The sequence below is a fragment of the Dermacentor variabilis genome, chromosome 4 (assembly GCF_050947875.1).
Source record: "Dermacentor variabilis isolate Ectoservices chromosome 4, ASM5094787v1, whole genome shotgun sequence".
Classification (NCBI taxonomy): Eukaryota; Metazoa; Arthropoda; class Arachnida; order Ixodida; family Ixodidae; genus Dermacentor; species Dermacentor variabilis.
This window is the reverse complement of record NC_134571.1, coordinates 151706386-151850564: the sequence shown is the minus strand read 5'-3', so window position 1 is coordinate 151850564 and position 144179 is coordinate 151706386. Positions and strand designations below refer to the sequence as shown.

General features: G+C 45.2%; 1 protein-coding gene and 1 long non-coding RNA gene across 2 annotated transcripts; one reads left to right on the top strand and one right to left on the bottom strand.

Moving 5' to 3' along the window:
• Positions 1-37208: 37208 nt before the first annotated feature.
• LOC142578014 (uncharacterized) lies at positions 37209-117821 on the top strand. Its single transcript, XM_075687441.1, has 7 exons — positions 37209-37325; positions 39275-39330; positions 55462-55559; positions 70781-70858; positions 83862-83978; positions 97433-97534; positions 117672-117821. The coding sequence occupies exons 1-7, from the start codon at positions 37309-37311 to the stop codon at positions 117765-117767; spliced, it is 564 nt and encodes a 187-aa protein (XP_075543556.1). The 5' UTR covers positions 37209-37308; the 3' UTR covers positions 117768-117821.
• On the bottom strand, positions 115676-140593 carry LOC142578015 (uncharacterized). Its single transcript, XR_012827129.1, has 3 exons — positions 140569-140593; positions 118705-118802; positions 115676-115804 (listed from the first exon to the last, which is right to left on the bottom strand). It is a non-coding gene; the product is annotated as an uncharacterized LOC142578015 (long non-coding RNA).
• Between the last annotated feature and the right edge of the window lie 3586 nt (positions 140594-144179).

The following is a 144179-nucleotide window of genomic DNA, read 5'->3' as shown; positions in this document are numbered from 1 at the left end:
AGTGTTGAAACAATGAACGACAATCTTAGGGGCATCATTAAGGAGTGTGCAATAGAAGTCGGTGGTAAGTCCGTTAGACAGGACACCAGTAAGCTATCGCAGGACTCTAAAGATCTGATCAAGAAATGCCAATGTATGAAAGCCTCTAAGCCTACAGCTAGAATAGAACTGGCAGAACTCTCGAAGTTAATCAACAAGCGTAAGAAAGCTGACATAAGAAACTATAATATGGATAGAATTGAACCTGCTCTCAGGAACGGAGGAATCCTAAAAGCAGTGAAGAAGAAAATAGGAATAGGCAGGAATCAGATGTATGCGTTAAGAGACAAAGCCGGCAATATTGTTACAATGTGGATGAGATAGTTCAAGTGGCTGAGGAGTTCTATAGAGATTTATACAGTACCAGTGGCACCCACGATGATAATGGAAGAGAGAGTAGTCTAGAGTAATTCAAAGTCCAACAGGTAACGCCGGAAGAAGTAAAGAAAGCCTTGGAAGCTATGCAAAGGTGAAGGCAGCTGGCGAGGATCAGGTAACAGCAGATTTGTTGAAGGATGGTGGGCAGATTGTTCTAGCAAAACTGGCCACCCTGTATACCCAATGCCTCATGACTTCGAGCATGCCAGACTCTTGCAAGAACGTTAACATAACCCTAATCCCTAGGAAACGGGACTCCAAAGACTTGAAATATTATAGACCGATAAGCTTACTGTCCGCTGCCTACAAAGTATTTACTAAGGAAATTGCAAATATAATCAGGAACACCTTAGACTTCCGTCAACCAAAGGACCAGGCAGGATTCCGTAAAGGCTGCTGAACAATAGACCATATTCACACTCTCAATCAGGTGATAGAAAAATGTGCGGAATATAACCAACCTTTATATATAGCTTTCATTCATTACGAGAAAGCGTTTGATTCAGTCGAAACCTCAGCAGTCATGGAGGCATTGCGGAGTCAGGGTGTAGACGAGCCGTATGTAAAAATACTGAAAGTTATCTATAGCGGCTCTACAGCCGCCGTAGTCCTCCATAAAGAAAGTAACAAAATCCGAATAAAGAAAGGGGTCAAGCCTCGAGATACGATCTCTCCAATGCTATCCACAGCGTATTTACAGGAGGCACTCAGAGACCTGGATTGGGAAGACTTGGGGATACGAATTATTGGAGAATACCTTAGTAACTTGCGATTCGCTGGTGATATTTCATTCCTTAGTAACTCAGGGGACCAATTGCAATGCATGCTCACTGACCTGGAGAGGCAAAGTAGAAGGCTTGGTCTAAATATTTATCTGCCGAAAACTGAACTAATGTTTAACAGTCTCGGAAGAGAACAGCAGTTAACGATATGTAGCGAGGCAATGGAAATGGTAAGGAAATACATCGACTTAGGACAGGTAGTGACCGCGGATGTGGATCATGAGACTGAAATAATCAGAAGAATAAGAATGGGCTGGGGTGCGTTTGGCCGGCATTCTCAGATCATAAAAAGCAGATTGCGATTATCCCTCAAGAGGAAAGTTTATAACAGCTGTGTCTTACCAGTACTCACGTATGGGGCAGTAACCTGGAGGCTTACGAAAAGGGTTCTGCTTAAATTGAGGACGACGCAACAAGCTATGGAAAGAAGAATGATAGGTGTAACGTTAAGGGATAAGAAAAGAGCAGGTTTGGCGAGGGAACACACGCGAGTTAATGATATCTTAGTTGAAATCAAGAAACAGAAATGGGGGGGCATGGGGAGGACAGTAATTTGGAGGAAGATAACCGATGGTCATTAAGAGTTACAGAATGGATTCCAAGGGAACGGAAGCGTAGCAGAGGCCGGCAGAAAGTTTGGTGGGCGGACGAGACAAAGAAGTTTGCAGGCGCAACATGGCCACAATTAGTACATGACCGGGGTATGTGGACAAGTATGGGAGAGGCCTTTGCCTTGCAGTGGGCGTAAGCAGAATGATCATGATTGATGATGATGATGATGATGATGATGATGATGATGATGATGATGATGATGATGATGATGATGATGATGATGATGATGATGATGATGACGAAAAGGTGAGCTGCACGTCCAGAAATTACCCGCAAGAAAGGGCATTGGTCATTCGGTGCGATAATGTCATTTACTGCGGGTGCAGGGTATTGTCATTTAGTGCGCTGTCGTGCTGAATCGCAAAACCTGCACTGCTTCTGCATTCGAATGTCGCTTTGTTCAGTTTTATTACACAATCTGGCGGTGCCTCAATTGTCAGAATCTGCCGAAGCTACCAGCAGCGCGCCTACTATGTTGAGACTGCTCTGTCGCAAAAGTCAGGCTTCAAAAATTGCCACATTGTGAACGTGCATTGTGGCCTCGTTTTAAGCGCTTTCGCTCAACTGCGCAATTACAATAATTGTGCTGACTTGATTTGCGTGTTCCTCAGCTACCCTCCTATCTTCGAAAGTGTCCTTCCTCGCCATCGCTCTTACATACTTTTCCGGCTCATCTCTGCGCCAGGATGAGGACTGCTGTTTATGAGCACGTCCTCATGAGGGTATGCGCTCAAACAGTTGGCATTGTCTGGCCACTCATGCCTCTGGCTTTATAAACCTACTAGCTTGCCGTAAAACTGCAAAAGTACCCAATACTATATGTATTTCTCTGTTGTGGCTTCTAATTGTAGGTGTCTGCATCGTTTTGTTACAAGACGAAAAAGGGCGGCACGAACGTCCTTCTGTGGTTCTTCGAAGTAGTGCAACTTCCGGCTATGAAGAGCTTCCGCGAAGACGTCGCAGTCCGGGATGGGGGCCGTGAAATCTCGGCGGCCTTCTAACAAGGCGAGCCCAGCGGCGGCAGTCCAGTTTACGGGAAACCGCAACATCACGGTCTATACACTTCCCGATTGATCTGACAGCTCAACTACATCAGAGATGGACTCGCACAGTATTTACAGACGAGTCAAATTGCGCCACTTGAAGTGAAAGCTTCGCAAGACGTCAACAGGCATTGATTCCACTCTTAAAAGCAGATGTAGCGAAAGAGTCTTCTCCGTTGGCTACACAGCAACTACAGCAGTAGCGAATTTCTATTCGTTGAGCGGACAATCTCTGACCAAATATTTCGGTTAAGTAGCTTCAGAACATGTAAGAAGGATCCGTATTAACGCTCAGAAAAACATTCTGATGGTAGACGTGAGTTCTGAAGCTGTATTGGGGGCTTCGAAAGGTATTGAAGCGGTTAGCAATTTCCAAGTTTGCGCGTTCCTAGCGTACGGGAAGGATACCTGCAGTGGTTGTGCATCAGACGTGGACACTGACATCAAGGATGAAGACCTGCAATGCCTTCTGTCATCAACAGTGCGAATCCTCGACATCCACCGATTCGGGCGCTCCAGTTCATTAAGTTCGTCTTCGAGTTAGGTTCTTTGCCAGCATCGACCGTAGTAGGTTATGTGGGGCGCCCAGTGTGATCATATATGCCAGGACCATTAAGGTTTCACAAGTGTTTAAAACTGGGCCACTGGAGTGCCGCGTGTAAGAATACTGCGTCGTGCCAAAGATGTGCTGGCACTCATCAAACAGAATCCTGTTAGAATGGCACCATAAAAATGCAAATTGCGGCGGAGCGAATGGGGCGAGATGCAAAGGCTGCACGAAAATGGCAGAGGAGAGACAAATTCTGAGGAAAATGGTCAAAGAGAATTCCACGCACGACGACGCTGTCGATTCCTTCCTCAAGAAAAGGTGCCGGTTGCGGCAATGGCTTCGCGGCTCCCAGAGTAGGCCTTGGATGAAAGATGTACTTCCTTCGCGTTCTTGGCTGCGAAATTGCCACAGAGACAGCAAGGCTGGCACACACACATAATATGCCTCCCCAAGTGTATCCGCGCCTGTGAAGGAAAGAAGCGTCTTACAACGTACGTCCAATCACTTGAGTTGCGGATTGGCCTTCACTACCACAAAGGCCTTCTGGTGGAGATATTTCTTCGGCTTTCCCCAAGAGCCAGGATGATAATGGAAGGCATGGAAATTAAAGCGTGAGGTACATGCTGAAACAGCTAGTAAACACTATGTGTTTGTTGCTATCCGGAATGGCAACGCCAACAGCCGCATCAATCTTGAAAAAATTGATGCTAAGGAGTGTCTCGCAGTGGGTCTAAAATAAGGGTGACAATCATGGCTCTCGCAATAAGAGGCTGGACACTGGAACAGAAGGTGCACCAGTCCATTATAATGCAATGGAATGTGCCTGGTCTGAGCAGCCGTCTGACTTTAGGCAACGGGTTTTGCAGTAATCGTGATAAGCGAGTCAAATCTCCCGTCGCAATTTCGCCTAAGTTATGGTCACTTGAAGAATCACACAAGAGCAAAGTCGCAATATGTATACGCAACGAAATGAAGTTTCTTAGGCGTACGGTCAATCAACGTCACAGGAATGAGTGTGTGCGTCTGACACTTAAACTTAAGCTTCATGTGGTTTCTATCGTCGGCGCCTACATACCTCCTAGACAAAGATTTCATCTTTCCTACCTGTCGACTATGTTCTAAAATTCGTCATTCCCTCATGTTATTACTGGAGACTTCAATGCTCACCTTCCTTACTGGGGACGCGCCCCAATAAACTCTCATGTTAGGAACTCGTAACAATATATATCTAACTGTCATCAACAATGGACCTCCAACCTACACCTGCGTAACTTCCTACGGCTACTGATTAGACCTCACTACTATATATCAGAGCCCCCAGCCCTCTGTCACTTGATTCTCGGACGTAGAAACGCATAAGAGCAATCATATACCAACATATGTGCAGGTGAAGTGCGTTTTTACAATGAACTGCGTCTGCTGTGCGCTGCACTGATTGGTCCACAATTTCTATATGTGTGGAAGAGTGCTGTGGTTATATCATGCAGCATCTGATATAAAATACATTATTGTATTGTAAGTGCAGAAACTCACAAAGCGTATCAGCGGACCTACATCAAGAACAATTGATATTGACTATAAAGGGCTCTGCGCATTCCGTCGTTGAGCGTAAAGGAAATGTAGGCGAACTAAATATTCATTACACTTTGTCTTATGTCAATGACCTCCACGAAAAATACGGCGCCACTTTAAAAAAAACTGGGAAACGAACGGTTGAGGACGTTCTGTTCATCGCTGGATACTCGAAGGCCACGTTCTAGGACGTGCGAGATGCTACGGAGTCTTCGCGTCCCTCCCCAAGAAAAATATCCTTTCCGTGCTCTAGCACTTCAGCAATCTCTGGTGCTAGTGCAGGTCATCGAAGACTTTTGTAATAGTGTTTCCAGCAGAGATATTTCAATGTGTCTCATATTGGATGGACCCGCTCCACTTCCCGAAGATGCTCGTCTTGAACTTCTTTTCACAATGCCGTAATTGGACGCAGCCCCTGCTGCTTCCATACAGTCCTGTGAACCTGAGCCTCACGGTGTTTCACATACTGCTCTGTGCCACCTTGGCGTGGATGGTCTGCAACTCGTGCTGTCGTATTGTAATTGCATGTGGTTTTCCAGCACAGTTCCGGAGCAGTGGAAAACCAGCCGTTTGGTGTGCCTGCTAAAGCCTAGAAAAGGGCCTTACGAACTCCGATCGTACAAACCAATGGTTTTAGCAAGCTGTGTCGGTAAGGTGATGGAACGAATGGTGCTCTAGAGATTAGAGTGGTTCATGGAAAATTATAAGCTTTATCCTTAAAGGATTACCGCATTTAGATGTGGCCTTTCTCCTCTATATGGGGTCACTGATCTCATGTCCACGACCTAAAAGAAAAAAAAAGGAGACGCTTAATTTTAAAAGCAATTTTTCTAGACGTAAAAGGTGCCAATCACAATGTACTCCACAAAACCATCCTTGGTGCCTTCATGACTTTGGACATCGGCGGCCCTCTCTACATGTAGATTGTACATTACGTAGATGGTGGCACCGTCTTCATGTCCACGATTGATGGCGAAGTGAGTAGACAAGTTGTTATCCGACAGTGCCTCTAGGACGAGTGCACAGCCCTACTCTTTTCAGTGCTTTCGTTGTTCGCGTTGCGGAACTAATTTCAGAGACGCTACGCATCAGTACCTACGCCGACGACTTGTGCATAAAGATGAACGGAGGCACGCTGGCGAAAATTAATGGAAGATTACAACGATCTGTTGTTTTAGCGTCTCAATATCTGTAGTACCAAGGATTGCAACCGGTCACAAGCACATGGGCTGATAGCTTTTGCACGGAAGCTTATTTTTCGTTATCCAATTATTCTCAACGGCAATGTCATTGCATATGTGGGCTACCACAGTTACCTGGATGTTGTCATTGACCGCAGTGTTTCACGGTCGAAGCATTTGGCAATGTGAAAGAAAAATAACTGGACTCGCTAATGTTTTTTGTTTTCTAGCTGGTATGAAATGTCGATAATATCAACAGTCACTTACCACGCTCTCTAATCAGCTACATTCGCTTTAGCCGGCAAGTTTTATAAAGTATCAGCCCGTCATGTTTGCGTAAACTGGAAAGTGCCCAGACACAGATGCTAAGAACATGTGTAGGAGTTCCACGTTGTGCCTCAACTCATGGTACAATTGAGGAAACTTACTTCATTTCTATACCTGTCTTTCTACGGTGCGAACCTGTTCAAAGGTTCCTGCGGCTGCTGTATTGTCACTGACGACACCCTTTAGAGCCGTTCATCGCCAAGAATCCACCATGCCAATTTACTTTGCGCCTGCTGACATTCCACGTATGTCGTTATGAGTAATGTCCGAAACACGCGTACGTCTCTGAATTTCCAGAATTTCTAAAAAGGGCGATTAGGTATCGCAGGCCTCAGAGATATCAAACGTGAATATATGTAAGAAAGATATGGCTCATCGGTGAATGTATATACAGACGAATCAATCTCGTCATATGCGTAACATGCGGCTTTCACCTTGCCTGCGCGTCAAGTCATTCGACGGTTCCGTCCACCTTAGTAAGTGGCACCAACTTCGCAGTAACTAGCGACAATCGAAGAGGCAGTTATAAATGTTATAAAATGTAAAAGCACAGAGACCATCCCGATGATCGCCACAACCGACTCTAAATATTGGACCCAACTATGAAATTTAGGCTGCCACCCCAAATTCAACGCAGCTGTGCCAGTTTTCTGCAAAGACTTGGGCTCGGGGTGGCATTAACACATGGGTACGTGCACCTCATGCGACGCACCGGGTTGCCAGGCTGTGAGCTGCGTAATGTGAATATCACTATAGGCCATGTGCTGTGCGAAGTCCCTCAATACGTGGAAGAGCGTCAAAAGTCGAGCAATGGCCTTACGCGCCTCGACAGCCCGCCGCTGTTGGATGAGGTTATTTTAGCCATTGGTCAGGCGATAAATAAAGTTGTAAGGCCATCGAGGGCTTCCTTGACTTTTCAAAAGGAATGGGCCTGGATTTAGGCTTTGAGCAGTCCAAATCGCTTGCAATATGTTTTACAGCCTCATTCTCTCGTCATTGTCACCAAGGAGGCGCCTCTTTCTGCTCTTTTTCTTTACCTTTTTCCCCTACCCTAGCGCAGAGCAGATGGCTGGAGCAATGCATTCATGCCGACCTCTGTGCATTTCGTATCCTAAACCTTTCTCTGAATCATGTATTTTATCTGGATATTGATTTGGTTCTATTCCGACCGCCGTTCACTGTGGCTTGTTCTGGAAAGTGACATTACGCCATATTCCTGTTCATCTACTATCTCTTGTGGTGTTTCTTCTAAATTGCAGAAGCGCTATATTCAAAATTAGTTACCGTGAAATACAAAATAAATTATGCTAATTGGGTTCTGCTTCAAAACTTTACCATAAAATGTCGCGCTTTAATGTTTACAAGAAATGAGAGTAAGCAGCAAAGTGAAATGCAAATGGATAAATTTGGAACATCGCAATACGAAAGCGAATTAAGCCGAGATACTGTTAGCTGAGTTACGCTGCAGTGAGGAATAAGGAAATGTTCGTCCGAGCGTGGTAGACATAAGCGTCGAAGCCATCTTGACGCACTACAGGAAAAAAAATGAAATTCCCTGTTATAAAAGGGTGCCTCACCTTGAGTAAAAGTGAGCAGGAAAGGGCAGCTTTTCAAAATGCACCTGGGTGGGTGTTTCTGGTACGCGCTCTTCAAATAGTTACGCGTTGATTACTCAAACTCGAGGGCCCCTGCCCCTGACGAAATTTCGCCTGCAGAATGAGCCTACCGCTCCTTCGCCGTCACATGCAGCAAAGTGTAGAACGTTACGTAGCGATTTGTATTGCATTCATATATTTCATTTAGGTCACCTTCGCTGTAACACATATCCCACGACCTATGAAATGATTTGAAATTTGAGTTGAAATTGTCGGGAACAGAGGGGATGCAATGAAGTTCCAGAACTAGAGGACCAGCGTAGCAGGCTTTTAGAATGGACTCGCGTGTGCCGTGCTTGCGCCGCGAGCGCGCGTCGGCCAACTTTATTTACGTCATCTTTTGCAGTGGCGACCGATAGCGCCGAACTTCTACGCACGCACGTAGGGAGGTTGGTGTGCACTGCAGTGTATTTCAGCTGGGCTACTTGCTCTTTCAGAAAGGTCGTGCTTAAATACCACAGAAAAAATTGTGCAAATAAACCTTTGCCAAGGATTGTCGTCTGTAAGATTTGTTCGAATGAGAAAAAAAATGCAGATGCCAGGCAACGTGGGAGTCCGTGTAAGCGAAGCTGTTTGTGATGTTTGCGTTCATTGACAGTATTCGGCGGTGACAATGACGGCATGCGACTGTCGTGACGTGATGTCAAATGTTATCTTGCCTGCACCACTCGCGTTTATCCCCCGAATGCGCAGATTATGGAGAGACCTCTCATTCATTCACTCTGAACTTAATTTCACAGCGCAAATACCTAAGACGGACCACAAAAGGAAGATACGACACACTGTGTCTCGACACACAGTGTGTGTCATATCTTCCTTTTGTGGTCCGTCTTAGGTGTTTGCTCTGTGAGTTTAAGTTCAGGATTATGTACCAACTATAGCCCAAATGAAGGTATATAGAAGTTCATTCACTCGTTCCTTTAGATAAGAAAGACCAAATGAGCAATGCGTTCTGACGACGCACTTTCTTTTTTCCGTGTCATCTTAGTTGAAATGCAACGCGCGCAGAGAGGTCGCGGATAATTGCAGATGTCTAGAGGCTGATGTGGCGACACCCAGGAAGTTACAGACGGTATTGCGCCCATATCAAGCGATAGAAAGGTGCGAACGAGTTTCTTGCATCGGCATCCTTTTCTGCCAAGCTCCTGCCATATATACACACGCTCTGCACCATCCATCCATGTGGCCCCCAGTGAAAAAAGCAGCAGCACTAGCGCAAACGTTAAATGAAGAGGCAAATAAAGCATCGGTTTGAAATCTTTCTCCTTAAGATCTATGGTATACCATAGAAGCTTACATATGCAATACTGTAATTTTGAACCGAAGTTGTTTATCAACTGGAAGTGCTTTAGCACGTTTTATGTACTGGTGCTGGTGCTCTGGCACAAACATACGAATCACAAAACTGATATTTTAACAGAATCACAGAACCGTTCCAAGCCATGTGTCGACAAAAAGCGGTAATATAATATCGTTGCATACTCCGACCAAAAGCGTTAATATTGTTGCGCGCTCGTGTTGGGCCCGTTTAGACACGTTATGCAATAGCGGAATATATTTATAGCTAGGAAAGGCGTAACACAACTCACAAAAGATAGCATGTTAGAATTGAGTGATCCACATGAAAAGTTTTTATGTGGATTCCCACGTGGCACATCAGTTTAGGCCAACGTTCTAAACGTATTTCCACTTCCTGGCTCACTGGTGGCCTGCTATTCATAGCGTGGTGCCAATATGTGCACAGCCATTCTGATTCTCGTCATATTCTTGCATTTTGTCAAAATGGATTACTAATCTGGCTATGTTTGGACAACGACAACAATGACCGGCCATAAAGAAATGTTCTTTTGCTATTCAAATCTGATAGTTTCTGGGACCACTTGCTTAGTCTAAATAACGTGTAAAACACAATGCACTGAGCACAGTCGAGGACGCAGAGGCAGTTTGCTCAGTGATACGCTGCGACCGTTTAAACAGAGCTGGTAACAGTGCTCCTTGGGTTCTTAGCACAAGGCAGAAGCATCACTGCTTTCGTTGAGATATGTTAACTGATAAACCTACGCTTATTAATCACAGGTGATGGACTAACTTCATGCTGTTGCTGTGGATGGGTTCACAACAGGGTACAAGGTTTTCAGCAGAGAAATATTATCCGGATAGATACAAGCTCTTTACACTATATGGCATAATACGGCTTCCCAGGGAACTGCAGATAAATTTTATTTCTTAATTTTCTAGTGTTTCTTTCCAAATTATTTCAGTTACTTTATCTGAAAGATAAATCTTTACGTCCCTCAAATAATAACATGTGCTGCTGTTAGCTAAGTTTCACTTTTCCTAAAGATGAATGGCAATCGCCACTTCTCAGAAGAATCGCTACGCAATAATAAACTTTAGAATGCATGTTTGAGATTTGATTGCTGTAATGGCTGTTTAATTGTAAGGGACACGTACGTACAGGAACTGGGTGAGGGGTGGTCGCTCTAACATAAGAAGCTTGTAGAACAGTTGGTAGTGCATAGATGTGCTCACGTAAGTGGCGGTTTCATCTCCCTATTCTTCGTTTTTCAAATTCTACCCCCTTTCCTGAAACACCCCCTTAGGTCTGGTCAGTCATCTAATTGAAGTGTTCAGCAAGCTTCTTGATGCTATTAGATGCGGCTGCGTCACAGGCACAATTTAATGCATTGTGGTCACTATTCTCCCTCTTCGGTCACTATTCTGTGGTCACTATTCTCCCCCATCGCGAAAACTACGTGGTGCGGCTGGGTGCTTTTGGGAAGGATGTGGCGTTTGCACCGTCTTCTTCATTCACCCTATATTTATTAAAAAGAAAACGAGACATCCACCAAATCCTAGACATCTAAACAATCCCAGCTCCTCGAAAGAAAAACCTTGCAGTTGAAGAAGCATTTGTCCTAGTCCGGCATTCGAACCCACGACCACCACATTTCTGGGGCAGCCGCTCTACCATCTGAGCAACCCATGCAGCTTTATATTTTTCCTTTAATGGAAATGATTACAGTAGAATTCAACCAGACATTCGCCAATCGTGAATCGTTAGATAATGGAGGGCACAATGAAAGTCCCACACAGAGAAGGCAGCATTCCTACTGTGGGGGGAACGTTGGCTTCACTTTAGAAGGGTGGTAATGATAGGCACCTCACCAAAATGGAGTACCCGTCCAGTTGTATATCGAGTCCATCATAAACGTGTTTTAGTTGTAGGGTCATCTGCTCGTAATGTTCCCTTGTAGGTACAACTGTTTCGGCGTTTCGGCCCATCATTCACGTTTTCCACAGACTGCGCATTGCCATGAGAGAAAGAACATGTCGAAAGGTGCATAATTATCAGAGGTCAGCAGCAGGTATCGCACAGTATGAGCTTTAATCTCGAAGTCTTTTTTTCAAAGCACATTGCGGGACATCCCAAAATAGGATGGCGTCGGTGCAGCTAAGAAAACAATGTTCAATTCTCTATGGCACATCACATAGGTGATAGTTAACAGCAGAGACAAAGATAACCTTGTTCAGCAGCCATGCTTGCACCGGTATGATTTCACTACGAATTTATAAAAGAATCTTTTGCAGCAAGGGGCTATATATACATTTTACGAACTCACTTTAGTACATTGTGGCCTTGCCATTTAATGTATAGTGATCGGTAAAATGGAGGCGGAAGTAGCATGGACGGTAAATATTTGTGTAACGTTTTACGTGGCACAGAGTACAAGTATTCAGTGGAAGACCGAACTGTCAGGAAACGAACCGCCAAGTCAACTTCTTGCATGAACCCCTACAAGTATTAACGCGAAGTAAAATTGGAAGAAGCAACTAAATCAGGCAACACATTAATAAGTGCGACTTGCATGAATGGCCGAATTATTGGATGCGAGGTATAGCGAAAAAAGAAGAAACGAGACACTATTTGCAGCCCAAAAAGATGTACTAAGCCAACTCCACCTTTACTAACAGGCCTAAAGATATCCTCTCGCCTCATGGCCTAAGATTTTGAAGACCATGCGAAGGTTGCAAAGATTCGGTGGAAGCGGTGGATGTAGACCCTGGCACAATGAATAATTTTCAATACATAGTAAATTTTTCTTGCAAGAACTTATTGCAGGCTTCGGCTTTCCCAAGAATAGGAAGCTTGTGTGGAACGAATATCTGGGCGTAAAATTGCAGGGCCGAAACCCGTTCTTTCCAATAGTGTGCGCTTAATTTATATGCGTCTAAAGGCACGCCAAGATACTTTGGCGGGAGATCAGTTCACTTAACGCCTGCAACCTGTTATGCTCTTTAGCCATGAGCCACACTATAGGCCTAAACTTTTCGAGGAGTTCAATCGTGCTGCTGATACGCTGCCGAATTCCTCTGTTGTCGATACTACCTTTTCAACACGGGACTTATCCGTGCAGAAGAACGCCAGATCATCTGCATGAGCTAAGACCTATACGTCATTACCTAGTATATCTAAGCCATTGATGTAACTCGACGGAATTACGCTTCAGCAAAGCGGTTCTATGTAAAGGGTGAATAGTAGCGGGGAAATCGGGCATCCTTGTTTTGCTGAAGGGCAAAAAGAAATGGATTCGGGGAGACGGCCATTAGTAACTAAACGAGTATAACAACAGGTGTAGCAAAGCTTAATGCCTGTAAGCTCAACGGAGCCCTATTGACATGCTCCTGAAGAAAAAATAAATAGGAGTGACTGACACGATCAAAAACTTCAGCAAGGTCTAGCTGCAACATTGCAAGCTGCTCAGTGGAACCGTAACACTACAGAAGTGTACGGGCGATATATATGTTGATTTGAATGGGTCGGCCCCTAATTCCACTTGTCTGGTGGGAATCAATGAGAATTGACATCTCAAATGACTATTAGATAAAACTTGCAAAAATTTTATAACCCACGTTTGACAATGTGATTGGTCGGTAGCTTTCAACAGAACGCAGTTTCTCGTTATTTGAAACATTGTGGGTCTTGCAAAATGGTTGCGGAAAGGCGTCCACCACGAAACTTGTAATAAAAATGTCCAATAATATGGGACTGATAATTGATTTGAAAGTTTTGCAGAATCACCTAAAAGAAGATCAGGGCCGGTTGTTTTCGACGACGGCCACTTATCAACAGCTAGCTCAAGTCCATGGCTCGTCAGTGTACCACTGACGTAAAACCTGTGAAGGTTTTAAAGAGACGCAAACTCTCGAAGACTTTTGCACCGTGATCATCGGGAGGGGCACTGAACAACACACTGTAGTAAGTTTTGAACTTAGAAGTTATGTAATTCATATTTTTTCGAAGTCTACCTTTGCAGTATATTTCCGGAATTACTATCGGAATAGGGTGGCGTCGCTCATCAAGTAAAGCTTGACGTGTTGGCTGCTCAGACTGCAGAGCACGCCTATCTCGAGATCGAACTCGCGCACCTCTTTAACACAGTGCATCATGCTTTTGTAACTCTCATTTAAGATTTTCTAAGTCAACAATGTAAGTTCCTGGCATTTCGCATTCCATCTGATAAAGGCTTTAAAGGCTCTAGGAGCATTTTCAGTTTTTTTATAGAATACTTTAACCTACCCAATTTCTATAGCCACTGTACGAACCTCTAGTTGAAAGAGTTCCCGAGTAGCCAATTACAGCAAGTCAGTACAAAGAGAAGTTATCAGGGACATGCTCACGCAATTGACAAATTCCTGATCTTTTAGGAGCTCAGGGGCAAGCTGTTGTCGGAAATTAGTCAGATTACTCACCAATGTTGGCGGTAACCATACAATACCCAGAGAACGAAACTGGGATGGTAATAAAGGACAATCCCCGGAGGAGGAGTGATGACGAAAAATACATCCGATCAAGGCGGGCATAAGAGCGACCCTGAATTCTGGTATAAGAGCGAGATCGCTGTCCCGACCCTACTATATTATGGAGCCTTGATTTTCAATTACGTTATAGAAAACGTCACTACTCCTGCCCGGCTGAGTATTAATGCCGCTTCGATCACTCGGAACAAATACATAATTGAAATCTCCCATTAACCCAATGCAGCAATCACAGTCCATTACACTAGACACAGTATCAAATAAAGCAATTCATTTTGCAGCTTGATTAATTGTATAGATGTTGACTATTCTCAATGCCATACCATGCAACACAAAATCACAACATAGATATCGACCTTCAGGGTCAACATGGTAACTAAAGGCTGAACAAAGTTGGCTCTTTTTCAGAAACAGTAAACAGCCGACCGATAAACCAAGAGCGTGTGAAACGCAGACATTATATTTTGTCTCGTCATCACTCTCAATCTTCGTCTCCTGCACGGCGACGAAATCTAGGTGCTTCCCACACATAAGCCGACGAAGCTCCGCCTCTTCCGGCAAAGAGCTAAATTCTCGTACGTTCAAAGTTCCTAAGAGAAGTTGCTGCGGCAGGGCCATGGTAACTACCCGCTATTTGGAATTAATGATTTATGTGGTCGGTCCTAGAGGGCAACGGTGATGCTCCGACTGAACACCCACCAGGCCTCCTTGACTGTGAGCGTCGTCACTTTCCCGAGTGTTTCACTGTTTTGTTGTGGCGTGCTCTTCTTGTGGTACTGGTCGTCTCGCTGTTCGTGCTTGATTCCTGTCTGCTGGTCGTCCGGCGCTTCGCAATTGATGTATCCGTGCTACTTCGTCTTTCCGCTGCCAGATAGCGCACGTGTTTAAATGCTTGTGTGTAACAGCTGAGTCATCTGCGGCTGCCTCATTTTCTCGCTGGGCAGCGCCTGGCTGCGTGGTAACGGGTGCTTATTTGCGTTGTTGCTTGGATTGATCACATTTCTCTTCCCTACGTTCCCTTTCTATGGACAGTTCTGCGATGCCATTGTCTTTACCACGTAGAGTGGTCTCACTGGCACAGCTGGTCTTTGCTAAAGAGGGTTCACCTCCAGTCGCCTCGAGAACATTCGTAAGATCCATTATGTGATCATGCAAGTTTTTATCCGGAGGCCTTGTTTTGTGTCAAAACTTATGAGCGTATGTGAGGGCACACTCTTCAGCTGTGTGGCCAAAGCGCCGGCAGGCTTCACAATGTGGGGTTCTTCAGTGTCGACGAATGTGCCCAACCTTGTTACAGCGGAGACAAAGCGAAGGCCGGACTAGAAGAAATACAAGGCTCTGCACTCCACAAACTGATAGGAGATAAGGAACGTCCCCCACGATGACTCCTTCAGCCAGAGCGAACCCTAATCACAATTTAGGATACGCATTTTTTTCCATCTCCGATGCTCGCCGGCTTTCTGCTGATATAGACTTCAAGTTACCCTAAGCCTGGAGCGCATCTCGAATGTAGTGGTCTTCCAAATGCTCAGGAAGTCACAAAATCTTCATGTTAACGTCTGTATACTCAGCATCAATAACGACGCAGCTTCCACCTTTCACTGATAATTACCTGCTAGTGATTAGCTTTGATTTTGTCATCGCTCATTTGCACGTCACCATCCAGACATGGGACACCTTAAATTGACCGATGGAACTTATTTCCTTCATGTCTATCACGTTCCGAAGGGCGTCTATGAAATCTTGTGCTCTGTACTGTCGACCACATAAGTCAGCATGCAGAAAAACGGAGTCCACAAGCAGCTTGCCGGTAGGAAGACGAGGTAGCACAACATGGTAGTCATCGCTGCTGGCTGAAGCCTGAGCGGCACCTCAGCCAGGGGCCGATAAATTTTTTGAAGCGGAGAATATGAAAAAAGCGACTGTTCGGAACGACGTCTTCTTCTTTCTCTTTTCTTTCACCGGGCGGCTAGCTGATGGCAGGGTGAAGTCGAACTTATCAACTCGAAGCAAAGGCAAGAGTTTGACGTAATATTTCTGGGAAAACCCGCAAGGTGGAGACATGTAATTAATAAAGGAACATATTTTATTCTTCTACAAATAATTTGCATAACCACTGGGCATCGTGAGTGCTTGCAGTCTTGGCGGCGCACTGCATCCGTTAAACACGCTATGTTGTGGTACTCACTTCACCCGTGATTTATGCATGTTAAAATTGATTGATTGATAGATTTATCATTTTTTTTTCTTTTCTTGCACAAAGTTTGCACACACTTAGTCGTCCTATGGAGCAACGACAGCTTCGGTCCAAAAAAAGATTTTCTACAATGGGAATTGGGCAGGTTAAACGACATTGAAAAAACTACAATCTTCAAATCTAAGGTAAACAATTCGTCAACACTAAACTAAATCTGGAGGACATTCGAGCTTCGCCGTTAACAGGGGAACGTGACAGCACTCAAATATCCCTGACTGATTCTCACGCTTCCCAGCAGCTTCAGCTTATGTACACGGACTCTTTTCCTGGAAACGTTGGCTGCGAACGCTATGCACGAAAGCGAGCTTTCTGGTTCTTTCTTTTTGCCCCCTCCTCCCCCACAACCCTCTCACTCGCCGGCGGCTGCCGTCGCTGCTGCGGATGCGCGGAGGTGAGCACCATCTAGAAGGTGTTGCAAGGAACTAAGCGGGGTGCGTCACTCCTACTGACACACCTTAAACGGGCAGCTGGAAAAGAGGTACGTGTTGGTGTTTCAGCGTAAGAGAATTACTTTATCTCGTATATTCAAAATACATTCCGGCGCTGTCATGTCTGTACGTTGTTTGTAAGTCGTACTTTAGGAATTTACTGACGAATTCACCTTGAGAAATTAAATTATTTCAGTAACGCCATGCCCAACGCGGAGGGCCTGCGTGGATCACGATGCGAGATTCGGGATGATTTTTTTTTTCATACGAAAATCGCCCTTTACGCCGGCGATGTCCTAGTAAAAAATGCTTCTCTACTATAACCAGAAGGTGTACTAAACAATGACACCTAAACAGGATTATTGTAATTGGCAATGGTGTACACATATGTGGCCAACTTTATTTATTCCTAGGAGATCTGGGCTCTGCATCACAAAAGCTTGCTATGGTCATTATGCATATAATTACTGGGGATTTCCGCTGCACGTTATTGCACTCGACTTTCTGGTTCCAGATAAGCTCAGTATGTGACCTTGCAAGAATAAATACATTTGTACTGTGGTGATACCACGCTATTTCCGAGCTTGAATTAAATCATGACACCCAGAAACTAATTTGGAGCTAACACGCTGAATCTGCATTTGCCCGTGTAAGTCGTCATCTACATCAGCCCGATGTATTTATTTCAAGATACTTGTTCAGAGGTATTCGTAATCGTTGAATAATAACTTAATTTCTGTAATGTTTATAACATTCAATGAGGAGTGGAAGGTGACAAATTTAGACTTTTTGTGTTAATAGTTTGTTTAATTGTTGATAACTACAGAACATTGTATAGAACAATGCGCGGATCAGCAGCGTTCATCCGCATGTTAAAAGGCGCGAATAAGTGCAGCAAGTCATTCGCATATACCACAAAAAGTAATGGTCTGAACACCGACCCTTGCGGAATACCGATGCGCAGGTACCGTGCAGATTACGCAATGACATTCATTATGACTGCATGCGGAATATCGTAACGTTAACTTGAAAGTTCTAACTTACTGTCATTCATCGCTGTGCCTAATGTTTTCTTAATAGCCGTAACGACAGCTGAGGTAGAGGTAGAGAAATTTGATGTGAAACCATGTGACTAACGAGAGAGCACGTTATAGAAGAAGCACCCTGGTTATATTTTGCAATACATACAGGAAATTGGTTAACAAGTTTTATACATTCTTTAGGGTACTGAAAACGAAAATTGGTCTATGATTAGAAGCATGAAAGCGGTCCCACTTTTGTATACTGGAAATACCTATGCTGTTTTCGGAAAGTTGTATGCTTTGCTACTTTACGCCTGGTAAAGTCGAGCCCGATTAAACCATATCATTGTTAAGTTACTTGTTGAATTGCCGAAAGATGTTTGGTCTGTTGAAGTCAAAATTCTATTTAAACGCCTCACAGTTATACAATGTAATCAGCTTGGTTGGTTTTTTGACATACCTAGCAATATTGATCTGATTTTTCCAAGTAAATGTCGCATATAACACAATAACTCGCGTTACGAATTCGGAAGAAGGCATTATTACTAAGCTTTATAGATTTTCTACTCAAGTTCAGCCATACAACCAAATAGGTGTTAAATATTTCAACTGTGTAGTGAGTAACATGAGCTACTACCTTTGGTGGGCAGAAATGTGGAACGGCTTTTCACAGTTGTCTCTATTTTTCGAACTACTGCTTGCCTGTTCCATCGGGCATGAATATTAATCATTCTAACTCGCTGTCATGATTAGAATTCACTAATTTGATTCGATGCAAATAAAATTGGTAATGCTTATAACATTTCCACTTCGCATATCAGCAATTTTTCGTACTTATGACTTCCATAATTTGTTTAATCATCAACGGACATACGCAGAGGTTGATGACACAGAAGAAGTCAACATTGGTGGCTGGCGTCTTTGAGGTCTGACAAGTTAAAAAATACCCCAGCCTAACTCATTGATAAATGAGTGCATTTTCTTTTCAGATTTGCATCATCATCATCATCAGCCTGGTTACGCCCACTGCAGGGCAAAGGCCTCTCCCATACTTCTCCAACTACCCCGGTCATGTACAATTAATTGTGGCCATGTTGTCCCTGCAAACTTCTTAATCTCATCCGCCCACCTAACTTTCTGCCGCCCCCTGCTACCCTTCCCTTCCCTTGGAATCTTGTCCGTACCCCTTAATGACCATCGGTTATCTTCCCTCCTCAATACATGTCCTGCCCATGCCCATTTCTCTTTCTTGATTTCAACTACGGTGTCATTAACTCACGTTTGTTCCCTCACCCAATCTGCTCTTTTCTTATCCCTTAACGTTACACCTATCATTCTTCCATAGCTCGTTGCGTCGTCCTCAATTAAAGTAGAACCATTTTCGTAAGTCGCCAGGTTTCTGCCCCTTGCGTTAGTACTGGTAAGACACAGTTGTCATAGACTTTTCTCTTGAGGGATGATGGCAACCTGCTGTTCATGATCTGAGAATGCTTGCCAAACGCACTCCAGCTCATTCTTATTCTTTTGATTATTTCAGTCTCATGATCCGGATCCGCAGTCGCTACCTGTCCTAAGTAGATGTATTCCCTTACCATGTCCAGTGCCTCGCTACCTATCGTAAACTGCTTTTCTCTTTTGTTGTGGGCATCGAAGTTGAGTGTACTTGAAAAGGGCACATAAAGGGCGCGTACTTTACAAACACGTGTGTTTTAATTAGGTAAATTTTGGGATACCGCTTCCTTAAAATCTTGCTCTTCTAGGGCCCTGTCTCTAATGAATAGAATTCTATTATTTTTGTGTATATTCTTGTTACTAGTGCCGAGTTCTCACATTTCTTCCAGCTACATTCTTATCATTACAATTTCTTTAATTTCCCAAGGCCCTGCACTGCATCAGTCTGTCGACTTGAGAATGTCCCAAGATGGCATCCTTCTGGCGATTGCGATGTGTCGTATTGCTCTCCGCGATGATCGTGGTGTAGTAACGTACGAATTATTAATTTAGGGAGACTAGAAACATAAAACAGAAACACTTAATAATATATTTTAAAAAATTACTGTTACAAAATATATTTAAAATATTTGAATACATTTTCATTGCACCGCGTGCCTAAAAAAACCACCCTGTAAGCGCTGGATTGCTTGGTTCCCCGTAGTGTGGAAGTGAAATTATATGATTACAATACCGGCGATGAAAATTAAGATGATGGTTCTAATTGTTGGAAAACACTATTGTCGCAGTGAGTCCCCATTTGAAAGCATGTATTAACAATGGTGTCTTATTTTAAACATTGGTTAATACGCACATATAAATAATTTTTAGTGAGTAGAATTGCTGTGAGCTGGACGGAGCATTAAATTATACTATGCTTGAATGATTGCTATAAGTGCTTAACAACGCCACCGGTCAAATGGTATATACGCTTACATATTATATTGATGCAGCCCTGGCCAAACAGAAGGGATGGTAATTGTCTTTTATTTTATTAAGACTCTTTCAATAGCGCCTTTGCGTAGGATACGTGCGAATCTCATTTAGTCATGATGACACAAATTCCAGCACGTATGCTTTCATTGTGAACATGCCACCAGCGAACAGAAGCGGCCGCTTATTTTTTTTTAAGCATACGAGTAGAAAATACGTATTTTTTCTAGCTTCTCGTTATGTAACTACCACTTGTGAACATGGAAAATTGGCGTTGAGGCAGGTTAATATCTACACAATTATCAGTAGCATTTTTATGCTCTCCATATTTTCTCGCAGTTGACATTTTATTCTGAAGTACTACGTTGGCTGAATCTGGGATGTAAAACTTTGGCGTAAACATGAAAGACTGATCCTGTGGCTTTCGCCTTTTTGTTTCATATGTGCTCCGCAACATCTCGCAGAAATGTGCTATATATTTTTTATATAAAATGCACTTGCCTTGGCAATTTCTCGCAGCAAAATATTGTGAACCACACCTTCCCACTCTCGGCTCAAAGTTCCCTTCCTGCAATATAGCGTTTTTATTGCTATACACATTACATGGACGCTCCAGGCGCACTTCTGCCGTCGCCGTCGCCGTGAGGTTCCGTAAGAGCGAAAGTGTGTGAGGGTAGACCAGTGAACGCCGTTCAATCTCGCGTGCGCGAGCGAGGAACGCTGCTGGGGTGCGTGCCCTCTCCTGTGGCGCGCGCGACTAGGGGGATCAGGCGAGGGAGGAGGGGCATCCTCTCCGGCAGATACCAAGGTGTCTCGATGTCCTCATCACCAGCCACTCCGTATAGAGTGCAGACATTGCGGCATCAACTATGGCGTTGGCCAGGCGCCTTTGGCGGTCACTGTAGGGACGCGCTGCCGGCACTCGTGTGTCTCGAAAGCAATTTGCGACCTGTACAAAGTGCGCGCCCGCACGGGCCTCATGTGCAAGCGATAGGTGATGTTTGCAGAGTGCGCGTAGTGCCGGTAGCTTCGCATGCGCTGTTCTTTCGACATTCGTCCGCGTTGAAGCAACAGATGCACGGAGGTCAATTGGCTCGTGGCTGCTGCCGCGATTCCTAACTCCAACATTTTCACAGACAGCTTCCGCTATAATTGAGCGAAATGTGTTTATGTTTACCTGTGCGCAAATGGCACCGTGCTGGTTATTTAGTAAAAACACATTGACACGCTAGTAGGTTTGAGTTCATGATATAATGGGCAAGCGCGACTGAACAAGGATGTAGAAAGAAGCAGACACGGAAAGACAGCGCTTGGGGTTCTGTATGTCTGTTTATTTCTGTGTCCTCATTCAGTCACGCTTACACCGTCTACCATTTTTAATTTAATCAGCAAGCGAACGGTTACACGGTTACACGGCCGATAAAACAACTATCCTTACTTTGTACATATATCTACTAATTTGCTATCACAATCATCGCTTCCCCTCTCGGGTGGAACTGCGAATAATTTTTAAAGAACAAAAGCATCGCCACATACATTTTTCATTCCCGCATCTCCTATATATATATATATATATATATATATATATATATATATATATATATATATATATATATATATATATTGTGCAGAAAAATCCTGTCCTCAAAATAAGAGGAAAGCCCCTGTATAGGGAGCCAACAAACCCCAATGAGAACTGTGAGAAGGGCCCTGTCAAGCCCGCCTGTATGAGATCACTGACCAGCCTGCTGACATGAGCTCGCTGCCCTCAATGCCCTGTACAGCCCAATGCCTTTGACACCTTGCCAAATTACTATCCTCCGCGCCCTGCCTAACCAGGTACGTAGCTATCAGGTGCGTAGCTCCAAGGAAGAAACCTCTTCGAGAAGCATTCATTTTTAAATAAAGTGTTATAAAATAACGCAGCCTCACCCATGCCTGCTTAACACTAACTTATTTGCAAAAAGGTTGTTCGAATTATTTTTCTTAAAATTTTTATGCTATTTGCATTTCCCTAGGACGTTTGCTTCCTTGCGCATACATTTCGATCGTGTTTTCTTAGGTACTAATTGATGGAGACAGTACTATAGACAACTACCCTAAAAAAGCCACGGGCATATAGTTCACGGTATTAATGGAATAGTACTCTCGAGCCATCGTATATACAGTACCTGTCATACCGCGAGTATTGTCCTGAAGCTGGCAATAATAATCGTAACCATATGGCCCAGCTCCGGACCTATGCAAGCAACAATTGAGCTAATGTATTGGCCGAATATCTGCATATCTTGCCGCCTTCTCTCAACTAGCATTGTATCGGGCGGCTTTTGCCGAAATGCCAACTTAGCCGCAGTGTTTTTGTTATGTGCTGCCGGAATAGGGCCACGTGCGGTCCAACGCTGGTGAGCTGCGGGGATAACTAGGGCCTTTGAACTAAATACTTTTACACTGAACCATATAAATGTGTCAACAGCCATTCTACGCCATGTTTCTCAGCCTTTGGCTCCGACCATATGTTTGGTGATGCGGTATCATACCAGGTCTGATCACGGGTCAAATTCTAAGCTTTGGAGGTATTTGCTAAAATCTCGTTTACATCATAATGTCGGCTTTGTATGAAGCACAAAAAATTTTCCTTGGTGTGCATTCTAAGTGAATGTGATACACAGCCTACAAGTGGTGGACATTGCAGACAAGTTATATGTGTAGTGGCGGTTGCTTGGCCAATTCACGCATGCCGACAGTATAGGGAATTTCAGGAAGTACAGACGCGAGCACAAGAAACAAAACACGCGCCGGACAACACTATGTCAGCGTTGTCCTATGTGTTGCTGTTTCCTCTGCTCCCTTCTGTGCTTGCTGGAACCCGCTATACTATATAGGTTATGGTGACATACATAAAGATCTTTATATATTCGTGTTCATGAAGGAAGTTCAATTACTTAATAGCGTTGTTCATGTGTTGCACGCAATGCTTGTTCTTTTCTGTAGACAACCTAATCAGGCACGGCACTGAGGTTTCTGAGGTAATCTGGCAGGGCTATTATTCACGAGTTTCATATGTGAAAACATTGCTGCCTTGTAGTTCAAGAATTTTTCTGTGCAAACACTGCATGGTATGAGATGTGTGTTTGGCAAACCACGCCGAATTTCTTGCTGCTATCAAGTAAAAACGGAGTGCGGTATTAATTTTATGAATCGTAGAAATACTGCCCCCTTTATTTTTGATTAGTTCTAAGTACTCTTAAACCAAGCAATGGAAAATAGTGGTTACAGTGTTAAACATTCTCTAAGGAACGAATAATTAGCATTGATCAGCACAGATGGAAAGAACGGTTGCATGTAGTTATTATATTTTACAACTTTTCGGTATCTGCATATTGAGGTAGTCGCCCAATCACCATCAGGCGTAAATACGTGACAAAATTAGAACATGTTGCAGTTCAGGATTCTAGAAATAACGTTTCTGTAAGAGAAAAGAATGGGCAACATTACTTCTTGATGACCAGTTTTGTATATGAAGAAAAATATTGACTGATGATATCGCTCGCACTCCAGGGATGACGTACAGCGAAAGCAAAGGCCGGTTCAAGATAACTACGAGCATGTATGTAACAGTGTTGCAAATGTAATGCTAACTAATAAAGCGTACTCTAGTTTTGACCTCACAACTGTAATGAAGAAGAAGAGCACAAGAACATGGCCAGCCAGATCGTCTCTTCCCTGCCTGCTATGCAACCAGTGGGCCAGCCGGATCGCCAGCGCTTGGCACGAGTGTTAGCCGTTCGGGCAACCAGCTGTTCCCGCTCTGTGTCACCTGCCTCCTCGGTTACGAAGAGTCGTTACACTCGGAACTGTTCAGTCTCCCCATTACAATTGGTGGAAGGTGCGGGGTACTCAAGAACATCTCCACCCTGGAACTCCGGTCTCGGACTCTGCCTCCCGTCATGCCTTGCTCTCCCCAGCCGACGTCGCCTCCATCCCCCCCCCCCCGTTGCCTGCTCTGGCGCTGTCCCGTAACGCCATCCAGTGGTTTTCAGCGTTACGGATGAACAGAACGTCAATGAATGGTTGGCTACGTACGAACGGGTGAGCTTGCACAAACGATGGAATGATACCGCCAAGTTAAATGCCGTCATATTCTACGTAGCGGGAGTGGCTCACCTGTGATTTAAAAATCACGAAGCCGACTTTCAGTCCTGGTCCGCGTTCAAGACCAGTTTCGCTGCAGGTTTCGGTCGCCCTGCCGTCCGCAAGCAGCCGTTACGAGAGCGAGCGCAAAAACCAGGTGAAACATTCACCTGTTATATTGAAGAGGTTCTCTACCTATGCAAACTTGCGGATGCGTCTATGCCAGGAAATGACAAATTGAAGCACATCTTGAAGGGCATCGCCGATGACATTTTCCAAATGTTGATAGCCAAGAGCCCACGCAGCATAGCAGAGCTGATAAACTTGTGCCAAAGCTACGATGAGTTGAGGAGGCAGCGCGAGTTAACCAGGCGCCCCTCAGTGGCTGACGAGGCCCTGTCTTCCATGACAGCCTTCTCTGATCGTTCCTCCTTTCTCACACAAATCCAAGCTTTCCTACGGGAGGAAGTTCCACCTCAGCTTTCTCTGCTACCTTTCGCTGAGCTACAGCAGCCACTGCCGCAACAGCCTCCTACACAGCTCGCTCCTACGCTCCGGCGGGTCATTGAAGACCAAGTTGCTGAGGCTCTACCAGCGCAGCATCAGCAGTACCCTGCCGCCGCGCCACTTGCTTACGCATCCATCGCCGCGCAGCCCCCTCGTGAACCACTCGTTGCGCTACATCCTCGGCCGCCAGCACCCGTTCACAGTCCAGTTCATCGACCTGCTCCTGCCTTTACTTATCCTTGGCGCACGCAAGACAACAGGCCCATATGTTATGCCTGTGGTATTCCCGGCCATGTTGCACGACTCTGCCGCCACAGCATGCTGCTCTCTGATGAGTTTGTGCAGTCGCCTCCCTACGCCAACGTGCAGCCAGTTCCACAACACTTATTTTAGTCGACAGTCAAACAGGCCACCAGCCGAGCGCCGGGTCCTTAGACATCGTTCACCTTCCCCGGGTCACCGCTCGTTGTCCCCCTAACGCCGGCGCCCTTCACCCACGCAAACGGAAAACTAAGCGCCGCAGTTCAGGAGGCAAGAACTGCGTCGCCATCGATCTGTACAAGTACTCCATTGTCGCCTTCGAACGTTGTCGATCTTGCTCATGACGACGTCCCTACTGTTGCGCTAATTGATACTGGAGCAGCCGTGTATGTCCGAAACGAACATTTGTCTCGCGCTTTACGAAAAGTTACAACGCCACTTACTGGGGTTTTCCTTCGCACAGCAAGCGCCCAGCCAGTTCAGTCTTGAGCAGCATGCACATCTATAGTTGTTATTCAGGGCGTTCTCTATATTGTGGAGTTTGAGGTTCTGCAATCCTGTTCTCACGACGTGATACTTGTGTGGAACTTTCATTCGCGAAATAACGCCGTCATCAATTGTACACGTGCTGAAGTCGAATTATCGCCTTTGTATGATGTGCCCCTCGTCGGTGCGACTTCTCTTCTCGCTAAGCTAGTTCTTCGAGAAGACATCGCCATACCGCCGTACTCGTCTGCCGTTGTTCCCGTCTTCTGTGGCGCTGTCTCTGAAGGCGCTGTCCTCTTCACTCCTTCAGAACTCTTCATGACCCGCAAAGACGTTCCCCTCCCTTTCGCCGCTCTCGACATTTCAGCCGCTTTCAGCGCCATCGTTGTCTGAAATCCGCTTCCTACAGCCCTGATGGCTCTTCTCGGCGAAGCACTTGGCCATGTTCAGCCTCTTGATGACAGGCTTATAACCGACGTGCCGGATGCTTCGTATGCAGAGCTCACTGACTTCTGTGCACTTTCCACTTCTGCTCCGCCATCACCTGACTTATTCACACCTTTCATTGCCAATGACCTTACTTCCGAGCAGTGCTCCCAGCTTCTTCACCTGCTGGCCCAGTTCCGCTCTTCTTTTAATGTCGCTCAGCCTACTCTGGGTCACTCGTCAACCGCCAGCCACCACATCGACACTGGCTCCAACGCGCCATTGCGCCAGCGCCCGTACCGCGTATCCGCCAAGGAGCGTCAGGTGATCAGTGAGCACGTGGACGACATGCTTCAGCGCGGCGTCATTCGACCTTCCAGTAGCCCGGGGGCATCACCGGTGGTTCTCGTTACAAAAGAAGGATGGTTCCATTCGGTTCTGCGTCGATTATTGCCATCCTAATAAGATAACGCGCAAAGACATCTACCCTCTACCGCGCATTGACGACGCTCTGGGCAGCTTGCAAGGCGCTGAATTCTTCTCTTCGTTGGGTTTACGCTCGGGCTTCTGGCAGGTCCCGATGTCAGCAGTTGATCGCCCTAAAACTGCATTCATTACGCCATATGGTTTATACGAATTTAATGTGATGCCATTTGGCCTATGGAATGCGCCTGCTACCTTTGAACGAATAATGGACAATATCTTGCGCAGCCTAAAATAGAGCATGTGTTTGTGCTATCTCGACGACATCGTTGTGTTCGCCCCTGATTTCAGCACGCACCTTCTTCGCCTTAGGCAAGTGTTGACGTCCTTGACCAACGCAGGCCTGCAACTGAACCTGAAAAAGTGCCAGCTCACCGCGCGCAAGCTCATGATTCTAAGTCACGTCGTATCACAAGACGGCATTTGCCCCCACCCATCAAAACTTCGCGCCGTGGCAGAATTTCCGAAACCTAAGACACGCAAAGAACTCCGCGCCTTCATCGGCCTCTGTTCTTACTTCAGACGCTTTGTTCGCAATTTTGCCTCGATCATATCACCTCTGACACAACTCTTAAGTGGCGCCAACGACCTATCCTCCTGGTCTCCTGCATGCGACACCGCGTTCGTGACCTTACGCCGTCTCCTGATGTCTCCGCCTATACTGCGACACTACGACCCCACCGCCCCAGCTGAAGTGCATACCGATGCCAGTAGTATTGGCCTTGGCGGTGTCCTTGCGCAGCGCAAGTCTGGCTACTACGAGTACGTCGTTGCTTACGCCAGTTGTGCGCTGACCAAAGCAGAACGCAATTACAGCGTCACAGAAAAAGAATGCCTGGCCATCGTGTGGGCACTCGGGAAGTTTCGCCCCTATATATACGGCAGGCCTTTCAATGTGGTTACTGACCACCAGGCCCTTTCTTAGTTATCCTCTTCAAGACCCGTCTGGCCGCCTTGCCCGCTGGGCTCTGCGCATTCAAGAATACGACATGCACGTCATATACCGCTCAGATAGCAAGCACACTGACGCTGACGCCCTGTCCTGCTCTCCGCTGCCAGCCGACACGGCATCCCTCTCCACCATTAAGGCGGTATCCTCGGTCGACATCGACACCTTCGCATAAGAACAGCGCAAGGATCCTTGGGTGGCCCCTCTTTTGGATCTCCTTTTTGGCTCGCCTGCATCTCCCATCTTCCGCTCCCTGCGTCGCCAGGCTGTCTATTTTGCTGCCCGGGATAACCTCCTGTATCGACGCAACTACCACCCCGATGGTCGCAAGTGGCTCCGGGTTATCCCTAAGACTTTGCGTTCCGACATGTGCGCGTCTTTCCATACTGACCCACAATGTGCACACGCAGGCGTTTTGAAGACGTATGAGCGCCTGCGGCAACGTTACTACTGGCGAGGAATGTTTACTTTTGTCCAAAAGTTTGTCCGCTCGTGCGCGCAATGCCAACGCCGCAAATCTCCGCCTCATCCGGCCCACGGATTATTACAGCCGCTTCCGTGCCCTGCTCGTGCCTTCGACCGTGTGGGAATTGACCTGTACGAGCCGCTACCAAAAACACCGGCTGGAAAACGATGAGTTATTGTCGCAGTTGATCACCTTACGCGCTATGCCGAAACCGCTGCTCTACCTGCAGCGACCGCAAGTGACGTTGCATCCTTTCTGCTCCATCGTTTCATTCTTCGTCATGGCCCAGCTCGGGAGCTGCTGAGTGATAGAGGCCGTGTGTTTTTGTCGCTGGCGGTTGAAGTTCTACTTGCTCAATGCCGGATAGTTCACCGGACAACCACGGCGTACCATCCTCAAACTTACGGGCTTACAGAGCGCTTCAATCGCACCCTTGGGGATATGCTCGCCATGTACGTTTCAGCGGAGCATACAAACTGGGACATCACCCTCCCATTTGTCACGTACGCATATAATACGGCTACACAAGGTACCGCAGGATTTTCTCCATACTTTCTTCTCTACGGTCGCAATCCTTCCCATACCATCGATACCGTTTTGCCTTACACACCAGACGCGTCAGAATGTGCTCCCGTTTCAGCCGTTGCCCGACACACCGAAGAATGCCGTCAATTTGCCCGAAAGTTCAACTCCGCTGACCAACAACGACAAAAAGCCAATCGTGATGGCGGCGCTACGAATCCGAACTTCGCACCCGGCCCCCTTTTCTTGTTGTCCGTGCCTTCTACCACGCCCGTACTTTCGACACAACTTCTCTCGCAGCATGATGGACCATACCGCATCGTCGAGCGCACCTCTCCGGTCAACTATGTCAGAGCCGCTTACACCGACATCCGACAAGCGCCGCCGTGGACGGAATTTTGCTCACGTGCGCCGCCTGAAACAATTCTATGACTCGCTCGTCTTCACGTCGTAAGTCGCCAGGATGGCTCCGCTTTTGCACCGGGGGTAATTGTAATGAAGAAGAAGAGCACAAGAACAAGGCCAGCCAGATCGTCTCTTCCATGCCTTCTGTGCAACCAGTCGGCCAGCCGTATCGCTAGTGCTTGGCACGAGTGTGAGCCGTTCGGGCAACCAGCTGTTCCTGCTCTGCGTCACCTGCCTTCTCGGTTACGAAGAGACGTTACCCTCGGAACTGTTTAGTCCCCCATTACACAACCATTTTATACAACCTAAGTTTAAGGGCAGTAAGAAAGCTAGAAGAAATGATAAAGGGAAAACCAATTGTTCAGATAGCGGTATTAGTCACACATTGGGGTGCCTTTTCCATAATATAATGTTCTTAAATTGAACTCCTATGTCCTATTAATAAGTTGGCGTAGAAGTGGCATATCTGTTACTCTTCATGGTAAAACTGCTAACAGCACTATGAAGAGGAAAATATTATCGATGTACATTCCTTGACGTTTACGTTCATCAAGCAATGAATGCTCCATGGTGAGACGTCGCCAAGACATGAGCGACGTGAGCGGACCCTAAGAATTCTTTTATTTCACAATAAATACCAAGCTGAGAAGCAACATGCATCATGTAGATGTGTGGTTTTTCGCGTTGGCGTTAACATGAAGAGAAAATAACAAAAATCTAAACATTGAACCTTATAGTAGTGCAGAAGCTACAAGAAAGGTTGGTTAAATGCCGCTATTACATTATAGCGTGATTTTGAAGAAATTATTCAATACAGCTTGGCAGTAACCAGTAGCAAATATTGTTAAGTGGAAACATTGTAGGCAGGTAGCTATTTAGACGCTATATTTCGCAGGAGTGTTCAGAAGGAAGGGCAGGTGAAGTGAAATTGTGGTGATTTGTTTCTTACTACAAGCGGTGGTACTCCTTTATTACTTCTTCAATGGCCGTAACCTTCTCAAAATCGAACAAAGTCAATGCGTCCTCCGTTATGCCTTTAAGAGCATGCGAGGTCTCGAACACGTCAGAAACCCTGTGGCATATTTTTAATGAGATGAGGGCCAAAAGGTGCGTCCACATTGGCGAAAGCATCATCCAATGCCTCTCTCCTCGCTCAGGGAGAGAGGCACTAGGAGAAGCTTTCACAGCGACGGCGCTTTTCAAGAAGCTGCTTTCGCACCAATGGGAGTTGAACAGATAAAGTAAGCAATCAGCCACAAGCTGACTAGAAGGAAACGTTTAAAGCCAAAATTCTCAAAACTGCTCACTCATAAAATTTGGAAATTTGGTACCCCAATCGATTCACTGATCTATTCAGCAGTTAACATGACGTAAATAGAAATGATAAGACCACGTTGTGCAGTATCTAACCTTGATTTATGGAAGCAGTTACTTTGTTTACATCCATAGGAAAGGGAGATATATTTAGAACTGTTTGCGCAAAGATCCATATAAACGATCACAAGAACTTTTATTTGAATAAACGTAGCAGTAAGCCGTGAGGCAGAAATCAATCAAAGGAAACAAGAAAGGTGTATCTTTAAATCTGCCGTGGTTTGAACGCTTTCTATTATTGCTTACGTAGCCAGGGCATCGGCACCAGCTTAGCCCACAAAAACGGAATTCAAAGTGAAATTGCCTATGTCCAACAGATGGAACGAAGCGCGCAATTTTTCTGCTGTGGGGCAAGGGTACCTGTCCACTGATTTGTGTAAGACAAAATTTCATCATAACATGAACATTATCACGGTGGTCCATAATGAGTTGCAGATCAAGAGCGTGGATCCCTGCACTAGTTTGGTTCGCACGGCGCAGTCTTATGTCTGCTTTCGGTTAGCTTCTAACAAGGTCTTTGCCATTCTGCATAAACACATGTCATAGTGCTCGCAGACGTCGTTATCACTGCTTTTTAAAAAAAATCTCTTTCCACAAGAACTCAGTACCAGCAGAGTGGGCATTACAATAGCACTCATAAGCACCTCCTGCACGAAGTGCAGAAACGTATGTGGGCTGTACCTGGAAATTTGGAATGAGAGCCGAAGTGAAAGGCTAACTTTTTCATTTGCTGTTTCTCATCTCATGATCCATGCTTTCATTCGAGACAACGTGGAAACAGATCAGGAGCAGTATAAGGGCGGTTGATTTTCATTCTTGATTGATCAATGTAACCTGTATCTTCGGCTGCTCAGTAGGGAACTTTTCGGACGGGTTAACCTTGTGCAAGTCAACTTGACATCTGTAAATCTGTATCTGATGTTTGCAGATGATATCATTGATAGTATGTTTTTAGGGCTGGCGTCTTCAAAAAAGATATGCTTCAGGTATATTATGTGCATTTCGACCCGTAAATGTGTGACGATATATAAATGGAGAGAAATGAGACGGGAAAGACACAGACGCTTGTCGTTTCTTACTGTACACTCAAGGAAGGGTAAAGGGTGAGAACTAAAAAGAAATGAATTGCAGAAAGAGAAAAAAATTCGCGAGAAAGTATGCGGCCAGGAAAGAGAATGCATAGGTGAATCGAAGTCTCCTTAATACTGCTATCAACGGTAAAAGTTCACGCAGAAATGCTTCTGCGAGTTGTATAAGTATGCGTAAACATATTGCCACTTGCTTATTCGCGCAGCCCGGTGTCATTATCAATGTTATGAGACTTGTTATGAGCAGTATAAACCATTATAACCCTTTAACGGTTGTTATCAACCTTGTTGGACTAGTTCCGTCCAATATCAATTTCTATCAGTTGTTATCAACTTTACTAGACTAGATCCAAGCTTAATGAATCCTTATCTGTCGGTATCAACCTTATCGGATTTATTCTCACCCCTATCAACCCTTCACGGTACTTATTATGCTTATCAAAATTGTTCCGACCACTGAACACCTTTATCTCTCTTGCGCAGCTTATCCATCCGCTTCGAACCATTATCAACTCTGATGAGACATATATAACTGTTTCTCGCTCCTTATCATCCTTATAAACTCAATGGCTGCTCACGTGTCTGTGTAGCGCGAATTGAAGCGCAGGATCCGTCAGAGATCGGTGGCATTTGGCTCAGTGAAAGAACGCCCCAATAAAAGGCGTATTTCGTCATCCTCGAGAACCATTCGGTCTGGTGCGTTTTTGCCACATTCTCTTTTGTGAAATTTTCCTCATGGCAACATTGCTCAAAGACGGTCGCACGTGTCGGTATAGAGATGACTTTGACTTTATCATCACCAAATCTTTGGAAAAGCATTCGTAGAAGCTGTTTTCCTTTTCTCTTTTAACATTCCTTTTGTGCTCCGGTGCAGCATATACATATGGTTCAAATACGTTCACCATCTGCAAGCGTGGGGGCTTAGCATGCTCGTTACGACAACCGCCTTCAGAGCGTAGGGTGATAAGTTTCCAAAACACCACTGCTAACGTTCTTCCTGTCGAATTTATTTTGTTCTAGACATTATTTGTTTACAGCGATTCGTATTATGTGACGGATGGTTGGACGGACTTGTTTCTTCGATGACTAGGCGAAGAAATGCTTGCGCATTAAAAAGAAAGCAATGTAGGCTTCTTCGTCTTTGACGACCGCATAGGCCGGCATTCCCAGACTCTTTGTTCTAAAACGGCATGATGTCGAGACGGGCTAACAGGCTCGTGAGCGGCTGCCTGTGTGCATTTTACCAAATACCGTGGTAAAGAGCATGTTTCAAATTTTTCTCGCTACCGCCGACCTCAAAAGCAGCAGTGTATTGTCTTCCAGGGCATATAGCAAATACTATTGTGAAATCGACGCCCAACCACAGTCGGCAAAGTACAGCTGTCTCAGTTCGGGGTAGTTTAGATCAGATCGAGGGCGTAGTCGAAGAGGCGAGCCCAGGCGATGCAGGCCTGTGCGCTGATATTTGGCGCATTCGACGCGAATTTTATGGCATTATCCACAAGACCTTCCAGTTTCGGCCATGCAGCTCTTCTTGACAGCGGAATAGGTCCCATTGAAACATGCTCGTGGAGATCTAGCAGCTTCTTCGGCATGCTCGTTGGCCGTTATGCCGAAATAGTTCGGAGCCACTTGAATGTAACGTCGCGTTCTAGCTTGACGAGGTGGTGAAGCACAAGTTGAGTTTTTATCACTAGTTGTTCGTAAGGGCCATGACGTAAGGCGGAAAGGACACAACGCAGAGCTGCCTTGCAGTCACTGGAAGCACAATTTCTGGGTAGTCCTTCACAAATAACACGAAGTGTGCCACGCAGAGCACTTTGCGCGTGCTCCGTGGCCTTCGGTGTTATCTAGTAAATTGTGGTAAATATTACGGTGGTAATTTTTGACTATGTGCATATGATATTACTTAAATAGCGGCGAGATTTCGTAGCGTAACAATAGTGACTGCACTAAAATAGGCTGAATCCTTAAAAATGGTCATAAATGGAAGAACCATTGTAAGGTCAATGATGGTGTCGCCTCATTTCACCATAATTGGGCCCGAACTGAGCACCAAGGATATGGCCAATATTTCGCTGTGTAGAACTCTCGCATTCGGCAGCTATTGGGTGACGCCATTAGTTAGAATCCCATTATCCCCAATGCTGATGCGCTGCCTGGCCTATACATCAACCTATCGAAACATTTGCTCACTCTTTCTCCGGTTCTAACATTTATTATTATCCGTAGACACACAATGATAGCGTTTTTCTTACGGATCGTGTACCGGGTACTACGAATAAATTGAAACGGTCGCCCTCGTGTGGCATTAACACAATTAACTAGAAATTGCTTCAGAACATCAAAGAATATAATTCTATCATATAAGGTTGCATATTTACTTAATCGATTCCGGATAGGTATTTGCCAAAAGACTGGAAAACAGCATAGGTAATTCTTCATAAGTCTAGCGACCAACATAACCACCGTATCTATCGCCCTATTTCTCTCATCTCCGTTTCTCGTAAACTTTTGAAGCATGTTATTTGCATCCACCTTGTTAATTTCTTCGATTCGAATAACTTTTTCCAGAGCTTCCAATATGGCTTTCGTAAGTTATTTTCATGCTAAACGCAACTACTCAGATTTACTAAGGATTTGTATGTTGCCCTTGAAACACGTGCGGTGAGTGACTGCATCTTCCTAGGCCTTACGAAAGGATTCGATACAATTAACAATCAGCTGATTCTATTAAAGACATACAGCTTCCATACTGACCCGTAATTGCTCCTGTGGATAGAAGAATTTCTTACTAGCCGCTCATTGTTTGTTTCTATTATTCATACTGACTCTCTTGTGGTAACCGTGCGTTAAGGTATGTCTCCGGGTTCTGTTCTGGACCCACAGCTTTCAGTGATATAAATGATCTATGTTCTCAAATAAAATCATATATTTTCTTTTTGCTGACAATTATGTTATCTACTGGAACTTTATTCGTGGTACCGACACGTGAACCCTTCAAACAGACATCAAAAATATTGCGAATTGGTGCGAGCTCTCAAAAAAGGAACTTACATTTCTAAATGTAAAACAATGAATGTTTTTCGTAAACACGCATTTTTCGCTAACTACTTTTATTTTTTGAACGCAGTCCCGCTTGAATTTCTTCGGTCCTAAAATTATCCGGGTATATACATTAATAACACTTTGCCATGGGCTGATCACATTGTCTACGTAAAATCCAAATTGAATCGTATGTTCGGTTACCTTAAACATAATTTTTCCCTTCCACCAGCATCATTAAAGAAGCAGTTATAGGAGCCCATATAGGACTCCGACCAGGTAAAATGTATCACCAAGCTCGAAGCAGCTCATACTGGAGAGGTATAATCGAACATCCAGTGTAACTACCATGAAAAATAGCCTCTATCTCCCTGCCCTTGTCATGCGCAGAAAATTGCCTCACCACCGACCTTTCCAAAGCTTTATTACCACAATAACGTACTTAAATCGCGCTGGATACAGCCTGCTCATTTCATATCTTGATGCCTTGATGACCATTGCAAAGTTCATATTCATGGACGACACACATAAGCACATTCCCTTTCATTTCTGCCCAAAACTTGCTATGATTGGAATCCCCTTCCCACCTCAACCACCGGTATCACTAACAGACACGGATAATTGCAGACCTTCCACGCGGGAAGGAAACACATACACCATCGAGTAGTTTACAACACAACAAATACCACCAGTAAGAACAAACTGCGGCCCCTGAGACTGCAGTTCTTAGGGTAATGTTGCTGCGTTAAGCGTCGACGTCGGCATAACTGAGGGAACGAGAGCAGCTAAGGTTGAAAGAGGGAACGCGCAGAGCAACGGCGGATGAAACACCGCGAGAGCGAAGATATCCCGATGAGGAAAGCAGCGGAGAAGAATGTGGCGAAAGAGTGAGGAGGAAAGCGGAGTGTCGCACGAGACATGTTCCATAGCGTCGACCAGGCAAGTGCAGAGCTCGTCCAACGCTTGCTTGGGCTTCGGTCCAACTACCCCTGCGCTACTTCGCCTGCGCCGCCGATTCTAGAGATCGCGATCCATGCGAACCGCACAGTCCCTTGTTCAAGCCTTCCTTCTGAACAATGAGCGCCGCAACCAGTGGAAATGCTTCGTCCGCCGCTGCTGCTAAACGAGCTGCCCGAGCAGTGGCCCAGCGCCGCCGCCGACAGGGCTCTGTCGTTCAGAATCAAATTCTTTGCCAGAATGTATCGCGAATTCAAAACACCGAAACAGCTGCACTAAAAATTCCCACTAGGGAGTATCGCAGTCGTCGATGAATATTTTATTACTGCGACAGCACTTATAAGGACCCTCCAAGCGCATTTATTCCGTCGTCGCCGTCGTCGTGGTGAGGTTCCGTATAAAGTCGAAAGGCCGTAACCTACGCCACGCGTCCCGCGCTGAATGTGCAAGTGAAAGCATGGGACGGGAGCGTACGATCGCTGCTCAATCTCACATGCACAAAAGAGCCGAAAGCGGGGAGGATTCGTGCAGCCATTCGTCGCGCGCCAAGCACCCAACGTCGCGAGGCACAAGGGAAAGGGAGGGAAGAGGGGGCAGATGGACGCCGTTCCACTGCTGCTGCAACTGCGCATGGGGCCGCGACGCGTGGTCGCGCGGTCGTGTCTTGAGAACCATCGGCGTTGGGAGGAGAGTCTAGCTGTGCCGGCGGCTCGTCGCTTTGTGCGCTATGCGTGTTGTCGGCGCTTCCATTACGTTGAGGTGATAGCCACCGCAAACACTTTTTCTCCCTGCTGCTGCCGCATTTTCTCACGCCAGTGTTTTGGGAGCCAGTTTCCGCGCTGATCGAGTGAGGTGTCTTTATGCTTGCTCGTGCGTGCGTGACACCATGCTTGTTAATTTAGTTTGTATGCCTATGTTTGCTAGTATATACGTCAGAGAAAATTGCTATAATTACTTCGTATAGCTGTCCACTATTTTATTATCACCATCGATGATTCACCTTTTAGACGAAAGTGGTACTTTTTTAAAGCCGCTATTCTATAGCATCGTTTCTCGGGTCCCGCGTGAAACTGGTGCAGCGGATGGCCTCCACACATATACCAACCTCTTATGCCTTCGTCAACGTTGATCATAGGAAAGTGGCAGCATGACCTGCTGCCACGTTCACCTCGCCAACGATGCCACAGTGTGCTACAGTCGAATATGCTTTGTACATCCTGCTCAGGAGATGCGGTACTAACACGGCTACTGCAAGTACATGCTATTCTATGCCTTCTCCCGTAGCCACGCTGCTCTCACCGTAAGGCAGAATCTGGTTTCGAGAGCGGCGGCGTGGTTAACACTAGAGCTACGAGGGTATAAAAAAATCCAGTCCATATATGGAGCATTGCGCCGAATATTATTACGAAGAACGGAAGTAAAAGAGAACTGGGAAAAGTAACATTTGGGGCTATAATAGATATCAAGCGTGAAAACCATGCCTAAGTGGGGTTAATGCACATATGGACATGCGGTGCTGGTTCATGAGGATTCCAGAGTCAAATAACTTTATGTATAAGTAATCACGTGCAACAATCAGTATCAGTGTATGCAGCTCACAAATTAGATATCAGTTGCTTTGTCCCTTTCTATAGATCTAAAATAACCTTGCGCTTGTTTTTCGGTTGTTTTTAATTGCACAATACTTCGTGTCCCCACTGGTTGCACAACGTAAGTTTGTCACCAATAAAACATATATTTGCGACTGTATCGCTGTCGTGTCATTCGTAGGCAATAGTTTATTGTTATTCCAAATGCGATATACCAAGAGCGTGCGTGTTATTTAGCATCGCTGCTCATAAAATCAACATAGCACACAAAAATAAGTGTAAGATATACCAAACATTTAAATGTCTCTATTCTCTAAGCAAAACATGATCTTTCCTAAATGGCTTCAGCTTCACAGCTGCATATAGAAGTGAGTCGCATCAACGTGCATTTCCTTGTGATTTTGGAGAATACGCTTACTGGTCTATTTATTCATAAATATGTAAAGCGAACATATGCCACAAAAGGCACATATATATAAATTTCAAACGAGCTCAGTGGCTGAAACACTGACTTGTATCTCACGTGGACATGTTGGTGAAGTTACGGTAAGTCTTAAAAACACATATTTCCTAACATCATACACAGGTACCAACAATTAGCGCTAGAGTGATATTTGAATGGTGGTCACTGTTGAACTATTTCTTTGACCACTCCTTGTCATGTTTAAAGCTCGTGTCCTAAGTTGTTCGAGTTTCAGCATTATGAGCGTTAAACCGTATCGAACATTTAAACAACGAAAAAGGTGTTGGCTTGCTTGTAAACATTTTTTTATTTTTGGAATACATCATTCAATAGTTCATTTACAAGATCGTCCGCCCGTCCCTGCAACACGCTTCTTATAACCAGTATTTAGTATATAAGTGTGGTCGTCGGAAAACACTCAGTCTAGAGTGAAGCCACAGAAAATTGCAATTTAGAAATAGTTAGAAAAAGAAAGAGGAACTAGACGCAAAAAGAAGCAGCCGCAATCACTCACTCTGACGGCGATAAGTTCTACATAACTGGTTGTGGAAATACAATCACTTGAGAAAAGAAGAATAATAACGGTGACTGAGTCAAAAATTGCCCAGATAAGTCAAATTAGGAGCAAAACACCCGCAGCTAAACGAAATATGTGCTGAAAATGAACGGCAGCAGAGTAAATTGGTGTTTAAAGCACTTTAACGATCAACTTGTATATTTGTGCAACGTTCTTTAACCGCAGGCACCATGTAACCCGTGTGCTTAAGTGCAGGCAGCGGCACGAATGAACACTCGTACACCACCTACATAAATCATAAATGCCAAATTCAAAGCAATCGCTATGAATTGAAAAACAAGACTGAAGGGATGCGAAGAACTTAGTCACATTCTTGCGATGTAAAGTACGACATATACACTGAAAATATAGGGAAGTTATTGCCATGTTTACTTGACATGATGAACAATAAACAGAAAAATAAAAAAATGTTGAAATTCGTACGTTTGTGCCTAAAGAACAAAGCAAGTCCCTGGAATCAATTATACTAAATCTCTAACCAACAGTGTCATAAAAAAGCATAAATGAAGGAATATAACTACTTGTATTAATAAGGAAAGCCACTTCTATTCGTACAGTCAAAAGCACAAAAATATGAGCCATCACGCGATTCGGGTTGATTCAGGTATTCCTCTATTATGGTAACAAATGTGAACGTCCGGACAGGTGTCTGTCTGCATTAGCATAACTGCATTGAAAAATACTGGGTATCACACCAACAAATGAGTAAGTAGCTTACACGACATTTCATAATCGACTTTGTTTCTTCTTCAAGCGTAAAATTCTTTAGAGCCAGCAGTGAATTTTTCTAACTTTTTTCTTCTTTTTCCCCTCTTCAACCTGCCTGCAACTCTGCATAGTCCGTCGAAATCCTGTGAAAGAGCGGTTTCCAATGACTTCATTGAAATTATTTGTAGTCTCTTGTATGTGCTACTGTTCCAACCTACATGTCGGCTTCGTAAAGACAAGTCCACTTGTCGAAATGTTGGCTAGCGATTTTAACTTTTTCTCGTCTTACTCATTCTAAAAAAAAAGGCGTCAAGGTTCTCAGCTCTAATGTCAGCGCGGCATGGTCAGAGCGTGCCAGATGCAGAAAAGATTTTGGGCCTTTGAAGAAAAACACAATGAAAAGTATTTTCCCTCAAAACAACAAACGTAAGGTAACTCTCGCGATACTTGTTAAATTAGGACTTTCAAAACGGCCGAGATTATCTGCCACGCCCTCGTGTTTTCTCCATCTTGAGCACGCAGCTGCAACAAAAGCAGATAGCTCCTAATTATCCATCGAGATTCATCCTAAGCGCTTTACGTGTCATTTGAATGTGTGAGTGGCCGCATTTCAAGGAAAAATAAATATGCAAATGCAGTATTTCAGTAAAATTGTTAGTATATGTACTTGTTTCAAGGAGATGTTTAATATTCCTTAGAATACTTTTACACATTTTACATGTAACAGAATGCAACTTATTTTTACAGACTTTGCACGACCATGTTATTAACTGTTCTCCTTGCCATTTCATCACTTAATTTGGGTAAGCTTGTTTTCGTCATTGACCCAAGGGAACGCCTGAAATAAATTAGGATTATTTGCCATACCTCCGGGAAAATATGGCACGTTTTTCAGTGTAACGTATATCTGGCTAGAAGAACGACTTTTCTGAAATTTCCTTATAAGTAGTTTTGTGTCGTTTCAAATGTCGTTCGGCAAACTGGTGCTGTTAGGCAGAAATTATACTTAGATCACTATTAGATCAACATTATTAGCACAGGCCGAGGGCTCACATAACCAAAGCCAGGGGACATTGGCTAATATATTTATAAAGTAATACAATATTGATGTAGACATGAATGAATAACCATTCCGCGAAATGATTGACAAGGCATGAGAACGCAATTGCAGCTTCGCATTGAGGGGCACAGCCTTGCTTGGAAAGACTGCCACTGCCATCAGTAGGATGTCACTTGAGCGACTATGTGGACATAGCTGGCGCGTGGGCTGCGCAAGAACTACGAGAGAGGACAGATAACGAAAATTTCCAGAAGCCGTGGCAAGCCATAGCTGCGCTATTGTTCAGAAATGTTCCGTCGTGAACCACGAAACATGCGAGAACTCGAATCACTTCGTGGTAATGCTTATATTCGTGTTAGCAAACGACTAAATTGTTTTGACGCTGAAAAAAAGTACTTTTATAGGTAATCTCTACTTACGTTCTTACGTTGAATAAACAAAGCGTAGTTAGTTTGTAAGTATAACAAATATTCATAAAGAGCAATGAAAAAATTATTTCATTAGGAATTGATTCGCACCTTTCTGTTGGCGGTGAGTCAAGAAACGAAGGAATTTGCCATGATTTACAAGATAGCCCACGCCAGTTTGACTGTATGCGTCTTTTCAAATGCTTATACTGCGACTCAAAAAATAATCTGTGCGAAATTGTATTGTTTCGTTCTCGCAAGCGTACTTGAAATCAAAATATACAAGTAGCTAAAAATTATGTAAGCAGGTTTGATTTCCAATTAGTTAATTTTGGCAGATGTTGGAATTGCGCAACAAATCTTAACAGAAACGCCAACTTCTAGATATCCATTCCGAATATATCTGCTGCGCAATAGATTGACGTTCCAGTTTCCAAATCCGTCCTTCTAGCAGTGTGCGACGACCCTAATTGGAACGAAACAGCCATCTTAAGGAGTGTGGCAAAGCATATTCCGAAATTGGTGAGAGTCATGGTTTCTGATATAGTAACAGTACTTCCCTGCTACTCGTCTCGAAATTTGCTTTTGTACTATTTGTCTTTAAATAATTACTACAAAAGCTAGTCACTGACCTTTTTAAATTACTTCGTATAAACGTCGAACTATCGCGCATGCAATCTTCGTATATTCAGGCGATGCACTGAAAGGGACGCCATCGCGAATTTAATTCGAGTTTAAAGAAATATTATGTTCGCATAACAAAACACCTCCGATATTGCGGGGCGTTTTCGCTTACATATGGCCTTGTCATGTCAAATAACTGTTTGCTTATCTTTCACAAAACCCTTTTCATTCAAAATTCCATCGTGCAGCTAATTATCGACGACATCCTTTGATTGAAATTTGGATTTGTCAAACATAACAAATAATAATTTAGAAAGAAGCTGTAGGTAAAGAAACGTCCGATATCAAACTACATCTTTCTATTTAGAGCAACCTTATAACGGCCGCTCTTACGAGATCTCAGGATGTCAAAGGAAGTGCTTTTATTTGTTTAACTGTAACTTGAACCACACCCGCGTACTTAGATTTAGGTGCAGGTTAAAGAACCCCAGGTGGTCGAAACTTCTGGAGTCCTCCCCTACGGCGTGCCTCATAATCAGAGAGTGGTTTTGGCAAGTAAAACCCCATAATTATTTAGTGATTTGAACAATAAGCGATAGTATATGCATTTAAAGGCAGTGCCTTCCTGTACGATCATCAGCGAAAACAACGATTAAGTATTACAACAACAACGTTTACTGCTGCGATGGTTCGGCTTCTGTGCAACTTATGCTTCAGCTACCTCATTATAAAAACTGATTATTTATAGTCACGCTGCGTCGAAAAGAAATAAGAAGTGACAGTTTCGGCAGGAAGGCGAAGCGTGAACTGCGATAGCAAATTATTCGACGGTTATGCGAAGTAATGATAGTAGTTTTATCGGCTGTATAAGCTTGTAAACATAGGCACACTAAATAAATTAGCAAGCACGGTGTCACACGCGCACAAGCAAACATGAACGCATCTTACTCGATGACAGCGGCAACTCGCTCTCAAAACACTGGCATGAGGAAACGCGGCAGCAGCAACTAGCGAGGTGCCATTCAGGTTTATCGCTTCAATGAAAAATCAGCCCCGAGAACACACAGCGTGCACAAAGCTACGAACCACCGATGCACCTAGACTCCGCTCCCAGCACAGATCGCTGGCAAGATATGGACATAGAGCAGGAAATTCAAGAAAAGTGGACACTGCAATAGAGCGAAGTGACCGAATCGACAGTAGCGCTGTAAGCCGCTGGCATTAATACCCGAACCATACCTGTGGTTTCAGCTTTGGGTGAGCACGTTTCGAACGCTAGCTGGAACGTGTTACGCCAGCTACGCTGATCGGCGCGGCATTTCTTTCTTTGCGTATACTTCTCAACCGCGCACGCTCTTGCTGTGGAATCGTTTTATGATTAAGTAAAAATGATTGCGAACTGCCTTTACAAGCCTCCATTGAATCTGTGCTATGAGCAATTTTATAAATTATACACGGCACTTTTGTGAAATTAGAAAATGTTTATTTTGCTCTATATAAATGTTCGTTCCGGACTTTTTGTGCATTCATCCAACTTTATGGCACCAGCTAAGCCGCACTAGTTCCCGCATGAAGCTCCACCGGGCAACGTCAGCTGAATAAAGTAAACTAGAAGCACGTGTCATTTCAGCGTTAACACCTTATAGTAATAATGCGTGTAAAGGCAAACGTGCCAATGTGGTCAATGGGCGGTATTACAAGCAAAAGCAATTCGCTTCTACATATATGGCGTAGAAAATACTCGACTCATCCTAAACAATACCGCGCGTAAAGTATCACGAAAACGTTCGATTTCCAAGCATTTTGCCTTTCCCGGTCCTTACATCCTACACCGTAAGGGCACGAATACACGGTCGACTGCGCGTTTTCAGAAGAACTTGGCTTCAACAAAGGCGATGGTACGCTACGTGCCCGCAGAGGAGGCCACAGCAAAGGCTCTCAACCAGGCCATGGTGGACGCTGGCAGAGTTCCTTTTACTCGCGCTCAAGACAAATGCGTGGGTGCAAATCCTGTTCTGAAACGTTCAGAAGACAGAATCTTTTTACAGGTTCCTGATGTTTGAGCTCATTAGCATTTTTTTTCGTGTTCTGCTGGCGCAAGCAACACACACCCATACTATCACTCTTGGAAATTGCTCCTCTAGTTTTCGACAAGCGTGAGTAGCGAAAGAAGGTATACATTGTTGCGGGGCCATAGAAAGCGTCACAAACTTGTCCCACTTAGGTTCAGTGCAGGCCAAAGTAAGTTTGTCACCTACGCCAAGCTGGCTTTTGCCGTACCATGATAGGCGCGGCGAGTGTGCCTCACAATTATCGCAAAATATAACCAAATTAATTACAATCATGGTCGGCATAACAGAAAGCCTCACGAATGGTCCCAGTAAGATTCATGAAGATGTATAGGGTTTTGTGGCGCAAGGGCCAATAATGGCCAAAGAGGGCCAGGAAATAGTATAAGGCGTAGATGTGTTCATTAGAAAATTATATAAGGGAACCTTTGCTGTATAGTGGCCTAAAACTTTGGCTTAAAATTCGTAAAAGATGGTGTGTTTGTATTAAAACTATGTAAAGTCAGGTGCGCTAAGAATACCATGTATATGTTGCGAAGTGGCTCTGAGAATAAGATTTACAAATATTCTGGTGGCGCTAATGCCTCACGCGGGCCCTTGTACACAAGGGCAGGGAAGCAAGCGCTCAAAATACTCTAATCACCGCAGCATCCATCTATAAGAGGCTGTCCTATCGTTGAATTGTGGGTATAACATGCACTAAAGATACACCATTAAAAAGGCTAAAATTTCATTGCTATCAAGAAGTGGCTCATTGCCAAGGAACATTGCTGGACAGATTGGTATTTGCTGATGGTATGATAGACGGAAGTATATTTTTCTTTGAGGTTTCATTTCACGACATTTCAATAAGACCTGCAGAATAGTCATTGTGCAACACATTTACCGAAGATAGGTGGCTCATCGCTGGTCAAGTGCTAAGAGTGTGTGCTTTATGTGTGACCGATTCTCAATCGACAGAGGATCACCTCGGTTGGTCATGTTTTTATTATTGGCTGCCAATTCTCTAGATGTGGCCTAACAAAATCAAGCTTATTAAAGCTTTCAGAGTCCCAAGAATCCTGCCAATAGCTTCTAAGCATTTTTTTCGTAAAGAGTACTGCGAATCTATGGCAGCGACCGCTACAGACGGGTTAGTGTCTTTTGTTACTATTGATGTGGTGGTTTAGCCAGTAAGCACATTGCCCTGTATGCCTCTGTGTCCAGGGACCAAGCATATCTTGACATGCTGATTAAACATGCATGTGACGCAAAAAGGGAGAATAAGCGTTATTTAGTACCTGAGTCTTTTACGAAACGAACTTAAGGATGTTACAACACCTAAAGTGTCAGGTAAATGATGGCTTTTGGCTTCTTCGTATTGGTAATATTTTTGACAGCCGATAGTCCTGCGTATGGCCTCAGCCGTAGCAATACTCATTTCATTCTGCAGAACATCGGATTCAGAATGATGGTCCCAGTGCTGTAGACCGGAAGGTAGACCGGAATTTGATCTTGCTGCGTCAATGTAATATTCCAGGAATAAGTATTTCGCCAGAAGTTCTAAGAAGTGCATCCTAATAAGCGTTTTTGGGGCCTGCTGATTGACCTCAATAAACGATGTATCACATTCTAGGAGTTGCGACCGCCACGGCGGCAATAGCTTTGTTGGAGGCATGAGACGATGTTCAAGGAGTGGTACACCTACTTCTTTGCTGAGACGCCGCACACGCAACGAGAAAGGGTCTCTCGCTACTGGTCGATTGTGAAAGGCACTGGTCATGTCCTTTATGGTCGAACAGAACGAGTGTCCAGAGTTGGCATTCACTTTTAGAAAATAGATGAAGCTGAAGAATGTAATTTGTAGTTTGAGCGACCGCTCATTTGACTCTAGGTAGTGGATTTCCACAGGACTTGTCCTAAAAGCACTCGAAGCCAAGCGGATGCCTAGATGGTGAAGCGTATCCTGCTTCTTTAGGGCACTGCGCATAGTAGACTGGTAAACTAAAGCATCGTAGTCTAATCGTGTATGTACAAGGCTTCTATAGATGTTCATAAGGTATTTCACATCACAACCCACGTTGTTTGCGACAATATTTTAAGTATGATCATTGTATTTAGGCATTTCATCTTAGGACACATTATGTGTAGGATAAAAGTAAGCTTTGGATCTAGTACTATACCTTTTTACTTACCTTCACAATGATCCTCAGTCCTTCACTAGAATCCTTATTACAATCTTATGAGATTCACCTACATGTGCTCCAGATATATGTTGTCCACCTTACTCCAGTGAGTCGCAAAATCCATTAAAAAATTTTGTTGTTCTTCCTGGTTTTTTAAATCATTCTTTTCTATATAAAAATTGCATAATGTACTACAAAAATATTTCACCTAGTCCACATTGTAGTACCCCTCGTATTTAGGCATATTGATGACGAACTCTTCATGACCAATATTACATGTTTTCCTTGCACAGCACTCCTGTAATACTTTCACTACTCCGCAAGAAATTACTCCACCTGTACACTCACTCTTTGATTTGTATTTTTGTTTTGTACCTTTCTTGCCCTCCCTGCAATAATAACTTTTTGGGTTTGCCAGTATGTTTAACTAAATAAATATATACATAAAAGGTTGCCTTTCGTGCTTACAGGTATGCGCTGTTCATGCACTTCTACGTCAAGATTAGCGTTCAGTCTTCTCTTTCGTGTAAAAAGAACACCAGAGCTTTTAGTCGGGTTCAGCTTAAAGACATTTTCATGTGCCCATTTAGAGACTTTGAGACCAAGCTAAACCTGTCATTCTCTGATTGCCACGTTGTACGGCCTAAATCCTATCTGTGCGTTGTCAACGTATGCCGAATGAAACATACTGCGTGGAATGATTGTATGCAAGGAATTGATACAATATATCAATAATCAATATTCAATATTATTATATCAATATTTCTTGATACAATATATTTCTTGGTTCCTGGCACAAGACTTTACCCTTATCAAGGCTGTCAACCCCAGTTACCAGGTCAGCCACGTAAACATGCTTGCGTCGGATGCCCGCAATTTTAGCATACCGTTCCGGCAGGCCTTCAAGATGATGTTGCCACGTTGCAGCCAAGTAAAATGGGCTCAACGTGACACCGAACGGCACACGAGTCATCTGATAGGTCACCACAACTGGAAGTTCTTCCCCTTTCTTTGGCGTCACAGCGTACCAGAGGAACTGCACAGCATTCCGATCGCCCTATGATAGCGATATTTGGAGAAATGCCTTTTAAATATCCGCAACGTGGCAATGTTGTAAGTGCGAAAATTGATCAGCAGATCAATGAGCTCTGGGTTTAGGTTTGGGCCATTTTCCGAAACATTGTTTAGTGAGAGGCGATTTTTCGCACTTGATGATGCCTCGAATACTACCCTCAGTTTTGTCGTCTGGCTTTCGTGACAAACAACTGCTTGATGTGGCATATAGTACACCGTACCTTCCGACGTGCCGTAATCCTTGCTGGCTGGCTCTGCATGGCCCTTTTCTATGTAGTAGAAACTACTGCTCTCCAGTACACATGAAGTTATCTCCCGTGCCTAATGAGGACTTCAACACCGTGGCTTACTTAACTACCGGTGTCGAAGATGCATCCCCTCCGTCAGTGCTGCGGTGTCTTGTAAAGTCAGGGTCGTACATTGTCCTTAAGTATCTGCCCTTGCAATGCGCCCACCTGAGCCACTTAGTTTTACGGCATTCTCTTGCCGCGTGCCTCCTTGAAACACCGATTATCACGCTTCAGCGCCTTTCTCTTATCCGCTACAGACATCTTTGTGTTGCAGTTGCCAGTCTATGGCCGTTCGAATTACAAAATAGACATCCTGTGCTGTCCTTGATCCTAGTGTGACCCGCTGTGGTTGCTCAGTGGCTATGGTATTAGGCTGTTGAGCACAGGGTCGCGGAATCGAATCCCGGTCACGGCGGCCGCATTTCGATGGGGGCGAAATGCGAAAACACCCGTGTACTTCGATTTAGGTGCACGTTAAATGGTCATGTCGAAATTGGATTGGATTCCAGGTGGTCGACCCAGGTGGTCAACCACCTGGACCACCTGGTCAACCCAGGTGGTCGACATTTCCGGAGTCCCCCACTACGGCGTGGCTCATTATCAGAAAGTGGTTTTGGCCCGTAAGTACCCCAACATTTTTAATCCTGGTGTGCAGTGCCGCTTCAGTAGGCATGTTCGCCGCTTTAATGTTGCTGTTGCACCTTTCCTTTACCAATTCGGCAATGTTGTCTCTCGGAGCTTCGGCCCGCTGTATGATCTCCCACGTCGCAACCTCCTTTCTCAAAAAACGCAGGAGCTCCTCCTGCTCACTTCCGTCGTTCGTAGTCTCGTTTTTTCGTTGGTATACCAGACGAAGGTTGGCAGGCACCACTTTCTTTATTTGGGTCAGTAACAAAGTTCCGTAAGTGCAAACACTCATGCCTAAAGAAGTGAGGCTGCGTACATCTGTTTCTACTTCGTCGACGAGGCTGCGCAGTAGACCGAGATTCAGTGAGTCACGTACTGGCTTGATGTTAAGTAGCCATGACATGTGGTCTTCTATAATTACTTGCTTTCTGCCGAACATCTCCTTTAATAGCGATAGAGCAACCTCGGAGTTGCCTTCCGACAAGTCAAGTCCTGCTACCGCAGCCGCCGCCTTTCCTGTCAAGTAGCTTTTGAGGTACTTGAATTTGCCTACGTTTGAGAGGTTCTGGTTAGCGTTGATAGTCGACTCAAACTCACTCCAGAACCCTTGCCTCTCTCATAGCTCACCGTTGAATTTGTTGATTTCTAACTTTGGCAGCTTTACGGTGGCGCGTATTTGCGAATCGATTGCGCTATATTCTCTTTGATGTGAGGAGTTTAGTGTGCGATCTGATGAAGTATTTGTGCAGCTAAAGTCGCATAGGATGCGTTGTATCTTTGTTTTCACCCCGCTGATCTTTTCTCTGTACATTTTGGAGCATCCAACTTCCTCTTCGAAGGCTTCATCTTCAACGCCTTATTCTGTCTCCCGATCTAGCTCTTTGAGTGAGTCCTGTTTAAGAGAAAGAAGATTTATCTTTTCTTCCAGCACACCGATTGATGCACTGCCGTCCATGGTGGATACTTCGTTGAGCAGCTTGTTTGTTGACGTTAACACCACGGCCCTTCTTCGCTTAATTCTCTAGATAGCCATCTTCGGACGTACCTGTGCCCGGGTTTCAGCACCAAAATGTTGTGGAATAAGAGCCGGAGAACATTTTACTTACGGAAAAATGACAGACGTCCGTTCGATTCTGGCGCATCAAGAAGACTCCTTTATTTCTGACCTGAAGGTATCGGAAAGGGGAGAGAGTAGATAGAAGGGGAATGTCATAATACGCCGTGCCAAACAGGCATTCTCGCACCCCGCAGGTACAAGAACCCGCTCCACACCTGGAAGGCACCACGGCACCACCGGTCGCTGTTTGCAAATCGCGCCCGTCAGTAATGCACGAAGCTTCGGGGGTATCAAGTGTCCCGCTCCTCTGGGGGGCAGTCCTCCTTGCCGTATCATCGGCGGCCCCTAGCGCAAGGGGGGGGGGGGGCTTTGGCTCCAGAATAGAGGATATACAAAGTCGACAGATGAGTAGGTATTGTGATGGAGATTGTTATAAGTTGGTTCTTTTTCAATTGAGGGACATGAACCAAAGCTAACAAGAAAACTTCCTATAAGACGGTGTACACGCCCGGACGCAGAAGATTTGCCGGAGAAGCCCCATATACAGCTTCGCTGTAAAAATCCATGAATTGATCATTGCTAACACATATGTCAAGGGTAATGCGATTGGCATTACAGAAACTGAGTGAACCACTGTATTTCTCAAGTGATGCTTGTTTAACTTTTGTAATGGTCATTCTGTGATTTTAATTGCTTCGGCTACATGCGACATACTCCGGCAGCGTCCAACTTTTCTACGGTACTCCCTCGCTATGGTCGCCCATGAACATAGCGGCATTAAAACGACTTTGTAACTTCAACGCACTGGTATCGACGGAATGATGAAGAAAGAATGAGGCCAATAAAAGAACAAAGGTGGTGTGAAGACGAGGGCATGGCGACGATGAGATAGCGATTCTGAAACGATCACTATGGCAAAGAACGACAGCGTTACGACGACAATCTGAGGACAGATGACCAGTGTATGGCGACGAAGGCGTGTTACAGCCACAACAGGATGATGGAGTTGGAATGATGGCAATAATATGACTTAAACGGCATTACAACGATGATGTCGCAAATGATAGATAATATGGAGTGTCTAACGGTGGCACATTGAGGACGAGGGCATGACAGTGCTGCTATAAACACGGTGCCATGAAGGCAGCATGATTACTACGGAATGAAAAAGGATTGACGTCTATGGTAACGTCAAGGCGGTATAACGACCACGGCATGATAAAAGGATTATGTTGTTCAAGCGATTACGCTGGCAAATCGACAACTAACGAAGACAACGCTGTGACGACGACTGTATGACGACAATGGCATTACCACCACGGCAAGGTAAAAGTTGGATAAAAATTTAGAAAGACGACAATGGAATGACCCCGTTGTCATTAGGACAATACAATGTATGCATAACGACTACTCGTTGATGACGATGTGACGACAACAGTACCAAAACAATTGTCTAATGACCATAGTCTGACGAAAACATGATGACAGGCTTATGACGAAGCTGGAGTGGTGACAAGAGAACAATCGCGACTGCATCATGATGATGGCGTGATAACGTACAAATGACGACGATGACAATGAGAATACGGTGAATATGCGACCACAATGGTGTAATGAGGAATGCAAAATAACACATGTGTGACGAAGATGGCGCTACGACTATGGCATGACGATTTCGACTACGAAGCTGGTGCGATCACGATAGCAAGAGCCGGGTGGTATGATGACAATGTTCTGACAACGGACGCATAACAGCGACTGTCTGACAACCATGAAAAAATAACTACGGCATGACAACTAAGGCATAATGTTTCTTAAATGAAGGCGACCCGATTACAATAACATGAAGCGGAAGCTTTGATGTCGATGGTAGGCCGAAGGTGGTCAGAAGACAATGGAATGACGACAACAGAATTATGTTAATAAAGTGATTACGTTGCTAAGGTAACAATGGCATTACGCCAACTCTGTGTCGACGAAGTCTTGACGACAACGGTACGATAAGAATCAGATAAGAAATTTTGAAGACGACAATCCAACGCTACGATGCATCGTGACGACGGTATTACAAAGTATACATAAGAACGACTCCATGAAGACGACGATAGCATGACAACGGTGTAAGAACAATTAGATGACGACCGGTGTGTGACGACAATGACATACATTTTAATTTCAATATTTGAAGACAACGGCATGAAAATGGTCGGATGACGTATCTAGAGTGGTAAAGAGGCAACGACCACCATGTAATCGTAAGTCTTGGCACCAAAGCGACTGCGTGACGACTGCATGATCATGATGATGCGACGACGACAGCAGCACGAGTGGCAGACGAGGATGCAAAAATGACGGTACTACAGTAACGATGATGACATGACGACGACGGTATGGAATGAATGCATCAAGAAATTATTACGACGACAGCATGGCGAGTAGGAAGACAGCTCAGATGATGACAATGGAACGAGTTCGACGGCTTCCCTACCAGGGGCACATGTATAGTAGTCCATGCTATTACACAAATTGGCCAGAAGGTAGGCGTAAAAGGCGTGAAGAAAACGACTTCATAAGAGTCAGGTCTCGAAGCAGGAATGACAACGACCACAAGCTAATACCTATTGGCTCAAGCGGGTAAACAACATGGGGCACTGGGTCGGGTTGTGCGCATAGGTAGATAGATAGATAGATAGATAGATAGATAGATAGATAGATAGATAGATTGATTGATTGATTGATTGATTGATTGATTGATTGATTGATTGGTTGATTCATTGGTTGATTGATTGATTTTCTTGCGAAGAAGAGGACTGAAGAGACAGGAGTGACACAATGATGAGACAGGGCGGTCAAGATAGACGCTTGTAAATAAACGAGTCTATTTTAACGCGTGCATCATATTTGCTAAGGCACTGAGGTCTTTCAGAAGTTGCATAGAGCGTTGCCACTTTCGGTTTTTTCACTGAAAACCAAGCCTTAAGCTCCCTCTTGGAATTAACCGAACATAATAACGGCGGGCATTGGATCAGTGAAATACAACAGTTCACTTTCGAAGTAAGCCATCCACCCGGTGTTAAGCTCTCTGTCGCAGCTGCTATTTCCAGGCCCCAAAGCACAGAAGAGAAGAGCTCTCTCATATACGCGTTTGCAGCCTGTTCGATGCCACCAAGGACTTGACTTGTGATAACGGAAAGTTCTGAATGCCAGGAAGCTTGGGGCCAGATGTGTTGAAGCTATGACATACAATCCAGATTCAGGAGAACATGATGATTTCTGGAAAAATGATTAGAAGATAAAAAGATTATTCATGTGCAATAATTATTTATTATTATTATTTGTTTTGAACACATATACACATATATACAGTTAACAGGAAAGGGAAGGGGAGGAGCAGGCTGGCAACTGCCACCGGAAGGGGCACAACGCCTGCCTACTCTTCTGAAGGGAGGTGACAGCAACACAGAAATGGAAGATAGGAAGGAAGGGAGGAAAGAGTGACCGGCCCTACTGTGTGTGATCTGTACTGTGCCCTAACGCTTCTTCCTTCGCAGATGGGAAGTGGCGGGTTCAAACACCTTGTAGTGTATACTGTGAACCGACTACCAGTGAAACGGTGATTGCGTGCAGCTATACTTGGCGTCTCATCGTGGAGCGCACAATTAGCCGCGTAGCAAACTCGCCATGGATGTGATTGATAATTGTGGAGGCTGTTCGATGCGGCGTCACTTTAATTCCGGCTGCAGAGTCGAAACTCGGCAGAACAACGTGCTAGTGTACTGTGTTCTACTTTAGTCTTTAGATTTGTCCTGTTGCTCTTCCTTTCCTCTTTCCTCCCTTCCTTCCTATCTTCCATTTCTGTGTTGCTGTCACCTCCCTTCAGAAGAGTAGGCAGGCGTTGTGCCCCTTCCGGTGGCAGTTGCCAGCCTGCTCCTCCCCTTCCCTTTCCTGTTAACTGTATATATGTGTATATGTGTTCAAAACAAATAATAATAATAAATAATTATTGCACATGAATAATATAATATGAAAGAAAGCTATCAAGCAACACGTGCAAACTTGTCGCCACTGCCAGGTTAATGAGGCCAAGTGTGTAGTGCAAGAGGCAATCAGTTGGTCATCGCTACATACCATTTGGTGTAGCTCATCTAGATTTTGCCGAGACAAAAAGCGAGGCGAGGAAGTCAGCAAGACTGAAACATTCTTTGTTGCCCTAAATGAATTTACACATGGCAGCTGCAAAGCCAGGAAAGAAGATTCCTGTTCTTTTCTGACGTTGCCGGAGGGAAATATGTTCAAGGACAGCAAGGTGCTAGTGTCCAAAACCGCGCCAGCGTTCTGCAATAGATACTAGAAGTTGGTCCATGAAAGAAAAATTGCCCTTAGATTTGCCGCACCCTGCCAACCTGAAGGAAACGGCTAAATGAAAGGTTCATTTAGTACTTAAAGACATGTATTGCGATATATTATCATTTCCGCGGCGGATGGAAGTGTGCCCCTGAAGCAGCAGCCAGGCACCACAGTCATTGTGATATGAGGGGATTAGGATGTAAGCCTAAGTGTGCTGCTTCAGGCAACACCACTTGGCTGCCGACAGAGTAAGACCTTGGAACCGCTTGAAATTACAGCAGGAAAGAGGAGCCTATAGGCTACATATCAAACCTAAAGAAGCAATAAGATCTGCGACATATTTCAAAGATGTCTCTAATACAGCCTGGACATACAGTTTTAGTCCGAAGAAGTTTAGAGCGCCAAAGTCAAGGCTTTCTGGTACCTACACAGTACTGAGGACCATGAAACAGGAAGCAATTCAAAAATAGCGGCGCTCTTTGGAACCAGTGTGAAAAAGCGAAATAGCAAGAGTAGGAAATTCCTACCCTATCATCCATGGAGATATGAAAACCGAAGTCCGGGAGTATCTGAAGTTCCGAGGAAGAAGACGACAAAAGAGACATGAGGGACAGGAGGAAAAGAAGGAAAAAGTGTAGTCAAGATGGACCCCTGTAAAAATTTCGGCAACGTGATGCACTCGTTTAACATGTGTAGGCGAAAGCCTGCGGCACAATTGGTAATGTGCCGTCTCACATGGTCGCGTGGCTGCGTTCGCAGTTCGGCTTCTTCGGCTAGATTTCGGCGCTTAGCTTCGGTTTCGTTCGCTCGTAAAGCATGGTTAGATTCGCGCAAACGTTTCTCATCGAATCAACGTTGCATCTTCTCAGCAGGGGATTCTAAAATGCGCTGTTCTGTGTGTTGTATCGTTGACTTCAATGGTTGTGCGCACTGTTCACTTTATTTGCTGAGTGCTTGTAGGTGCAGACTTATGGGGTTATGAGGCTCATCTTAAAACTTTTTGTGCGCAAACAAACAGGGACGAAGAATAGGGGCAACACAAGAACGAGCGCTCGTCCTTGTGTTGCCCCTATTCTTCGTCCATGTTTGTTTGCCCACAAAAAGTTTTAAGATAAATCGGTTCCAACCAGGCCGACTAGCAGTTATGCTTCAGGTTATGAGGCATTGCGTTTTTTTTTACGGGGCTAAAAGCCATTTCTTATGGGATGCGTATGACTCATTAAGAAGGTTATGTGTTTTTTCTTTTTGTACCACTCGACTTGACGCCTTGTTTCTGTACGTTGTGTGCGTTATCCAGAGGAATGTATCAGTGTATACTTCATTTTGCTGAGTGCTTGTAGCCTGTGCATTACGGGTGGAATGAGCTATTGCATTCTTTTTTTCTTATAGGCGTATGGGCCATTACTGCTGATTGTTTTTGTACCATTGGACCCGACGACGCGTTTTTTAAGGCTATTTGGGGCATTAGCCACTTGAGGCTTTCGCCTTAATAAATAAGTGCGCTTTAACACTTACTTTATGATGAATAAATAGATATATAGATAGGCTCACAACGGCCTCAGCAGCTCAAAATACTAATCGAAATAAAACCGAGCGCTATGCGAATAACCACATGAGCGAAGAGACAAGTAAGATTTCCATGCAAGAAAGACATGGGCACCTCGTACTGCATTTAGTTGGACGTACTTGCGAGGCACTTTAAAAATATCGCACCCTTGTTTTAAATTACTATCACAAAAGCGCATGATTGAAGTTAGAAGCCTTCCGCTTCTAGGAAAGTTGTGGTGCCATTCGCAAGCTACTCATACATATCACTAAATCTGAGGAAGGTATTCCCACCGAGGTAAATTTGACCCTTCACTTTGTCCCATGTTTCTGTTGTGGTTCCTACCAGCTGAAATGCGTACCCTTCTAGATAGCTCGATTGCCCTTATTATCATCGTTTAAGGCAAACGTACGAGGCAGAATGTGATAGCAGATTGCGACAAGGTAACCTCAATATAGTACACAAAACATATGACTCCTTCCTGGTACGAGGCTCTGTAGGTACACCTGTTCGCTAAGCATATTAGCCTGAATGCATGCTATTTCTCGTCGACCAAAATACCTCTTCTGTTGTTTACCACGCTGTGGCATATGATTTCTTGTAGGTGAGACCACTGGAAGCATGGTGTAGTGGCTTTTCATCTAGATGTAGGGGTCAACTCTGGTTGTTTCCACGAACTGCTTCGCATGTAGCTCATTTTAAGGAATTTACCATTAATAACCGCGCGTACTGGCCTTTCAATAGTGCCTTGAAAGGGCAATCTGTAAATGTAATCTGTGTGACATTTTTTATCTTGATCATATTATAGCGCTGTCGTGAAAAATAGAAATGTCTCACTGCTAAATGCAACATAACCAAATTATTTCTTCACTTCTAGTACATTTCTGCAGATCAAGTGATAGAATGGCGCCTGGTAATTCTTACTTCCTGTGGACAGTGTTCCTTTCGTCTTTCGAACGAAGACCTCTTCACGATGTTGGCGCGCACACTTGTTTATCTTTTTCCGGTGAATGAATTTCGCGAGCTAACAATTGTTAGGAGGTTTCGCTCAGCGCAAAGCCTACCTTTCTGCATTGTAAGTTTCTCGAATGCTATCTTTGATTATATATATTGCCTATTTCGTCGAACCTTGCGTAATTAGGTTGTATATACAACGTTAGAACCTTCGACGAGTCTTATAGAATTAGCCCACGCACTTTAGCCGCACAATCAGATAATCGGCGATAAGTGACTGTGCTCACCGCTGTCGTAGTGCTTTCAGTCTAAATTATTTTCCTGGGCCCGGGTTTCAGCGAATGAAGACCTAGTTTTACGACTCATAGTTTACCACATCTTACCACATCCTTACCACATCTATAAAGTGACGGTTTCTTCTCTCTCTACTGGGAAAAAGCCAATACTTATGGAATACAGATTATTATTACTCCAAGTGAAACAATTCAGCATGGCATTTCGCTTGTCTGCAAAATGAAAATAGAAACATATTCCCAAGCAATGCTCTATGATATTTCTTGCTCATGCATATACCTTTTCGGGAGCCCATAGCATTACTGTGGTGCCTGTTCTGGAGTATTGAATGTCATGATAGTTGTACTTTTTCATTCAAAATATTTTTTAAAGAGAACTTCCTGTAAACTATTTCAATCTTTCTTTTTTTTGCAATTCCAGGCCACTGTGACCAGCAGGTGAAACATCCTTACAGTCCGCCTCGAAGACACAAGTTGTGCTTTTTGCAGTACACGATAAAAGTGGACAATAAGCCTGTGGTAAGTGCGAAGAAAATAAGCGTAAACCAAATATTGATTTGAGTAAATTTAGGTAATCCAGTTTCTTGTAAAATATTTTTTCAGGTGTCTCCTTTTTCTACCAGAAGTTTTATTGTGATATCATTGTCTCATACTTTTACCCTGATTTTAGAAGGTTGGTAGATACCTTAGCGATCTTTTTCAAAATGCAATTTTATTTTGCATCCTCATATAATAACGCTATATTATGCCGTGGGATACCACCAGCCGCGAATTATTTGTATTCCTAGAGCTGGTCACTTAAAAATAAAGCTTAAGGAACATGGGCCCCTTGTTCTTGTACTGCGAGGTATACCATATGAGGGCTTTTACTTATTTTATGGAAGTAGGTCAGCAATGATGCACTGAAACAGTTGATATAATAGCTGGTTCATTTAGTGACTGTTCCACATTAGGATCGACACCGTCAGCCAAGTCAAAGGGATGTGTCACTGTTCAGAGTAAGCAATGAAGAGTCTTTCTTTCCTGTTGGAGGCTGATTAGGGGGCGTACTTGGATGACCAGTCCTTGTTACACCCGGCCGTGAATAAACAACCTGAAACAAACCTTCGCTTACACTGCAAAGTTGTCTGGCATTCGGTGCTCAACGACAGGACAGGACTTGTTGGCAAATACTTCTGTAAGGCTTAGTTAAATGGATTGGAGGCCCTTTCTTTCTGGTAGTTGCGAGGTCGTAGCTTGATCTCACATTTGGCTTTCGAAAACCTTGTGCTCCCTGTTCCCAATTTCTTATCCGTGTGAATAAATCACCTCGTTTGTAAACAAGGGCAATCTATCCCCATCATCAATATGAAACTTAGTGCCCGGCTATCGTTTCCAGTTTCTGCTCCCGCTAACTGGATGAGAAAAGCGACAGCTCCACTGACCGGCCATTCTTATCATTGTGACTGCGTTCATCGTGAATCTGATGCGGTAAATTGACTCGGCGTACATCAAGTCAGCATTCACAGCAAGTTGAGTGATCAGATGTAGCTGGATGATTGTACCTGCGTACCTGCTACCTTAAGCACGTGCTCAGCATATGGCTTAAAATTCAAAGGAGCGTGACTCCAACAGGCTTCGTATTTAGCTCATGTGTTGTGAATGTCTCTGTCCATTCCGCTGTTCGTGAGCTCGCCAGTAAGCAGCGCTTGCATCAGCGTACCCAGTAAGCTGGAGAGAATTATAACCAACTTAACGATATACCGCGAATTACCGCCGCGTTGTAACTCTCATAGCGTAATGCGACAAGGTTGGGCACGTCATTAGGTAAACTGAAAACGCTACCTTTCCGATACCCCAAAATTTCACGACCATACCAGAACTTATCTACTTGCGTCTCTGCTTTCGCACTGACGTAGTTGTCGTGTAAGTGGCCGCCAAACGCTCCCATTACTCGGTGCAACATGATGATTGCAGTTTACAAAAAACTTTACGGAATAATCATTGATCACAACGATGAATTTTCAATGACAAGCATTATATCGGATGCTCTCAGCAAAATCGTGCACGCTCCCTTTATCTTTTTTATTTGTGTTAACTTAGCTTAGCTTACAAATCAGGCAAAATAATGCCATAACGTTAAACTACATTTAGTATCGTCAATTGTGAAGATAAAGAGCAATGTTCTTTTAATTGAATTCGAAAGCTGCAATGTTGAGTGCACAACAAATACGGCCTCAGCAAGGAATCATCCGTCGCAATGATGTGGATGTCAAAAAAAAAAAAGAATACGGGCAACAGAAGTAGATGTTTATGTAGTGTAAAAAACAAACACCGCAGGAACAACGACAAAGAAGTATGAAGAAATAAACAAGCTGTTTTGTGTATTGTCGTTCTTGCAATCTAGTTTTTTGGTATGATGAGGTGCCACTAGCCGCACTATGTACCCATGAATCCTATTAGACAGAGACCGCTGTTTTTGTAACATGCGAGCAGCTATGTCGCGACATTCTGGTAGAACACAACGCCGTTATTAGCAGTGCGTTGGGCTGCCAGCTTCAGCTAGGTGTCCCGCGTATGCCATTTAAGCTGGGCTTTGTGTGTTGGGTGAGTTTTTCTGCAGTTGGGAATGCTCCTGTGAGATCATCTTGCCATATTGTTTGCATTGTGCCATGATAAACTGCGATCTTGCTAAAGGCGCTCAGCTTTATTACATTGGAAATTTACGCCACGCTCACATATTTGTCGTTTCTGCAGAGAAAGTCAGTGATTTCGATAGATTGTCGTTTTTTGTCTGTTTTCCTCCGCCTCACCAAGCAGAGCGATTTGTTACGCCGTAGTTACTTGAACGGCAAAGACTGCGGTTAACATTTGAGCCATTCAACAATTGATTTATTTTCCCACATTTAAATTCAAATCTGTAGCACGGCATAGAGGAGTGGCGCTTAAAAAGTACGTAAATGTATAAAAAACACCAAAGCGTACATAATACAGATTACTAACAAATGAAACAAGCTTACGCAAAATAAACACAACAACAGACTTGAAGACATTTAGTTCAGCTGTGGAGGTGATCGAGGCCGTAAGGTAGCGCCAGTCAGTGCTATTTCATGGAACGGTAAAATGTCATTTCATTTTGCCGCGACAAGTGCACCGCGAGCTGACATATAGGGTCACGACTGATGGGTAAAAAAAAAAAAAAAGGTGCGGCCTGCCGGGGGCATCGAAAACACTGTCATCCACTGCGCCGTCACCAGTCGGGGATTGTTGTTGGGATCGGCATAGAAAATGCACGAGGAACGCACTTGCAATGCCGTGACTTGTTCAAAGCGACGTGTCTCGTCCCTCAATGCTGGCGGCATTTGGTCCAGCAAAACGGCCGAGAATACAACGACGGCTGAGGCATTCGGTCCTTTTGTTTATCCAGCGGCCATGGTACGATGGAGACAAAAAAAAGACACCATATCATAGGCTTGGGTTAAAGTGATAAATTATACGAAACAAAAAATAACGAAGAGGCGAGATTTTGCCGGGGCAGTGAAAATAGACAGGTTTAAATTTACTTTCATTTGACTAGCACTAGCAGTGAGCAAATGGCTACATAAGACGAAGCGACCTGCGTGATATTGAATGACTTCATGGTTAAGAATGAACATGTTGATATGTGGGTGCCTAATTGATGACGCATATTAAAAATTGGGCCGTGCGGGTGCTCTCTATACGAGAAGTTTAAGATTAGTAGACACAAAAGAGAAGTCCTATCGAAGATATAAAATACCACTTCTGTTTCAAGCGTCATCCTCTTTCATATATGCAAGCTGTCCTTAATGTCTGGAATGCTTTGCTCCGAATTAAAGATACGAACAGTTGCACTGATTTACAAAAACGAAAAAAAATCGTGTGAAAATTATCGGCCCATCTTACTTGCCTGCATTTACTCAAGATGCTCAATATTTTTAATCATTTGGAACCTAATAGTTTTTCTCCGCAATCAACTCGGTTTCACAAAGGCGTTTCGTGCGAGGTGCAGTTAAACGAACTTACAATAGGTATCCGCGTTAATGTGAATCACTACTTACAAACCCACTGCTTATTCATTGACTTTTCCAAAGGTTTTCATCGTATTGGATATTGCTGGCTTCTAGCAAAATGTGTTGCCTTAAAATTATATTCCTGTATATTGTCATGGCTACGTGCCTTCTCTCTAATCGAGAGCAATTTACCCCCCCTAAATGAGCTCAATTCTTCCAAATTTAACTTTACTTCTGGGGTGCCGCAAGCAAGCGTCCTTAGGTCCCTGTTGTTTTATGCTATATAAATGGCATGCCTACGAATATATCGTCTTGCATACGAGCATTAGTCGATGATTGCGTAAGATATAGTCCAATTACCAACAGCGATGTTCATATAGCTCTCCAATTAGTCCTGGAGATGGTGAACCAGTGGTGTTCCACGTGGCTCATAACACAACACGTGTCAAAGTGTAAAATCATGTATTTCTCCCGTAAAAAATGTCAATTTGCAGCTAATCTACCACATTAACAATAGTAAGATAACTGCGACTGCACAATATAAGCATCTATGCGTGTGCCTCACACCTAACCTATCGTGGCCTGAGCACATTTCCTGTGTTTCTGCCAACGTATCCAAATCGTTAGGGTTTTTTTCGCCGGAATTTGAGCAGCGTTCCATGTGCTATAGGTAAACTGGTTCATTTAATCCTCCTGCGACTCCAGCTTGAGCCTGCGTCTCGAACTTGGCCGCCACATCAAAAATACCTAACTCAAGCGTTCAAAATTATTCACTATAGAGCAAGCCGTTTCAGTTCTTCTAATTACAGTGCTCAGTCTAGCATAACATAGATCAAAGCCGAACTATCATTGCTGCCGTTGAGTCCTAGCCCCGATGTTGAATTCCGGTCTTTATTCCATAAGTTCTTTCACTCTGATGGACTATTCTTACCATACTTGAGCCACCACATCTTCACATCGTGCAGATGGTACAATAATTTTATACTTGTGGCACCACATCTACACATCGTGCAGATTGTACAATAATTTCAGCTATGCCCGCGTATATGGCGCAACGCAAGCATTTAACTTTTCACCACTGCCTGGCGTTATCCATCTCTGGAACAACCTTCCGGATAGCATTGCTTCGCTCAGAAATCATGATGCCTTCTACAGTAATTTGGACAAAGAATTTTTCTCCACACTGCGCGTAGGCTTGAGTTAGTGCACGGGAACATATCAATACCACGTCGTTTATGTTCGGAATGAGTTGTCATGTGCGCTGCTATGTTTTTTTTTCTTTTAATTTACGCAATCTATAACGCCCCAACGCTATGTAACTTTGCCGTTTTTACGCAGGGCTTCTTGCTGATATTGCTGTTCTCAGTTGTTATGCAATGCTTATCGGCTTATTTTCTCCGCTTTTTTTAACACCTTTCTCGGTTCTGTAATACGCACATTCATTCGTTTTGAGCCAATGCTTGAATCCTTGTATGCATCGACATCTTACCGAATTTTATTTTGTGATACATTCTGCCATATGTCCCCCTCACGCTGTGTCTCTTCGTAGGCCTGTGAGGTCTTACCAATAAAAAAAATAAAAACTAACGAGCTTCACTTATCGTTTTTCTCAACTGCTTCTTTTGGAAAGCTGCTTCCCGTGAACTTTTAAACCATATAGGACGTATTTCTTGCACTTTTCTTATTAAACCAGCTCACTCAAGAATCGCTGATCACACTTCGTAGTATTTCTTGCCATAACAAACCAATAGTTTCTTTTAATGCTTGAATTGCACTATCCGTAATAATGTTCACTGACTGAATATCACATCAGACATTACCAGGTGAAGCAATTTATTGGGACCTTGATTACGGTAGTCTGTCGATAGTTCATAGTTTATAATAGTGACCTCATGCACTGGTATCCTGCAGTAATGTAGTACCTGTGCCGTTAGTCACCGTCAGGTTTCGCATTAGGCGCAGACAAATGCATAGGGAAAGACGTGAGGCACTGTGTCGGCGTTAGAAACGACACTGGAGCTTGCAATAGCTTGGTTTTACTATCCGGTGATCGTGCAATAAAACCGCAATAAAAAGTGCAATAAAACCGCATTGCTGTGGAAATATGTGATCACTCCATTTTTCTGTATTCGGAGAAGCCACACACCCAACTGTCATATTCTAATGATCTGTTGTCTGCATCTCAAAAAGTCACTGCTTGACAGAGCCCTCTTCTGCCGCTCAATAAAAAAATTGTAGAATGAAAACACTACCTAGACCCAATCACTAAATTAGCTCCTCGTCACATGTACAAAACTGTGTTTACTTTACTTTTATCTTATCAGAGTTGCGGTGATACCTGTTAGTCGCGGAGAGCTACGTAGGAGCAGAGTAATTCAACTACATCCTGAAGACGCGGACTTGCTTAAAGGGAAGCTGAAGAGTCTGTCGAATTCAATAAGGCGCTCATATACGGATGAGGGAACCTTATAAACCATGAAGGTAAAATTTTGGAGTGAATTTTTCACTTAGGAGCGACGCAATCGTCGGTTAAAATTGCGTTGTAGATCCGCCCCCCGTCGAGCGCCGCGCGCCGCTTCTGACGCTGACGATGCGAGCAGAGACCGGAAACCGCGGCGTAGTGACGTCAACACTGGTGTTCCGCTCCTTCGCAGTCTCTGCGACCGTGCCTGACCGCGCTTATTTCTGCGTGCGTGCCGTCCTAATCTGCTTCGCTCGACCCTACAATTTCTTGTTTGTGTGTATATAAAGTGCAGCGGTGGCGTAGAGGTAGAACACCCGCCTCGCGTGCAAGAGGTCCGTGGTTCGAATCCCGGTGCCGGCAATTTTCCACCGGATTTAAAAAAAAATCCGCGTGTTGATAAAATTGCACAAACAGGCCTGGAGTGTGGCCTGATTCCGGTGACCAGAACCGGTAACGCACTCCCTCACCAGAGCAGGATTGGCCACCCTGGTGCAGTACTTGGCCACAACCTCCTATGAACACAACAATCAAACCCCGGCCCTCAGTCCCCAGCAGCTGCGAAGCAACTGACCACGGCGGCGGTCAGACCTGCGACGCAACAGAGGGTGCTAAGAATCACTGGCTCCGGACAGGCCGCCATTGGAATATGAACCTGGCAACGTTTAACGCTAGAACGTTATCTAGTGAGGCGAGTCTAGCAGTGCTATTGGAGGAATTAGAGGGCAGTAAATGGGATATAATAGGGCTCAGTGAAGTTAGGAGGCCGAAAGAAGCATATACAGTGCTAAATAGCGGGCACGTCCTGTGCTACCGCGGCTTAGCGGATAGAAGAGAACTAGGAGTCGGATTCCTGATTAATACGAATATAGCTGGTAACATACAGGAATTCTATAGCATTAACGAGAGGGTGGCAGGTCTTGTTGTGAAACTTAATAAGAGGTACAAAATGAAGATTGTACAGGCCTACGCCCCTACATCCAGTCATGATGACCAGGAAGTCGAAAGCTTCTATGAAGACGTGGAATCGGCGGTGGGGAGAGTGAAAACTAAATACACTATACTAATGGGTGCCTTTAATGCCAAGATAGGCAAGAAGCAGGCTGGAGACAAGGCAGTGGGGGAATATGGCATAGGCACTAGGAATAGCAGGGGAGAGTTATTAGTAGAGTTTGCGGAACAGAATAATATGAGGATAATGAATACCTTCTTCCGCAAGCGGGATAGCCGAAAGTGGACGTGGAGGAGCCCGAACGGCGAGACTAGAAATGAAATAGACTTCATACTCTGCGCTAACCCTGGCATCATACAAGATGTGGACGTGCTCGGCAAGGTGCGCTGCAGTGACCACAGGATGGTAAGAACTCGAATTAGCCTAGACCTGAGGAGGGAACGGAAGAAACTGGTACATAAGAAGCCGATCAATGAGTTAGCGGTCAGAGGGAAAATAGAGGAATTCCAGATCAAGCTACAGAACAGGTATTCAGCTTTAACTCAGGAAGAGGACCTTAGTGTTGAAGCAATGAACGACAATCTAGTGGGCATCATTAAGGAGTGTGCAATGGAATTCGGTGGTAACTCCGTTAGGCAGGATACCAGCAAACTATCGCAGGAGACGAAAGATCTGATCAAGAAACGCCAATGTATGAAAGCATCTAACCCTACAGCTAGAATAGAACTGGCAGAACTTTCGAAGTTAATCAACAAGCGTAAGACAGCTGACATAAGGAAGTATAATATGGATAGAATTGAACATGCTCTCAGGAGCGGAGGAAGCCTAAAAACAGTGAAGAAGAAACTAGGAATTGGCAAGAATCAGATGTATGCGTTAAGAGACAAAGCCGGCAATATCATTACTAATATGGATGAGATAGTTCAAGTGGCTGAGGAGTTCTATAGAGATTTATACAGTACCAGTGGCACCCACGACGATAGTGGAAGAGAGAATAGCCTAGAGGAATTCGAAATATCACAGGTAACGCCAGAAGAAGTAAAGAAAGCCTTAGGAGATATGCAAAGGGGGAAGGCAGCTGGGGAGGATCAGGTAACAGCAGATTTGTTGAAGGATGGTGGACAGATTGTTCTAGAGAAACTGGCCACCCTGTATACGCAATGCCTCATCACCTCGAGCGTACCGGAATCTTGGAAGAACGCTAACATAATCCTAATCCATAAGAAAGGGGACGCCAAAGAGTTGAAAAATTATAGACCGATCAGCTTACTGTCCGTTGCCTACAAAGTATTTACTAAGGTAATTCCAAATAGAATCAGGAACACCTTAGACTTCTGTCAACCAAAGGACCAGGCAGGATTCCGTAAAGGCTACTCAACAATAGACCATATTCACACTATCAATCAAGTGATAGAGAAATGTGCAGAATATAAGCAACCGTTGTATATAGCTTTCATTGATTACGAGAAAGCGTTTGATTCAGTCGAAACCTCAGCAGTCATGGAGGCATTACGGAATCAGGGTGTAGATGAGCCATATGTAAATATACTGGAAGATATCTATAGCGGCTCCACAGCCACCGTAGTCCTCCATAAAGCAAGCAACAAAATCCCAATAAAGAAAGGCGTCAGGCAGGGAGATACGATATCTCCAATGCTATTCACAGCGTGTTTACAGGAGGTATTCAGAGACCTGCATTGGGAAGAATTGGGGATAAAAGTTAATGGAGAATACCTTAGTAACTTGCGATTCGCTGATGATATTGCCTTGCTTAGTAACTCAAGGGACCAATTGCAATGCATGCTCACTGACCTGGAGAGGCAAAGCAGAAGAGTGGGTCTAAAAATTAATATACAGAAAACTAAAGTAATGCTTAACAGTCTCGGGAGAGAACAGCAATTTACAATAGGCAGCGAGGCACTGGAAGTCGTAAGGGAATACATCTACTTAGGGCAGGTAGTGACGGCGGATCCGGATCATGAGACGGAAATAATCAGAAGAATAAGAATGGGCTGGAGTGCGTTTGGCAGGCATTCCCAAATCATGAACAGCAGGTTGCCGTTATCCCTCAAGAGAAAAGTATATAATAGCTGTGTCTTAGCAGTACTCACCTACGGGGCAGAAACCTGGAGGCTTACGAAAAGGGTTCTACTCAAATTGAGGACGACACAACGAGCTATGGAAAGAAGAATGACAGGTGTAACGTTAAGGGATAAGAAAAGAGCAGATTGGGTGAGGGAACAAACGCGAGTTAATGACATCTTAGTTGAAATCAAGAAATAGAAATGGGCATGGGCAGGACATGAAATGAGGAGGGAAGATAACCGATGGTCATTAAGGGTTACGGACTGGATCCCAAGAGAAGGGAAGCGTAGCAGGGGGCGGCAGAAAGTCAGGTGGGCGGATGAGATTAAGAAGTTTGCAGGGACGGCATGGCCAGAATTAGTACATGACCGGGGTTGTTGGAGAAGTATGGGAGAGGCCTTTGCCCTGCAGTGGGCGTAACCAGGCTGATGATGATGATGATAGGAGTGGTAGTTGACGTGCGCAGCCTCAATGGAACTTGTAGGCCGATCATGCCGGCGTTCTGTGCAGCCTACGCTTGCACGAACACCAGCGGCCGCGATGATGTTTCGATGCTCCATTAGTTCCTGCAAGACAAGAAGCTTTCAGCTAAGTGGGAGGCTGCTGTGAAGCGAAACAACTTCAAGCACTTAAGAACAACAGTGTTTTGCTCTAACCACTTCCATGACGATTACTTCCAGAGTTTATCAATAATGCGTGATTTGGTTTCTCCTAAAAAAAAAAATAGCACGGTGAACGGAAGGTGCATGTTCATCTCCCACCCTTCACGCAGGTTCCATCGCCAAGCGCCGCGAATTTTCTATTCGCACGTGTGTTGTCAAACAGCCTGCATGTAGCTACCATAACGAAGTGCAAGCGTAAAGTTTGCATGTTTTGGAAAGCCTCCTCACGCCAGGACTCTGCGCTCCCCATTCTCTAGCAAACATAGAGAAACCGACCATCTCACGTAGCTGACAGAATTCGCCGGTTACGAGTAGCATGCGGATGGCGCGCTGATGAAGGTTCTATACTACACGTGCTACAGCAGCTGGTAAACTTTTCCCGCGTTTAAGCCGTCTGTGTAGATTGCCGACAGCTTTGGGGCATCGCACAAATGCCGAAGATCGCATCACCGCTTACGTTCTACGAGGAGGCATGCAGGAACATAACACTACAGTTGTTTGCCCGGAAACGTACTCACTGGAACGCTGAATGCAGCTTAGCAAAAAACATACTCGCCAAAGAACATTTCCAACACAAGGAGATGCTAACACTTCGCCTTCGTTCGCGTGGAAAACAGTGCTTGCACCAGCATCTTTTGCTTCTTGGAGAGGCTGGCTCTTCGCACTCGGCTCGTACATGTAGGGAGTAAAGTATGTATGTAGGGATAAGTAAAGTATGCAGTAAAGAGTAAGTAAAGTATGTAGGGAGTAAATTACAAGTAATCTTGCACGCAAAATCGCTCTCGTAGAGTTTGGACTTAACGCCGAACTCCTCAGGGAAACGCAGCCTCTCGAAATTTTCCAGGACCGTCTCAGCAAAACACCACCAAACTACCTTGAACCGTGCTTCGCGTGTAGCGGCAGCAGTCGGTCCGGACGAACACCATTGTTACGTCACGAGGCACCCGGCCAATCACAGGCGAAAACGAGGCGCGCGAGCTTGGCGTGTCTGCTGCTGCACTTTTCGTCGAAATAAAATATGTTTGCGCTTTCTTTCGCTCAATTTCGATGCGATATTTTAATTCAGAGGGTTGAAAACCACGACGTACAGCTCTTCACTCATTTTTTCTGGAAAAGCTTTCTGCTTCCCTTTAAGTAGTGCAGTTTTGCTACGGTGCTGTTCGGTAGTACAAGTGTGATAGTGCAACTTTTACATGTCAGCATTCGTTGGAATTCAGCCATGAACTACCCACGACGTGGCAACTGGTTGACCGCCCCCCCCCCCCCCCATTGCAACCCTGCTTTTCAGAGAAAGTGTCAATTCCAGGCTAAAAGAGACGGCAGCGTTTAAAAGCGGCCGAAAGAGAATCACTAAATTATATGACATTACTTCAAGCCTCTAATAACTTTCTAATATATATATAAATCATTGATTTCGGCAGACTTCCACGTTAGATTTAAACTTTAAATCGAAAAGTGAAGGCAAAAGTGTTGTTTTTCCATAGTGTTTAAAAACAGTGTTGCCGACTCAAAGCGTAGAAAAGAGAGTGGGACCCACAAGGCGCTGACTTACAACTGCGCTAATGGAAAAAACATGACGGCTTTTGGAAGCTTTACGGCAAGAGTGTGCACATGCTCAATGTCAATAAAATAAAAGCGCTTACCATTGTGAATGCTTCGATGTACATATGGCAGCCATAGGCTATCGATTTTCAAATTTTCTATGAAGTCTTAAGGTAAACATGTACACTATTTGCAGCGCAATAGCCTGCTACTACTCTTACAATAATACTAAGATTTTAGCGCGCTCCGGAAATGTGGTGTGTACACTATGCACTCATTTCGAAAGTGTTTAAAAATAATGTTCAATGAATACATCGTTGCGTTGTTAAATAGTAAACTCTTGAGATTGGTTGACACTACATAGTGAAACAGCATGTAGCAGTCTGTTTGTAATCATTTAAATAGCATTTGTAATTGCTTTCTTTTTAACCACCGGTTATTGACACTATTGCCGCAGGGCCTAGGGATTGGGCAACTACAATTTACATAGTGATAAAAGCGCGATATGATATAGGCGCTATTCAGCCTGAATAAATATGTTAACCTAAATTCATCTTAATTCGTCGTAAAACTTAGCAAACAAAGAGCGCCGTCAGCACCACCCGAGTGACCCACCCACTTCCCTTGTCCTTTGTTATCTTGTAGATGATGTGAATATTCTGAACTATTGAATAATACATAAAACTATTTTAGAAATCGATTTAGTATTTGACCTTATCAGTCAGTCTTCGTTATTACGAATATTTTAGAATAGCGTTTAAATAATTCACATCACCAACTGTATCAAACAAGGAAAACGGAGAAAATAATTCAAATGGCCTTAATTGACATAAAATGACAGAAAGTACCGAGTGTATCACGCTACACAACTCTGAAGTCCTTCCGCTTTTCGACCTAACCACAATAATTCGTAGTCCCCAAAGTACTATGTGAACCAAATGTGTTTTTTTCCTAACATTTCCTTTTGGTGGAAAGCCGGGGGAGAGGAAGGCCTGGAGTACACCGCACTTTCCAATTTTCAAAATAACGACAAGTCGCTCAGAATGGTAATTTAGTTTATTATATGGTGAAATAGACTGTGGAATAGTCGAGAACGACTTGAAGAGTACGAGATGCTTATTCGATTAGATGATTTTGGGCACTATTTAATGGGCATTGTACTGGGTTTCCAAACTTGCTATCCACACAAACCTATCATCTTGACGTCAATTGATTCAGAACCCATTTCTGCCGCTTAGTTTTTGATCTCGAAAATTTTATCTTTCGATGATCATCCGTCGCTTGCGGTACTAGCGCGTCAAAAGACTGAATGCTTGTGCAGACAATGGCAGTGAGATTTGTTGAGCTGCTTTTTGTGAAGATAGCACCAAACTAACATAATAAAATCTTAGACACTATTTGTGCGTTAATTTTTGAAATAGGAGGAAAAAATTAGTAATTATTCATGAAATATCTGAGCAACGGACAATATGCTATTATTCAAGATGTGTAAATAGGCCTAACTTCCTGGTACGCGCCGCTTCAGCACTACGAGCGAACCATCGACTTTAAAACAGGTAATTCTAAAGTTAATAACCACATTTTTGTTCAAGGGCGAGTCGACTGCTGTGACTGCTTCCCAACACTTGTTTCTTCTGCATTCCATTGACAATCAGCTAAGAAAACATCATCGCATGGGGTATATCGTCAGTTTAGGCTGTTCGCTTTCAATAAAAGTTATAATGAGGTTTACTTTAGACGTAATTGAGGAAGTTCATGAGCTTGCTTTCTAGCCTGGGACTTCCTATTAAAACTGACGCTGCGAAGAAATGCACCTGTGGGGTATCAACAAAACACTGCAGAAAACACTGGGCAACGTTGGCTTGTATTGTTTAGTCCTAGTGTCTTTGTCGTTTGCGCTACAATATCAAGATGATCAAAAATGTACAAAACTAACACGAGCAACCAAATAAAATCGCTTTATATTTGAAGCAAATGCAGCGGTTTGGTTACCACTGCAAGTACTGTCACTGTTCTACCCAAAAATGACAGCAGATCCCATGCCCTGTGGGAATCGATGTTATGTGAAGCAGTGTGTGGGGAGCCCACTGAGTTAACGAAAGGACAATAAGAGCACCAGACGTAGGCGGCTTTATGATGACCTGCATGACATTCATGTCCCTACCTATGATTTATGTTTGTCATACACTCATGCCCATTTTAGTACATACCAAGACATAGGCGTCTGTTTCATGGAGTAGATTACACAGATGTCATGACATTAATGTCATGAACTATCACTTATGAATCAAGAGAAAATCAGACATCCACCCGTTCGTAGCAATTGCTACGAACGGGTGGATGGATGTCCCTTGATTCATTACTTCTCTCCACCTTGCGGGTTTCCGCAGAACTACTACGTGCCACTATCACTTATGTTCGCCATTCGCTCTTGTCATACTGTGCCTATTTTGGTGCCTACCAAGTTAACGATACGATCATAACAGCCCCAAGACGTAGGCGGCTCTTTCATGACCTACATGACACACATGTCATGATATTCACGCCATGACCGATCATTTATGTTTTTCATAGACGCGTGTTATACTATGCTAATTTTGGTACATACCAAGTTGACGAAACGACCACGAGAGCACCAAGACATAGGCGGATAGATAGATAGATAGATAGATAGATAGATAGATAGATAGATAGATAGATAGATAGATAGATAGATAGATAGATAGATAGATAGATAGATAGATAGATAGATAGATAGATATTGTCAAAGTGGCAAGTGTTCACAAAGAAATGCTTCGCATTTAAAAAAGATTTCGTCTCACTGTAGTCGTGCGTTTCCTACAATCAAAGCAGAGATCACTCCCATAACGCAAAGCTGTATTCCTTGCAACACCACTAGATTCTTCCACTATCCAATAATTACGTACGGCGGAATTCAGTGACTGTGCCTGCTGTATCACGGAAGCTTTCCCGCGCTTCCAACTCGCCTCCACGCACATTGCCTGGAACGCTTTGGGCGATTGGTTCAAAGCATCGACTTTTAGCATTTATTACACTGGTTGATTAGAGACCTACAAGACCGATTCCGCACGTTGAATATGTGTTCACATGCCCGCTAACTACACCAGCGGCTTGTTTGACTTGAATGTGAAGAAACGGTCCGGTGGGGTCTTGTTGACAATTGTAAGAGCCAGGACACGCTGTTTCTGCAGCAACGAATATTTCTTAGAAAATTTAAGGAGAAATTAGAAATAATTAAGGCTTACCTTATGGATCAAATATGTGCTTAAATGTAGCTTCTGTAGTTATCCAAGATGTATATCTTTTTGCATGGAAGTGTTGAGTTCGTGGTGGAAATTATGTTTATGAAACGCTGCTGTATAAATTCAAACTTCTTACTTCAAGAAAACTACAGTTGTAAGTAGCAGTATCATTCCGTTGTGTTCGTGTTATTTGCTTGTTTCTGTGTTTCGTCACTTTCATGCTGAATGTCATGAACCTCGACGAGCATCAATTGGCCGAAGCCGACAAATCACTGCTGTAAGAATTACTAAAACAGTATATTCAATCGTTCACTCATGCTCTTTATCATACATGTGTCATACTTTTAGATACTACCGTTATTTAAGTGTTCGTTGTAAATTTTACTCCAATTGAGTTAAGTAAAACTGCAATAAATATTATTTCGGACTTACAAATGAATCATAAAATCAGTAGCGTATTCAGAGCAGCAGGGTCATTATGGTCTCCTATCACACAATATATCTGTAGGCCTCTCTCGAATGCTCCCATAAATAACGTTCTTTCTTTTTATTGCCTTTGTGACTCAATGAAGTGTTTGTTTTCGTTAAAATAAGAATTAGTCCAACCCGCAGTTTACCAATCATTCATTCCATGAGCACACCTTTAAAAGTCAGAACAAACAGAAATGCCTTCTTCGATAGATTTGTACCGCGATAAAATAAGATCGAAATGTTTTGATTTTAGGAATTCTTTGATAATTAACAAGTCGTTTCTTGCATTTACAGCACACGTATGTTGACAATTGCACCTGTAAGCTAAAAGACGGAACGATCAGTTATTTCCCTGAAAACACCCGGTGCTACGTAAGTGTCTGCATTTATGATGACCGCATACATGTTTATTATGCACACTTAAATTATTTTGGCTGATTGATGTTTCCCCTAAATAGAAACGTACAACGCCCTTACGGTGCAAGCTTTTGCATCAATGAGCCTTGCATACAGCATCACAAATGAAGTGGATAGCATACATAAAATAACTACAGAGATTATAAAAGCGGCATCATTCAGAACATTTGTTTTCGGTGTAATGGCGGCGACACCGTAAAGCCTGCAATTATACTGCAATTATAATAATTTGCTGCAAGTAGAAGGAATGTTTGGAACCTGCTGGTCAGAATACGTGGGAGGCAAAGTTTATGTTGACGAGTGGTGCCTTCCCACATGTGTGATGGTGTTGTGTAGTATAGGCCCTCACAGCTTAAAATCAGGTTCCAGATCTGAGACAAGAAACTTTGCTTCTGGTGGGCAATGTTATAATCGCTTTTCTGTTGTATTATTGCACTTTATTTTCGCCTGTAAATTTTGTCAGTGTTCTTTTTTCGGTAAAAGGCTCAATTTGAGTACCAGCATTCACAATCTTCTATACTTTCATTGCTTCACTCATTTAAAAAAATAGATATGTGAAATGCGACCCAAAGTGATTCGATCAAATAATAACTATCCAGTATAGTATGTATTTCTACTCAGTATACGTGTAAAAAACGGGTCGCCTAACGCAAGAAAGCCTGTAGCTCGTAATCAAAACCACACTGAGCCAGGCTTGCGCAAGAGACTAAGGTTCAGCAGCCCGACCAGAAGATATTATTTGTCGATTGGAATTCATGGTATTAAGGGTATACCACAGTGTCTGAAAGAGAGGAAGTTTATTGGTTCCCTTGCACATGGTCAAGTTAAAAAATTCCGAAGGTATGAAGTATTATCAAAAAGTTTCGAGACTGACTCTTCTTTAAAGAAAACAATATTGTTATGTACGTTGAAAGACTCACTATAAATGTAGTTTTTAGCACGGCAGCCCAGCACTATCAGCTTACCTGCCACTTTGCAAATATGCCTCTTAAATGTTTATTCTGGAACCAGTCAAGCACCATTCGGCCATTCGAGCTTCACATAAGCATTCGTGTAAAAATGAGAACATGTGCGCTTTGTTTCCATCTTTGAGTATAAAAGAAAATAAGTGGGGGTGAAACCTAACGAATGACAGGCCTTTATCGTACCGTATCATCAAAAGCCACGAAATGCAGGAACGGGTACGACACTACGACGAAGAAACAGTTGTCGCAGTGGGAAAGCTCGGCGTACCTACGACTGAAAAATAGTTGGTGGAAACCATCACAGAACGACTGTCGGCGCTAAACTCTTAAGGCATGGTTTATTTTTTCGACAGCGTATCACCGTCAAAACAAGTTATGCATGAGGCATGTACTGCAGCAGCATTTCTCTTTCGTGGTTCCTTAAGAACACTCGGCGCCGTCCAGGGCCGCCGCCGCACAGTCTGCACTTGGCCTCCAAAATTCATGGAGCACCGGTGCGTGTCTGCACTGACAAAAGAGTCATGCAGCAACAGAGTCCTTCTCACGCTTCTTTCTCCACGCGCCGAGCAATGCAATCTATTGGCGCTGCCGGAAAGTTTGCTCCTGGCCTCGGAGTCAAGAACCGTGGCGCGCCGGTGCCTAGGAATGCTAAGAATAATCAGTGACACAAGTTGGCGTGAGGTTCATTCAAGAGTATCGCATACCTAGTGCATTTCTGGCTGAAGTCTCCTTATCCTTCAAGAGCCCTTGAAAGGTGGGTTCGATACCGCTCAGCATGGGATAAATTTAAGATTATTTTTTTTGTCATTATAGAGCAGCATATTCGCCGCGGCACATAGCTACTCTAGTTGGCATCAAGAAGGTTCATTGAAATGCGTCATTCACCTACTGTCGCATACCCAGTGACCAAGTTGGCTTCAAGATGGTTCACTGAAGACAATCAAGGCTGAGCGGAACACGCCCAGTACACCAAGTCGGCGACCAAAGGTTTCTTGGAACAGCTATACACATCCAGACCCGCGTCTATAGTGACCCATGTCGGCGTGACAGAGGTTCGTTAAAGTGCGACACATATGAATACATGCTCCGTGACACAACTTGGCCGATGCTTGGCTTGGAATCCTGATCCTTCATCACAGTAGCCCGATGCGCTACCCATTCGAACAGGGACTACCCAGGTAGGCGGGAGAACAGTTATAGAAAGATAGCTAGAAAGATACATAGCCCGCTAAAAGTGAACGAAGTACCCTAAGGATGTTAAAGCCTTAAAAGACCGCTTAAATTTATCTGATGAGGAACAGATTGAACCACCGATACAAGTGTTCCTCAAGAACAGCAAGTCGATGCACTAGCATTCTGCGCAGCGAATTCAATGGGTATGCGCTGCTTTTCAATGAACGCTTTCACGCCAATGCTCTAGCGAGCTGCTCCGTAAATGCACCCGGTAACCTCGGTAACTAGGTATGTGTCACGGGGAATGTTGCCGCCTTATAAAGGAAAAAAAATATTCCCCTAAACTTTTCTAATGTTATAGCGAAATGCGCCTTGAACGCACTGGATAAATTGGGTAAGTACGGATGTGCCACGGCGAATGTGCCAGCCCGCAATGACGAAAGAACACCGCCCATGCATCCAGTAAAAATGGTAAAGCAGCGAAGCTATAATGTGCGGCCCCGTTGCTTATGTTGACGTGGACATTGTCGCTGCGCTGCTTCGCGGGCACGAACCGCCGGATCCTCAAGCCGGCATCGCCGCTGGCGATGTCACTCCGCCGCGCGTTGGTGGCGTAATGTTGCCACTTGAGCTGCGCTTCGCGAACAACTCTGCCGCACGAGCCGGCAGATCGCCACAATATTGCCACTTGCGATCCGCATACCGTGCCCGATCTTCTGCCGAGGCTTTGGCGCGACGCCGACGAGATGTTTCCCGCTCCTGCTCTCGGCGCTTTTGCTCGTAGGCCAGCTGCTCCTCGCAAGAACGAGCGATGTGTGAACGTCCCATGACCAAGTCGGAGAGAAACTGTTGCGCACGAGCTCTGCTGCGAGAGGAAATGACGTCACTATCGGCGCAGCCAATTGCGCGCCACACTTTGCTCCGGCGGAAATTCCGTGGTCGGACAGTTAAAGTTCAGCCTAGGCATATTGACCCTTTTCGCTGTAATCCCGTGGGCACTGCCATGTTTGCTCATGTGGTGACGCGTCCATTGTTTGCCTGAACTGCCTCCGTGCCTCCGCGTTTACAGTGGGTGTGGAGACGCTCGTGGGGACGACGCCGGTGCGGCTTAGCAAACCTCCGTTTCAGATGATATCGTAGACGCTACCTGACTGGACGACACAAAGCTTTGTCCACAGTTTCAGAGATCATGTAAATGCGCTTTTGATGCTGATTAAGATATGAACAAATAGCGCGATCACAGTGTATGATATTTGTTTTAATAGCGTAGCTAAATATGTATTCCAAGCTATTGAAACTTTCCGTTAATGAATTTAATCAGAAGTAGTGTGTTTTTCTCTTCGTTCTTAATTTGGCAAGCATTTTGTAGCAGTAGCTTGTCACATTCCTGACTCAATAAATTTACTTGGTGCAGTCACTAGTTCATTATTTCTACCTAATCGCTTGCGGGTGTGCTCAATTCCGATGAACTTGTTCTTGATATGCGGAACGCATGAAACGTAGCCTTGAAACGTAGTGACTTGCTTACTCTTGCGCACCGTCACGAAACATTCAGCTTTGACCACTCGTGCGCTGTCGGTGTATTACGTCCTTTATTGCGCGTTTATGGTGAGCGTATAGTCAAGTATGCGCATGTTAGCTCATTGGCATGTTGGCGATAGACGGCATAAGATTCATTTCCGTGCGCGAAACATACCGTGCACGAAATGTACTATGATAAGAAGCGGCACTACTCCCTTTGTCATGGTTTAACGAGCGGAACTCACTGTTGCCGACGTTCCCGTGCTGAAGCAGTTCCTTTGAAGGTGGGGGACACAACACTGGTGGATGAGCAAATTTCTGTGTTCTATAAGAAAGCCGTACATTTCGAAGTGCCGTACGGACACAAACAGACAGTTGCAGTCACGGTCCGTGAACTTGGCTATACAGATTCATTTCATTCCTTATTATGCCAGTCACTCTCTTTGCAGCCAACTGCTGCACACGTTTTCACTCCACACGATTCAATCCTGCATGATTGGAGCACAGTGCATCAGCGAAAACTCAGTTGCATTTCCGACAGCTGATCGCACAGCAGCAAGATGGAAGCCGTAATGGTTTCGTATTAGTGCGCTGTCGCTGAGGTCACATGCGGCACATCGGCGAAAGCACCACCTCATTTCTGTAGAACAGACGGCTCAGCTAAAAAGATCAATACGGCTTCGCTGTAAAAAATTGGTAGTGGCTTAGCTCGGCTATGCCAGGATATACGTAGCGAAAGCTATGGCATAGCAGTTAGCCTTGGTTAATCTTGATTGCAAGTCGAGGTTGGTCTGGTTGTCTAGCTATGTTGCGGCATTTAACCAGTCGTTCGGCGCGCTGTTCGTCTGTGTCCTGTACGATTCGTCTCCTCTTCATCTCGTTCCAATGCCGATTCCAGGCCTCCTCCTGCTTATCAGAATTGTCGCCGTCCATACTGCCGCCTCAACTGTGGTTGCGGCGCACGCGAGTTGTCTTTTTCGACCTCCGACATGTCATCAGGCATGCGACGCAGCTGGCGAAGCGAGCGGAGGTGAGCGCAACGACGAAGAACGCGGTATGACGTCATACAAAACGGCGGCGGCGGATAGGCGCGGCGCAGCGCAGCAGCGTAACACCTGCGGCTCGGTGCTACTAGTGGCGCATGCGCAGTAGTGACTAGGGAGCGAGAGAGAGAGAAATATCCACGGCGAGGCGCACGTCATGTGCCTCCTCGGTGCACCGCCACGGCAAAATCGCAAGTTCGTGGCCAGTAAAGCATTCGCTTTAAAATTCTCGCTGCCAACCGGGCAAGTGCGCTAGTGCCACAGTTCGCGCGTTCCTCATCATCGTCGTCTTCTTCCACAGCTGGCTCCGCTAGCAAAAATCTTTCCTCATCAGCAATGACTCGCGCGTCGTCGTCTTCCATAGCTGGCTCCGTTGCCGTTCATCATCCCAGGGTAGAGATTCCGTTCTAAAGCCGCCATTCTAATTACGCAAATGACCAGGAATTCTGGCAAACTTCTGCCGTCAACAGGCTGTCCATGTCATCTCGGCGCCTGCTCACTCCTCCCTCCCCAGCAACCAGGTCGCTGATGGCGTGGCTCGAGGGCTTACAAGACAAGCCACAGGGTGCCTCGGCTGGGGCTGACAGGAGACTGGATGGTTGGCTACAGGGAGAAAATTAACTGCTATAGACTGGGGAGGGTGTGTTACCCCTCTGCACACCCATCCGTTAACAAGTAGCAGGCGGTGGCATGGCGCCTCCTTCAAATCAATACGTATCCAAATCGAGTGATTTATAATTACTATCACCTAAAACAATATTAGGCCAAATGTAAATTTTGCCATGAAAGGGCAGGCCTGGATCACTTTATATGTGCCAGCCCACGCGCATCCCGACAGGGCCGAAAAATTAAGGTTGGGAAGCAAAGGGAGACTGGGGCTGCTCAACTCAGCCCCCGAACACCAACTTTTGGCCGCCCAGCCGGTAGGGGATGCCGCCTCAGCCTGAGGGCTTCTGACCGCTATCTAGGCGCGGTTGGCACCCGACCAATCTGCCAGCTACCTAAATAAAAGTCACACACACACACACACACACGCACACACACACACACACACACACACACACACATATATATATATATATATATATATATATATATATATATATATATATATATATATATATATATATATTTATATATATATATATATATATATATATAGTCATAATGGGGATGCTGGGTCTACGGGGCTATGAGCCATTGCTTAAGGTGGTATGACCTCAAGGGGGTTTCTGTGGCTGGACCGCGACCGTTTCGCCTAGGCAAATACAGCTTCGCTGAAAAATATCCCCTAATTTTCTCCCGTGCTGAGTGGCATGAAACGCACGCCTCAAGGATTCCCCTTGAACAGCATACCAAAGATTTTGCAGCTTGCGCGAAAATGCCCTGAATGTTTACTGCTCTTCAATGAACGTCTTTCATGCCAAAGCATGAGCACACTAACCCATGAATGCACAAGGCATGCGCCGCATGTGTATAGCATCTTGCCAACTTGGGTGACTCAGTACGTGCTACTGTATGAGCGGCAAGCTACTCTAGGTGTTTCAAGGCACCCGCCCGCCATGATTTACGTTTCAGAGGCTACACGCAGATTTCTCAACAGCTTAATTAGATGGTGCAGTCTATACAGAAAGAAGCGCTATAAAAGAGCCCGGTTGCCGCATGGCGCGTTTCTGAGCGTTCACATCCACGTATGCGGCATGCGTTTCGGTTGCTACGCGAAGGCTTCACAGCGGCTTTGGTTGATGGAGCCGATTGTTTTTAGGGAAGCGCGAAAGAGTAGCCTAGCTGTAATATACATCTCATAACTTGTTCCGGCGGTGGAAATAACTTTCGTCGCAAGTTGAAATCAGTGTTAGATACTTTACTGCCGAGTGTAACCGCATGATAGGGTGTGCTGAATTTTGCGACTTCTTGCTTCTGACTTTCAACATTTGGTATAGTGAATACTGCAGTAAATTCAATTGGACAGAGGTCCGTCGAATTGTTCAGCTCTTTCGCGATTCCTATGAATACCACTCCCTTCTCCAGCTAAACTTACTTCATGCATGAGTCAACAACTTAGATGTTACGACCATTCACTCAGTGGATGTTCTTCGATGACATTAGCAACCTTTGCCTTCTTAGAGCATATTTAATCTATCTATCTATCTATCTATCTATCTATCTATCTATCTATCTATCTATCTATCTATCTATCTATCTATCTATCTATCTATCTATCTATCTGTCTGTCTGTCTGTCTGTCTGTCTGTCTGTCTGTCTGTCTGTCTGTCTGTCTGTCTGTCTGTCTGTCTGTCTGTCTGTCTGTCTGTCTGTCTATCTATCTATCTATCTATCTATCTATCTATCTATCTATCTATCTATCTATCTATCTATCTATCTATCTATCTATCCTTTTATGCAAACCCTGCGGCCCACATTGTCTGCCTGTTGGTGCCAATACGTTCGTGACGCCGTCGATTTCGTTCCGTCTTCTTCACTTACCTTCCTGATCTGGCCCTAGTCGTGCCGTAGATGTCTGACCTTATACTCCTACTGAGTGGCCCATGTTCAATACCTTGGGCTACTAGCTAGGTGCTCGTGGTCGTGAAGACATCGTGGTCGTTCGTCTTCATTATTTCTGTTTCTTTCATCCAACTGTTGTCATGCCGTCGTCATCACAACACGTTCGTCGTACAATAGCCAAGAATTTGTTGTCACACCGCCGTCGTGATGCCATCGTGGTCAATAAGCCGCCGTCATTCTGGCTTCGTTATCTGACTCTCGTCATGCCGTCACGCCTTATACCCCGACCGAGTGAACCAAATTGTCTAATAGTTGGGCCATGGGACCGTGGTTTTGATGGCGGCATATTTATTCCAGTATTGTCATTGTAATTTTATCATCCGGCATTTGTCATGCTTTCGTCGTCACACCATTGTCCTCATACAGGAGCCGTCATACAATTGCCATCATGCCATCGTCGTCACGCTCTCATATTAACATCGTTATCAATTGAGTAAAATTTTCGCATTGTGGATATGCTGTCTTCCTCTTACCGCATTGATTATTCCGTCGATGTTAATCTTCTTTCTATTGTAATCAGACGGGGGTCATTCAATCGGAATAATGGCGCAGTTGTCAGGTCGTCGTCCTGTAATCGTGGTCTAGCCATAGTCGTATTACACGCTTTATGATAAAGTCGTTGTCACGCGTTTGCCTTTTACACTTATCTTCAAGTTGTCTTCCTACCGCTGTCATGCCGTCGTTGTCATGAGTCATGAGTTGTCTTCCTGAGTTCTTCCCCACACCGCCGTCGTAATGCTGTCGTGGTCGTTTCATCGCGGTCATTCTACTTTCGACATCCGACTTTCTTCATGCCAGCGTTGTCAGCTGCTGCCGTCATACTGTCGTCATCATGCCAATATCGTAATTACGTCGTCGTTACGGTGTAGTCTTATCATTGTCATCACCTTAATAACATCGTCCCATTATGGCTATGTTATCATCATCATACCGGCTTTGTTGATCCGTGGAGATCATTCCTTGTTCCTGATTATATCATACTCGAGCTGTCGTCATACGATGGATATTATTCCACTAATGGCATCTCATCGCCCGTCAGTGCATCGTCGTCAGACATATCGTACCATGCATCCCATGGTATGCCGTCGTCGTCAAGTCAACGTGATTGAATCATTCATATTCCAGCTTTCTCATCTTGCTGCCTTCATAACGTCGTAGTCACGCCATCGTCGTCATACACTCGCCATCTCACTATCATAACGTCGTGATCATGAGGTTTTCTTCCTTATAGCGTCGCGATCATGTAGGAATCGAAATTTCCTTTTCATCATGCCGTTGTTATAATACCGCCTTTATCGTTACATCGACGTCAATGATTCGTCATTCCATCATTCTCCAGCGTCAGCGTCATGCAGTCGGCGTCGTACGGCCGTGATAATGGGCGACCTAGGCAAGGGAGTATCATAGAAAGTGGGACTGTATCGAAAAACTTCGCATATACCCAAAGCAACGACTGCTCATGAATGACCATTGCACATTGTAAATAAACCTGCTATCAGGTTGACGGTGCGCGGCCACATGTTCGAATGTTAATGGCATTACCGTCGGCAGTGATTGTGAGCTGAGTTCTGCCGTACTTCTTATTTATTTAGAAGTACCTCCTTGAATCTATTCATGCTTGAATTTCAGGCTCGTACCACTACATCCGCACTTTCATTGATTTTAGGGTGAATATTTCTTTCACTGCTCCCAACCTCCCTATTGTTGGTCCTACTGACTTGTCAAGTTAACCATTTGAGCCGTTGAGTGGGCATATGCCATTCTGATTAATTCCCCAGAATCAATACGAGTCCTTGCGATGAAAGGCATATGTACTATCGTGAAATTTATTGGCACATGCGCGGTACTATCCTGCATATACAACTCTCATTATCTCGACAGGTATTATGCCTCATTGCAGTTCACAGTTACAGGCACTGAGGATGGACTTCTGACATGCACTAGTGTTGCTACTTTGCTAACTCAGGCAGGCTTAGCGTCCTTTAGAAGCTAACACTGCCTTAAATCTGCGCGTTAATATGTTAGCATTCTTGGTGTATTCACGCACTTTCCGGTAGCTAGCTATGTCCCCTTGCCTGTTCCCTTTCTTGATGTGTGACATTCTAATTTTCTTCTGGAGACCCAACGTTGCTGAGTAGTCTGTAGATATTTTCCAAGATAATCACGTATGCATCCTGTACTCCTTGATTAACAAAGGTTAAGCAAGTTCGTTAACAAAGACACTCGAGGACAAGTTAAGCACAGCGTAGAAAGGGACGGAACGAAAAACGTTAGGCGTAACGTTAACATGCAGAAAGAGTGCGGTGTGAATTAGAGGGATAGTGCAGGGATAGAACAGGGATAGCGGATATTCATGTTATCACTGAGTTAAAGGAATGTAGCTGGGCAGGACACATAACGTATAAGGTGGGTGACCAGTGGATAAATAGACTTACAGGATGGGTGCGAAGGGAAGGGAACGGCAGTCGAATGTGGGAGAAAGCAAGGTGGGGTGGTGACATTACAAAATTCAGGCGCAAGTTGAAATCAGCTTGCGAAAAGCAGACGCGATTGTAAATGGCAGGGAGAGACTTTCGCGCTGGGGGGAGGGGACATAAATTTATGCTGCTGCTGCTGCTGAAGCTTATGTTTGCAACTGCCCGCTTTCCTTCCTACAAGGGTCAATCGGGCCATGTTCTGCTTTGGGTTGCTTTATAATCATTTTCATTTATTTTTCATTGGCTTTCATGCCCGTTATTGCTTCAAGTAGGAGCGGGCTTGCCTCCATTTTCTTTTATGTTATTTTCAGATACAAGGGGGGCGAAGAGTTTGGAGTGGGTCACTCGGTAGTTCGTGGTTAAATGGGTAGTGCATATGGTTGCTGTATTGAAGTAACATGATTCGAACCCGGCCATCAGACCAACATCAATAAATCGGGACACCTTGGGCACTGATTACGCAGTAGTATGTATACTATATGTGCTACTCTCAAACGAAACTCCTTCATGCCAACATATACCAATGTAGATGGGGTACTCGATGGGTGCCGCAGTTGAATAAAGCTCGTGGACGCTATCTTGAAAGGCTAGGTTTGTGCCGGTAGATGTGAGCGCACTTCAATAAACGTCTTTGAAGCTAAGTGTAGTAACTAGGTAGTTGATACTGCGATTGCGCAGCTATACAATTACATAAATTAGGCTTTAAACTTGCGGATGCCGGCGAAATCGAATGGGCATCAAACGGGTTTCTTATGGACAGTAACCCGACGCTTTAGCAGGCTGTGCCGCAAACGCACTGGCTGTGTGGATATCACCTACTGTATATAAGCACCACGAATGAAACAATAAACTTGACTTTGAATCTTAATATGCCGCTGTTCAATACATGCCATTCACGCCAACGCTTTAGTCAGCTGGCCCATAAACGCACTGGATATGTGCCACTCTTCAATGAGGCTCTTGCCTACTTGGGTCACTGAGCATACTCCACTGACTGTGCGGTAATGGAGATAGCAATTCTAAGCGCATCCCCGCACTACAGGTCTAGTTTTGGAGGTCGCGCACAGGTTTGCGGCAGCAAGACTAGATGGCGCACCGTGACCAGAAAAAAGCGCAAGAGAGGAACACGGTAGCCGCATGACGCGTTTCTCTGCATTCGCGGCTCGTGCTTCGGCGCGCCATGTGTTTCGAAGGCCACGCGCAGGCTTTGCGGCGGTAGCCCTACATGATGCCGATCGTATTTAAGGAAGCACAAAAGAGGAGCTGCGCAGCAGAACGTGCTTGTCACATAACTCGTACACTGTGTAGCGGTATTGCTTCAATAAAGAACAAATTAGCGTTGACAGTAGTTATCCGATGCGTTCTGCCAAGCTTTCCCACAGGGCGCAGCTCTTGGGCGCCCGATCATGCGACAAGCCTCAGCATTGGCCTCGGTCTGACGGAGTCAGCGAGCACGACCGCGATGAATGAAAGGGAGAACGCGGAGCGTGCGATGAGACGCGAACCACGAAGGACACAGACCACTGAGAGCGGCCCCTTAGCGAAGCGTGCGCGGGATACTGTTTTCATACTGACACTCGATGCGCCCTCGCATCTCATCTCAGCCGGATCGCTCGTTTCGTAATATCGTCTGCTCGCGTCAGCTAGCGGTCGCGCTTCTTTGGTTTTCTTGGTTTAGTCTCGTTCGCACTTGTTTTTCCATCGTCATGGTTTTTACTATAATGAGTCTACACCCTAACGTCTTGATGGAAATGTTTTTGGAGACAGTGCGCCATATACTTCTGTGTATGACAAAATGGACCCTGTATACAAGGACGCGGAGTCGACATCCAGTGCCTCATTCTCCTGGACTTTCGAACGCGGCGACGCCACAACAGAATCTGATTATGATCAGTGGCAACGACCTCGTCATCTTCGCAAGACATGACTCGCGTTTAGAACTAAGGACAGAGAACGTAAACACAGCGCCTACCTGTAAGCAGACGAAGGAAAAAGCACACGACATCACGCAACATCGGAGTGAGTGAGTGAGTGAGTGAGTGAATAAACTTTTATTTGGTCCAGCAAAGCGCGATAAAAGACGGGGCGAGATTTTCATCCTCTCGCGTGACTGCCGCAGCGCTTCGCCGCCAATTGGTGTAGGCGCTTTGCTGCAGCTGCGTTTTAACGCCGGCTGCGCGCCGCGCGCATTTTACTGCTCGTGTCTATGGGGCTTTCTGCGGCGACTATGGCTCCCAGATAGTGCCAGAGTAGTGTGCGTCGTGTGTTCACCCAATGGCGCCATCGATCAGCCATGCGGTGAGCGCGCCAAAACAAAGCACTGCATGAGCGGAGGTCTGTCCGTGGCGGCTGCTCCCAATCGCGCCAACGCGGAATCCTCGCTCTGCCTCTCACATTCTCCCGATTAGCGACGCAGTCGTGCCACACTTCGCTCGTATGCAACGTGCCGAACGAGAGATATTGTCCGCGCCAGCCAATATACCGCGCAATGAAAACGCACAGGTGCACTCAAATTTCTCATTAAGGAGTACCGTTATTTTTGGGGAATTTTTTCGTTCAGTGACATCAAATTATTTTTCCGAACTTGATCGAACCATGTGCTTTATTCACTCTTATAATGTTGTGTACCATGCTAAGGGAGAGTTCGTTTTAATGTAGTCAGAGTTTACCAATAGAAATTATTTAAAATGAAGGTTTAGCGATTTCACAAGTAACGACAATTAAGTACATGAGATTGTGAAATTTTCCGCACATTAGAAATGGAGTGATGTACCCGGGCTTGTGCTTTTTAATACAACTTAAACAAAACACAAGCAAGCGTCCATACGTCACGTTGCAATAGCATTTATTGTCTTGTTCCACCGTAAATATGTGCCCGCATTCGTTCCGTCATAATGGTTTGAAAACGTTTTATTCTTCTCCCTGACAAAGCCGCAGTAGATTGCTATGAAGCTTTGTGCAGCTTTTGAATAAATAAAGAAAAAAATTGCATAGAACTTACATTATGTAGCTGGACCCCTGAAATATATTTGAAGCGCGAATCTAGTACCATTTATAGGAGTAACAAATATTGGGGAGGCGGCTTTTCAGACTGGCCGACGGACGATAATAGCAATCAGAATCTTGTTTCAGATGCTCTTTCCGTCTTGTTTCCTTTTCGCTTGCTGAAATTGAAATAAGTCTTTAATATCTTCATAATGCATTCCTTCAGGTGCCAGCCGTAGGATATGATAATGAATTCGCTAATAGACCCGGACTGTGCAAGGGCGGCACATGTGTTCCACATACCGTACCATTTGGATGTGCTGGAATTGTGCCTCGGACAAGGGTATGGTCTTGAAGTTCAAAATACTGTCTTGCATCTCGTCAACTCATTGTGTTTATAGCAAGCCAATTTATTTTATATATATATACATATATATATATATATATATATATATATATATATATATATATATATATATATATATATATATATATATATATATACGTGTGCATCAAAATTCCGTTAGGAATATCACGGAATGATTACTATTTTCTAGATTCCAAAACATGGTGGGGCATGAAGCGACGTTTGCCAAGTAATTATTTCATTGGCGACTGAGGCCTGTCTACAGATTAGTTATGAACATTCGTGCAATTTAAGTAAATGCGTTCCTATATTTAGCGTCTTCGTTGTCTCTTTACCGAAGAAAAATTCTGTTCAGTTGCGACCAACTGTTTTCATCTACGTGACGGGGCAACTTTCAATATATTAGCTGCTTCGAAGTTAAGAGCAAGCTCTAGCTCAGGCCCAACTCCGATGCCGTTGATTCAAATTCATGTGAAATGCATAAACGCTTTTTTGAGATAGGCACTGGGCCGATTTTAATGAAATGTGGCGCAGCTGAGAGAGAAAGTGAAATTCTACTGACTGTTGAACGCCGGATTTCCATTTTGGTCCTGAATGGTTTAAAATGAATATTCAAAAATTCGTAAGCTAGAAAGAAAACGAAGCAAGAACTTTACAAATCCGCAGCTCTGCACCAAGACCAGAGATCGCGCGTCTATAAACTTCAACCGTTAGAACATCCAAAGCGGAAAAATTTAATATGTCAATTTGTATCGTGCTTGAATATTTTACATGTTTTACAATGGTATTGCAAAAGTTCCACTAACATCTTAGTCGTATATTTGAGAGCTATGTATGCTACAATAATTTTGTTTGCTTTAGATCTACTATTATGTGCAATATGGGATATACAGAAATGCGATGTCGCTTTCTATTGCTCAGATACGAAGTTGTAAACTTGAGAGTACGGGTTTTTAAAAAAAATGCAATTATTGCCAATTTTTATTAGGAAATTCGCAACCCATCTAAGAGATTCGACTTAAACAATCGCTAGATCTTATCTACTGTGTTTCATTGCAAAAAGCTTAGGCAAATTTAGTGCACTGGTTGCCAAGAAAAACGTCCTCTTTTTTCACTTGTATTTAGATAGGAGCCCCCTAGATAAAACAAGTATTTCTTAAAAAAATAACTGTCTAGTTTTGGCATTCAAATGCCAAAAATTGTGGCTGAAATTGGTTGCACCGCACGTGGGGTGTGTGACTTAGATGAAGGAATAGTATGGCTCCTGTGTTCAGAAGGCATACCAGCAATGAGGTTACCGGAACCGATGGAAGCAAGCGTCACACCGTGCTAACGAAATGCACAACCTTTTTCTAGTTATTTGTGAAAAAATTTGAATGGTCCTAATGCTGCGAAGGCTACTGCATCGCTAATGCGTTGAATTCTTCAACATCTGCAACCATACCCAAAAATAAAATTAGGGAAACTTATGAGGCACAGAAACAGAGTTAGCACGGTAACCAAGTGAGCTGCGCGAATTCTAATCACCCACTTTTTACCATGCAAAATTTTCTAGCGCTCCTGATCATCTGTTCATCGACTGTACACGGTTGTTTATCACGTATTCCCATGTAGTTGGTACCAATGCGAGTCTTGGACTACGGATTTAAAAAAGAACGTTCCTACAGCGTGGCGGCGACAATGAAGCTCGACTTCAGGCTTTTAGCCGCATCAACATCGTCAACAGTCTCTGTCCGTTTAAGCAACTGTCGCGTCGACTTGTCTTTCAGAGGGCACGGAAACAATGTGCGTTGCACGGACTTCTTTCACCTACTTTTTACCATGCAGAATTTGCTAATGCTCCTGATCGCCTGGTCATCGACTGTACGCGGTTGTTTATCACGTATTCCCATGTCGTTGCTACCAATGCGAATCTTGGACTACGGACGTAACAAAGAACATTCCTACAGCGTGGCTGCGACAACGAGGCTCGTCTTCAGGCTTCCCGCCGCCTCGATATCGCCAATATTTTCTGTAAATTTAAGCAACTGGCGCATTCATTTGCCTTTTAGTGTGCATGGAATCAGTGATCGTTGCACGGATTCTAATCACCGACTTTTTACCATGTAGATGTATTAAGCGTACTCTTTACAAGAAAATGTTTTCGTGCCCACAATTGGTATGCGAAATAGTGTGTTACTATTGTTCTATAATTTTATTACTTTTACAATGTCCTGAACTTGAATGTAACTCCACCCATAATACGGGTTCAGTCAATTTAATTTGCGTAAGAGCTTTGCGGGAAAATCCTGAAGAACAGATGGGAGTTTTGCTTCACTTAATACAACATGCACTTGCTCGTTTCCTCCAATGTTTGAAAGCACAAAATGAACCAGACCCTGCCGTGAAGTCTATTAGAAATGTGAAAAAAAAGAAAACACATTGGTATACAAAAAAGACTATTTCAACTTGAAAAAAAAATCACACAACTTCGATCACGATGGCAAAAAGTTAACAGAAATACACAACGCCCATTTGACTGTCCAAAAGACCGCAGTTTTCCTTCCAAGCACGCAATCCTGAATTTGAAGCTAAACCGAGGCGTGACAACTTAATCTTTCATGGTCTTGCTGACGCTAAAGAAACGTGGAGGAAAACAGACTGTTGATTGTCAGCCGCGATAAAACACGTGTTTGAATCTTTCAGCACCGACTGGATTGATCGCGCGCACTGTCTCGGCCCGTCTTCACCGACCAAATGCCGTATTATTACAGCCAACTTTGGCAGGTTTAAGACCAAGCAAAGCAGTCTTTATGTTCGCAGCCAGCTGAAACGGCAGAATACTTCAGTGAGTGAGGACGTCTCCCCGAGTATCCGTATCTCTCAGAAAAAACTAATATATGTTTCTAAGATCCACTCTTACAAATTTTTTACAAAGTCTGTAGACAGTCTATATACATGTGTTTGTAAAGTCTATATACTGTCCATAGATATTTTCATACTTCTCTAGACTTATGGCCTGACACTTTTTGTAGGCTGAAGTTTGTGGAATATATATAGATATCCATAGACATTTGTCTATAGGCATTCCATAGCCTTTAGTCCACGAAATTAGAACTATTTACCCCATACAATTTTGTCTTAGATATTCTGCAGACATTTGTCTACAAAGGTGAGTATTCATTATTCTACAGACGGCCTATACAGTGTCTATAGATTCAGATATTTTATAGAGTAGTCAACAAAACGTCTATGGCCATAAGTCCATAGACTGTCTATTGACAACTGCTGTATACCAGACCATAGCTAACCTATAGACTTTAGCCTTGCACTATTGTCGACTATTGTCGACATTGGGAGACACAGCTGATCAGAATTTAGTGAAGCTGTTCACCGAAGAATAACGTAAAAAAACACCACGCAGTAAGACCTGAATTTAAGCCTTATGGTGTTAAGCCGTCAGCGATCTGACCTTGTAGGTCTTTTTATAATAGTACATATATCTTGGACCACGTTATTTTAAAATTTTTATTTGCATTACCCAGATTGGCTAAAATAGCCGGGATGAACATCCCTATATACTAGCTATATAAAGCACATTTTGCCTACTACGTTTCTATTATATAAAAATACTCACCGCTGAGGTTAATAGGTAGGCTATTGGACGTCTATAAAATGTATTGCATACAGCATGCATATGAGAGCATACCTACGGCAGTGTACATAGAAAATCATGCATCCCGATGGAAGCAGTCCAAAAATCCCAAATGCATGTAACCATGAATCTTTATGTAAGACTGCGTGAGCATTTTTGCAAATGCACAATTAAGAAATATACAGTTGCATGCAATGCATCCGCATGAATAAAATCTGTTAGCTATCTACTATCTACAAGTTAGTTTACAGTTTTGTTTACATATGGCATGAAAAATATTTTGAATGTGTAATATGCATTTGCATGTGTTACTTTTTCATCTGCACTTCTGCAATAATGTCAATAGCTGAATAGCACTCCTTAAGCAGCTGCGCTCTCATATGTCGCATAAACAGAAAGAAATTGAAGGAATTGTACTAGTGCTCAATTATGCAGTGCAAAAAAGAAAAGAAGTGCACCGCCTCTGTACCGACGTTGGAGCGGCCCGCATCAGTCCCAGACTGATCCCTCAGGACCTAAATAAAGTTATTCATACCATACCGATATTGAATTACCTCTCTTTTACTGCGCGATATATAATCGATATATATAATGTACAGCCGCATGCTTACTGTCATGCCACCGCGCAGTGACCAGCCTCTGCTGCCAAAGCTGCGCAGGTAACAGGATGGGAATATTGCAGGCTATCATGATCGTTGCTCGAAGAGTGCTGCTTCCACTGCTGTTGACAACTGGCCCCGAACGCCCCTATTTCACTGGAACACCAGGCACCACTCACCAGATCCTCTCGAGCTTACTCTGTCCAAATCCTCACACTATTTTCTCGAGGGACGCAGCCACTCACGGAGGCGATGTCGGTGCCACCACGTTGATGTCCCTCACGCCGGTAGCGTCCTTCTCCAATGATGGCGCCGAGAGCTGCAGCAGAGTGCCACAGACCGCGATGACCCCAAGTCTCATGCTAGGCACGATGACGGTGATAGAGGAGGAGCCGGCAGAAACGCTTCTAAGCGAAAGTCAAAGTTTGAGCTTATGGGAACTCGGCTATCATCATCACTGAAGCCACCGGCATCATCGGAACTCGGGCATCGGAGCCAGCAGCCGAAGTAGAGTACGAAGGGACCTGGGAGCACGGGTGGTGGTTCAAAGCTCCGCTGGTCGCCCTTGGGCATGGCCGGCGTGGAGTGGGGACCAGTGGCGTGGACTTAGGGATGGCACCGTTCCCACACTGGCGCCCAACGTGGGGCTTCGGCGGCGACCGTTAGTAGCGACGCCTGCGTGGCCTGGTGAGTAACCATCTCCGCGGTGGCAGTTTGTGAATTCAGGACCGCGGCTTCAGAGCCAGCGGCCAGTTGAGGCTCTTAGAGACGACACAGAGTACGGGAGACATACAAAGGACAACCGTTACTGTGCGGAGCAAAGACCAACTATAAGCTCAAAACCCAACTTCCTGATCGCCGCCCCCCGTGCTAGGCTCACTGCACGTGGCCCGGGCACATCAGACCAGCTTCGATGATAATGATAATGGCGGCACCTCTGTACCGACATAAGGCTAGTGTCGCCATGCTGCTCCCTTCACTGAGGATCACGGCTCTACGCGGAATGAAATGAGGTCCTCCAAAGGCGCTTGGGTGGAGCCAGTGCATCTGCAGCTAGCGGATGCTCCTGGTGCGCATCTAGGACCTCGTCGCGAAGAAGGTGCGGACACAGGGACCAGAGTTAAGCAATAGCGGCCTTCACTGTGCGTGGTACCGGCGGCTGAAGTCCAGGACTGTAAACAGCAGCTGCGGCGAGCCGGGCCTGGTGGAGAGCTCCAACGTTTTGCGTTGTCTATATCATTGCGGTGACGCTCTAGAAAAGTGCTGGCGGGCTGTTCCGTGAATATGGCTGCTAGCGTCTGAATCGTGCGCACGAGCTGTAGTATCTGTGCAACTTCAAATGTGCAATCCCCAACAGTTTGCAGTACCTTAGGCGGCAAAGCACAGTTAATAAGGGACGTGGGCGACCCACGACCGCCGTGCACAGAAAGAAAAGCCGGAGGGAACTGACACATATCCCCAGTGCAAGTAACTGGGAAGGCGCCGTTTGCGAAGAAAACAATATATTATCACGGGCAATACTGCCAACTCTAGGCAATAAATAAAACGCTGGCGAGATTCCTTGCTCATAAGAGAGAGCTTGAGACAAACCGCCACTCGTGCTGTTATTGCACCGTTCGCAGCTCTCAAGCGCCTATTCCATTATGCGAGTTGCGCTTTACGCGTGTGGCATAAGGACAAAATGTCATCTCCAATAAAAAATGTGCTGCCACCAGTACCTAGAACCGCGGGTACCTCCGTGCCTTAGTCGTCATCATCATCATCATCCTGGTTACGCCTACTGCAGGGCAAATGCCTCTCCCATACTTCTCCAACTACACCAGTCATGTACAAATCGTGACTATGTTGTCTCTGCAAACTCCTTAATATCATCCGCCCACGGGGTAACTTTCTGCCGCCCTGTGCTACGCTTCCCTTCCCTTGGAATCCAGTCTATAACCCTTAATGACCATCAGTTATCTTCCCTCCTCATTACATGTTCTGCCCATGCCCCATTTCTTTTTCTTGATTTCAACTAAGATGTCATTAACTCGCGTTTGCTCCCTCATCCAATCTGCTCTTTTCTTATACCTTAACGTTACACCCATCATTCTTCTCTCCATAGTTCGTTGCGTCGTCCGTCCTCAGTTTAAGTAGAACCCTATTCGTAAGCCTCCAGGTTTGTGTCCCGTAGGTGAGTACTGATAAGACACAGCTATTATACACTTTTCCCTTGAGGGATAACGGCAACCTGCTGTTCCTGATCTGAAAATGCCTGCTAAACGCACCCCAGCCCATTCTTATTCTTCTGATTATTTCATTCTCATTATCCGGATCCGCTGTCACTACCTGCCATAAGTAGATGTGTTCCCTTACCATATACAGTGTCTCGTTACCTGTCGTAAACAGCTGTTCACTTACGAAACTGTTAAACATCACTTTAGTTTTCTGCAGATTAATTTTTAGACCCACCCTTCAGCTTTGCCTCTCCAGATCATTGAACATTCGTTGCAGTTGGTCCCCTGAATTTCTAAGCAAGGCAATATCATCAGCGAATCGCAAGTTACTAAGGTATTCTCCATTAACTGTTATCCCCAATTCTTCCCCATCCAGGTCTCTGTAGACCTCCTGTAAACACGCTGTGAATAGCATTGAAGAGATTGTGTCTCCCTGCTTGACGCCTTTCTTCATTGGGATTTGGTTGCTTACTTTATGGAGGAATACGGTGGCTGTGGAGCCGCTATAGATAGCTTTCAGTAATGTTACATAGCGCTCGTGTACACCCTGATTCTGTAGTGCCTCCATGACTGCTGAGGTTTCGACAGAATCAAACGGTTTCTCGTAATCAATGAAAACTATATATAAGGGTTTGTTATATTCCGCACATTTCTCTATCACCTGATTGATAGTGTGCATATGGTCTATTGTTGAGTAGCCTTCACGGAATCCGGCCTGGTCCTTTGGTTGACAGAAGTCTAAGGTGTTCCTCATTCTATTTGCGATTACCTTAGGAAATACTTTGTAGGCAACGAACACCAAGCTGATCGGTCTATAATTTTTGAAGTCTTTGGCGTCCCCTTTCTTATAGATTAGGATTAGGTTAGCGTTCTTCTAACATTCCCGAGGTCATGAGGCATCGCGTGGCCAGTTTTTCTAGAACAATATGCCCACCATCCTTCAACAAATCTGCTGTTACCTGACCCTCCCCAGCTGTCTTCCCCCTTTGCATAGTTCCCGAAGCTTTCTTTACTTCTTCCGGCGTTACTTGTGGGATTTCAAATTCCTCTAGACTGTTCTTTCTTCCATAATCGTCGTCGGTGCCACTGGTACTGTGTAAATTTCAATAAAACTCCTCAGCCACTTGAACTATTTTATCCATATTAGGAATGATATTGCCGGCTTCGTCTCTTAACGCCTACATCTGATTCTCGCCAATTCCTAGTTTCTCCACTGCTTTTAGGCTTCCTCCGTTCCTGAGAGCACGTTCAATTCTATACATATTGTACTTCCTTATGTCAGCTGTCTTACGCTTGTTGATTACCTTCGCAAGTTCTGCCAGTTCTATTCTAGCTGTAGGCTTATAGGCTTTGATACATTTGCGTTTCATGATCAGATCTTTAGAGTCCTGCGATAGCTTACTGGTATCCTGTCTAACGGAGTTACCACCGACTTCTATTGCACACTCCTTGATGATGCGCATAAGATTGTCGTTCGTTGTTTCAACACTAAGGTCCTCTTCCTGAGTTAATGCCGAATACCTGTTCTGTAGCTTGATACGGAATTCCTCCATTTTCCCTCTTACCGCTAACTCATTGATAGGCTTCTTATCTACCAGTTTCTTCCGTTCCCTCCTCAAGTCTAGGCTAATTCGAGTGCTTACCATCCTATGGTCAGTGCAGCGCACCTTGCCGAGCATGTCCAAATCTTGTATGATACGAAGGTTAGCGCAGAGCATAAAGTCTAGTTCACATTTGGTCTCGTCATTCGGGCTCCTCTACGTCCACTTTCGGCTATCTCGCTTGCGAAAGAAGGTATTCATTATCCGCATATTATTCTGTTCTGCAGTCTACTAATAACTCTCCCCTGATATTTCTAGTGCTTACGCCATATTCCCCCCCCTGACTTGTCTCCAGCTTGCTTCTTGCCTACCTTGGCATTGAAGTCGACCATCAGTATAGTGCATTTTGTTTTTACTTTACCCATCGCCGATTCCACGTCTTCATAGAAGCTTTCAACTTCCTGGTCATTATGACTGGATGTAGGGGCGTAGACTTGTACGACCTCCAATTTTTACCTCTTATTATGTTTCACGACAAGAACTGCCACCTCCTGGTTAATGCTATAGAATTCGTGTATGTTACCAGCTACATTCTTATTAACCAGGAATCCGACTCCTAGTTCTGGTCTCTCTACTACGCTCCGGTAGCACAGGATGTGCCCACTTTTTACCACGGTATATGCTTCATTTGTCCTCCTAACTTCACTGAGCCCTATTACATCCTATTTACTGCCATCTATATTTCTCAAATAGCACTGCTAGACAAGGCTCACTAGAAAACGTTCTAGTGTTAAACGTTGCTAGGTTCATATACCGATGGGAGGCCTGTCCAGATCCAATGCGGGAAACAGAAAGAAGATCAGTTTACTCACCCTCCCTAGTCTTCGCCTTGGGCGGTGTAGGGGAGCCCATTACCAACGCGGGCGATAGCCGTTTTCCTGGTTGCGAACACGCTGAGTGGAGGGCGTCATTGGACACTCATGGCGGTAGTGCACTCACTGACTACAACTGTAGCAGGAGCCAGCCTGGTATGTATATTTCTTGTACCATTTTGGTGTCTGCTGCCATAAGCGGTACGAGAGGGCTCTCCGGTGTTCAGAGGATTTCGTTGCCGGTCTGAGGGAGTGGACCTAATTGGTGGCGAGGATACCGTGGTCACGGGCATCCGTCATTGTGGAGGGCACACCCCCCCCCCCACCTCGGTGAATTTCCGCTAATGGGGCCAAGAGAACCGCGCTCTATATCCGCGCCCGCCACGGAAGTGCGTAGCTGGGGACAGTACGACAGTACTGTGCCAATATTTGGCTCCCTCCAGGCCCAGGCTGGCTCAAGAGCAACGTCGGAAGGTGGTGGTGGAGCGTAGTGTTGCTACCAAAAGGGGCTCTCCGCAATTTGCGTGAGAAGCCTGCAAGTTCCTCAAGGCAGGAAAATGAACGGCCAAAGAGATATGGCCTGAAGCGAGGGTGGCACCTTCGCAAAACTTGTGCGAGCTTAGCGGACTTGGTGACGCTGGAATCAGCGCCTCGAAAATTTTCCTGTATTGCCCAAACATATTGTCGCAGACCGTCGTCTTAGTGTTGTGTGCGGGCACCCAGCTCGCGTCGGGTACGGTAGTCGTAGTCTACCGGCAGAAACACCGCTCGGAGCGCCGCGACGAAGTGGTTCCAGGACAGAAACGGAGGCTGCAGGCGCAGCCACTGGTCCGCGGTACTTCGAACAGTAATGGGCAGCACCCGTTCAAGCAAGTCAAGCTCCGAGACACCTGAAACTGTCCTGTAAAAGGACATTGGCTTCCAACGCGGGACACCAATTAGGGAGCGGCGTGGTCCCTCAGTCCACGCCAGCAGGCCCCAATCCTGGCCGGTCGCACCCAAGAGCACCCAGCCGAGCCCAGAACCAACGCTCACGCTCCCGAGTCACTTCGTGCTCTCCTTCTTCGACTGCCGGCTCCGGCGCCGGAGTTCCGATGATCGCGGTGGTTCTGATGATGATGATGGCCGAGCTACCATACCATGTTACACTTTCAATATTTCCTAATCTTTTTCCATGTCTTCTCTGGCAGTCTTCTTGAAAATTCCCCGGCAGTCTATGACACCAACAATGCAAGTGAACTACAAATATTGTGGTTTAATGCCTGCCAAATTACTGCCGCTTAGTAATTTTTAGATAAAACGAATAACAGGTCACTCACCCTGCACGAAATATTAGATTCAACTGAATCGAATCCGTTTACTAAAGCTCACAAGGGCTTGGGCAAGTTCGTAATTCATGGCAAAACGAGCACACCACGGAAGACAAGGACAAAGGTAGAAACTCACAAGTAAATCAGATGCAACAATGTGAGGGAAAACTATTCAGTAAGTTAATTTTTTGGTTAATTAGTAACCGTATATTTACCTTGCTCTCATTTCCTATGCCTCTAGTTCTTTCACCTCTGACCGGAGACTACATGCCAATACAAATCAGTACCATCACAATGTTTCATCATGTTACAATATGATGAGCTGTTAGATAACCTTAATGGTCACTGGGGCCATTTTTTACGTTTCGTGTCAATACAGGTTCATTTGACGCAAATTTTACTTGTTCTGTAAATAATGTGTACACAGTGTACTTAGTGTGTAAGTATTGTGTGCATAGTGTACTTAGTGTGTACATAGTCTACGTAAATAAGAAACAAATGCGAGAATTTCAAACGATTTCTATTATAATAATTGCTGAAACAAAGATACCCGGCTGGACTGCGTACATTTTTAGGATCTTAATGCAATAAGCCCTTGCCAAACGAACATTCTATGAATAGTGACTGCAGTTCTGAACAATCACGTAAAGAATTGCAATTTATTTCAGCTTAGAACAGTCTGCAATGTCTCTTTTCTCATACTCCGACATGGATATATTATTTGCCACACTTTCAGTCGAAAGCATGTGAATAGGGTGTTTTGATTGGGTTACCTGACCGCAAAAATATGTTACGATCTCTTAGGTGGGTTGATAAGGGCATGATAAGATCAATGTCCGCTAAATTATTTGAATAATCTGTGCGTTACCTACTAAGAAAAGACCACCAAATCGATAATCTGGATTTGTTGTCTTGTGTACAGCGCACGTAGTCTACAGTCTGTCCGACACGACGGCACTAAGTGGAACAGTAATGAAAACCGGAACACTTATTAAGCACGACAATGGCTTGATACCAGGCACGATTGTCAAATTGCAAATCGGCACCAGCAGCTGCCCAGTGAATTACAGTACGTAAACTGCATAACGCCGAAGCATCGAAATGCGCTCAACGCTTTTCAAATAGTCCGGAAAATATCTCCTGCTCCTAAACTGTTCATAAATGAGACCCCAAAACAAAACAAAGAAATCTTCCAACTATTCTGAAACCCAATGCCTCAAGTTTGAAACGTGTAAAAGTGCTTCCTCAAGCGACTAATTTATTGTTCTCTCATTTATTCGGCTAAGTTGCGAAGCTGTGAGTGACTTAGCTTATTGCAGGTTTCGTGCTTCGAAAGCCTTTGTGGTCGCATATATTTAGATTGGTTTCCAGGAGCCTTAAAGATACTGCTACTTTTACCGTATACGAAAACGACAGGGCACGCACTGCTTATACATGCCTCGCAAACACGGACTTTCATCCAAGTATGCTAGCAGTTATTCAACTACACCTCTCTGAAAATTCCACGCGCTAACACAATTTGGAGGTATATGTGTAAAGCCTGTAACGGGAATTTCTCTACAAATAAGGCGCAGAATTTTTAGGTGGCCCGATCGAGCGCCACGAATTGAGATCTACTCACACAGGCTGCTCAACACACAGAAACCGCTTAATAGCTGCTCAGTATCACACCAAAACACGTTGTTTTTTTTAAAAAAAAACATCAACTATGCCCGAGTCGCCTACACTACATGCAACCGCATCGCGTTACAAAATGAGCTCACCTAATCTTGAGCTTTTGACGGAAAACATCTTTGATAAGGCTTACCGTTCAGTGTAGTTGACGTGGGATATGCCGCAAAGAAGACACGAATACACGGGCACCAAATTACAGGCAGACGCCGCACACCGCTGCAACATGCGTTTGCGTGCCTGGCACAGTCCTTGAGAATTGAGATTGACGCGGACAGATGGCGCACCATGGTTGCTGCCATCGCGCATGCGCAGGCTCAGGGCAACGAGGGTGTGTACCATGTGTGCGCGCTCCGAGAAGTCCGAGCGCCTTTTCCCTTTTCATTTTTTTCTCTCTAATTAGCTCGCTCTCCCTCTCTGCGTGCGAGGCCATGATACGCTGTGCTTTTCTTTTCCATCTTTTGGTTTTTTTTATGGATCAGTGAAATACGTTGGTGCATTGTATTACAAACGTTGAGGGTCTCCGCCACTACGGTTTTTGAGTAGTAGCACTGGTTAACTCTCCGGAGGTTAGTTCTATTATTAAGACATAAATACCCAAGGAAGTGGATGACAAAACGGCGCCGCCGTAGCTCAGTTAGAGCATTGCACGCGTAATGCGAAGACGTGGGATCATTTCTCACATGCAGCATGTTGATTTTTATCTCACTTTTATTGTCATTATTTGATAATTTCCCTAATTCAATTAGTAAGTACAAGTAATTTGCGCTATGTTGTCCTTGGTGTCATTGTTTGTTGGCTTCTCATGATATGATTACTAAAAACGGGGACCCTCGGTTAACCTCCTTTCTTCACGTTCAATATGTAGCGAGGGTCTCGAGTCCTGCAACATTGATGGCTTCAGGTAGCGTGTGCGGGTGTATTGCACAGTTGCCATCACCCAAAAAGATCACGTACTCGTGACGCCTGCGGCAAAAAGGATGTTTCACATGTGTCGCCAAGGTTCGTGAGTGGAGGTGCTGGCTAACACTCCCAAGGTTAGCCCTACTATTATGACATAGATACCCAAAAATGTGGATGGGAAAACGGCGGAAAACTTGGTTAGAGCATCGCACGCACAATGAGAAGAGGTGGGATTGCTCCACCGCTGCTGCGAGTTGTTTCTTTCATCCAGTGTCATAGTCATTAATTTATGATCTCTTTAATGCAATTAGTAAGTGCATGTTCCCTACGTTGTCAGTCCTTCATATCTTTGTTGTTTGGCTTCTCGTGATATGAATAATAAAAATGGGGGCCCCTTGCTTAACGACCTTTTCGCTCGTACAATATATATATATATATATATATATATATATATATATATATATATATATATATATATATATATATACATACATACTGTTAAGCACAGCAATCTAGAAAAGCAGGTGAAACAATTGATCGTTTGTTCACATGCTTTCTGGCCTTCCATCGTGATGCATCTCTGTCCAATTTATTGTTATGGCAATAATACCACTTGCTCACTATCTATATTATTTTCCCAACATTGTCGCTTACATAACACTTGTAAATGTTTTCTCCATATAGAAAAGTGGTGATCCTCTTCAACTCGGATGCACATTCACCTGCTACAATGAAGCTGAAGGAAGAACGGAGTTTGGGTATTACCCCGAAGGAACTCCTTGCCTGGTAAGAGCGGGAAATTATATAGACGTTAACAAATTCCATTACTACAATAGAGTACCGGTATGGTGTTGTCGCATACATAGTAACGCACGCATATATTAGTGCTAAAAGTTTCAATTCGAGTATTAATGTTTCAGGACTATTTCGTTAGATGTTAGTTCACAGCCAGAGTCTGGATTGCGTATGCTCGTCAACAAGCCGCTTCCGTAATATATTCAAGCTTTTATTGCCTACAAGATTGTTTCAGACAAATTATGTTGTACAGATTTGCCTTGAAGCTGCTGTCATGCAGTGTGATAGTTGAGGAAAAATAGCATACTTGCAATTTTAATAGAACAACAAATTATTTCCAGCTCAAGAAACCAATGCTACGTCAAGTGCCATCATTCCTGTTAAAGAATAACTTACATGTTTCCTGAACCCCCAACCAACTTTTGTAGAAACGTCATTGGTACGTGGCTGAATCAAATGTGCTTCACTCTTAGCACCCGCTATATTAGTAAGGCCTATATCTATGAAAGAAAAAGTCGTTATGCCTGTTGGACTTGACACAGGGGGCTGCAATAGTTCATTCAGAATTTTTCAGATAAAAGAAAGAGGACGATTTAAGCAGGTCTTAGAACATTTAGTAAACATTCGCCAAAGCATTGCCATAAAATTTCTATGTCAATATTTTTTTTTATTGCGTAAACACCGGCAGTACTTCGACACATAAAAGACCCTCATCCTCTAATCGTTTCAGCTTGAGGTGATAGCTGATAGTTAAGAGCGAACATCAACTGTGGAAAATGTGCAGATTAGTAAGAATCCTATTTATGCGATGAAGGAACTGTTTAGAAAGGGAGGGCCAAACGCAATGAGAAAGTGTGCTCGTCAAATAATGAGAATGAAAGGTCTTTCAAAGCAGAATTTCACAATTAAACATGAAACATTGAAGAAAGTCTGCCTCCCACAACTGGAACACCCAAGACAAGACACGCAGTGTCTATATAAGTTTGGAGGACGCGCTCACGACGCGTTTCTATTTCAACAACGTGGGACCTTTCTTGTCAAGTTAAGTGACGATTTCAATTGAATTCTGGAATTTTACGTGCCAGGGCCATGATATGATTATGAGGGACGCCGTAGCGGAGAAGTGCAGGTTAATTTTGTCCACCAGGGGATCTGTAACGCCTCCCCCCCAATCCTGCACAGGACAAAAGTGTTTTAGCATTTCGCCTTCATCGCAATGTGATCTCCGACAGGGCGATATTGATCCCACAACCTCGTGGAGCGCGCGGTCATGTGAAGTGAGGTCATGGTCTTTATCGCTAACTGCGATATTCGCCTTATGTAGCTTTGATAATACTAAAGCAGCCAAGGTATCCAAGCTAACCCTGAAGCGAAGCCAAACAGCAGAAGAAATCCATATTACGCAAGTCCGTAATACGCAATATCGCGACAATGAGAAAATTCATGAGACATTCGACTCTGTGAACGGGGATGACCAGTGAAGCTGTTTAGCGCACGACATAGAGGTGACGGAGAATACTGAACAAAGGTACGAACATATTAATTGTCGTAATCTTTGGTCATTGTTACGATATAGGTACGCACACACATTCGCGTATTTCCTGTGTTATTAAATGCGTCCCTCACTAAGACAATGAATGGCTCATAGCCGTTTAAGCAAGGGCTCATACATTGGTAAACGCGGCGTCCCCATTACGACGAAAGAAATGATGTGAACTTTTAAGCTGGAATGATGAGTGGCAACGGAGCCAGCTGAGGAAGACGATGACGCTCGAGGTCGATCAGCGAAAATAATGATTTCTTTTGTCAACGTCTCGGTCAAATGCTTTTAAATATCCTAGCCATAGACAGCTTCGCTCTAAAAACTGCTCACATTGAGCCCAGAAGAAGACGACGACGACGAACGCGCGAGCAGTCGTACTTGTGCGTTTGCGCGGTTAGCGCCGAAAATTTTTAACAGTCCTTTTTGGAAAAGTTGTACAAAACATTTCTTCAAAAACATCTGTTCTTTCACTTGTGCCTGGGACATCTTTGAGTTCCACATGTGACAAGGGTACTTACAGGTCCCTGATCCCACAGGAGTATACGTCATGAAGCTTGGACCGTTTTAGCATTGTCACCCAGATCAGCCAACATAATGATTTGTTTTTTGAACATGTCGGACAAATTTTTTTAATATCTTAACTATAGGCAGCTTCACTGTAAAAAGTGCTCACGTTGAGCCCAGTCATCTGCTACTACAACCCAAAGCGAGCGCTAGTACTCAGTTGCGATGCATCATAGTACGGAGTGGCGCGGTGATTTCGTATATGCCACCAAACGCGGACGAAAACCCCACTGCGTTTGCTTCGAGAACTATCAGCAGCAGAACACGCCTATTCGAAAATTAAAAAAAAACATTGGCCATGATTTATGGGTTAAAACGTTTTATTGATATCCGCACGGCCGTCTTGCTCGCTTTTCACGGGTCACCAGCCAATACTCGGCATTATAGGTGCCTGCAACTATGGGCGCTAACATTGGCGGAATATTGCTACGAGCTTAAGTACCGGAAACGGTCCCAAATGGAATTGCCCTATGCGTTATCCAGATTGCCACTTCTAAGTTAGGCAAAGGTTAAAACCGATTGGTTCTGTTGTTGAAATGACGCCGCTGTAGGCCTGATATGTCGCCAAGGCTACCAGAAGGGGAAAATACTGTGCACATATACGGAATTTACACTTATTGGGTGGTCGCTGGAAGTAGAGGCCGAGTTACGGCCGTACCACACCAGACAAATGAAAGTATCGCTAGTGCAAGGATGCGTAACCAGGGGTAGCAGGGTAGTTGTTCTGCCCGAACTGCAAGAATCCGTATTGACTTTACTGCGTGCTGAGTACCCTGGTACAGCCGGAATGATGATGTTGGCTCGCAGACTAAAGTGGTGGGCTGGGCTTGACGCGGCCATTAAGACCGTCGGAAACGTTTGCAACATTTACCAGACAATGCACTCTAAAACTCCCCGCATCCCTTTGGGAACCATGGCCATTTCGCACGCGTTGCTGGAAAAGAATGCACGTGGATTTTTCGGCTGCGAACTCGCTTCATTTTTGCTCTATGTCGACTCCTATTCGATGTCGATTCAAGTTGTTCTCAGGAAAGAGACAAGGTGCTTGAACCCTATTAAGCGGCTTGGTATCCTCTTTGACGCGTACGGGTGGCCGGAACAAGTAGTATGGGATGATGGTACCCAGTGTGCAGCGCGAGAATTCAAGGATTTATTCGAGTCATGGCGAGTGCGTCACACATAGAGCTAACCTTATCACGTGCAGTCTTGTGGAGCAGCTCAGATATGTATGCAAACAGTAAAAAGAACCTTGTGTAAGCAGACAGATGGAAGTCAGGTGACGCATGCGCCTCATTTGACATGAATAAAGTATGCTTCAACAATCTGGCGGTTCCTATGATTTCGATTTTTATACAATATTTAAGCTTTTTTTCCAAACAAAGGTTTGCATGGGCAATTTCTACAATGCGTGGCAAGATTCGAGCCTGTTGAATGCCTGATAGCATCTTGGTGCTCTCTGAGGCGGATGTTAAGGCAGCGTCCCGTCAACCCAAAGTAATTTTGCCGCACGAAAGTGGAATAAATTACACAACTCCCACAAAGCATGCCACGAGCGGCTCTGTGCATGATGCGGTAAAAGGCCTTGGTCGCCTGACTAGGTCTATTGACACGATTGCGTATATTGGTGTACGAGTATTGGTGAACGAGTAGCTAAAAATATCGTTGGAACGCTATATCTCACGGCTGCCTTTTTTAATGTATGCCCCATCCGATGTACATAAGTGGACTGCATAATATTTCCCGTAGTGATCTGTTTCCTGGTGAATTTCACTTTTTTTTTACTTTCTTCGCTAGTCCTAAAGATGTTTATACATGGATGAATTTTGGAAAACCTGCCTTCTCTAGACAATTCAGCTGTTGCGAGAAGCTGAGATTGGCGAGGTGGGGGCATGGCTTTCTATGGTCAGAACGTAAACTTGTCATAGCAATGCCACTTTTCATTAGTTTTGAGTGTGCTGACGCACGCTTTAAAATTAGTCTTTCTTTAATTCTGGGTTTGACGTGCCAAAACCACGATCTGATGATGAGGCACGCCATATTGAGGGAGTCCGGAAATTTGGACCCCCTGGGGTTCTTTAACGTGCGCATAAATCTAAGTACACGGGTGTTTTCGCATTTCGCTCGTCTTTAATAGCGGCCGCCTTGGCCTGGTTTTGATACCGCGACCTTGTGCTTAGCAGCCCAACACCATAGTCACTAAGCAACCGCGGCGGATGAAAATTTATTACCTTGTCCAGGGGTTATGGTTCCATCAAATGCGTTGTGCTCTTTATCTTAAGTGCAAATCCAAAAAATGTATTTCAATATTAGTCAACAGGTCGTGAGTAAATTTGAGACCCATTCCTTCTTTATCAGTGGCTGTGAGAATAACGTCAATATTTTTATAACTTGTTTGCGAACGGATAATTATTGAGTATTCATCAACAAACCAGGAATACCTAATAGTAAAATTCCCGTCAAGACTCTCTCGCGCGCACAGTCAACATTGCCGAGAAAATCTCACTAAGAACTGGTGCGACCTGAGAGCCAGTGAACACCCAGTGCTTCTTAACCATAACTTCATTATCCGAAATAGCAAACGTAGAGTTTAAATTAAAGAAAATAAACATTTTTTCGAGAAATGATTCAACCTAGGCACTACTCTCATTCCTGAACTTTAACTCGTCGTTATCTCAATAGCAAACTTCCATTGTCTTCATCAACTAATTTTTAGGAAGAGAATTATATAAAGCTGTATCGTCAACGCTGAAGGCTGTGCATACGGTATACAATCCTTCTTGTAAAAACCTAACGACCTCTTCTGAGGTTACTACTTTGAATGTGTGTTCTACCCAAGCCCTTTTAAGTTCTTGTGAAGATAATTGGAGACTAAGTGTTGCCAAGTGGTCCTCTAAGACACAATTGTGCGGAAAGGTTGTTCAGGTTTATAGCTCTTTATCGTAAAGAAAACGTCAAGCTTCAACCCCTGTCTTTTGTTTACTGTAGTCCATACACGCTCGAGGTTCAGTTCCAGAAACAACTTATTTTTCTGATCTTTGACTTTCTTAGATTCATCGTGTGCTTTCTTGAAGTTTTTTGTTGAAGCAGTTGATGCTTTCACAAAAACTGCCCTTCCGTTAGGAGGACAAAGTACCCTTCTTTACCAGCGGTCAATACTTTCACTTCGTTTTCTCTTAAAAATACCATAAGGGGTTGACTTTTGTGCACTCGGCCATTCCAGTTTCGTTGACATTTGACTAACACGTCTATGTACTCACAAATGCACCTGAATTTTTCTTCTTTTGCATGCCTGGGTATTGATCTAATGGCGGTATCTTTGTTGACTTGGTCTAAGCTCGGTTCTAGGGGGGGAACTTTTGTCATAATTCAAGAATGTTCGTGTGCTTATCTCGGGTGGCAATACCGGTCAGGTTCAGCACTTTGTACGTGGGCTTCGGTTTCTTCTCCTTCGAAAATAGTTGCGTCGGACTTTGCTCCAAAAGAATTCTAGTGAGTACTGGCTTGTCCTGAACAAGTCGTGGTATTGGCGTCCCTCGTGTTGGTTTCATTTCGTAAAACCGTAAGCGGATAAGAAGCAATCTCTGAGAAATTTAGCCCTGGCTCATCCATTCGGACCACAGGATCTTGCAAATTCTTTTTGTATGACCAACCTTGGGGCAGAAAATTCATCACAGGGTCAAAACCTCCTCTGGACACGTGCGATAGCGCAGATTCCCAGAGGCCACGCCTGCATGGCACTCACACAGAGCTATTGTGGCGGCCAAGTTGACCGGGTCATCAAGAACTTAGGTAATGATTGGAAACGTGGCCCTTCAAAGAGAAATAAATTGAAATAACATTGAAATATTACAGCTAGCTGGGCGAATTGATTATTACCCATATTTCTAGATGTGGGAAGTGCAACCCGCACGAAGGACAAAGAAAAGTGGATGATACGAGAGCAGACTAACAATTGATTTATTTTTTCAACCAGCTAATAAATATAGAAAGAATGAGATCATCCGATGGAGGGTCGCGTTCTTTACGAAATCCTTCACGGTAACAATCCATAAACATGAGCAAACTTTGCGCACAATTGCGTTTGAGATAAATACTCGGCAACACGTAGTCTGCGGTTACCTTCAGAAGAGCTTAACAGGGCTCCGGGTACAACACCATTAAAAGAAAAAAACCCTGGAAAACTCGTAAGATTTTTACAACAAACCGCGTTGCCAGCATGCAAAGCCTTCAGCGTCGACGTCATTTCTCGGGGTCTTGGGTTTTTATTTACATTTAACGCTCGTTACCTGAGACAATGAAGTTGTGTTTCGGAAGCAGGAGGTCTGCATTGGCTCGCAGGTCACACCTATTCTTAACAAGATCTTTCTCCGTAGTGCTGACCGGGCGCCCGAGAGCGCCTTGACCAGTTTTTGTGCTTATTTATGACTACTTGATAATTATCCACTGGCAAACAAGTTCTAAATATATTGACCTTATTCTCGCTGCCTTTGACAAAGAAAGAATGGGTCTAGGATTTACTCATGAGCGGCCGACTAATAATGACATTCAATTTTTGGATTTGCATTTATGATTAACTGCACAATGATTTGTTGGAACTTTAACCCCAGGCAAAACAAGTGAATTTTATAATACGCATCGGCGCAATCAAAACATGTGAAAAGAAGCATTGCTTTGAGATGGTTAGATAGCGCACTTAGAAAGTCACCCATCCATCTCACCAATGTCAGTCTTTTGTAACAGCTAAATCAGCAGAAAGCAGGTTTTCCAAAATCCATTGTTGTATGAATATGTGAAGGCAAGTTGCCGCATCAAGCACAAGGGGCGGCTAGTGCAAGCTCAGTGGGAGTTGTGTACGTTATTCTATTATCATGCAGCAAAAAATTACATTGGGCCGACGGGACGCTGCCATATCATCCATATAAGGGAGCACCAAGTGGCAGTCAGGAATTCAGCAATCTTGAATTTGTAGGCGAATTTTAGAAATTTACCATGCAAACCTTTGTTTTAGTAAACCCAAATATGGTATTCAAGTAGAAATTAAATGAGCCTCGTGATTGTAGCACCTACTTTATGCATCTCAACCAGACTTCTATCTCTCTGCATGATAAATAAACGAAGTATTTGAATGGCAATATAGCGTGACAGTGTTTCACGACTTACACTCGTCAATTCTTCACAGGGTCCCATTCTCTGTATATTGATGCACTTGTTTGAAAAAAGAAAATAAACCTGTTGTTAGTCTAAACGCTCGTATCGTCAACTTCCTTTTCCGCTTCGACGAGGTTGCGCTTAGGAATATACTAACAAAGTCTTTATTAGGAACATTACAACGGCTAAATCAGACAATACAGCACCATGTGCCACAGAAAAACAGCATAGACGAGGCAGAAGAATTGTCTAGTGGATTGCCCATTCATTAGTGTCTTTGGCGTTCTCACAATATGTGTGAACGTTCAACAGAAAACGTTGGTTACCGTCCTTACACTGATAAACTTTGGGGTACAGCGAGACCACAATATTTCGTCGCGCAAGAGTGTAAGCAACACCGCAGATGGAACTGTTGAAGCAGATTTATATAAATGACCACGCCTCTATGCTTCAATTGATGTTGCTGTACATCTCCGACGAACATAGACTCCATGTAAAGGTCTACATCCAGCGCGCCGAAGGAGCCCGGCTGCTCACGCGAGGTATTTTTGTTTGGGCACGAATACGCCGTCGCGCAGTTCGTGAAAAACTTCTGTAAAACTATTCTTGTGCGCAAATTCGGTATGATAGGATGTCTTGTCGTACTGGGGCATGAAGTTTTACCCACCGGTGCTGCGCCGTCTGTCAGTGCTGCACTTGCCTTTCTCAGAGTCGTTCTCGTAGGACTCGTGAAACCGCCTAAGCCTCCTAAAAAGTATGCTGATAATATTTTTCGGATCGTTGTGCATAAGTGTTCGTCACAGGGATGGTTTATTTAATCCATACTTCGCCTTTTGCACTGCTGCTGCTGCTGCAGCTAACTAGCACAACCCATAGAGGCGTGTTTGAACCCTATACATTACACGTGGCGGGGATGCTTGAAAGGATTCTTTGAGACCCACTCAATGACAGCTCTCTCGGAGTCACCACCATGCATTCTGGAACTCCCTGGCCATCCGCACAATGCCTTCCGAAGGACTGTAACTTAACTAATCGGGACTTCCTCCCAATGCACTGCAGAAGGTGTAGCTCATATCTTTGTACTGGTGCGCAACAGCCCAGAGGAGAAATAGATGGAAAGGTAGGGAGGAAACAGAGGTAGGATACATAAAACGGTTAAAGGCAACGCCGTCATGAAACGCGCGAAGAACAACATTGCCACTCTTCACTCGTGGAAACTTGTATATATGAGGATAACGCGAGAGGGTAAAGACGCTTAAGAAACAGGGCCCGCTTGCAGTGTAATAAATAAGGAAATGCTAGTACTTCAAAGGGCAGAAGTTGCTGACAAACTAGAAATTCTTTAATTTATGCTAAGGTACGGCACGTTAAAAATTATGGGGTTTTACGTGCCAAAACCACTTTCTGATTATGAGGCACGCCGTAGTGGATGGAGGACTCCGGAAATTTCGACCACCTGGGGTTCTTTAACGTGCACTTAAATCTGAGCACACGGGTGTTTTCGCATTTTGCTCCCATCGAAATGCGGCCGCCGTGGCCGCGATTGGATCTCGTGCTCGTGCTCGTGCTCAGCAGCCCAACACCATAACAACTGAGCAACCATGGCGGGTCGAGGTACGGCATGTTCCTGCTTTGTACAGCGAATCTGTTTACATCTACCCCCTAATGGCACAATCCTGTCCGCGGAGAGAAAAGTGCGAGCAAAAAATATCATCATTAGCAATGGCTCCTGCTCCCCTAAGCAAGCAAAAAATACATCATAAAGAACAAGATGTCGAAAACTGTGATCATCAATGGCTCATATTCATGTGAGCAACAGCGTATACTCCGCAAACAATCAAAAAATGCAATGACGTATAGCCCCGTAAGGATATTTCCTCTAACATGCCCAGATCGGACATCGGGTGTTTCATGCGGACGCACTTCTCGGCACAGGGAAGAGACCACACCCCACCGGTCATAGTTCTCGATGATTTTAACGTGGACATTGCCAAGCTAGAAAACCTGTGGCTTGTCCAGTTCGTCGCCGACGAATTTGCCTTGATGTGCTTCACCGATGCCACTCAGCCAACAACCAAACATGGAATGTGTATGGGTCTTATGCTGACATTTCTTAAGAGTGTTTCTGCGGTTAAAACAGGAAAATAAATTGAAAACTGCTAAACTGAAATGAATTGAAAAAAAGTACTTTGCGGCGCCCTTTAAATAGGTCAACTAAAGTCGTAGGCGGGATCTTGCTCCCGTAAACATCACGTGACAGGCACTGAGTCTGATTTTATTGGACAGCTGATCAGTCCTCACCGATGAGGTTGCACGGCCCCGCCTCCGCAGGAGGCATCCCTGGTGCCTGGCCGGGGGTGGAGCTGCTGATCCATGCTGCCAGTTGAGGTGGTACGGGCTTGCTTCCGCAGGAGGCAACCCGCCGGTTTGGTCGGGGATGGGGCTGCTGATTCATGCTCCCAGGTGAGGTGGTGTGGGCTTGCTTCCTCAGGCGGCAACCCGCGGGGCCTGTTTGGTTCGCGGAAAGTATGGATAGTTCGTGGAAAGGGTGTGTAGTTGTGGATAGTGATTGATCCATTCTCCCAGTTGACGTTGTAAGTCCTCGTCGTGGCTTAGTTCTTTGTTCTAGGCGACATTGGTTCGCGGAAATTCTCCTGTAGAGCTTGACAATCCGAAGAAAGGGTCCCTCTAATGTCGCACACACACAAAGGGGCGTTTAAGCACTGCGTGGTGCCAGCCAGGCCGGCAACCCCTCGAGACAACCACAACAAATTGGGAATTCACCCTTAGTTTCGATGAGACATGGTTGTCGAGCATCTCTTTTGCACAGGATGGTACACGCCAACCGTAAAACTGGCCAATGTAGACCTTACCAAAAGAAAGTGGACGTAAAATAGGAATTGTGCTTGGTGGACCAGCCAGCGTTCTGACACGCAGACCCGCAGAGCCGCCCTCGAACCGTTTGAAAAAATGACCGTGTTTCCAAGTTGTTTTTTAAGCAAGAAAAAAAAAGACATCCACACCTTACCTAAAGGCAGTCATCTTAATGTGGTGCGGAACCAAATACAGGTACGGAATGGCTATGGCATTCGTAATCCCTTGCGCCCAAATACTCAATAGGCGCAAATGCGAACAGGTGCAAATACGACCCCCAAGCGCTAGGGCAGGGGTCCTGCTTCTCTTAATAACACCGCGTTTCCACCGACTGCCTACAGCCGTACTACCTACGCAGAATCCTCAAAGAGCTCCGCCACTCCTTTTCACGCCGCTCCTGCGGTAGCCGAGCGTCCTAGACACAATGCCATGGAATGCCAACAAGGAGGTGGCAGCTTCAGTGCAACAGCGGAGGAGACCAACACGTCATCGGCGTGGGCAAGCTGTAGGTCCAAACGAGAGCTCCGTGGCTCCAATTCCGCAGGTCCAGGAGAAGGTAGTTGAATTGACCTCAATAAATCTCTCTAAACCATTGCTTCAAGCCAGCTGCGCAAGCCCGGAATCGAATGTATGGCCACGCTTGCCGCCGCGCACATGGGCCTTAGACTGTCAGCGCGAGCAAGGACAGAGCAATCAGATGGCACCATCGGACTCTGTTATCAAAGCCATGCTGCGACAAATAATCGCCGCCCTGCAGCTGCTATTGTCCGCTTTAAGTACGCCAGTGGCGCTAACAGCGGTTAAAATTATGAACGCTATAGACAGTCTCATGGCTACATTGCAGTAACTTCTAACTCTGCTCGCTAAGATCACTGTGCTGTGTTGTGAAGTGTGCACGTACGCAATGCACAGATACAGTATAATGTGCAGCCCTCATCGTATTTGCCGTACCACCACCCTCTTTCCTCTTCTCATCCCACCTCTGTTATTCCCCGAGCCCCTTTCCCAGCGTGGAGTAGCAGGCTAGAGGCACTTCACTCAGGCCGACCTCTCCACCTTTCTGTCATTAAACATCATCTCTCTCTCTCCTTCGGTAGCGCTTCTGCCGGCACCGGCATTACATACTTCAACGATCTGTGCATGTCCCCTGGGAGTCGAATGTTTGGCACGCCCCAGAACGTCGGTCTCTGAACGTCCACTGCCCTGGCCACTAAATACTACCAGGCTCAGCAGTGTACGTTACAGCCTGCTTTGTGAACGTCAAGCTCACTGTTTCAAAGACAGCAAAGACATTCGAATGCAAGACAGCGAAGTCCGGGCCGGAAGAATGCAGTAACCTTTTCGGGTTTAGGCTACTGGTAGTAGACGCGCTGAAGACGGCCGACTGACGGAAACAAGGAAGAGTAAAAGGCTCAAGTCAATTGAAATTGAACAGTATAATGGATTTCTTTCCACATACGGGTTCTCCATGCTGACGTGGCTAGCGCTTTGCTAGATACCGGGTTGGACCATGTTGTGGCGAAAAAGATTTGTTCCAGCGCGTAATAAAAATGAAAAGAGGTGCATAAACGAAAGGACGGCAGAAAAAGGTAGATCGCTGCAGGGTAGAGCATGTGTTCTTTTCTGTTTACTATCTTTCATTTTTCTTACGTACTGGAGCATGTCTCTGTCTAAACTATAACTAGTCCAACGCTCTCCCTTAAACATAACGTAGTGTGCGGGTAGGTGACAACGCTTTTAAAGAAAGAATTCACACCTTGGCACGGCTCGGAGGTTGGAACATCTGGTAGCTACTTTGTCACTCCGCTGGGCACTTGGACGACTAGAGTGCCTAGTTGAGGAAGTAGGTGCGTAGTGAGCTGCATTGTCCCTACGTGAATGTGCCTGCTACGTCTTTCTCGGGACCGATTTTATACAGGAACACGGCGCCACAATTGACATGCGGGAGCGTCTAATCACCTTCTCAGCAAAGCCAGCAATCGAACGCCATGACGAAAGCGACGTGGCGACGCGTTTTACGCTTCCTCCGAAAGTGCAACGTTTTCTTCGCATGTCCCTTTCCTACTCGGATTGAAGTGCGGTAGATTGCGTGACGGTGAATCAGACGCAGAAATGAATTTATTACGTCTACATACGGAAGTTGTATGTGACGCTAGGAGTTTCATATAGCTTCATGATAGCTCCATCTCTGTTGCTTGTTACCGCCATGAATAACAAGCATCGACATGTTTTCCGCGGTACTTTTTGCAGATGAAGTAGCAGACGCTTCTGAGTGCGTAACCTCTGAAGCAGCCAGCATGGTTCAAACGCCACGAGGCCAAATTTAAATCAATTCTGAGTTGTTCGAAGACAAGCAGACCCCACAACGCCATTCCTTAATTGAATGCACAACGTGCATTGCAAGTTTTTCTCAGGTGCTCAGGACTGAAATTGCAAGAAAAAGTATGATTATGCACAACGACCCACGCCCCATGCGCGATCACACTGTGCGACGATAAAAGCGTAAGGTCTTCCTTTTTCGTTCTATGTGGAAAGAAAAACGGACCGCCACGCTTCTGTGTTGACTTCCGGAAGCTGAACATGACAAATCAAAAAGATGGGTACCAGAACGCGTGTATAAATGACTCCATAGATAGAACATGGCATGCCCCGTATTTTCTGTCTCCTTAAATGGAAAATCGGACACTGGCAGACGGAGCTGGTTGAGTGATACCGCGAGAAAAAGCGCATTTGCAATTCCGGATGGTCTCAGCGAATTTTAGGTGCTTCCTTTCGCCTTGTGGGATGCGCCGGCAGCCATCTAGCGAATGGTGGACACCGTCATCGCTTGCAGGCTTGTCTCGTGCACCTTGATGGCCGAGTAATTCTTTCTGAAAGATTAGAGTAAACATCTTTATGATCTGTTGAATGTGCTAGGAGCAGTCCAATCAGCGCATCTCACACTTATACCGGGAAAGTCACCCTCTCTTTATGAAAAAACTGAAGTTCCTCGGACATGGAGCCATTTCCAGAAGGCCCTACCAAATTTCCAAAATCTTGCCGCCGTAGCCGCTTTTCGTGCTCCTGCCGACGAGGCCCTCCGGTGGTTACTGAGCTTAGCTGTGCAATATAGCTCTTTTAATTAAACGTTCCTAAAGATAGAGCCACTAACGCGCCTTAGGTGGGATCATATACAAATTGCCTGGACGGATAAGCAGCAGACGTCCTGTGCTCAACTACGACAACTCAAACTGTCAGTAGCCATCATTGCACAAGACAACGGCAAAGCTGAAAATGAGGCGCATACAGATGAGAGTAGCATCGGTATAGGCGCATTTATCATCAGCCGTCAAGAGGGCTTTAAAACCGACTATGCAAGAGCCGTTTCCTTCACCGTACCCAGGAGAACTACTCTACCACATAAAACAAAAGTGTCGCAATCTGGATGTGTTGCAAGGAACATGAAGCGCCGCTCCGTGGTCGCGCAGACTAGCGCGCTCTGGCTCGCGCATATCTCGGAGGCTGTGGCCAGTCTACGTATGGCAGAAACGCCAGAAAAGGGGTTTGTGTTCCACGAAACAGAGTTATTTTGCTCGTGCATTCGAATTACAAGCCAAGGCTAATATGTCTGTGGGTTGTGTGTATGTCGTGCTGTACAATTTTTCTGAGATATTTTACTTTGGGAAATTCAATTAGTTTAGTAACGCATTCGCACTACACGGCCAGCCGGCGTGGTTGGGTATGCGTGGTGTGGAATGATTTTTGCAGCGCCGACGGCTGATGGTAGACGCCAGCGCTGGATTTCCTGCGACACGAGGCCCTTAACGTTCTCGCACCAATATGTAAGAAGCGGGTTCGATTTTACACAGCACCGTAGAAAGTTTCAAGGAATTTGTCCTTAGTAAAGAAGTGAATATTTACTGGCACGCCAGTGGCTCAATTGGTGCCCGAATGCTTTAAGGTGCTCCAGAAAATTATTCTGGATGTCCGTACAGAGGGTATTCAGTTTGGCTAAATGCGGCATGACTTCTTCTGTTAAGCTGCCCTCGTAACACTGGGCACAAAGCACCATGTCCTGCACCACAACATTATGTGCCATAAGGGAGGACTTCATGCTAGGGCTAATGTCCTGAAGCGTCGCGATGACATTGTACAGATCAGCGTGACCCCCATTGAGCGACTTCAGCCGCACATCACTCCGTGAAATAGCCCAGCTGGCCGGATACAAGGCTAGTTGGAAAATGAATAAAGACGAGTTGCGCTGGCGCTCAAGCAAATTACACATGCACAGTTTGGCAACAAAACGTGCTTAAGTGAGCCACATCTCGCCTGTTGGCGACAGCCCAGAAGCGACAAAAAAAAGCATCCTAGGTTAAGCCCAGTGTGCACAATTCTTCTAGTATACTAGCAATTCTGCTAGTGTGCTTGCTTCTCGGGAGGCAATATAAGCAGTTGAGGGCGGCTGCAGTAGGTGTAGCACTGATTACCTAGACACAGACAACCCTACACACCGGTCAATAACGCTGCGTTCCAATGCAAAAAACCAACTGCGCTGCACTCCGCCACTCATGCCAACTGCCTCCAGAAACACGGGTTCATGCCAAACCATTTCACTACAGTTGCACTTATTCAACAGTTTCAAGTTCAAGTTCAAAAGTTCAAGCGGTTTTTTCGTAGCAGAAGACCGCAGAACCAACAATGTGCACCATATGACACAACCCACTGTTTCCCGTCGCGCCTTATCGGCAATCCAGCAGTTTTTCCTGGCATCGCTATTAAGCTAGCCGCAAAAGCAAGGCAAAGCCAATGGAAACACTGCGGCAGAACCCACGTCACAATGAGTGTCGATAATAATGCCTTAGCATTGAACACATTTAGAGACATAACATATATTTATCAATGCAAAACCATTATGTGGGCTAGGAAGCTAAAAACTTGGCAGTGTGGCCGGAGGTGGTACAAAAAGTCACGTGGTCAAAAAGACGTGCTACTGCCACTGCTCGCGCGTTCGTCATCGTCTTCTTCCACAGCTGGCTCTGATGCCGCTCATCACACCGGAGTTTCCATATTGTCCCTCCCTCTGCGAAGTCGCTGACGGCACTGGCCCACTGCAAGTCGATGCGGTCAGATCTGCCAGTTCTGTCGTGTGCTGGGATGGATGAAACATTGACGGTCATGGTGCAAAGAAACTACTCGCCACACCGCCCCCTTCGAAAGTGGATGTCCAGCAAAGCTGTTGAAAATCAGCACAACATCTGAAGGGGCATGCAATGCTTTACTTCTTTAGAGTAATGCTAGTTATGTAAGTTAGAGTAAGGTGGTATAGGGAGTGATGTTAAATTTGACAGCACACCACTGCTGTTAATATTACCGTTTCGTTTTCCCTTTTCCGCTTCTCGTATTCAGGCTGCTGCTCGGGAGTCCTTACTCTGTGTTGCCTGACCATAGCGGGGCTGCAACAACGATGAAATCGGTTGCTACGCTGGTTGCTTTATATATTAAAGGCTAGTGACGTCATTTTAAAAGCCGCAAGGTGCCATCGCCTGCGGCAGCTTGCGCAGGAGTAATCTTTACCGGGAAACGTATGCGGGGAGCGCTGCGTGCTTGGTAGGATTATAAGGAGCTCCCTCTAATCAATTATGATGTTCGAGTGCTCCTTTTGTACTTGTTCTTAATCGAAACTAATTCTGTCCTGTATGTTGGGTGTGTGATTCCAAATACTGTATGCACATTTCGCTTCACTTTTATGAGTGCTTGATGCCTGCTTTACCTCGTGCGCGGGACGGCCCGCTATTGGACAACCACCAGGATTCGCCTACAGTTTCGTCCACGGACACGTACATGAAAAATGCTGACCAACGAGAGGCTCAGAACTTCTCTGTAAAATTCAAGTGGTCAGCGAGACAGACCGCGCCGGTGGCCGGTCTCTGTATAGTGTCGCACCTCGCAGCGCTGCGAGTCGTTGGGGTGATTTCGGTGAGCTTTGTTGGACGGACATTTGGCTTCGACTTATCAGTCAGTAGCTACGCCCGGCTCCTTTGGACGCCCACGCACGCATGCGAACGAGGCCGAGACAAGTGATGCATTAAATGATACAAGGCTACATCAAAACAGTACTAGTACGTTTCGTAAAACAAGTCGTTATCCAATAAACAAAACATCGCGATGATTTTGCATTCATGCATGTGGGGGTGCCTTGCTGTCCATGAATTTTTATTTGTTGATTATAACAAAGAGCACGCCATGTAGGGCTGATGCGGGAATGGGCACAAGTTATCATGTACGAAAAATTAGAAATGTGTTTAGAAGCGCAGTAGAAATTTATACAAGAAAAAAACACAGGCTACACTGCTAGCTAGAGCGGCGCAAACTTCATTTGATGAGAGGGAATGCATATTGACAGGTAAAGAATTTCATGGGTGAGTAGTACGCAGGAAAAAAAAAACGTAACGCATTGTGTTAGTGCGAACTAAAATCGGTTGCAAATGAAGTTCATGATATCTGCGTGTTAAAGACTGTTTACCAAGAGAGAAATAGTTGCTATTTTAAACCAGGCTTGGAGAGGTGATGATAATAAATATATATATATATATATATCAATGAATGAATTTCACAACGCACATAGAGTGGATAAAAGTTTAAATGATCAAAAAGAAGCTGACGGCGAGAAGTACCTGCCGTATCTGCGACTGTATAATTGTATTGCCACCATCGAAGCGAGTTATTAATGAGGCATGTATTGCAACGCGACTCCTTCGCGCTTCTTTCATTCGCACCAACTAGTGCGGCCACCGAGAATCATGCGCGTGTCCGAAATGCATTGCGTGCTGGTGCACGCGAACACTTATAAACGTGTCTTACGACGACCGGGCTCGTGTCCGGGAGTCAGTTTGGACATGCTGCACCATCTAGTAGTGCTTTCAAGAAGTCCGTGCATGACCTCCGCTCGCTTGCCACGCGCTCCATGTCACACACTTTGCGACCCTTGTTGGCGACATCTTCGTTGAACACAGGCACATACCCAGTGTATTCATGGCGCAGCTCACTAAATCCTTGGCGCAAAAGACGTTCATTGAAAAAGCGACAAAAACCCAAGGCGTTTGCTCCCGCAGCCTGATAAAGCATCGGGTTGCTCTCCATGAGGAACCCTTGTGACGAGCAAACAATTGCGCTCAGCCTGACAGAAATTTAAGGGAACTTTTTCGTCACTGTATAGCTGTACGTTCCCAGCAGTATATACTTAGCGTAGTTGACTTCTAAGACGCTCATTGAAGAGCGACACATACCTTCTCCCACATGCCTAGTAATCGAAGCTGGCATTAAAGAGATTTCTTGAATACTAGCACAGACCGAGTGGCACATAGCCAGTGCTTCAAATCGGCGTTGAAGTATTCTATTTGCAGCAGTACCTACACAGTCCGCATGTACAGTGGCTTATGTCGGCGCGAAAATAGGTTGTTTCAGAGTGGCACGTATTTCCACAATGCCACATGCTCGACGACTCAAGTTGTTCTGACGGTTGGTTTCGAACCCTATTCCCTCAACACAGCAGCTGTGGGCTGCTGTGCTAAGGGAACTAAGCAGCAGCGGCAGCAGCCTTTACTGCTGTGCTCGGCCACTAACTACCCGGTGGCCGAGGTAGGAGGAAAAGCGGATACATAAAACACACATTGAAGCACACATAGATACATTCATGTATACATGGATAGATACTTGACATCTTTAAAACGTGTGAAATGCCGTGAAGTGCCTGTGCTTTTAAAAGTTGCCGCTCTACGAATATGTACACCAGCCTTGTACATCATCGATACGCCGTAATATCAAAGGGCGGAATCACGACTGCAGATCAGACTGAAGTATACGTTTTGTCGGAAGCATACGTCTTCAATATTTCCGCTAGTGTCTTGTTCAAGATGGCCTGAGCTTTGAGTCTGCTGAGTTGAGGGCGTATCGCCTTTTTCACTTGGTTTACTCATCATGTTTCTGTCGATTTATTGCTGTCATCCTGTGCACTGAGCCGTCAATAGAAACAGTTGATCTTGCATTATCCACCAGAAGAGTGACAATTTCTTTATACCTTTTTACCTGTCGTAAAACATTGTTCTCCTCACGCGAAGCGGTCGGCTTGGCTTGACGTGTGGCAGGAAGTTCACCTGAAAGCAATCGGCACACTCCACAATGTTAAATGAGTCAAAATGATGGAGGGTACTTGGAATTCTTTCAACGGTTCTAATAGCTCCAAAGTGATGACATAATGTTTAAAGATACCTTATAATTGGATATTCTGCCGAGCCATACCGATTCCAGTCTAAAGTTTCCCGTCGAATCATGATTTTCCCACTGTCCAACTAAGAACCACGCAATATTCGGGAATCTCGTGAAACGCAAACGCTGAATACCTCCGCTTGAAGTGCGCCACACAGCGAGAAAGTTAGAGGAAGAACAATAAAAGAGGTAGGAATCACTAAACAAGTGTAGCGATAGCCATTCGCTTAAATATAAGACCAGAAATATGAAGTGTTCATTGTACAGACCCAAACAAAACAAATCACGTAATGATTGTTCAAGGAGGAGAGCCTTATGTGATCAGACTATCCGCTCGCGACAGTTGAATTTCTTCTATCTTCGCGTATCCTAAGCCCTCCTAAACATTATTATGACATTTATAGCGAGTGAATTCCTTTAGAAGCTGCGCATTTAAGTTATTATGTTGTTTTTTTGTCGTTGCGTAACTGCCCCGTGTATGGGGGGCCTACAGCACTGTCAAGCTGTCATTCATGACAGCTTTTACTGCAGGTCTCCAGGGTTGTGTATTTTTAGGGGACACAAATAAAGTCATCATCATCATCATCATTATTATTATTATTATTATTATTATTATTATTATTATTATTATTATTATTATTATTATTATTATTATTATTATTATTATTATTATTATTATTATTATTATTATTATTATTATTATTATTATTATTATTATTATTATTATTATTATTATTATTATTATTATTATTAAAATGAATTCAACCTCATAGCGGGATATGTGGCTTGAGGTGACACTCACTGCAGTGTTTAGCTCAATACATCTGCGCTATATTGCATATAAATGAGCCTCTGTACAGGGAGGAGCGTACTTATAAAAAAGCAGTCATGGTGATGATAGCGACCAGGAAACGCTGATGGTGAGCAGTAACTATAGGTCTACCACATTCACAATTTAGCTTTGCTTTAAGGTCATGTGCATATAAAATGTGTCTGCTTCCGCTTTGCGGAAGAATATGCAAGGGCTAACACCTCTCACGCATTTGTTAGATAAGTCGAGCTAAGGGCATTTGCTTCATTATAACAATTGTATGACAATTTATGTACGCATTGGCGTAAACATCTCGAGTAACATATGATTAGATGATCGTGAAAATCGTGAGGTAGAGCCACGAAATATTTTAATATCATGGTGCACTCTCAATTATGAAGCTAGTGGATATCCTTGAGGCTGAAAAGTTTTATTTTCGATACTCATAAATAAAACTTTTGAATAATTTTCTGCGTTAAAAATGATTTAGCTGGGCTTTTAGCAGGTTCGCGATATAACAATATAGATGGCTTTAAATATTCTTGATGCCCTTATTGCTTATAATTATCATTATTTGCAATGGTTCGCTAGCATCTCCTACGCAATTTATCACGGTGGAGTTTAACGAGGCCCAATGTATTTAATGTTTTCGTTATGATAACAAATTCGTCTTCCAATTAATTTTCCTCTGTGCGATGAAAAGAAAATGGTCGGGCGCAGCATGTGAAAGAGACAGTGCATTGTTAGGATAGCTAGACATATACGTTGGAGCTTCAAGAACACAAAAATAATAAAACTAGAATCCAGCTGGTCATAAATTTTAGCAAACTGTGAGGAACCATAAAATATTATCTGGGATTGTGACGAGCACGTAGTAGTTGGGCTGAACTAGTTTTTTACCTTCAATTTATAACACATGTTCTCACGTTTGCATTATTTTACAGCACTATAACAACAAGACAAATATCGAGACAACTTGTAAGAAATCAGGAAATGAAGTTATTTGTCGAGAAAAATTGGATACTGTCCCAGGGTGCTGAAGTCATACTCAATAACTGCCCTAATTTTCAATAAAAGCAGTTAACCTAACACTATCAGAAGTCTTTCCTTACTCCAGCATTTGGTCGCAGTAACATTGAAGCAATATAAAGCGTAGTAGAGTTTTAATTCTGAAAGCGAAGAAGGTGAAATTTTCACATATTCTGCATGGCACTAACAGTCAAGGCAACACAGCTTGTTGGGCCAGTGTTGATATTCTCGTGGAATTTTATGCCCCACGGAAATGACATTGCTGCCTAGAACCATGTAATGTTGGTCCTGCCATTCTACAAGAGTTTCGACGATGACCTATTTTTTCCAGACTTGTACACGGCACATAAAAATGTAATCATGTAAAAATACAATATGTGCATAAAAATTTTATTAATTACAGTTACCAAAGCTGCGCCACGAAAGTAATGGAAGAATACCCTCATGATAAATGATTACGTCTGCGCAGCTTTCTGCAAGTTTCATTACCATTGCATGGATACGGTAAAGCGAATGAGCTGGTATGGCGCTTTCAGAGCGCCCTCGGCAACCCTTCATATATTGCTTATCTGCGGTAACAATTGCATCTGAAAAAATTTTGGTCACCGTATCTCGTTTTTGTGATGAAAACATAAGCAGCGACACTGAGAAATGGCCCGATGAGCCAAAAGAGCAGGCAAGACCGGAAGGTTAGCCAGTTTTCTCAATGCGCGCTTGGGGGGGGGGGGGGTAGGATGCTGTTGTACCCTATACAGATGTTGCGCACATTATTGTGGTTATTAAGCTTACTCCGCATATGTGCCCTGTATAAAGCCCAGCCCAGGAATGTTGCTGGGTCTTGGAGAAGGCGCTCCCGGTTGCGCAAACAATCAGCTGACAATATCGTCCTTGTCTGATTACATAGCATTTACGTTCAGTGTGACCTTCGCTATCGAGAAATACCATCACCTGTACAAGTCATCGGCCGAGATCTGCAGGTACGTCAAGATGGGGAAACAAACACCGAGTCCCCGGGTTTGCCTGCATGAGTAGGAGCAGCGACGCTGCTGCGCCGCACAATATCAGGCGTCTTTTCCTGCAGCTTCTACACAATTCATGTTCTCAAATTTTTGCGGCTTCTTATATCTTGTCCAGTCAAGAAAGTACCTGGTACATGTAATAGGTTATTGAAGACTGTTATTTAATTACACTGGCATTCCCAAGTACACGACGTCATCACTAAAAAGAAAATTACCAAGACATGTAATTGATTACAATTACTTCATTTCGTTACACAGAAGTTCAGTTCTTTCCATAGGCATGGTATTGTTCCCACAATCATGTGTCTTCGCAGGCAATATACCCTCTTCTCTTCATCACTCTAATAATATTTGCCATGAATTAGCATCTCATAGTACATATGGCCTTGTCAACATCATTTTGTGACACAGGTAAGACAACTAATGACATAGGTCGGACAGCACTGTCTTATTATTTCGCTACGCTATTATCTCGAACGCTAATCTCGAATGCTAATCTCGCACATGCACGAGATTTTGTATAATAATTGCGTGATCCTTCTTTGTTAACGCTTTATTATATTCTACTGTCACTATACTGTTCCTGTGTCATGTTTGTCCAGGTGTTAGTATTCAGTTACATACTCCAGCAAGTTTTATTCCTATCGCTCAATAATAAAAAGCATTGATTTATCTTGATACACAAACACTAACATTTTTTAAAGGGTGGTACAGTTTCACTGAGTCAAGCACAACTGTAATTTAGCTTTGCTTGACAAATAACGTGCCGGAACCCTCGCGGTATCAATGGCCACTCAATATTTATTACCTGGTGGCGGATACTTAGCCCATATATTTCAAATCAGATTAGGCCTCAAATTTTTATTATTAGTCAGAGCAGCAATGAAAACGAAAACAGAAAACAAGCCGACTGGTGTGCCTTTTCTCAAGTTTGCTATTTCTGTAAATAGCCTCTGCATGCCATATGTGAAATTAATGTAGCCTCTGCTTAAGCTAGCATGTACTACTTGGCTTCATCATATTGAATTTCACGTGCAGAAGCGCAATATTCCTCCTTGTGGCTACATACGCAGCAGCTTTTTTGCAATTTGGATTTAATTAAAATGTGGGGTTTGACGTGTCATAACTAGAATTTGATTACGTGGCATGCCGCAGTAGACGGACTCGGGATTACTTTGGCTACCAGGGTATGTCTTTTGTGCCTCGAATGCACGAGACATGGGCGTTTTTGCATTTCGGCCCCATCAAATTACGGTGGTCGCCATGGCCGGGATTTGATCCCGCGGCCTCCTCACAACACCATACACGTTAAGTCAGTGTGACGGACGCTGGCACTTGACAGTTTTCTTTATTATTTTTTTTTTATTTTTTGATCAAATCATATTTATTAGATTGAATTATTTATTTAATGTGATGCCGTACGGAACGCGCCAGCTCCTAGCCTGAGGGCCACCCTTCATGTTATCGTTTTAAAGTCTAAATCCCGTTGATTTGATATAGCATACCATGCGCATTAGACAGCAAATATATTTAAATATTCTGGCCTTTCAAGTGCCAAACCACAATCTAATTATGAGTCACGCCGTAGTGCCGCACTCCAGCTTAATTTTCACTGCCTGAGGTTCTTTTCCATACACCCAAAGCGGGTACACGCGCCTTTCTGCATTTCGCCAAGGTCGATACGCGGCCGCCGTTGCCGGGATTTGATTGATTTGAAACACGCGACCTCGTGTTTTCTAGCACTACGCCCTAGCCACTATTTTAACACGGCGGTGACAGATATATTTGGAGTTCATTTTTCTCTCACTGTCTCCGGAAATAGAACGACAAACAAACCTCTTCCCTCCAATTTCTTTTTGCTGAACACACGCTTCAGCGTGTGTTGCTCCTTAAAATTATTGGAAATGGAAAATCTGATTTAACCTGAAGCATAGTTATGTAATTACCATTGAATTGGCGCTACTGATATCAACAGGCGCACGCCTAAATGCTTCAATTACTCAAGTGGCATTACGAGATAGTTTATTCTTCACATCGTCTCTCCTTAACCGCAGACTTGCTTGAACCGCCCTTCTTTTAAGTGCCGCCGTTTGGCCTGTGCATGACGCAACTATCTTAGTTCCACTTATACACAGAACCAGGTAAGTCCGGTGAAACTTCCGACATTTTGTTTCTTTCTGTCCCCTCTTTCTCTTTATCCGCCAAGTTTTCCCTATATGCATAGCGACTGCGCCATGATTGCGAGCTCGGAGATTTCACCACAGTCGGCTCACTGCATTTTTCTCAACATTGTGCTATGCATAGGTTTCGAAAGAACCACCTCTTCTGATTTGGGTTTTTGTTCGCGCTTCAACTACTATCAGTAACCGGCGTCTTTTACATCGGTAATTAGTAAATAGCTACTATTTCATCTTGAGAAAGTATCCTTCTTCAATTAAACGGATGAAAAATGGTGGAGAACGTGCAATCATAATATTTTATTTACAACAAGGGGCGCAAGGCAAGTGCCTGTAGTAAGTACCAAATTCGGACAGAATTGAACTTCTAACAGAGACCAATGTCCCTTTCGAATAAATATATGACTGAACCGTGTTTTTGACATTGCTGTATTCATAAGCAAATTTTGACGTTTGTGTTGCTCAGAACGCGAAGTGCGATTATTACGTGATCGAACACGGTGAACAGGGGTGGTTCCCATCTTCAGTCACAGATATTATGAACACTGTCCGGTTGTATTTTCTTCAAATTTTGTCGTAGAACAACCTCACCGATTCAGTTGAATTCAAATGAATTCAATTTTTATAGCAATCGTACGACCGCCTTGTTTGAAAAGCTCCTAATAGGAAAAGAAACACAATCAGCAACCAAACAAGTTTAGAGTGCCATTTGCACAAGAGTACATTGCTCGTGCCGACAACTAGCCTTTTCATAGGGCCGCCACGTGTCAATTATGATGATAATTTCTATACTATGACACCTACTCACAATGGGAGCCTATTCGAACAGTGGGTCGTTGATATAGTGCCACCACTAATGAAGTCGAACTGACCATAACCAAACCGGAGACCGGAGGAGGGGGTTTATTCTGTTAGCGTCCACCTAGTGAACAGGACCATTTCGTCGGCTGCTGAAGTGCTAATTAACTGAGGGCGCCTGTCTCCATCTCACGTGTGCCCAAGCCCAGCCAACCAGAACGTTAGCAGCAGATGAAATCGACATCTACACTAGGTGGACACTTAGAGAATACCACCACAGAGGTGAGTCGTAAGTTTCGTACAAATTGCAACCGAACTTAACCAATACCTTTTCCTCCATGTTGCAATCGAACCCATACCAAAACTTCATGAAGGAACCTGTGCAAACCAGTTCAACAGCAAGTTCAGCCAGGGGTTAGTGTTGCTGGAATTCTTCCACTGTGCAGGCCGCAGCACCGACGCAAATAAATGAAATAAGTTGCATCAATTTGTCGCAGCGCGCGGAGTATACCCTCTCTAACCGTTATGTGGCGAGCCATAGTGATTTAACTTTTGACTCAACCGTGCAGATCGTCGGTGTTTGCTGTCTGCGCCTATTAGCACAATATAATGGGTATGAAATATTTATATTTCGTACCCCAGAATTTTTAATAGCAGTGAACTGCACGACTCCTGGTTTTACAATTGTCAACATCGCAGTTTTAGTGCGTCATAATACGCCACTCGAACCGTTGCTCGACCAAATGAGAGTTGTCATCGGTTACATCATGCACTCATGTAATCATTGCCGATTTCAGTGCAAAACACTAAATCAGCGGTCCGGTTGTAAATGATACACTTGGTGCACAGTGATCACAGTTCTTGACAGCCAATAATTACACTACATTCCAACCATTCGCGTAGCTAGAGGGGGAGGGGGCTACCCGGCTTCATCCCCCCTCCAGAAATGTTTGCTGCCGGCACCTTGCTCCTTTTTTATGCCTGGCACATCGCCTATGAATAAAGATGCCAATTCTTCGAACGCTCGCACGAGACAAGTACAGGATAGTAAATGCCTTTACGACGACCAAGGGCTTGCTGAAAGTAATAGTTGCGTTATTAAAGAACAAACTTTGCAAATTTAACAGGGAATAATGGCACTTTATCCCCCTCCTCCACCCCCTCCAAAGTAGAATCTTAGCCCCCTAAGAAAAAAAAATATCGTGGCTACGCGTCTGATTCCAACCTACGTACATATTGATCTCACTCTGCTTACAACTTGATGAATAGTCCTTTAACGCCACTTTATCTCGCCATGTACGGCTGTGACCGACTCATTTTTATTCCAAAACTCATAACATGAAAGCACTAAATCCTCACTTTTCTGTTAAAACAAGCGTCGAGTGAAATGCCTCACGAAATTTTGGTGCTGATGAATAAACTTTTACTGAACAGACGGTTGTTTACGTTTAGTCTACGAAGCCTTGGTTCACCAGTTACCAAGTTCACCAGTTACCAAAAAACTCCGTAATCGCGTTTTTTCTTGCCTTCAAGTCGTTCAACAAACACCATTTCATTCGAAAGAAGCACAAATTTGTAAATAAATTTCTATGTTACATTCAAAAACTTGCGTCAAACTAGTTTGTTTTTTCTAACCTAAGGAAGGGCAACGTTCCAATTTTGGTGGTCCTCCGAAACGTACATCGACCGCATACCTGTGACTGTACCGTTCAACAGCTCCATCACTCGACTGGTTTGAGGATGGTAAAAGGTGGTCAGCCTGTGGTGAGTGGAGCAATAACGCAGAGTATAGGCGATAACTTTCGACAAAAAAGTTACGACCGCGATCTGTAAGCAGCTGTAGCGGGGCACCATGAAGCAAAATATAGTCATGCAAGAGAAAGTCTGCGGCGTACGTGGCGCAACTGGCCAGGGTGCCCGCGTGATTGCGTAGTGGGCGGCGTAATCAGTTGCAACGGCTACCCCTTTGTCTCATCGGATCACGTGGAAAAGGGGCTGAGGAGATCCAATCCAACAATAAATAATGATTGTACAGGGACGGTGATCGGGTAGAGACGACCGGTTAGTAGCACCTGACGCGTTTCCTGACGCTGTCAGGAATCACAGACAAGAATATAGCGCCGGAGCGGTGAATCAGAGCGCGCCGTAGACGTGCCGGCTGATCTAGTCGTACGTGCGGCATACCCCAAGGTGTCCTGCAGTGGGTGCATTATATAGCTCAAAAAGCGCCGTGTGTCGTATATGTTTTGGCATGACAAGAAGAACAGACCCGCTAGGGAAGAAGTTCCTTTGGTAAAAAAAATGCCACCCTGGAGGATATATTGGCGAAGAGAGGCATCGGTAAGTGAAGAGTGCTGACGCTCGATGAGTACTCGCTGCTATAGGACCCGGTATTGCTCATCGGCGATGATAGCGAAGGTAGACACAATGAAAATATCATTGGTGGTGCAATGGTAGGCGTCGTCAGGATCGTCGACAGTGTAGCGAGACAGGCAATCGGCACCCTTGTGAAGACGGCCAGATTCGTAAATGGCATAATACGAATAAGCATGCAGAGCTAATCCACAACGACCAAGTCGTCCTGTAGGGTCATTCAGAGAGCAGATTGAGCAAAACGTGTGACTGTCTTTGACAAATGAAAAGGCTCGACCATATAAGTAAGGGTGGAACTTCGCAACTGCGCAATGTAGGGCCAGCTCAATGATGGAATAATTGGACTCAGTGGTTTAGAGTACAGGTGTAAAATTTCACAAAATTTTGAGCTTCGTGAAAAAAAAAACTTTCTTATTGCTTGTTTTTCGAAAAAGACAGAAAATTGAAAAATATGACGACTGTGCACAGAGCTGTGAAAAACACCACGCATTTATTTCCCTCACTGGAAGGAATATAATTGTTGCATCTTGCAGATGCATCAAAAGGAGTTACAGTGGAACTAAAAAATTCTCCGGAAAGCTCTGTCTTTCCTTTTTGTTTTCTTTTTTAACTTTAGCCCGGTTCAGAAAACACAAAATCGTGTTTTTTTTTCTCGAAAATTTTCAATATTGCTTTTCAACCACTTACATCTTTAATTGAGAACTTCCTGGCGTGAGCGATAGCACGGTCGCTGCCGACCTCGAGTTTTCCTTACGCGGTGCTGATTGAGTGACCGCTGTCTTCAGTACGGTTCGGTAGGTGCAGGATTAAAATTGGCCAGCACGGGTGGCATTGTGAGAAGGGTGATTTGATGTGAGGACGCAGAAGCTTTATTATCGCAGCACTTGAACTGGGCGTCTTCTTCAAAAGCTCGATTAGTGGTCGTGCAATGGCCGCGAAATTTTTAACGACACGTCGAAAGTGCAACCAAAGGCCGACGAAGCTGTGCACATTCTTGACACACTTTGGAACAAGAGAGTGTGTACAAGTATAGATTTTTTCTGTATCTGGTTGCACTCCGTTCCCATCAAGGAGATGTACAAGCACGGTAATCTGGCTATGGCCAAAGTTGCACTTTGACGCATTTTATTGCAAACCAGCTCGGCCAAAATGTTCAAGACTGTTAGAAGCGATCGCGGTGCGTCGCGAATTATATGGAGAATACAGTGACGTCGTCCAAGTAGCAAAGGCATGTGTACCATTAGAAGAAGTGAAGAACAGGGTCCAGAGAGTCCATCGTGTGTTCAAATGTGGCCGGATCATTGCATGGACTGAGTGGCATCACATTGAATTCATAAGGACCACCGGTGTTACGAAAGCGGCCTTCTCGCGGTCTAGATTATCCACGGCAATGTTCTAGTAGTTCGAATGAATGTCAATAGATGAAAAAGAGGCAATAGTGGGAGGCAGTTAATGACGTCGTCATGACGAGGTAGGGGATGCACGTCCTTTCTTGTAACTGATAAGGTGCCAATAATCAACGCAAAATCACCCTGAGTCATCTTTCTTTTTTATCAGGACATGTGACGCCCATCGATCACACGGCTGTTCAGAAATGTTCTTGGCAAAGATTTGGTAACTTCTGCGTCAGTACCTTGACGATGAACCAGTGACACTCGACGCGAGCGGCGATGGTACGGGCATCGCCGGCATCGATGAAATGCCTAACAGCTGTAGATTGGGTTAAATGAAGATTGTTATAAGGAAAAATCTCGCTGTATGCAAACATAAAGCGGCAGAGATCATGAACTGTTTGGCCGGTAAGTCGGGCGCAATGATTTCGTGTAAGTCGGCAATGGTAGAAGTTTCAGACTCCAATGGCAGAGTAGACTCGCTTGATTTATCATATACTACAATAAAGGTGGCTGAGTAATCCCCGAAGAAACAAAGCCAGCGACATCCAGAGTGGCAGACTTGTAGCGTAAACCCAAATTTACCCCTGGCAGGCTGACGCAATTCGCCCTAATAGAGAAAAATGTATGATGCACTGCATGAGGCAGTGTATTGCCACATCCTGTATGGTCGCCGCGCTTATGTGCCAGGCAATGAAAACAACGCTGATGTAGCGCGCGAGTAGGAAAACAGAGATGACAAAGACGTCGCATTGTCATCGCTGATAAAGTGCTTTCACACGTCCTCGACACCGGCTTTCCCGTCTCCTACTAGGCTGTGACACTGCTGGTGCTGCTGGCTAGGATTGCCTCATGCTCGGCACCCTTTCGCGCAGCCATACATCGAACACGGAATCACCTGCCTTCGTCGAAACTCCTGTTCAACGGTACAGTCGCCGCCTGCTAGGCCTGACGCCTGAGTTCAACCCTTTGCAGGACCCTGCATGGACGCGTCTACCTACTTCAGCCGTGGCTACTGCAACTCCATCGCAGGTGACGCTACAGAATCCTAAGATCGCAGAAAGTTTCCATGGTGACGCCTTTGATGATGCCAAAGATTGGCTGTAGCAGTTTGATCGTGTCGCCAGTTATAATGACTAGGGCTCCTAGCAAATGCTAGCTAATGTCTATTTAGAGCTTCAAGACAGGGCGCGAACGTGGTTTGTGACCCGGAAGAGAAGTTTGACGACATGGGATGCCTTCCGCACCCAGCTGTTAGACACATTCACTAATAGCGACAGAAGAGAACGCGCAGCGCCTGCTCGAATACCGTATTCAAAAATCAAACGAGAGCGTCGCCAGGTTTCCCGAAGATATGACCCGCCTTTCCCCCAGAGCAGACTCTGAGGTGGCCGAATAAAAGAAGTTACGCTATCTCTTGCGCGGAGTGAAGGAGGAACTGTTTGCCGGACTCGTGAGGAACCCACCAACGACAGTGGACGAATTTACCACGAAAGCTACCGCTATAGAACGGGCACTACAGCAGCGGTACCGCCAATATGATCGGAAGAACTCAACGGTGAATGCTTCAATTCTACTTGAGAGCTGTGGCGCGTCTCTGCGTGAAGTCATCCGAGAGATTGTGCGAGAGGTGATCCGGCAGCTCGGGATTTCTCCTATGGCCCCAGCGGTGGCTTCTCTCGCTGATATCGTTCGGGAGGAAGTTCGACAGGCCTTTTCGTCGCCCGACCGGCAGGTGGTGCCGCGACGATTAATCTACGCGGAAGATGTCTATCGTCCACCTCCCGCCACTTCGCTGCAGCTGACCCCATCAACCACTACGACACAGCCATCACCGCCACCCCCGACGCCCTATTTCCGACAGTCGCAGCCACCGCCAGCTATGCCCTATCGCCGCCAGCCGATGGCTGCGCCACGGTCTTACGGCGAATCCCCTGCCGGCTAGCCGATTCGAAAGACCGATTTGTGGCGCACCGCTGACCGCCGGCCGCTATGCTTTCATTGGGGCGAAGCAGGACATGTTTACCGCGCGTGCAACTACCGCGCAGCTGGGTATCCAAGGTTTCCCAAGTGCAATTACCCTGTGTTTGATGGTGCACGTACCTGCGAAAAGAATACTACAAACTTTCGGCCGGAAGATTCAGCGACGACTCGATCGCGGTCCCCTTCTCCGACACGTTACACCCCACCGACCCTTCGCGATTTTCCTGACGCGTCTAGGGGCAGGTACCCTAGCCCGCGCCGGAGCAACTAGAGGCAGCGACCTCCGGGGATGAGGTTGCAAACCGTCTAAGTTTGCAAGAGCCCCCATCAGCGTCGACGGATGGCTCTAAATCTCCGACGACTCCAATCACACCCCCTGTAACGGACGCCGTCAGCGCCGATCTTGCCGTTTGCATTGACGGCCACCAAGTGGCCGCTTCGTCGATACTGGTTCCCATTTTTCAATAAGTCATAAGCTGGCCGGCAGGATGAGTAAAGTGAAGACGCCGTGGACTGGGCCCAACATCAGAACTACCGGCGGCCAGTTAATGGCGCCTATTGGAAAATGCACAGCCAGAATAGTAATTGCCGGTGCAACCTTCGTCGCCACCCTCGTCATTGTTTGAGTGCTGCAAGGAACTCATGTTGGGGATAGATTTCTTGAGACAGTACGGTGCAGTGATTAATGTCCGTGACCTCGTTGTCACATTTCGTACGAGCTCAGACGACGTCGACCCCGCGGAACACCAGCGACCCCGCTTACGTACCGCCGACGACGATGTCACGCTTCCGCCGCGAAGCTGTTGCCTCGTACCTGTTATCTGCGACAACTTGAACACCGGGACTGGCGTCGCCGAACACATCGACGTACTGGTACTGAGTCAAGGCGTTTCCATCGCCAGGGCCGTAATTAATGTACACGACGGACGTGCTGAACTCCTACTGACGAATTTTACCAGGGAACGTCGACACATTGTTAAAGACACGGCTGTTGCTTACTTCGACGAATTTACCCAAGTACAAGACTGCCTCTCAGTGGAGCACGCGACATCCACCGTGGCTATGTCTGCCCCTGTGGTTGACATCAGTCCCACCTTGTCGCCCGTCGAACACAACTGCCTTCTTGAGCTCATCGATGAGTTTAAGAGCTGCTTCTCATCAACGTCACGAGTCAGCCAGACGACGCTCACTAAGCACCGTATTGTCACCGAAGCTGACACCAGACCAATTCGGCAGAATCCTTATCGTGTAGCACCGAAAGAGCGCGAGACAATAAAAACCCATGTGAAGACGATGCTTGAGGACGGGGTTATTCGGCCACCTAAGAGTCTTTGGGCATCGCCTGTCGTACTGGTGAAAAAGAAGGACGGCAGCCTGCGTTTCTGCGTCGACTATCGAAAACTCAACCACATCACAAAGAAAGACGTTTATCCGCTACCGTGCATCGACAATTCACCGGACAGGCTACGAAACGCACGTTACTTTTCGTCGATGGACTTGAAACACGGCTACTGGCAGGTAGAAGTTGATGAGAGAGACCGTGAGAAGACCGCTTTTTTGACGCCCGACGAACTTTATGAATTTCAGGTGCTCCCCTTCTGTTTGCGTTATGCGCCAGCAACATTTCAATGACTAATGGACACGGTACTACTCTCAGGCCTCAAATGCCAAACCAGTCTGGTGTACCTCGACGACGTGATTGTTTTCTCCGTCACATTGGAGGAACACTTACGGAGACTAAAGGCGGTATTTGAAGCAATACGCTCATCTGGTCGAACTTTAAAACCTGAAAAGTGCCATTTTGGCTTTGAAGAACTTCAGTTTCTCGGTCATGTTGTTAGTCGTGGAGGTGTCCGACCTGACTCTGATAAAATATTAGCCGTTGCTAATTTCCCAACGCCATCAGATAAAAAGCCGTGCGACCTTTTCTGCGCCTTTGCGCCGACTACCTACGATTTATTGCGGAATTTTCACGCATCGCATGGCCATTTACACATTTCACCAGAGAAGATTTCCCCTTCGGGTGGGCGAAGACCAGCAACGGGCATTTCACGACATACGGCAACGGCTGCAGATGCCTCCCGTACTCACACACTTTGATGACGACGCTCCTACGATTCTTCATACCGACGCTAGTAATGTTGGCCTTGGCGCAGTGCTTGTACAGCGGCAGGACGGCACCGAAAGAGTATTTGCTTACGCCAGCAGGACGCTATCAAAGACGGAGGCTAACTATTCCACTACAGAAAAAGAATGCCTCGCACTAGTGTGGGACGTCCTGAAATTTCAGCCATATTTGTATGGTCGGTGTTTCACCGTTGTCAGTGATCATCAAGCACTTTGCTGGCTGGCTAATTTAAAAGATCCAGCTGGTCGGATTGCGCGCTGGAGTCTTCGGCTCCAAGAGTTCGACTTCACGGTTGTCTACAAATCAGGGAAACGACACACCGACGCCGACTGCCTTTCTCGGTCTCCTGTTGAGACTGCAGTGCACGACAATGATGACGCGGCTTTTCTAGGCGTGGTAGATAGTGTCGCCGTTTTACGCCACCAAAGCGAGGACGCAGAGCTGGTTCCTCTTTTCGATTACTTGGAGGGAAAAACAAGCAGCGTGCCGAGGTTATTCGAGAGAGGGCTGCCTTCGTTTTGCTTGCGCCACGACGTTCTCTATAAAAAGAACTTTTCAACTAGTGGCAGCAGCTACTTACTCGTCATTCCCGCATCTCTTTGCGACGAAGTCCTACATGCCTGTCACGACGAGCCGATGCTGGTCACTTGGGTTACACCCGCACATTGGCAAGAATTAGGTTAAAGTACTATTGGCCAAGAATTGCGTCGATCGTCAAACGTTACATACAGGCATGCCTGGATTGCCAGCGCCGCAAAGCCCTAGCCGGCAAGCCAACTGGACTGCTGCATCCTGTCCAGATACCGCAAGCGCCGTTCAAACAAATTGGCATGGACCTGTTAGGTCCGTTTCCACTGTCGACTACCGGAAGTAGATGGATAATCGTCGTCAAAGATTACCTTACTCAATACGCCAAATCAGGTGCTATCCAACGTAGAACAGCCGCCGAAGCAGCGCGATTTTTCATGGAAGCCATCGTCCTAAGGCATGGTGCTCCCGCAGTGGTCATAACAGACAGAGGATCTGCGTTCACGGCTGCGCTTCTGGACACCATTTTGCGACTAAGTGGTACCACTCACCGAAAGGCCACGGCTTATCATCCCCAAACCAATGGGCTGATAGAACGGTTGAATAAGACTCTGGCAGACATGATGAGTATGTGCATCGAAGTCGACTACAATAACTGGGACGAGATTGTACCATATGTTACATGTCCGTATAATACGGCGCATCAAGAGACAACACGCGTGACGCCTTTCAACCTCGTTTACGGTCGGGAAGTGACAACAATCTTGGACGCAATGCTGCCACACGAGTGCGGTGACGACGAGACTGGTGCCCAGGAGTTTACACAACGCGCAGAGGAAGCCAGGCAGCTTGCGCGTTTCCGAATTTAAGAACAACAGGAATCGATGCCCGACACTACAAGATTCGGCACAGACCCGTCACATACAACGTCGGCGACCAGATGTGGGTCTGGACTCCGATCCGTCGGCGGGGGCTGTCTGAGAAGCTCCTGCGAAGATACTTCGGCCCGTATGACTAGTGCATTTCCTTTAGCCAGCTTTCAACGCCAGAGAGGAGAGCTCGGGATACACGAGAACGGATCAGAAGGGAAGAGCGGTAACCGAGGCAGTTGACAATATCGAGTGTAAACTCATCACGGACGCCGATACCCCTGCGAGAATCGGGAACAGCGTGAACAAGGACACCTGCCCCGATCTTACGTTCGTCAAAAGAACAAGGCATGCGGAGTGGGACAACCTAATGGAAAACCTAGGTAGCGACCACTATATCCTAAAGACGCAAATCACAATAGCAGACAAAATTAGACGACAGATAGGGAAAGCAAACATAACGGACTGGAAAGCGTTCAGAGAAGCATGTGGCGATACAATAAAAAGCATCGAATCTATAACAGACTGGGGGAACATGCTAAACGAAACACAACGCAAATTCGCCAAAGAAATTGAGCGTACGCCGCAAACGCCGGACGTGGACTCTAGACTTCTCAGACTATGGGAAGCCAGAAGGGGGTTCACAACAAGGTGGAAAAGACAGAAATACAACAGAAAGCTCAAGCTAAGGATCGCGGAAATCACGAAAAAGACAGAAGATTAGGCGGCGCAGCTAGCGAAGCAAAATTGGCAACAATTTAGTGACTCTCTAAACGGAACCTTGAGCACTGCAAAAACATGGCGCATACTGAAGGCACTCTTAGATCCGGCAAAATCAAAGACCGAAAACAACAAAGCCATATACCGACTGGTGCACCAGTACAAGGGAACAGACTCGGAACTATTGAACAAAGTACGCAATAAGTGCTACGGCGACGGCGACCCAGCAGCCTACACAGAGCGCTACAAAGGAGAAGAAAATGGAAGGCCGGATAGACCCATCACACGGGAAGAGGTGTACGCGGCGATAAGAGGCGCAACAAAGAACACAGCCGCAGGTGCGCACAAGGTCAAAAACGTGCTCATCCGCAACCTCGGAGACGAGCTAGTCGAAAAGCTAACCGAATACCTCAATGGACACTGGCAAGCGGGAGCAGTACCAGAAGAATGGAAACACGTGGAAGTCATCATGATCCCGAAACCAGGCAAGAAACTTCAAGTGGAAAACCTCAGACCGATCTCCCTCACATCATGCCTAGTCAAGATCTATGAGAGAGTGGTTACGAGGAGGCTACAAAATCATATGGAAGAAAACGAGCTGTACCCCCACAGCATGTTTGGTTTTAGAGCCAGGCTCTCGACCCAAGATGTACTCCTGCAAATCAGACAAGAGGTACTGAGCAATATCCAGCTCAACGGAGAGCAGATCATCATGGCACTGGACGTCAAAGGCGCGTTTGACAACGTAAGCCACGAAGCCATCCTTACACGACTAGACAACCTAAATTGCGGCATGAAAATACACAGCTACGTCAAGGCATTTTTGTCCAACAGAACAGCAACAATCGGCCTGGGTGAGCTGAGATCCGAAAGTTCAGCACCCCAAACAAAGGCTCACCGCAGGGATCGGTCATCTCACCCATCCTGTTCAATGTTGTCATGATTGGACTGGCCCAACAACTAGACCAAATCGACGGCGTACGCCACGCCATGTACGCCAACGATATCACTGTATGGGTCACCAAAGGCTCACTCAGGGAAAAAGAAGAAAGATTACAAGAAGCTGAGACATGCGTAGAGGAATATGTCAAGGCAAGAGGTCTAGCCTGCTCAACGGAGAAGTCCGAGCTACTAAGAGTATGGCGAGGCAAAAAGAATCGCACCGTCCCAGAGGAAGTAAACATGAAGTTGAACATCCACCTCGACGGACAGCCAATCCCGGAGAAGACGCTCATCAGGAAATTAGCAATGTGGATACAATCGAACCAACGATGTACCCACACCCTAACACTACTTAAAACTGCAGCCAACCAAGTGGCCCGCATGATAACGCGGGTCTCGCGGAAAAGACACGGCATGAAAGAAACAGACACACTCAAGCTGGTCAAAAGCCTGGTGGTGAGTAGAGTGACGTACAGCCTCCCGTACTACCACTGTACGAAGCACAAAATGCAACAAGCGGACGCAATCCTGAGAAAAGCCCTCAAGAGGGCACTCCACCTACCGCAGTCAACATCGACCGACAAACTCCTGGCCCTGGGGCTACACAACAGTCTCGAGGAGCTCGAAGAAGCGCAGATAATCGCTCAAATGCAAACTCTAAAGCTATCGGCAACGGGCGGAAGACTCCTGAGCAGATACGGCGGTGAAGCTACCATAAAGGAGACACAAAGCACGGAGACGATACCGGACGAATACAGAAACACCATCAAAGTAGCACCGATAACCAGCAATATGGACCCGAACCTACACATGGCACGAAGACAAGCAAGAGCAGAGTATGTACAAAGAACACTGGCAACTAGACATGACACAGTGTACGTAGACGCCGCTACCTACACTCAGGCCAGAAACCACAAGAAAAGCAAAGTCGCAACGGTGATCAACTCGGACCTAAAATAATCACCAGCGCACCAATTCGGAACTGTACGGTAGTTGAGGCCGAAGAGGCTCTAGCGGCAGCGGAGGGCTACCGATCCAACGGGTCCTTAACCATACTCACAGACTCACAAGCAGCACGCCGCAACTACCTAAACGGCAGAATAAGCCACAGCGTGCTCCGCATCCTCCGCTCAAATGGCAAAACCGTCAACAACTAGGCCAAGCACACGATAGTTTGGGTGCCGGGACATACCGACATTACGAGAAATCAGGAGGCGGATAGGATAGCAGAAGGGCACGAAACAAACCGAGCATCCAACAAACCCGACCCCGCTGAGGAAGCCGAGCCGGTAGCCCAAAGCTATTCCGAGATACTAAACTACTACAGAGGCATCAGACAAAAATACTCGCCCCCTCACAAACAACTAAATAGAGAAGACGCCGTAGCATGGCGACAGCTACAAACGGGAACATTCCCGTGCCGAAACATGCTAAGCAATATCTGCGCCACGCAGTACGATGCAAGTGCCCATGGTGTGGAGACAAACCAACCTTATACCATACCACATGGGCTTGCCAGGAAACAGATGGGTTAGCCATAATAAAAAACTCGAGTGCGGAACACTGGGAGAGGATGCTATCCAGCGACATCCTGAAAGTCCAACAAGGACTAGTAAGGCACGGCAGGGCAGCTACCCTCAGCGGAGCCCTGGACCAGGGGAACCTACCCTGGAGAGAAGATGCAAGACTCCATCTGAAGCTGCGAAAATCACTGCAAAATAGAGCAAATAAACGTTTTTCATCATCATCATCATCGGCCCGTATACAGTTCTGCGCCGCATCAGCCATGTGAATTATGAAGTTGTCCCCCACAGCCATAACTGCTCCAAACGCCGGGTGCATCTGCCCGAGGTTGTGCACGTGCTTCGTATGAAGCAATACTTTTCCTCATGACCTCAAATTTGCACCGTCTGTGCACAGCCTTCGGACGCTGGTGCATCGGGACAATACCTCCTTTTCAAAGGAGCGGAAAATGCCACATCCTCCACGGTCGCCGGGGTATGTGCCAGGCAATGAAAATGACGCTGAAGTAGCGCGCGAGTAGAAAAACAGAGACGAGAACGAATTCGCGTTGTCTTCGCTCGTAAAGTGCCTTTACACGTCCTCGACACCGGCTTTCCCGTCTCCTACTAGGCTGTGACAGTATGAAGGAATGAGAGCGTCTTGCATGGGAGTCACGCTGTAGTGAGCGTGAGTGCCGAAGGTGGCAAGCGAACGAAGTCTACAGAATCGAGTTAACTTGGGGCTGGTTCAGCGGGATCCAGAACAGACAGGTCCAGGCGCTGACAGGTCCAGGTCCAGACAGACAGACACTGAGCGGACACTGCTGTCTGAACTGTCTATGACAGCAGAATGCGTGGAGAGGAAGTCCAGACCAAGAATAATGCAGTGGTAGAGTGGGCGATGACGGTGAAGAGAACAATACTGGACCAATCTGTGAAGCAAACGCGGCCGGCACACATACAAATTACGGGTACTATTCAACCGTCGGCGACACAGACAACAAACATCGAGGCAGTTGTTATTTTCTTCAGGCGCTTATTAACGTCACCGCTCATGATAGATCCACCCACTGTCAATAAGAGCAGGCACTGGAACGCCGCTGACTTGCACTTCAACAAGGCTCGTATGAATGACCAGCATGACTGGAGGATGTGGGGCCGTATGGAGCAATGCAGCATCCCCTTGAGGCGCTTCATCTTCTCGTTTTCCGGCTGGGAGCGTCAATAGGGAGTCGGGAAATATGACTGACAGGGCTGGCGCGAGCGAAATTGTTGCCGTAAGGGCGAATGTGACCGCGAATTGGGGCAGTTTAGTGCAGGAAATTCAGTGGCAGCATTATCGGACCATGCAACAGGAAGAGACTGGTCGCATGTGTGAGAGCAGCCAATATATGTGGTCTGAGCGGGGAACTTCAGCGACTGTGACAGTGCGGACAAATTCGTCCGACTAGACGGCAATGAAATAAAAACGGGGCTGTTGTCAGCAGTGTTCAATTGAGGGAAATTAAGGAAATGTGATTGGTAATAAGATATAGGAGGGGTTGAAGAATCCGGGCACCCGCCGTGGTTGCTCAGTGGCTATGGTGTTGGGCTGCTGAGCACGAAATCACGGGATCGAATCCCGGCCATGGCGGTCGCACTTGAATGGGGGCGAAATGCGAAAACACCAGTGTACTTATATATATGTGCACGACAATGAACCCCAGGTGGTCGAAATATCCGGAGTCCTCCGCGACACCGTGCCTCATATTTAGAAAGTGTATTTGCCACGTGAAACCCCACAATTGAATTTTTAAGTATTCGGGCAGGCGGCATGACGATGGGGCGAGCTCACGGAGGGAAGACCCAGGTTGGCGAACTGTTGCAGGAATCAAGGGAAACCGTGACTAAAGGTGTGTTGGAGGAACTGTCTTCGAACCCAGCCCGATAGACGGCCTCATTCTCTTGCCGCACGACCCGGGTAGCATAGTTAGTGTTGTTGAATCTCGGAGCGTTGGCCCAAGAATGAGTTGCACGGTGTTTGCTAGATAGGCAATCTGTTGGTCGATTCGTCGGCTTTTTGCGAGTTCCAAGCGACGGCAGTCTTTGATAAGTGCGTCCACCGTCGTCACGTTGTTGATGGCGAGCAAGTGAAACGCGCCATCGCCGATACTTTCGAGAATCTGAGAAGCCTTGTCTTGCTGAATCATGTGTGTGTGAGCTTTGCGGCACAGAGCCACGTGACGTAAGCCTCTGTTGACGTTTGAGCGTGACAAACTAAAGCCTTCTTCGCGGCAGGTTGATGACCTTTGGGGTTACCGAACAAGTCTAGCAACTTGTGGTTAAGCGTATCCAAACTGATGAGCTCATCTTCGTGTGTCAGAAAAAAAGAACTCCAGGTGTGCCACCCAGGTAAAACACTAGTGTAAAATTCTGAGCCTGCGCCCCCACCCCTGCAATAGCCCCTGCCCCTACTTCACTGGTAATTGCAAATTTGGGCGCTGTTTCCGGAAAGCGCTCCCTGCTCCTCTTCCTCCGAGCCCTTATCACGTACTGTACCCAGGCAACACTGGGCCACCTCATTCTGTTCACGAACAAGAAAGTTCCCGTGTATTTCTTTTTGTTTGTAGGTGCCTGTCTGTTATCGACGCGGAAACTCGCCGAACGCCGTTGGCAGTTCACGGACCGCTGGCCAACAGCGGTATTACTGGAAAACGGCAAGATCTGCCCGTCGCACAATACACATGATCTTCTTACTGCACAGCGACATGGTCACTAAGCGAAGGATTAGTGGTTGCGTCTACGGTCTGTCATCCCGGCAGCATCACCGCCTCTGATCACTCGCAACCGCTTTCGTCGCTAAGCTTTTTCCACTTTCGAATCTGTAGCAGACGGAGGGTCAGAATGAACCACCAATGCTCCTAAGCAGGAGTGTCTTGTTAGCGTTGTTGCCGCTTTATCCTCTCTTTCAATACTTCAAGCGCGAACAAAGACAGTACACCAGTGAAGAAACAACAAAGGCATGACAAGGAGCTTCCTGCCTAGCCCGACAGCTTGCCCCAAAACGTGTTCGTCTGCTTAACCTTTTCCACATTGTAATTTCACACGAAGAATAAAACATGCTGATATTTGCCCAGCCGCCAGCTGCGATGCGAGCATAGCCGCGATTTGCTGTCCACCGTCGGTAGCTATGCACTACAGCTGAGCTTGACTTATATCGAACTCTCGTTAGTTCAAAACCTTTGACCATGAAGTTCAAAGCGGAATGCTGCGATCTTTTTTGTTGCCACCGAATCCGAGGTGTCTTTCGATGGTTTCGAGATTGATGAACAGCACTAAGAAATATTTGGATTAATAAAGTTCATGTTAAATGAAAGATTAGGTTGATGGCCTCTGCGTTATTTCTAGTGGCGGCAAAATTTATTCGTCCCCACCTTGAATTTTACTGCCCTTCCGGGATGGCGCCACTACTGCACTTTGCGGGGAATTTCGACTTGCTCGCGCGTGTGTGTGTATGGGGGGGGCAGGGTTTTCGCTCGAATGATTACGGTACGTTGGCTAGCATGGCAGTAGAGTCGCAACGGTTATTGGTGCTGACGCGTTCGTACAGGCTGATCCAGTCTTCGACGCCTTCCCCATCTTTCCCCGAGAATACGCTAAGATCATGCGGAGCGGCGAGTGCGATGTAGGTCGTTCGATCAGCAGCAGGTGTCACAGCTGATTGAGTCGAGCTGTCGTCTCTGCGAGCCATGATGCAATGTTTCAACGAAGATTCGAAGGAATGTTCGACGTACGGTCCACTGCGAAGCTCAGTGACAAGAACAAGGAACGACCACCTCCGTCTAATATGATACGTGGGAAGACGCAGACGAGATGGTATGTTAAAGTATATTTGGAAGTAAATTAGCTGCACTTCGAAAAGAGAAAATGCAGCAAATTTAGAGGCCAGCGCTAGCCTCAAGTCAACGTCGTCGTCGTCGTCATTTCAACGCTGGCCTCTTCCTCATCGTGTACCTACTGATACATAGCACATAGATTCCGAAATGTGCTGGACCTGCATAGGTTTTGTAACTATTATTTTTTGCACGGAAATATGCGCGGGCTTCGGTCATGTGGCTTATGTGTATATGTTTGGTCTCCCAGATAATTATCAGCGAGTCCAAGGTACCACACTCATCCACTTGAATGCTTGGGGTAGTGGTATTATATGCATACTGCATGTGAAACAACCAGCCTATGTAAGACTTTTGAAGTAGGCCGTCGAGAGAATTGGATGACCATGTGAACTCAGCGCACATTACTTCAGAACACCAGATCACGAGGTAATCAAAGAGTAGAATCTAACCAGGAATCTGAACTTTTGTTCACAGGTAGAGTGACTCAAGACACGAGTAGAAAGACTGGTATGTGTATACTAAGCTTACGCCCGGGTAAAATAAAGTCTTTTCTAGGAAGTCCATTTTCTTTAGCGCCGAAGGACCACTCACCAAATCTAGTATCGGCGCTGGCAGAGAGTATGGCTCGGTCTCGTTTATATCTTTTAGTAAGCGACACAGCAAATGACATGCGCATCCGGGCACTGCCATGGGCATCCAGGCAAGCTTCGGCTACTGAACGTCGATGCCCGTAGCCTTGTCAATAGGGCTGTAGACCTGGAGCACGTTTTGCTTGAGTATCACACAGATATAGTATTTGTAACAGAAACGTGGCTACATGAGGGTGTCCGAGATTGTGATATATGCCCTCCAGGATACAGCGTTATCAGAAATGACCGCAGTAGCAGGGGTGGGGGCGCTGCCATCTTTCTGGAATCCAGCCTTACATACACGGTCCCTTAAAACCATCCGACATTGAAGCAATATGTTGCAAAATTGTTGGACGCCCTGACTTGATTGTGGGGTGCGTTCAGGGAAGTGCTGCCGCTAGTATTGATGCACTCAATAAGGAACTGCACGATTTACGCCTTCAAAACTAAAACTTTATCATTGCGGGGGATTTCGATGTTCCAGACGTTAAATAGGACGAAATGGAACCGGGTATGCGAGACCGCGACGAAGGCTCAGCAACTATGGATATGCGCTTTTCACATGGACTTACACAAGTACCACGTGACTTTACTAGGGTCTGCGGTATTAGCAAATCTGTGCTTGACCTCTTTTGTTTTCAGTCACAGCATTCTATCGAGATACTATAGAGTTGACATTCTGCGCGGGATCTCGGATCCCTCCATTGTAACATTGTCCTGAAATATAAGATACTTTTCGAGGGTCCGTAGGCTTGTCTCATATTACCGATAGTTTAATGAAGCTGATGATACTGCAATAATAGATGAACTAGCGTTCTCTTTTGAGAAGTTTGAAAAATTAAGTCGAAATGAATCTGCGCATATCGATGAGTTGCGGTTAACCTTTAAGCGAACGTTTCACAAGTGTATAGGCCGCTATGTACCTCTCAGATGTAAAACAAAACGAATGCACAGCCCATGGCTTACGAGAGAGATCATACAGCTGAAAGAAAAGTGACAAGGCGTAGGGCATTTTATAAGCGTACACATGATTCCACTCTTCGTGCAATCTTAAGTAAACAGCTGAGAGTTTATGATGAAGGAATCCAGGGACAAGTACCATGCTGTCACTATCGATACTTTTCTACGTGAATCACCCCAAAAGTTTTTGAGCCACCTAGCGCCAACTAAGAAGGTAGTCCCTAAAATAAGCACAGAAGAGGAACTAATTGAGGACAAAGGTTATATAACGGACGCCTTCAATAACTTTTTGCGAGTATGTTCCCCAGTGATGATGGAAAGCAGTCAAAATTTGAGGTACGCCAACAGCTACCAGTGGCAGAGGAACTGCTGGTAACGTATGAATGAATATTAAGCTTGCTGCTGGACCTAAACACAAAGAAATCGGCAGGTCCTGATGAGATACCGAATCTGTTTTTAAAGAGGTATGCTCAATGGACTACGAGGTACCTCTTCTTTATCTTCACGAAGTCACTACGGTCAGGCACACTTCCGGCAAAATGGAAAATTAGTAATGTTATACCTGTATTTAAAGACGGTGACACCACGTCTACTGCCAATTAGAGGCCCACTGCGCTAACGTCCGGCTGCTGTAAAGTGTTAGAACATAATGTTTCTAAGTACATTCAGCTGTATTTGTTACAGAACAAAATTCTTAGTAACTATCAACATGGGTTCGCGAGGGCTTGTCAACCGTAACACAATTACTAGAAAGTGTTCACGATTTCAGCAAAGTTATCGATGGCAAGGCACAAATAGATCTGATTTTTCTCGACTTCAAAAAATATTTGACAAGGTTAATGATAGAAAACTGTTAATTAAACTAAAGGCTATTTTAGGAGCCACAGGTGAAGTCAAATGGGTGGAGGTTTTTCTTACTGATCGCCGGCAGTTCGTAAGTATTGATGAAAATAGGTCCGGGGTCTCTGAGGTCAAATCAGGCGTCCCTCAAGGTTCAGTTCTTGGGCCTGTGTTGTTTCTGGTATATATTGTCACGTGGTGGCGACGTTGAAGCACACTGTAGCAACACTGTGAACGACAAAACTAAATTTTATTGGGCGAACCTGTGCCCACAAAACAGGCTACACTTATAGCACAACGATAGCGGCGAACACAGTCGGCGTTCGTCGAAAATCTGATCAGCGGGTCAAGTGCGTCGGCTTTTATACAACAGTCGTCGAATGTTCCAGACTAATGGTTCGGACCCGCGTGCCTTCCACAAAGTTCTACACCGTTCGCGGCAGGCGATGAAATCAGATAACATAAGGTTCGGCGACAACAGACAGCCGGATAGAAGCATCGATAACTTTCCAGAAACTTCGGATGCATGCAGGCGCGTCCCGCGCTGTGCGATAACATTTGTTAGGCGGCGAAACGTGGTCGCCCGATAAAGATAAGTACACGTGTCATTATAAACGACCTAATCGAAGAATCGGCCACAGTTACAGCGAAACAATACAAAAGTGCAAAAGTGCAATACAATATACAAAAGTGAAATCTATTAGTGACCAGATACATGAAGTAACTTCTTAGGAAATGTGCACCAATTGTGCGACAAGTGGCAGATGTCTCTTAACCCAGCAAAGACTGCATGTAGGACCATCACACACAAACATGAACCTTTGTCATTCATATACACTCTACAAGGTGAACCACTTCATAGCGTAACCGATTACTAATATTTCGGAATTTTAAGAACATCTGACCTTAGTTGGACACCACACATTAGAAAAGTAGTAGGGAAAGCCAACCAGATATTAGGTTATATTCGACGTGTCCTTAAACTAGAATCTGGAGCCACCAAACTGACTGCTTATAGAGTGCTCGTGCGCCCAATAATAATATATGCATGCGAAGTGTGGGATCCGTATTTGAAAGATTCACTGTCAAAATTGGAGCAAGTTTCTCAGCGATGTTCCTGTGAACAAAGTAGATAATGACATTGAAAAAAATTTCGGAGGTTCTTCTATGGGTGTGAAACGTGCACGCTTCCCCGACGCCATGGAGACTCGACTGTTCTGCCTAGTGCGTGGGTGATAGGGCACATGATGGCGCATCCTGGGCAAGGAGCTGGCACCGCGTCATGAGTGTATAACGTGAGCGTGTTCGTGGCGTTCCGAGGTCCACAAACGGTATAGTGCTTTGCCATTCCCACACGTAGGCAGTTGTAGTGTCTGTCGATTTTTTATCATTACAGTCACTTCAGCAACATCATGCCATTCTCGTCATGTCGTGATCGCCGCACCACCTTTGTTGTTCGATCGACAATCAGTATTCATCGTGCTCTCGCAATGATAGTGACGTCAGTCAATTGTGATTAAGCGCCCTTGTCGTGCCGTCGTGGTCACACAGTCGCTATGATACACCCATTGGTAGAGTGTCGTTGTCATGCCGCCATCGTATATATATATATATATATATATATATATATATATATATATATGAATATTAGCAGTAATGAACCACGTAGAATGCCCTCGCGATCACGAACTAAGCCGGCCATAGCAATAGGGCAGCTGCCTTTGATGTCTGGCTTTGTGGATGCGAGATGAAGGGATTTTTCATGTATTTTACAATATACTGCTACTTTTCTGCTACATGAGATCCGCAACGTTTTCCAACTAGGTTGAATAAGTGTTTCAGGGCCCATTTAAATTCGATGGTACAGGTTAATGATTTGACGTATAAAAATAATTGTATTTGTGATCATCATCCTTAGCCTAAGTATGCCCACTGCGGGACGAAAGCCTCTCCCAGCGATCTTGATTTACTACGGCCGTGCCCTGCTTGATTCGCAATAACCCTGCAAATTTCTTAGTTTCACGAAACCACCCAGGTAGTCCTGTGCTAGCCTAAAGTGAATTTCCCTTCCATTGGCGCCAATTTTTTAAATTCTAATCGACTACGGATTCTTTGCCCTGTGCGTTAAACAGCCCACCCAGCTTCATTTACTTGCGTTGGTGAATTACGGTACCTCACGCATTTTCGGGCGGCTATCTATCTATGTATGCTTGTATTTAACCATGTCCTGAGTGTCTTGGTAGCCTGTCGTCGAATGGGTAGCTTCATCGGGCTTCTATGCTTAGGAAACACTGTTCGAAACCAACTGTCAGACCAACATGGATAACCGAGTATATGGCAATATGTACATACGTGCCACTTTCAGCGAACATTTTTCACGCCTACATGGACCACTATAGATGGAGGACTGGGTAGATGCGCTTGATCGAAGAAATCCTTTGACACCGACTTGAAGTACAGGGTATCTGACACTCGGCTTTGCCGGAAACCAATTAACCTTATTGATGCCAACTTTGGTCACTGGGTATCTGCGAGTAGGTGCATACAGCTCTTAAATTTACATATTTGAAGCCAACTTAGGTCTCTATGTATGTGCCAATGGCAATGTGCCACTCTACAATGATGGAAAAGATCGTTAAAAATATCCGATGCTGAGCGGAATCGAACGCACGTTACAAGTGCTCCTCCAAGAAACCATCCCCGACGCATTACCTGGTTGTGCCACTTTTCGATGAACGAATTTCATGCCAACACTTTGGCCAGCTGCACAATGAATGCAATGCGTATGTGCCACTCTTCCATGAACCCCTCGCCAACCTAGGTGACTGAGTATGTGTCCATGAGTGTGCGGTAAGCGGGGAAAGAAATCTCAGCATTGGCAAGCTGCGGCGCGCCATCCTCGTCTCGGAGGTCACACGCGAACTTCTCGGCAGTGCCACGAGGTGGCGAAGCTTGTCCAGAAAGAAGGGCGAGACAGGAGCCAAAGTGCTTCTTGACGCGTTTATCAACGTTCACCCGTTCCCGCGCCATGAATTTCGGTTACAATGCACAGCCTTCACTTTAGCGGCGCTTGATGGCACTGCGTGTACTTAGGAAAGCACGCAAGAGGAATCGAAATATAGTTGCTATCATCCCCAACAAGAGGAATCCCCACTGCATTGCAGGTCTGATACATAACTCGTTTCGATATTGGCACTGCGTTGTTTACTATAGTGATTCAATGCTGAACACATTACCATCGAAAGTCTTCGTGAGGTGGGTGTTGCCGCAATTATTGCCCCATTCCTTTAAACATCACCCTTGTACCTTCACAATATGTGTCCACCCTACGCTGCTACAATTTCTCGGCTGCTAACGGTGCTGCTAACGAGAAATATTGCATCCTAAGATTTTTGCCGTTAATCCTTATCCCTAAAGCTTCCAAGTTTAATAACATGAAAACGCCAAAGGATCCAGCAAATACCATTGGACAAATTCTGAATCCTTGCATGGAACTTACTGTGGCGTCTTATTTGACTTGGGGGGAGGGGGGAGGAATGGCCTGGAGTAGAGGTAGTATATGGGGCTTTATGCTCAAAGTATGAAATTTTTATCCTCCTCAAGGCCACTACAGTTGCAAGCGAGGAGTGGCGCCCGAATTTTGCAAGAAAAGTGTACAACCTCCAAGATGCACTATACATCTACTGGAC

Coding starts and splice junctions, on each gene's coding strand:
- LOC142578014 (XM_075687441.1), top strand. Junction 55,560..70,780: donor AAGTGGACAATAAGCCTGTG/GTAAGTGCGAAG, acceptor TTGCATTTACAG/CACACGTATGTTGACAATTG. Junction 70,859..83,861: donor CTGAAAACACCCGGTGCTAC/GTAAGTGTCTGC, acceptor GCATTCCTTCAG/GTGCCAGCCGTAGGATATGA.